This window comes from Natator depressus, chromosome 10, assembly GCF_965152275.1.
Source record: "Natator depressus isolate rNatDep1 chromosome 10, rNatDep2.hap1, whole genome shotgun sequence".
NCBI classification, from domain to species: Eukaryota; Metazoa; Chordata; order Testudines; family Cheloniidae; genus Natator; species Natator depressus.
The window spans coordinates 4,908,884-5,028,887 of record NC_134243.1 but is presented as its reverse complement, the minus strand read 5'-3'; the positions used below and the strand labels follow the sequence as shown (position 1 = coordinate 5,028,887).

The following is a 120,004-nucleotide window of genomic DNA, read 5'->3' as shown; positions in this document are numbered from 1 at the left end:
GACCCTAAGGATTTGCACAGCTGCAGCTATCTCAGGGTTGAAATCAGGTCTTGTCCATAGTTGGAAGGTAAGATACTAACACTTTGTGTAACTTCTCCTTCTCCAAAAACAACCTAGTGTGTGCAAGAGAAGAGCTGTGTCGTCCATCCCTCATGTCAGTTACAACCTGGGCCTGATCCTGTAAGAGTGAATAGTCTCAACTCTTGTTGACCTCCTTAGCAATGGACTGCTCACTCCTGGTCAACAGCTTCCCTTTATCACTTGATGTTGCTCATGACTTCTTAGCAGCATCAAGCCAGTTTGCAAATAGAAAATAAAAAGGAAGATATTTCACGAGATTCTTCAGCTGTCTTTCAGGTAGACTCATTGTGAGGCTCCCGGACCTGATGAGTTAAGGTTACTAATAAAATAATAGCTAATCCTGGCAATGTATGACCTTGGCTTGAGGAGGGTGGAGATGTTGGTTACCAGGAGTTGGACGCCTATGCCAGTGTCAGCACGGCAAGTGCTCTGTAGGCCTTTTGAAGGGGCAGGGCTAACAGATTTGCCGTACGCCGTATATTTTACACCACGTTTTTCACAGAGTGCTTGTGACTGCTTATTTCCAGCTCGTTTTAGACCCATTAGGAAAATGATTTCACTAGACCTTGCTGCTAATCTTGCATGATCAATGCTCTCTGGTATTATACAGCTCCTAAATTATCCGCTTGTCGATTTTAATCCTAGATTGCATCCTGGAGGATGAGGATCCATTGGCGATAGCTGAATTTTTTTATATTTACAAAATAGAGGAGGAAGGGGGAGCTGATCAAGTGATACAGAAATGTAGGAACCATCTAGTTATGCACAGATCTTGCCAGACTAGCTCATAATGAGTCCATCTAGTCCAGTATCCTGTCTCGGACAGGGGCCAGCATCAGATGCTTCATAGGTGGGTGCAATAAACCCTGCAATAGGCAGACGTGAACTAATCTGCTTCCTTTGAAGATCTCATCTAAACCCTAATATTAGAGATTATCTTAAACATGAAACACAAGGTTGTATATCCCTTCCCCCGAAAATTGTAGTAGTAACTATTGTAATGCTGGATAATCTTTTTATCTATCTAAATGTCCAGTCCCTCTTGGAATCATGCTAAGTTTTTGATCTCAATTACTTCCCGTGACAGTGAGTGGTACAGTCTGATTACAAGTGTGGAAGAAAACTATGAATCGTGCGGACAAAACCACATAATCATGTTTTTTATTACCACTGCCCTCATCCTCGCTTCCCCAGCCCCACTTATTGTTTGTTACTTTCACTCTTTGCTTTGTGTTTCTAATTAGAGCAGGATCTTTTGGGGCAGGGTTTGTGTGTGTATGTACAGCACCTGATACAATGGGGGGCCTAAGCCTCAACGGGACCTTTCTGCCCTGCTGCTATACAGCTATTCATTACTACTAACACAAGTTTTGATATTGAGATTAAGGCTGAGATGTGCAAAGCAACCTGCTTCTGGGCACCAAATTCCTATTCACTCGAATATGGATGAGGTATCTAAGCCCCCCTTGCCAACTTTGGAAATCTCTGCATTTGTTCATACCCTAAGACTTTCAATGGGCAGTCAACTACCCAATCAAAATAAGAGCAAGATGTGGTGCCATATACAGTCAACACTGAAGGGCTCTTTGGCTTTTCCTGCAGTCCAGACATTTGGTACTATACCTTTAAATGGTCTCTGCTGAGCAGGATAGGACATTCACTGATAAACTATTTCTACAGAGCACACTAATTAACCTGCTAAATGAGATTATCCCTTCTGAGCATGCATTAGAAAGCTAAATTAGCTAAACACCATTCAAAAGAGATCCATAATTAGCCACCTGCTCTGAGGTCACCATCAATGTTTTTGATGACCTCTGCCTAAAGTCTGTTTTTGATGACCCCTGCTGTGCTTGCTCTGTGGGTTTTTTGTGGGGAGCTGGGCGGGCTCATTTCTGCTGAGATTCCATTGTCCTCACGGGGCATGCTGTGTTGTTACCAGGCCACTTCACCTTGCTGGCCACAATGTTCTCTGGCTCAGTGAGTGTAGGAGAGGATTTACAAAGACAGAGAACGCTTAGGCCAGCAGACCGCATGCAACCAACTCAGTCCCTCGTAAAAGCTATTACTTCCCCCACCATGTCCCCCAAACATAGTGGTGAGATTGCAAAATAAGACAGAAGTCGGTGAATGAAAATGTGATCGGCTTTCTACAACATGCACCTGCGTCTTTGGGCTCCAAACGTCAGAGGGCGTTGGAAATTTGGCCCTTACAGTTTACAGCCCTGATCCTTCAGCCACCGATGCTCATGGCAAACACACCAGAGACTTCACTGAGAGAAGGGTCAGATCTGACATTAGATCAAAGCCCCAACAAAAATGACTTCATCATGCTGCATGAGGCATTAAGGAAGGTGAGTAGATCAGCGTCTAGAGCAGTAAGTGGGTTGGAGCACAATAGATGTAGTCTTCTAGAAGCTCCATATTTCAAAGCTTCCAAGGGCTGCAGTGTAATGAGCTTGCTCTGTCTTGGTGGCTATAAGGTAGGAGTGATAGGCAAGTAAGTACAGCAGTAGCGCACTTGGTTTCCACTGGATGCAACACGTTTCACAGGCTGGAGGCCCTGCATTTGCGGAGGTCGTTTACTATGTGCCAGATGAAGCAAGCTGTCAGAGGGCTCTGTAGTTTTCAGGCAAGAGCCTGTGATTTCAGCCCCCATCATGGCTTCAGTGGAAGAACTTCAGACTGGCTGGAAAGTTCTAAGTAGCTCTAATGAGTTACTGCAGCACGTGACATGAAAATTCTGGGCAGGTAGCTGGTGTTGAGATGGCATCTTGGTAAGAAGTTGCAAAACACATTGGCACTATCTAGATTGAAATGTACAGGTATTCACCTCCAGACGCATGGCTAAGCATGCCCAACTCTCCAGTAGAAGGAACATCATATTTGTATTGCATGCTGCCATTCATTGGGCTAATGAATGAACAAAGTCAAGCATTGGACAGGCGCAGTTGTGACATTCTGCAGGAGCTGCTGTCCTCCACAGGTGCAGTGTGAGGATAGTTCCTTACATGGCTGGTTATCAAGGCTGGGCTCAGAAGAGGGGATGGAGAAGGGAATCTGAACCCGGAATTCATGGGAACTTCAAAATCGATGCTTTAAAATTGGACCATGTGTGAAGGATGGATGAAGGCATTGGGCTGGGACTCCGGTGATTTGGGGTCATTTCCCAGCTCTGCCAGGGAATATTTGGGCCCCACAACTGTGGGGAAGTCACTGAAGCTGGTCCTCAGTTCCCCCAGTGTAAAATAATATCTCATTTCTCCCTCTCTTAGTCTGCCTTCTCTGTTTAGACTGTAAGCTTTTCAGGGACCGGCCTGCCTCATTCTATTGGTATGTCCAGCACTTCGCCCAGAAGGGCTGTAATCGCAGGGAGGGTCTGGGGGCAATACGGTAATCCTAACGCATTTACTTTCCGTTATTGTGGTGTTAGTTAAAGACTCTCTCAATGAACCAGAGGCACACATCAGTACCTTTCTTCCAGCTGCCTGCCAGAAATATAATTTTTAATAAATTGGACTAAGCAACTAACCAGCAGCTCGTTGCTGGCTGCCAGATTAACAGATGGCCCACAATCATTAATATTACAAAACTTCAGGAGTTCATAATTCCCTAATCTATAAAGCTGGGCCTGCAATCTGCCAGGCCTGGCCCAGAAGCGTTTGCTGGGGTGATGCCCCCCAGCTGGGGATATTCCTCTGTAAAACTGACTTTTTTGACCAGCTGAAGAATTTGGCACGTCTGATATTTCAATGTGAGCAGGTGGACAGATCCGTGTGCTAAGGCCAGGCCAACAGATGGGTGGCAATTGTGCATGATGCTAAAGAAAGGGACGTATGCTCCTCCAAAGTACCCCAAGGGAGGGCTATTTAGTCTGATGGGAAGCTGAACTTCCACGACGTACCAGTCTTGATTCACGGTACAGAGCAGCAGATGCCTCGTGATTTATTAATGCTTAGCTGCCACGTAGCTGTTTTCAGCCATCGGTCTCAACGTGTTTTGCAGAGGCGGGCAGCATATCTTCATTTTACAGATGGGAGAAACGGAGAAGCAAAGAAGTGAAGTGACTTGCCCAACGTCAGCTAACAGGCCAGGGTCAGAGCCAGGCACAGGGCCCATGACTCGTGAGTTCCTGTCCAGTGGCCCTTCTGCTTCTTGGGAAAATCTACACAGAAAAGCTGAACTTCCCTTGCTGTCAGCCCCCCTCACCCATTTACCTTGCTGGCAAAGCTGTCAGAGGAGATGCTCAGTGCATTGGCTGCCACAGCTGGTGCTGCAGCATTCTTGATTCCCAGTTGCTTGTAAGCGAGAGGGTAAACAGAGCCCCAGGCAAGTCCAAAGCCAATGACGTCATCCCTAACAAAGCTCCTTTCTAAACGGGCTTTCTGGGCTCTGCTGCAGATGTGCGTAGCCCTGTTTAGCTGCCACTACAGTCAGATGTCGGAAAAGACAAGAAAATCCAATAACCCACCTTCAGCGTCATTTTGTCGTTAACCCCCGAATCCTGTCCCAGAACTGTTTGGAGAGGCGGCACGAGGAGCTTACGATTGATGTCAACGGCTCAGTAAGCTGGTATTTCTGAAGCCAGTATCACTGACCTCTTTAAGCAACATGTGGTGTCGTTTAGAAAAACACAGTGCACCAGCGAGAGCGAGGAACCCCAAGAGGCTGCTAAACAGGAGCCCAACATCACGGATTTAGAGTCCCAAAGAAAAGCCCAGTGTTGGTGTCACAATAAAAATGAATCAGCTCTCTTTAAGAGAAAGCATGGCTTCATTATGTAGGTCTAGTGAGGCCCCCTCCAAACCCCACCCCTGAAATAAACAAATCAACCAATTAACTAAAGAAAGAAACTCACCCCTGCTCCCTAAGAGTTTTCTCCCTGAAAAGGGAAAAGCACCGGAGGCTCCAGGTTGGCTACAAAGAACGTGCCAGAAACTTCGGCTTCCACTAGGGCTGTTGCTGTTGTTTTTATTTGGCAGGCATGCAGAGGCAAGGTGATGGGGGGGGCGGGAGGTGGGAGGACAGGGACAGCAGCCCAGTGCTGGCGCCCCAAAGAAAGAGGTGCTGGAGCTCTTCCGTTGGTGCCCTGCGGCCACTATTCCGGGTTGACTTACTTGTGGGCAGCAAAAGCAGAGAAGCAGGGGCACTATCCTCCCGCCAGGTCTGTGCAAAGGTAAAGGATCATGGGGGGACGGGGGTGCAATGAAGTGCGGAACCTCGTCCCCCTCCCTTGGCCAGCTCTGAGCGGAAACCTGGCAACTGCCACCTCCCATCCCGGCCATGCCTGAGTCAGCAGCAGGAGCTGGCCTCTCGCACAGGAGGTAACAGGCTGGGGCACCTGCCAGTGCTGCAGCCTGGGAAGGGGAGGCCCCAACATTTCCCCAGCCCTGAGTGGGGCAGCAGCAGGGAGAGGGGCTGCAGCCTGAATGCCAGGGCTTTCCATTGGTCGGGGATGCCGGGGCTCCAGCCTGTTGCCTCCTGAGTGGGCACTGGGTCCCTGGCTGCAGGGCTGCCACGTCAGGCACCGCCCGGAGAGATGGTGCAGGCTTCTGGGTCTCCCCTCAGAGCTGGCCGGGCGAGCCTGGGCCCCTTGCCCTCTCCCCCGACATTGCACCCCCTACCAGAGACACCGGGCCGCCAGACTGGCGCTCAGGAAAAGAGTGCCTCATCATAACGAGAGCAAGAGAGGACTTGGGACTGGTGCCCAGAAGATGGTCCTGTCACCAGTGTGGGCAAGCCCTGATGGCCTTATAAAAAGGACACAAGTTAAAAAGCTGAAACCAACTGCCAAGGGCTTAGGCATGACATTTGTGAAGCCTTGGAAAGGGTTAAGCTGCTAACAGCTGTGGCATGCCCTCGAGGTCAAGATTAGCTAAAGAGAGTTTGCCCCAGTGCTGTGATATTGATAAATTGATTTGTCTCGGAGAACATGGGTGGTGGATTAGCTGAGTCCCTGGACTGCAGTGGAATTCTCCTTCCCAGCTCGCTGGTGAATTACTCCCTTAGTCTTCATACAAGTCCTTGACGTTTTTCAAGTCCCTGGAATACTTTTAACAGGGGACATGGTGCCCAAAGAGGCAGATGCTATGGCCGGGAAGGAGCATCCAGTGAACAAATGGCCTGCAGAGGCTGGATCAGTGATGCCAGTGCAGATTGGCCCAATATTGTCCCTTTTGGACTCTAGCTCTGCCCCAGCAAAGATGGTGCAGGTGGTGCCTTCCCCGCTGTTGTCATGAAAAGAACGGCCCAAGGGAGGCACAGGCCAGCCGTTTCTGAATGGCATCATTTCTGTTCAACGGTTTTGTGGAAATTTTGAACATCAGTTAACAAAAATGTCAGGATTTCCAGCGAAAACGTTCTTGGAAATTAAGTTCTGGATGCTGAGCAGCAACCAGACTGAGAACCTGCCTCGGGGCCTTAAGCAGAGATTTCAGCAGGAGGAGTCACTGTTAGGCCAGAGGAAAGCGCACAGAGAGACCCCCCAAGTGGGCATTGTGTGTGTATTGAGAGGTACACAGCCTGAGCCCCACGACGGAGCAAGAAACCCCCATCTTTTCCTCCCCAGTCCTCACAGCAGCCCCACAAGCCTGACTTGCCAGGCCAGTATAATTCAAGTAGAGTGACGCCTTCTGGCGGGACTGCTGGCTTTAGTTCTTACAGCGGCCGGCTGGCTAGCCCCTCTCTGCTCGCCCTTTCCTTGTGTGCCTTGACCATCAACTCCAAACTGAACCAGCCCAAGGCACTTAGCCCGTTTTTTCTGAGACCTGAGCGATGGTTTTGCTGCCTGTAAAAACACAGCTTGTACTGCGGTTTGAAGGCAGACTTGGTTCTGTCTTTGGTTCCCATCAGCTGAGTCTGCACTGGTCAAATGAGCAGCGACTCCCCAGGGATGCACCTAAAGTTCTTTCGATTTGACAGGCCGCAGATGGAGCCCGCAAGGGACTTTGTCCATAACAGACGTACAGTACCTGCCAACAGCAAATACTCTGGCGCCCACATTGATTTGGAGCTGGAAATGTATCGGCCTTGACGAGAAAGCACGGGCTGCTGGAGAACGGTCAAGAGCCATTAGTGAGACACACACGCACACGCTGTCCTGTCCCTATGCATGCTGACTCCCATTACCAGCTGTGCTCTCTTACACGCGCATGGAGTTTAAGCTCTTGCCGTCCTTTACCTCGGCATTGAGCCCTTACTAATTTTCGTGCCCCCTTTCAATGGGTTCGTGCAGCCGTGTGGCTCATGCAAGGCGCCAGCTTGGCCGCACTGGCTCCGCTTCGTCCCCCAGCACAGACACCAGCAGCAGGGCCTGTAGTGTCCCACTGGGCTCGGCACGGGCCTGGGGGGGGGTCGCCTGCACCAGTGAGATGATAGTGCTGTCGCCATGGCCCATTGTCCGTGGCGTCGCTTCTTGGCTTCTCCCCACATGCCCAGCAAAAGCGGGGGGGTGCGAGGGGGCACCTCAGTGCCAAATGTTGTGAACGCTGTGACGTGACTGATCTGGCACCTCGGCCAGCTTGGCAATAGAGGGCTCGTGTAGTGACTAGGAAGTGGGTGGTATCCCTTTAAATAGTTTGGGAGCTTCCTAGTGGGGCTCCCCACCGTCCATCGCAGACACCCCCCAGACCCGAACGAAGCAGCGGCGTTGCTCGGCCACCTGTGCGGCTTTGTGTAGGGCTGGTAAAACTGGAACTCAGCTGTGTCTGTGTGGCGTCTTCACATGACTGCTGCACAACGGCTGGATGGCGCCACTCAGGGGCCAGGTTGAAGAGAGAGCGGTTAGAGAAGCGGGCAGAGAGGGAAGCACGTGAAAGCGTGACATCCGGCAACTAGCCCTGCTCCCAGGTGAGGCCGTCACACGAGAACGAGCGCGACACGCGGGTGCTACTGGCAACACTGTAATTACCAGCCACGTTATAGCACTGCCGAGACGGGGACTCTGTGGCGGGACATGCTGGGCAAACACAGAGAGAGAGCCAGGCCGGAGAAGGGGGAAACAGAAGCAATGAGAGAGCAGGGCCTTGCCCAAAGTCACCCAGCAGCGCTGGGGCATGGAACCCAGGTGTCCTGACACCCAATCCAGTGCCCTCTCGACTGGTTCTCAAAGAAAATGTAACTCTTGAGCATTGGGAGCTCTTAGTCTCCTCCTCTGCCATCTCCTCCAGCCAGCCCTGCCATTGATCATTCAGCTTGCTACTCGCAAGGCCCTGCTGATTTCAGCTGGCTCCACCTTGAGCGAAAATGCTTGACACGGAATGGAGTAACAAAAAGCATGGCCCATACCATCGAGCAGCATAATGCTAGAACAGTCCTCTGTCGCTTCTTGGCCAGCTGGGGTGGTGCACATTTTGGTTCACTGCAAAGGGGTTGGGCAGGGCGACTGTTACACCTGCCTCCACTGCATAAGCCACAACCAAGTGCCTCAGCCAATCTGGCGCTCCTCCCCACCCCTGCTGGCTCCCTGGCCAAAGCCCAGGCTTGCTCGCTGAGCTGCTCTGCCAAGCTCAGCCCTGCCCCGACGCGGTTCTTTGTCACAGTCTCTTTGCCAAGCGAGTCGCAGTCACCTTTGAGCTCAGACTGACTGATCTAGTGGCCCCCTCTGACCTTAAAAAATCTGTGAATCCGTCGCCTCCCAGCTCCCAATCTTCCGCCCGCCAGTCTCCTGGCCCAATCTCCACCCCCTCTGCCCCGCAAACTCCCGGTCTCCCACCCCAGGCTCCTTGTTCCAATCGAATTCCGCCCCGTCGCCCCCGCCGTCTGGCTCTGTGTTCAAATCAGGCAGCTTTCTCCTGACTGCTCTGGGCGTCAGCAGAGGGAAGCACTGAGTGCACAGCACAGACACGGTCCCTGCTCCCCGGTTCGGGGCCCAGCCTCGGCTTGGCCCACAGCCACCCAGCGCTGCAACGTCCTGCTCAGCCCCGGACAGAGTCTTCTGTGTCCAGCTGCAAAGCTGTGGGACGTTACAGCTCAGTAGTCCTTGCTCCAAAGCATGAGCACGCTGGAGCTTTTCAAAGGATTTTTTTTAAAAAAAAAAACATGGGCAAAACAATCTGTTTTTCACTCGCCTCCATCTTGGCAACAGCTGGACCGTTTGGGCTGAATGTTTGCAAACCATGAGGCAGCGGCCCAGCCAGCATGGAAACATTTCAGCCCAAACAGGTGAAAATTGGAACCGTTACAAGTAACTGAAAACACGGGGTTGTCACAGGCAGTATCAGGCAACCTTACCAACAGGCAGTAGCTGCCAGCCTGGCCTAGAATACAAACCGCTGAGACAGGGTAATTTCCCTGTACTCAGACACTTACTGTGTGTGCCATGTGCTCGAAGCAGGGTACAGCCAGCTGGATGTGTATGGGCAGGTAAGGGTTTCGTTCGTGGTTCATGACCACTGCTGGTTGCAGTTTAAAACCCAAGTCTAATGCGGCAGCGATGAGGCGCAAACGGCAGGAGAATGGCCGCATGACCAGGCTCTTAGCCGCTGGCTTGGGCCTGGCCACTGGCCACCGATCTGAGATGGAAGGGACGGGGACTGGGAAAGAGCTTCCGAGTGGAGCCAACAATACACCTGTGAGCTCAGCTGGGGGCCTTAGAAAGGGGGCCTCCAGCGTATCAGGGTGAAAGAATGAAACGATCGTCATATGATACCGGGCACTTGGGGAGCAGCTTTCAGCCCAGGCTTTCAGTGTCATTATTATTATCCATTCTATTGCGCTTTATACCCGACGTGCTCCAAGCGTGGAAACAAACAAACCAACCCCCTCAGTGAATTAAGACTTGGAAGGCGCCTGGCAGGTTGGTAAATAGACGTGTTTTACAGCTGGGAACCTGAAGAGGGGAAGTGACTTGCTCTGGGTTGAAGAGGACACCCTAGTTCTAGCTACTAGACCATACTCTCTTCCAGCACACAGCTTAGTCTCGGATCCCAGTCTTCTAGTCGAGACCATCGTGCGGGGGGGGGCAACCTGGGGCTCCAGAGCCACACGCGGCTCTTCAGAAGTTAATATGCGGCTCCTTGTACAGGCCCCGACTCGACTCCAGGAATGGAGCTACAAGTGCCAACTTGCCAATGTGCCGGGGGGTGCTCAATGCTCAACCCCTGGCTCTGCCACAGGCCCTGCCCCCACTCCACCCCTTCCTGCGTCCTCCCCTGAACCAGCCATGCCCTCAGTCCCCCCCATCCCCGGAGCCTCCTGCACACCACAAAACAGCTGATTGGAGGGGCTGCCAGTGGGCGGGAGGCGCTGGGAGCGGGGCACGGGGGAGCTGATGGGGGGCTGCTGACGTGTTACTGTGGCTCTCTGGCAATGTCCACTGGTAAATTCTGGCTCTTTCTCAGGCTCAGGTTGGCCACCCCCCAATAGTGCCTCGACACTCGACTTTCACACTTCTTCCACGACCGCGACACTACATTTAGCTGGGTGGCATTATTCTAGTTTTTGTTTCACGGTAATTAAACCAGGGACCCTGTTCGTTACTTTAATGCTTAGCAGTTTAGCTACCTTGATTTTCAGAGGGGGGTTTTTCAATCCGCCGGCATTTCTGTTACAGCTCTGCTTCTCGTTTGACTTCGTTTAAACCTGTAACGTCGCCATTTCGTTCTGCTGGCGACGGGGCTCGCTCGGCTTCATGGATGTGCCAGCAGTCGGCACAGACCCGCGCCGGAGACAGCCCGACGGCTCTTGCGCCAGTTGTGTGAAGGGCTCCGGGGCAAAGCCGGCAGTGGGACTAGAGTTTTGGTTGTTTGTTTAATAACTCAGCAGGCAATCTTGTGCAAGGGATCCAGCAAAGCCTGAGGCATGATCACTGTGTCTGAGCGGTACAGTAACGACTGTATTACACCGTGTTATTCTACTCGAGCATCTCTTGGGGGTCCCTGATCCCTTAGGGAGACAATTAAGGCACCAGTCTTCGGCAGAGGTAACTATGGTATCCAAACAGGAGCTGTTACTGTCAGCGGCTGTCAATAGGAGACAGCCTGGTCAAGAGCCAGCAGCATCAGCAGCCCAAGCCCTTTCTGCAGAACCCGTTCTCCAGCACAGAGGGCATTGGCGCGATCAGCACAGGAGCCAGGGACACAGGCTGGCTGGCGCTCGGCTTAGCTCAGCACCAAACCGCTAAACAGCAAAATCCTCTGGGGTAGGGTGGGGGAAAAGACGGTCTCATTATCCCGCTCGGCACTGTGTCTGAGGCAGCTGGCCTGGCTGCACATTAATAGCTTACACTGAGGATTGGCGATTGTTAACAGGGAGGAGAGCTTTAGCTGGATCCATGCTGGTAAAGGGCCACTGAGTCCCGCTGAGCCAGTGGAGGACGCATCCTTTAGGGGGGACCTGCACTTTTTTCCCCTCCCGGTTACATATTTTCTTACAAGGTAGGTGGCTGATTTCATTTGTTTGTTTGAAAAGCAGCACGACAAAGGCGTTGGCAGGGGAGGGGAGAGGAATTATTTCCCCCCCCCCCACTCCCTCCAGGGGAAGAGATTAAATCAAAGCTGCCTTGTGTGCCTTGCTATTGATTTGCCTGCATCCCTTTGGAACAACAGCAGGGACACGCATCTGCTGCTCGCTGGCACTGGCGGGGAGCTTGCGTCTGCGGCGTGTTGGAAAAGTCTGGGGCGATGGGACGCGCCCCGCACAACCGGCCCTTTGCAGCTGCGGCCTGGGACTCGCGTCTCAGTCTCGGTCACACTGCGTTGCCGTTCTTTTGAAAAGCCGGGGTCTTCGTGCAGTCCCGCCTGGGAAGCTCTGTTGGGGGATGGGAGGGGGGTGTATGTGTGTGTTTGAAGTTAGCCATGTGCGGCCTCTCGGTGATGGTCTGTTGGCATCCCTGCGGCGGGTGGAGGTTTCCGAGGGGCCCGTTGGCGTTTGCCGTCACGGTAGAGGAACATGATTGGCAAGACGTGCTCCGTGTACCCCCGAAAGCTTGTCTTGCTCACCGAAGTTGGTCCACTAAAAGGTGTTACCGTGTCACGCTCACCAGCGGGTACGTCAGTTTCAGGGCCAAAACATTATAAGCCTAATATTGTAAGCGAGACGCCGAGACTAAGGTCATGGCAGCTCTTGCCTTTTGGCTGCCCGGGGCGAGGGTGTGTGGCGTTGAGGGGGCAAGGTCAGCTGGAGGCTAGACGTGGGGAGACAGTGTGTGTGTGTGTCTGGGTGAGCGCACACCTCATGCTGCTGCATCCATGCAGCCCAGCTAAGACAGACCCCCCCCACCCCCCCGGGCCGTGGCCACCCTGCTGGAGAATGCAGTGGGGGGGGCTGAACATTGTGGCCACTCCGCAGGGTTGCTTTAGGTCTTTTGGGGCAAGGGCCACATACATGGGGCTAGATTGCGAAGCAGAGCAGAGGCAGATGGACAAATACGACCGAGCACCGGGGCTGCCGCAGGTTAGGGGAGGAGCGGAACGGAGCTGATGGGGTCTGACCACCTACCAAACCCCGCTCTGACGAGTTCCCTCCTGCCCGCTGCCCCCTCGCTCTCCTGTAAGGTGCCTGCATCCCAACGCTCGCTGGCGCACTGACTCTTAGCCCGGGGTGGGGGGGCGATCTCTGCGGCCGCCCCCCCTCCCCCCGACTGGATTATTGGAACTGGCGTCAGAGGCTTTGATGCCCAAGTGCCCGCCTGCTCTAGCAGCATGAACGGTTTCCTGCAATGCTGCCAGGCTGGGCATTACCTGCTGCTTTCCACACCCTGCTGGAGGCTGCCCAGAGGGACAAACCGGGACCAGGGTAGATCGAGCTGGATGGGGACCACCCTGCCCACCTGCCTTGGCCATTGCCCACCGCAGCTCGGCTTGACAGCAAAGTGCAGCAGGGACCCACTGGGGCCAGCCAGCCATTGGGGCTGAAGTGTTAGACAGAGGGGCCTTGCCCAGAGAAAAGTCTTAGGTCAGGTGCTTGCGGCTTCTGGCCCCTTCCTCAGACGTTAAACAGCTTGGCTGATCCCGGGCTCATTGTGGCATTCGGTGCCAGGACTTCCAGGGTCTCAGCTGGATTCTGTTACGGACTTGCTGGGTAACCTTAGGCCATGTCAATGCTCTGTGCCTTGATTTCCCCCGCTGTGAAATAGGGACAAGAATACTTCCTGCCTCATCTTTGCAAAGAGCTAGAGCTGCCAGGCGCAGCATGAGAGCGAGACCGACATTGCAGTGTGCATGCCCTTTGGCTTCCTTCCCCCCATTTCTATTTTCTGTGATTTTTTTCCCTTCCTCGCTCCCCTTTAAATTCTCTTCTCTCCCCAATCCATCCCTTCCCATTCTCCTCTCAGCCTCTCCAGTCCATCACTGCCCACCTCTTGCCTCATGCCCCTTGCTCTCACCAGTGCTTCTAGCGTTAAGCACATGACAACTGGCGTTAGCTGGCAAGGGGCAGTCGATGTTGGAAACCTGACCAGCGCTGGATGTTCAAGTAACAGGGATCGCCCCGAATCAGCTCACAATGCTGCTCAGTGGGGACAATCCTGCCAGGCCCAGTCAAGCCTCTGAACCCAACTGCAACAGCCTGCAGTGAACCCTCGGTGTATATCGACCTCAAACCAAACCCCGGCCCTGACTCTGATCTCACTTACATCCGTGTAAAACAGGAGTAACTCATTGTCTTCATGGATGTTAGCCTGACCTCCACGCTTGTGCAAGGGTCAATGACTTCTTTGTGAAGGCAACATTTGTCTTGGTCTCTTTACTCAGGGACTGCGTCCCACCTGCTCACCCTTCTGACAACCTAGCAGCACAGATAACGTATTCCCCCGCCATCAAACAGGCTGCATTTATAGTGGCCAAGTGGTTACGTGCCACACTCCACCTAAGGGCATCATAGAATCTAAATCGCAATCAAAGCTGACCTGGTTCTCCCGGTTACTTATTTGAATGTTAATGCTTCCGGCAACGTATGCAAAGCACAAAACCTGCTAGCCCACGCTATAAAATGAGAAGCTCTTGTGTTATTTATGCTGCTGCTTAGCTCTGACTTTGGTGGATTCGTGCAAAGGTAGGTGTGGGGCTGCTGTTGCGATGCGGAAACAAATGCAATAGCCAGTGGGCAGCGGGACAGGCCTATATGCTTCACTGTGGGAATGACACTCTTTTCGGTAAGGGCCAGATTGGGAGACGGGCAGGGTCTTCCCCGGCAGGTGCACTTTGAACCTGCAAAGTTGTATTTAGAATTGAATTGCAGGAGCAACTCGGATTGTTTGCACCTCTACCCAATGCAGGGAGAAGGGCAAATATTCCATTTGGTGCCTGTGGGTTCATTGGTGCAGGCAGATTGCACCTTTGAACAGGGAGGCTGGGCCTCAGACCCCTGAAATTGCACCTCTACAGGTACGCCGGAGTCTGGAGTCCCCAGCTGCTGCTGGAACCTTTAATTTCGAGGTGGCAGGAGGAAATGGGAACTGGACTTGGAAAGAGCTGGTAGGGGGAGAGTGAGCAAGACGACTGAGGAAATTGGTATTTGTTAAGGCGCTTTTCACCTTTAGCTCACCGGCTACGACTCAGGTTTGGCTGGTGTTAGACAAGTTGTTCTCGTCTGGTGGCTGTTTGGTATGGGCTTGAGAGGATTTGATTTTTACCAGTAAATATCGATAAACGTCAATTTCACCACACACACTAAAGAGGGGAGAACTATACAATATTTCCATCCATGAGGATGGAAATGTACAAAGAGGCGAGGTAAGAAAAATGCTCTGAGAGAAGGTTTCAGAGTTTGATTTTTTGGATCTTTACTTTGTATATTTTGACATGTGATGTTGAGCATTTGTGGTTCAACAGTTAAAGCTTTCATTTTTGGAATCGCAGCATCCACTGTCATTAAACAATTGGCTGCCCCTCCCCAGCCCTTGTCCGACCTTCCTCCCAGAATTTCCCTCAACGGTGAAAATTCAAATAGATAAAAATCTAAACATAAAAATTGATACGATCCATCCAAATCATCACAAACAAGAATCAAATTCTGCCAAGCCCACCTGTGTGCAATGAGTTGGTCTCAGGGCAGTTCCTAGTAATATGGAGAGCTATCCACATCACCAAACCATCACTGTGACAACTGGCACTTCATACCGCCCAGAGAAATGATATGTGCATATTGAACCCCACTGGAAGACCTAATAGGGGGAGCCTGCAGGTCAGGCCTGAAGCATATTGGTAGAACAGGGTGTGAGGGACGTTTGCCCTGCAGCTGCTTGAGGCACAGCAGAGAACCAGGGCCGTCAAGCCAGCACCTTTCAGCCGCACTATCTGTGCCCAATTGAATATAAATGTGACCGAGGTAGACTTGTGAGATGGGGTTCAGAGGTTTCACAGTGTCTCATGCACAACAAACAGGTCAATAGACAGAGAGAACAAGGTTTTTATACACACCCCCCCCACGGGACTCCCTGCTTAGTAAAATGATACAAAATGGATCATTCTGTTAATTGTATGACCAATGGGCCAGATCCGCAGCGCATGTAAATTGCTGCAGCTCCACTAAAGTGAATGTTGCTTGACTGATTGACAACACAGCAGCTAAGGGTCTGGCCCAGCGTTTGCAACCATAGCCAGATTCTGATAGCTTTACTTGTGCTGAATAGCACCTTACTCCATCCGAAGTCCCACTGACTTCAGTGAGGCTACGTGTAATGTATGACTCAGGCTAAGGGTACCAGAATCTGGCCCTTAAAGTCCTATTAGATCCAGGAGGAGTCTCTGAACCATTCCTTGCATGCTCTGCAGGAAAGCAATGCTTTTTTCCCTTTGGGGCTTCAAAAGGGTCTCATGGGCTTGTGACGCACCAGGAGAACGCTAGGTGAGGCAGACAGCAAACTGACGAACCCGCTATGTTTTATAACAACAAACTCGATGGGTTCTATCTCCATGTTGGAATCAGGCCCCTGAGAGTCAAGGACCTGAAAGGTATTTGAGAGCCCCACTCCCATTGAAATTAATGGGAGATAGGTGTTCAAATACCTATGAGGACCTGGGCCAAAGTGACACAGGAAGTCTGTGGCAGAACTAGGCATAAGCGCCAGGCCTACACCCTATCCACGGGACTATCTTTCTTCCAGCCTACCTGCCTTGTTAGAGATTAGACACTAGGAAACTGTGCTCAGCTGTGTTTGCCAACAGCCAACCGTTAGAATGGCCTAGCCTGTCTCCGGTGGTTGGACCTCCTCTGTGTCCACTGGCAGATTAGCCCTATGCCCAGGGACTCCCAAACTTGGCTCGGAGATTTATCAAGCATTCTTTCCTCTGACCCAGGGCCTCTGCCCAGCTGTCTACCCTCACACGAAATTGGTTTTTCCTCTCATATCCAGACTTAGTGGGTATCTGCATGTGTAGCCCCAGCAACTCGCCCAAATCAGAACATTGGTGGGTCTCTCCCAGGTATCCAAAAGGAAGCCTTCCCCAGGCTCACTGAGGAAGAATGGTGTTTGGTCGGTCTCCCCTGGAAGTCACTCGTTGCATCTCTCTTAGTTAACCCTTCCCCTTCCGAATTCCAGGTTGTTTATATTCAGATGTCACGTGTAAGTGTTGTCCTAACATCCGAGACAAGTACATTTGGCTCTTCTCTGACCCCGAGACACACAATGCCAGGAGCTTCTCAGTCAGCAGGATCTGGGCCTGGTTTCATCCAGGGAAGGCAGGACTCAGAATGAAGGGGCTGTGGTTAGCAAGTACCATGTGTCCAACCCACTTTGGAGCTTAGCCCGCTGTCAGACTACTCCTGAAAGGCAGATATTTACATCAAGGCTAAATCCTTCATTTCCATCGGTCAGGAACAGCTGCCAGCTCTCCCTCCCCATGCAGCACTCAAAAAGATTTGTTAGTCAAATGATAATGCCATCTGATGCACTATGCAAATTGCAGCGGGGAGAGGGGATCAATGCAGGGGAGAATTACTTTCAAATGAACACACCAGCCCGACCTAGTTCCTTAGTGGTAGCCTCAGACTGAGCAGCAGCCACAGCAGGGACCCTTGATGCATGGGAGGGACCCCTGCTATGATGCAGTTGCATCATAGAAAGAAGAGAGTGAAGGGCAACAGCTGTCAAACAAGGGTGCAGCTCTGGCCTAAGAGTTTAGAGAGGTGGAGCTGGGTGGCAGTGAAGGAGCTGCAAACAATGAGCCCCTGGTAAAGGTCTGGAAGGACATCTAAGGGCATGGCAGGAGCAGATTTGGGGGGGCGGGAAGTCAGTGCCAGGGACCACAATGAAGGGTAGCCAAAGCTCAGCTTCCTGGCATCACCTCGCTGACCATTTGCAACCCACAGTGGAGACGACAGCCAGAGTCCGTGGAGAATGCACGGTGAATATGCTGAAGGGGGGAATCTGTATCAGCAGATCCTAATTCCCAGGTTGCGAGTTCATTTTGTTTGAACTCTTATGGCAGGGCTACGTGGGGAGCCACCATCACCGGGTAACCATTACGCCCATTACACCCAACAGGTCCCGGGCAAAGGGGCGGGCTGCACAGAAAGCCTTGATGCGTTCTTGACAAGCCACTTCACCTGTGAACGGCAGGGCAGAGATCTTTCCCAGAGAATAGAGACACCTGTAGGAAAGCTCATTTCCAATGGCCATCCAACACGGACGTGTTCAGCCATGAAGGGCTAGAGTGGGAGGGAACGAGCTACAACCAACACATCTGAGGAGGAACGGGCTTTGGGAGTATTAACGAGCGCAAATTTGCCTTTGTTTTTTCAGCCCAGGTTGCTTCCACATTAGAAAGGACATTCGTTAAGACCTGCCACCATGGATGAATGGGACCTCCCGCAGTGGAAGAAGGAAGTAGACAGCCTGAAATACCAACTGGCTTACAAGAGGGAGATGTCTTCTAAAACAATACCTGAGTGAGTCAATGCTTTCCCCTGGCCCCTTCTGGCGGCCGTTCAGTAGCCCACATGGAATGAGTTGGTGGGTCTCAGACCAAGGCCTAGTGGATATACGCCCTCATCTCAAACAGGTCACTCTAGCAGGCACTTTGGACCACACTGATATAAATTGGAGTAGCTCCTTTCAGATCAATGGAGTTGTGCTGATATGCACCAGCTGAGAATCTTGCTCTCTCTGTCAGCAGCCTCAGCAGAAAGGCTAAAGATGAGATAGACTCCGAGACAAGAAAACCCCTCTAGGTGCTCCGCATAGTTGGGAGGAGTGAGGTGCATTGGCAGGCCCTGCGGGAAGCGGGCCCTGCTGCTGGCCCCGCATAGGACAGCAGACTCCAGAGTCTTGAATCCAGGGCCCTTTGCCAGAAATAAATTGGCATCAAGAAGACCAGGCCAGCAGGAAAGATTTGCCCAGGATAAGGGATACGCTAGGTTAACATATGTCTGCACCTAACTTTAGTTTAGCTCTGTTTTAGCCATGATTGGGTTGGATCAGCTGTTTCTCAGTTCTTTCCCCCTGGATTAGAAAGCAAAGGACCCTTCCCCTTTGGTGACCTGCTCATGAGGTGGTGGTAGCTTGCAGGGTTCCTGCTTTAGTCCATATTTAATGGTGGCCATGCACCCCTCACCGCCCAGCAGGCCTGCAGATAGCGCTCCCTGCAGAGCCAGGCTGGAAGTGCACCTAGAAACATTACTTCCCCTCTCCGCACCCACAGCCTGGATAAGTGCATGTACAACAGAGTCGCTCTGCAACACTTGTGCCAAATACATGTGCAAAGGCAGGCATCTGCCGGTGCAAGAGAGAGGGAGCTGCCACTGAATTTGCATTTACCTTTGAAAATCTGCTCTGTCAGGTGCTTATTGCATTGGGGACAACTCCACAGTGCATGTGGCAGGACCTATTCCATTCTAGGCATCTCTCCTGGCTTCTGGAAAAATTCATACGACTTAATGACTTTGTTAAGTTCCAAATCTTTGTAGCGTTGTGCAAATTCTCTTGAGAAAGGAGCCTTGCACTGTTCATTTAAGCCCTGGTAGCTCTAAGAATCCAACTCAAGACCTATCTAGATAGCAGAAGTGACGTCCCAACTGCTCCCAGACTGATGTTCCCATAGCATCAGATGCAGCTGCCTTTGCATCATCCTCTGCCCCACAGAAAGCTCCCACCCCTTCGGGCTTTGAGATTGCTCCCCACAGAGGGATGCTGAGAAATCTCTCACCTGTTACATCAGCAGCTCCAAATCCTCAAACAAACATAGAGCCTGCCCAGAAAACGAGAGAAACAACAAAGGCTGGGCTCTTTTTATTTGCCGTGGGGTTTCTGAGCTGCTTTGGGGGTTATGTGTTTATTGAAAGCTGAGATTCGCACAGACTCACCTGACTCTGGGACGGGGGCTTTAAAAACAAAATACCAAATATTGAGAAAGCCGGCAACACTGCAACCTCTAGCTGAAGTGTGGAGGGGTGGGGGGCTAAATCGTTAGCAGAGATTTGAAAGTCCACACAGTCATGACCGTGCTCGGTGACTCACTTCCTGTGTGCTGCTAAGGTCGCAATCCTTCCAGGTCTCCAGTCACAAAGCCAGCTCACTGTCCTCCTTCAACACCCTCTTTAAAACTCTCCTCTGCTGTGAAGCCTACAACAAATGTTACAGTGGTTAGGCAACTGGTGTGTTGCGATCACTGCCCATCACGTTGACCTATATCGTCTCATGGTTTCCTCGTACTCCCCCGTCTGTCTGCATCCGTTTTCTCATCTTAGCCTAAGTTTGTGGCACGGACTTTTATGTTGTGTTTGTACTGCACCTAGCACATGGTCCTTGACTGGCGCGCCTCGGCACAATCAAATTATTAACAATCACCTTTAAGAATATAGTGAAACCTGCCCTAGAAACTCATCTGCAAAAGAAAAAAGCCGAGCCTGGTCTTTGCGGGATGAATAAATTTGCCGCAGGAACTTGGGCCCCCTTTCAAGTGCTTGTTTATGAGACTGGCTATTGCACGTGGAGCCCCGAGTGTTGTTTCCACAAGAATAGAGACGGTGAGTGAGGTACTAATGTCAAACACCCGCTCACCTCCAAATGCAGTCCCCAAATCCCCACCCCATAAGCGGCTGTAACAGCACATGACTGTCTGTCTCAGGCCTGGAACAACAGCGGGGCTGGAAGTTAGAAGGGAGGTGCTTTGCTGGATGTTTGTGAGGGGGCAGGCCCGGAACAAAACGGGGAGCTGCGAGTCAGGAAGGAGCTGCACTGGCGGAGATGCAGCGGCAGAGATGCGGCCGCGGGTTCATGGACAGTGCAGGCTTACCGTGCCCCGCTCAGATCGGTACCGTCAGCACTTGAATAGTAACAGGGTTAACAGCAAAGGGCTGCAATCCAAACTCACACACCGGGCCCCGTTCTGACGGCGGGGGTCGTCTGAGCGCGCTGCGACAGGCTGGGCTGTGGGTGCTGGCCAGGGGAGGGTCGCTGCCGAATGGCTGCAGAGACAACGCTCACAAGTTTAACAGCAGCTGCTTTCAAACGCGAGCTACAAAGCCTTGGCGAAATCTGAAGCGGGCCCAGCCCTGTGTGCTGAATACTTTTCCTCACCAGGCTGTGGAGGGAGAAATACAGATTACAGATGATTAGTAGCTTGATTCGTCTCTGAAACCTTCCAACTGTGCCCCAGAATACAGCATTCTGGACGGTCATGAATATCAGGTGAAACCAAACAGTTCTGGTACCAGCGGCATCTCCGAATGATGCACTCTGGGAGGAGGATGGCAAATCTAGCAGAGGCCAGTGCTTTCCTGCGGGATGAAAGAAATGAGAGATGTTCATTAAAATGCATTGCATTGTTACAATCTCCTCCGCAGCTTGGTGACAAAGACATTCAGCCCTGACCTGTCCTGTACACTTCAGCCTTTGTGTTTCACACTCTGGGCAGTGATCTTCCAAGCTTTAGAATACACTTGCTCGTATTTAAAAAAAAAAAAAAAATTAATCTCCTGATGGGTAACCCATTGCGCGTGTGAATGGCACAGTTCAAAGCCAAGGAGTTTTAAACCAGAGGTTCTCAAGCTGTGGTCTGTAGAAGGCTGACAGGCCACACGATGTTGACTCCTCATTTTCAGCTGCACATTAGCAGAAATTCGGAGGACCTTAAATGCTTCAGGGCTGTTACTTTCCCATACAATCACTGTAGCCTGGAGGTGTTAGGTGATCGTGAATGAGAGGGGAACGTAGGTCCATGCCATCATGAATGGGAGTGAGGCATCCGAGAGACAATCGCGTTATTAAAATGTGACCCACGCTGTGCTGTAGTGGAGGCAACCCCTTCTGGAAACAAAGTAGCTGAAAAATGATCTGCTCATTTGTCTTCTCCAATTACCCGAGTCTGGGGTCTCCTGGTCACCGGAGGGCAACGGGGGCACCAACACCACTGAAGATGGTTCCCCAAACCGCTCTGCTCCAGGTGGCGACTTTCAAAGAGCTTAAAGCTGCAAAGCTCTCTAGGATCTTTTGGGACGCAAGGCTCTTTTTACTGAAAAAATAGCAAACAGTTGTAACTGAGCCTGTCGCTACCGCCCGTTCAGGAGGATGTGCGACCTCAGAGACCTGGGGACGTGATTTGCCTAACACTGTAAAACTCGTAACAGAACCTTTTATGCCTGTAGCCTCTGCAGTTATGCCAGATCCCCATCATGAAGGCACCAGATCAGCCCGGGGGGAGGGGGGGAGAGGGTGTACATGCACCCATGTGCCTGATCACTGCGGGTGTGGATGTGGGAGCCACAGAATCTCAGCTCCACACACATACACACACACACACGGCAGATACGCTGCTGCTTCTGTCAACAAAGGGGTGGAAGCCACCCACCTTCCCTCCCTGTGATCCCTCATAGGTCTGGCTGTGGGAACAGGTCACATGCCCAGGGTCTGAAGCTCACGCAGAGACCTACCATCCCACACTTCTCTGTGCTCTGCCTCCGACAGGCTACACCCTTTGGGTATGTGGGGGAGAGTAAGGAGGAGGAGGGGCGTAGTCAGCAAGACACGTGAAAGGGAAGATACACTGACAAGTAAGAGAAGTGAAGTCAGGACAGAAAGTTGTAAGTGTAGCTGAACACGGTGCCAGGAGTCCTGGGGGCAGCTCACCCACTCAGACATCCCAAGGGCAGCCTGCTCAGACTAGGTGCGAGGGACGGACAAAACGAAAGAGCCAAATACAGCCTCAAAATGCAAGAACCGCTGCTCACCTGCTAAGTTTCCTGCTCCCAACGCCACAGAACAGCCCACAAGGCTTCGCCACCACCCTGGACAACGCTGTGTGCTGCGTCCGATTCAGCTTACTCCAACGGCATTGGGAAACTCAGAGTCTGGGCGTTGAGGGTTTAGCGTTAGAGAAGGTGGGACGGCTGGGTTCTCTTCACAGTCACACTCCTGACTCTCTGTGTAGCCGTGGGCAATCTGGTTAGCCCCCTGGTCTTTTGAAGATACTAGTATTTTACCTACCTGACAGGACGGCCGACTGAGAGATGCCACGGGGACGCTAAGTATCATTACTGCATAACGATGAAAAGAAACGTTTTAGCTCCACTTCAGCCAGAATAAGACCACGAGAAACGGACAGAGCCATTTAACTGCCCCGCCTCTCCCCTCTTCTCTGTAGGTTGATGAAGTGGATAGAAGATAGCATTCCAGAAGACCCATTTCTGAATCCAGAGCTGATGAAAAGCAACCCTTGGGTGGAAAAAGGAAAATGTACCATACTCTAATGTACCTAAATCCAACTTCACTCCCAAGCGGCCGTGGCTGACAAAATGGCTTCCTCCTGAGATATTCAAGTTTGCATTAACTCTGAATGTAAATTTTTTTTTATTAGTTTCCTAATATGACTAACTGTACAAACACTATCCTCATCTTGTCTTATTATTTTTATTAGTAGAAGCGATTGTTTTTTATACTGAAAAAGCACATGCCATAAGAGTAAATTGGTAAGAGATGCAATGTATTGGAGAATGGCTGATTAGCAGCATCAGAATGGGGACTTGAAAAGCAATGTCAAACAACGGGCAGAAGGTTTCTCTTGATTAATCCTGTAGTTTTCAATTAAGCTTGAGCTTAACTATGCTTCTGTGAACCTCACAGAGCCTTTGTAAAAGAAAAACACTTTTATAAAAAAAAATTTCAATACTTTTTTGTATATTGTAGAATATACAATTTTGCAGCAAAGCCGGCGAAATATGAGAACTAAGGGTTTATAAATGAAATAAACAAAGCAATACTTCACAAATGTTCAAAAACATTTATTTTGCTTATTTATTTTTTACAAACAGCTGAATAGAAACTAAAAGCCGGAAAGTTCTCATGAACCATACATGTTCTTCAGAAAGCTAAGAGTCACATTTTCCTTTCTGTTCTGTATGTATTGTTTCTTCGGTTTCATTTCTTTACATCATCACTAGAGCAAATCCTTAATGTAAATATTCCGCCTGACAGCATTCGAAACCCCTTCATTAAAGCGGAACCAAACATCGCTCTTTCCAACAGCCTTTCCAATTTGTTTTTCAACAGAGTCGTGCTCGGACGTTTGATCAGCTGATGGTAACCAGACAAGGTTGGTGGGTGGGGAGAGAAGATACAATAATACAATTAAATCAAGGGACTTAAAATGTGAAAGGCTTAAAGTTTAGGCAACAGACTCTCAAGGAAGTACCAATAAGACACTGAAAAGGACGGCACCTGCAACCATAACTGCCGGGCGTAGTGCTTACTACGAGTGCTCCCACAGTCAATTTATTACACCACACTAAGTGCATTCAGAACTTGGTTCTTACATTCAAAGCCCCTGATCCTACACACACTTAAGCATCTTGCATAACTTTGCAAAGCTCTGGTCCACATTTCAAAATTAGATCAATCTGGCTACGTCACTCAGGGGTGTGAAAAATGTCCCGTCCTGACCACAACAGTTCGGTCGACCTAACCGCTGGCACAGATGCAGCTAGGTGAACGGAAGAACTGTTCCGTCAACGAAGCTCCGGTCTCTCAGAGATGGATGAACTGCAGGGAAATTCCCTCTGCCAGTGGAGGAAGTGTCTACGCTACAACACAGCTATAGCATAGACATGCCCTAAGTAAAATTACTGATTAAAACATTTGAAGGAGCAGAACCGCAGCCATATTTATCACTCATTAACTGGGCCTTTGGGTACTTCCATAACGAAATATCCTACCATAGCTGCTCCATGTAGGGGACTGGACTGGTTTCATGGCCCAAATTTCTTTCGAATCCTCCCCTATACGTAAATGTTGTCAGACAGTTGCAAAACACACCATGGAAATTGCTCCCCAGCTCCATCCACCCTTTTGAGGAACCACAGTCCGTTTTATTTCAGCATTATGGAACCACAGAAGATATTACAAAGCTTTCTACTACAGCACATGTTCCCAGTTTCCTTCCATCTCTCCTGACTAATATCATGCCTTTTCTACACATACCTGCTGATGGAGACACCTGCTTCTTAACAAGCTGGCGCCCAAAGAAGTCAGTTTCTGGCTGTGAAAAGAAATTAAAATGGTTTTAGTATACTTCTCCTCAGAAGATCTCTGGGTACACGTTGGTTATAAAGAGAATAGTGCCAGCCCAGCACAGTTCAACATCAGATGGGATTTTTATCTAGTTACAAACCCAAAATGTGACTTCGTTAAGAAAGAAAAAAGTTTACACAATTTATCAGTACAAATGTTTCCTTTCGTTATAGAAGCACAGAAATGTAGGGCTGGAAGGGACCTGGAGAGGTCATCTAGACCATTTCCTCGAACTGAGGTAGGATTAAGTATACCTAGATCACTCTATATTTCAGGCCCTTTCTTTATTCATTCAAATAGCCTGCACAGATCCGGAAACCCAAGCAAGAAACGTTAGCATACATGGGAACTAGAATGCAAATGATTAGAAACAAAACGTGAAAGTGACTGGTCTGATTTCACTGAGAAATGCAGACACTGGAGGGAAAAAAAAAAAGCAGAAATGGTGACAAATTAAAGTTGTCTTTTTTAAAGAATTGCAGTTTTAATTGGTGCAAGTAACAGGGGGAAAAAAGGAGGGTTTTTGTTGTTGAAAATGGAAGCCATAAACACCATCCCTGTAAGAAAAAAAGAAACAGTTTACAAGGTCTCTGTATAATAAGATGGGATAAAACACCCAGATATAATCAGGTGAAATCCTGGCTCCATTGAACTCAATGGGAATTTTGCTATTGAGTTCAATGGAGCTCGGATAGCACCAGTCAAGTTCGTTTGCCTGAAAAGCCTTACATGGACCACACTAGAGTATGTGCAGCTGGGGAGCACGGGTAGGATATTTTATGCATGCTGCACCGCCAATGCCAGTTAACACAGGCACGTTTGTATAAAAACAGCAATTCAAGAGCCCGCCCCTTATTTGCAGATGAAAAGTTCAGCACAATAAAGAACAGCTCCAGGATCCAGCGGGAAACACATTCTGTGTTTTATTGTTCTTGCTTCTTCACAGTCATGGGGGGGGGGAGGGGGGGGGGAGGTGTCATTCCAGTCCAGGTACGTGAATCCACGACTGGTTTTGTTACAAGCAGTAGCAGTGGAAAGCGAGGGGAAGACCCTGTGGTGTGTTAGTGAGTCACACACAGCTCGGGCCTTCCCACCTCTTTCACGGTCACTGCCCCAGGAGGGGTGAAGGAATTTCTTTGGCTTCACTGGCTCAAGGCAGCCACTGCATTATTTACAGCTGCATCAATCTGCCATAAGGGACAGAAAGGCAGAGCGGGTCTCCAGTCCATGGCAAGGTGCTGAGGTGCCTTCAACATCCACTCAACAGCTGGAGGAGCTGAACACCTTGGGACTGGACCCAAAAGGTTCACGGTGCAGCCATGTTGCAGGACAGAGGCCAGCTTTCAGAAGAGCACTCACTTGGTCCCGGCAGGGATTCGATGAGTTAGCCAGGTTGAGCAGAAGATGAAGGGAAAGGGGATGTTCCGAAATGGAAACTCAGTTTTATCACGGATGGTAGTGACTTGCTGGATTGGACTGATCACATTTAGGCCAGCCTTCAAATTGGTGGCTTGCTGTTTCTAGCTAGATCCAGTTTCCGCAAACCTGGACAGACTGGCAATTGCTTCCCTTTCCTGTCTCCCTCTAGGCTCTATGCATGTTAATGCTGCTGAAGGAGAGAAAACATTAAAAGCAGAGAAACACCTTGTACTAAACTTCCCCGGGGCACAGAGAACAGCCTCGGACAACCCTTTCCTCACTCCAAATGGACGAGCTTTGGAAGCAGCTGGCTTTCAGGTCCAAAGGGCCATTTCCTGGTGCCATTGTTCCCTTGAGCACAGAGATGCTGCACTGGGTGAATGGTACCCGTCATCACGATTGGCCAGCATTCACCCCACTAGCACTGCACAATGAGGGAGAAAGCCAGGAAACAGTCCAAGTGCCATTGCACAGACTGAGCTCTCTGCTTCGGACAACATTTCTGAATTGTGGATGGTTTCCCAATGGCCAAAAGTCTTTCATCTAGAAAAATATTTAGACCTCATTGTATTATTGGGGACCCAGGCTCGTGCATTTGGGCATGCATTGCCAACAGCATGCAAGAAACGTTAATGTGGCTGTCCGCAAGGCCCTTTACTATTGCTACTGCTTTTACATGAAGGTGCTCAGATACTACGGTGATGGACAGCAGGAGAAAACCTTAAGACAGATAGTTTGACATTTACCATTGTAGGCAGAATGACAGTATCTTGATGCATCTTCTGATTCCTAGGGAGAGCACAAGAGCACAACTTCGGGCAGTTTCACGTTCTAAGGACTCGTCTACACGGGAACAGCCACAAAAATTAATCTGAACTAACTAAACGTGTGAATTTGAAGTGGACTAGTTAAACTGCATTACAGCCCTGTGTGGACACCGTAATTCAGAATTAAAGTGGCCTTCATTCAGTTTATCAATCTACTTCCAAAGTGAATTAAACTAAACTGAACGAAGGCCACTTTAATTCTGAACTAAAAAGAGTCCACACAGGGATTTAATATGGTTTAACTAATCCACTTCATATTTACATTTTACTTAATTCAGATTAATTTTTCTGGATGCCTCCATGTAGACAAGCCCTCAGTCTGACCTGATCATTGCTATTTCTCTCATCAGCAACACTTACTGAGTAAAGAATGCTCCATGAAAAGTTATTAGCTCAGGCCATTGGATGCTTTCTCCATAAAAGCAAGTTCAGCAACAGAAATCTGAACTCAGATCTCCCTCTTGTCCCACCCCAAACACCCACACGGACAGAGATGTTTCTACAAGCTTAGATGCCAAGCTAAAATAAAATAAAAAGAAAAAAGAAAAGGAGTACTTGTGGCACCTTAGAGACTAACCAGTTTATTTGAGCATGAGCTTTCGTGAGCTACAGCTCACTTCATCGGATGCATAGCATATCGTGGAAACTGCAGAAGACATTATATACACACAGAGACCATGAAACAAAACTTCCTCCCACCCCACTCTCCTGCTGGTAACAGCTTATCTAAAGTGATCATCAAGTAGGGCCATTTCCAGCACAAATCCAGGTTTTCTCACCCTTCCCCCCCCCCCCACACAAACTCACTCTCCTGCTGGTAATAGCCCATCCCTCTTTGAAACCTCTCTTTATAATGCGCATGATAATCAAGGTGGGTCATTTCCAGCACTAATCCAGGTTTTCTCACCCCCCCCCCCCACACACACACCCCCCTCCAAAAACCACACACACAAACTCACTCTCCTGCTGGCAATAGCTCATCTTACAATGTGCACAGCACTCTCCTGCTGGCAATAGCTCATCTTAAGCATTGTAAGATGAGCTATTGCCAGCAGGAGAGTGAGTTTGTGTGTGTGGTTTTTGGAGGGGGGTGTGTGTTTGGGGGGGGGGTGAGAAAACCTGGATTAGTGCTGGAAATGACCCACCTTGATTATCATGCGCATTATAAAGAGAGGTTTCAAAGAGGGATGGGCTATTACCAGCAGGAGAGTGAGTTTGTGTGTGTGTGGGGGGGGGGGGGGGGAAGGGTGAGAAAACCTGGATTTGTGCTGGAAATGGCCCTACTTGATGATCACTTTAGATAAGCTGTTACCAGCAGGAGAGTGGGGTGGGAGGAAGTTTTGTTTCATGGTCTCTGTGTGTATATAATGTCTTCTGCAGTTTCCACGATATGCTATGCATCCGATGAAGTGAGCTGTAGCTCACGAAAGCTCATGCTCAAATAAACTGGTTAGTCTCTAAGGTGCCACAAGTACTCCTTTTCTTTTTTCTTTTTACGAATACAGACTAACACGGCTGTTACTCTGAAACCTAAAATAAAATAGGTTTCATTATTAAACTGCTACACAGGTCTGAGGCCCTAAGGCTCCAGACTTGCGGAAAAGAAAGAAACATTCAGAGCACAGAGAGAGGGGTGCCAGGGTGTGGAGTTTGAGGCAACCTCTGCTGTAGAAGAGTTTCTGCACTTTATCTTGGTTGCTGCTCTTACAGGGCCTGGGGCTGCATCCCTAGATATAATGAGTTGCAACAAACGGAGCCTGGAGGCCACAAATACATGGGTCTCTGTGGCCAGCTCTGTGACTGGGAGGCTGGGGTGCAAACTTCTAGCTGGAGGGATGAGTGCGATATTTGCTGCCTGGTGATTCAGGTGCTAAGGAGCAGCAAGCAGTTCACATGGACCCCAAGGCTGCAAACACCACCACATTCTGAGGGCAGGTGCCCTTGACAGGTCTAACAAGAAGCAAAGTCTATTCTGATGCATTCGATTTTCTTTTTCCTACTGCGGTTATTCACTTACTCCCTAGTTCCTAGAATCTAGTAGATGACGACGGGTCTCCCTGTGCCTAGTGTGAATTAGCCAGGTCCTCCCGTAAGAGCCTGCAAGGTCAGAAGAATAAAAAGGAAAATGATTCCACAAACCACGACGATTCTGAACATATTTATGTGTTATTTTTAAAATGTGGTCTTTGGTTCTTGGTTTTATTTCACATCCTCAAAGCCAGAGAGCTTATCTTTCCTATGGCTTATACTCTCTATCTGCCATTAACTTGATTTCCCTCTGGATGAGATTACTGGCGTATAATGATCTACTGGATTAGAAATAACTCCAAGCATTTCTCCGGTTGGTAACAGCCACACATTCTAGGCATTGCTCCTGCATTGGAAGCTTTGCATTCCCTGTTAATTATGCAGTGGCACTGCAGGAGGGGAACTGGATGGCTCAGGAGACTGGCAGATGGATATAGAGCCTTGTCGATTCAAACCCAACCTGGCTCAAGACAACCTGGTGGGAGCCCCAGTGGCTGCTTGATGGCTTGGGTGAAATGAGACGGGGCGGAGGTCACAGCTCAGTGCCCAGCAGAGAGAAGTTCACATTACGTTGACTGACGTTAACTGGGTGTCTTACTGGAAGCCTCAGAAGCACAGTGTCCACACCCCCAGACACCCCAATGGAAGAACCGGGGAGCTGAACCCCAAAGAATAAGCAAGTGAATCAACTGGTTGTATACAAGGTTATGGTGTATAAATATATGTCAGGCAACGTCTTTTATGGAAGCTTGCAATGTTCTGAACTTGGTGGTGATTAGGCGATCTGTATCCAGGTGAGAGTCCTGAACGTACGCGAGTACCTTTGTGTAGAAAGTTGTACTTGTGGCATCGCCTCACAACAGGGAGTGAAGCCAACAGGCGAGGAGGGACGCCTCCCAGACTAGCTGTTTACACGAAACTAACTCCAGGCACCGAGCATCCTACAGCCCAGGGAAAGACAAGGGTGGATCATGAAAGTTAATGGAAAGACATTAAAACTCCAAGAAAACCAAAGAAAGGGGAGTTCCCCCCCCACTGGGTAATCAGGAATTACCACAATGTGAGACAGAGAAAGAAAAGAAAGAAAACAGCAACTTCTGTTAAAAGGGAAGAGGGGCTAAAGTGAAGGGGAGCCAGAAACAGAGGGCCAGCACTGAAGTAGGGTACTGCCTGTGAAATACTGGATCCCCGCTAGGCCAAGGGCACGCTGGGAAGCCGTCCAGCAGCAGTAGGTAACTTGTATGAGAAAAGGGAGTTCAGCAGACGCAGGAGTGTAAAGCCTGAGGTTGCGTCTTTATGCTGATTTTCTGTGTAACCTGCGTGTGTTGCTTTTCCTCACTAGTTCATCTCTGAACCTACGATTTTCCTGTCAAATAAATCTGCTGTTTATTTTTATCCCAAGCAGGTCTCTGGTGTGCAAACTGTGTGGTCTATGTCCCAGTGCTGCTAATTCATATGATTTTGTCATGAGTCTCATGATTATTGGTTTCCTTAAAGCCCCAGCTCCTGGAGTCAGGTGGAGATGTGATGATTTAAGCCTTCGTTCTTAAAGAAAAAGTAAGTTTCTAGCCCTTGTGGTGGTGGAGAAAGCTTCAAAATGTGACCCCAGTGCACCCTCAAGGCTCAAAGCAGAAGGCAAATAAAAAGATCATCAAATCTATTATTTTTACATAATCTCATGATTTAAAGCTAATCTTGTGATTTTTGGTGAGCCTGACTCATGGGTTTTGAGCATTTGGGGTTGGCAATACGGGTGCTCCAAAGTGAATTAACTGGTGGCAGGTTTCACACCTCCAGGGGGTGATGGCCCAGAGGGGAGAAGTCCAAGTGTCTGGGGGTTCAGAACTTGGGGAGACAGATCTGGGGTGACTCGGGACTGGAATCGGCTGTTGAGTCATGTTGCAAGAGGTCACTAGGCTGGTGGAAGGCAGGGTGAAACCTTGAGCCTGTCAGCTGGTGCCAGAGCCCTGAGCCTCGCAGCACAGCACCTGAAACAGGCAGGCAGAGAGAACCCCTGATGGCTCTGGGTGAGCCCCACCATGTCACACGGGGTTCACGCTACCATGACGGACGCAGCTGGTGCCCCCTGCTTGGGAGCCTCGGCACCAGATACTGCGCTGATCTGAGCAGGGAGGCCGAGCTACTCTGCGCTTCAGGGGAAGCTTTCCAAGGTCACCCACCCGGCCTCCCAAAGCCTCCAACTATCTGTTTCGTAAGTCTCACACCCCTCAAACCAGTGGCAGGGTTTCCCATGTTTAGCCTTGCCCTGAAAGATTAAGGCCCAAATCGGCAGAACTCCCTAGCATTCAATGGAGCCTCAGTGATTTACACCAGATGAGGATCTGGCCCGGAGGACTTTGACGCAGGCTCATAAACATTGCTAATGTTGCAGCTGCTGCTTTGCTTGTGCCTGGCATGTAGGTAATTCTGCCATCAATATTTAATTATACTGCTCTATGCACTATAAAAATCACTGATGCATTTAAGGGAAGCATGGTATTGAATTCCTTTGTTTTTGCAGAGAGGAAGAGAGGTTTATAAATATCCCCTGTCGACCTCCCCCTCTCCCTCAATGCCTTTGTGAACAGTCTATTCACTACGCACAGGCGGTTGACTCCCTCTCTCCTCCCCAATACCAGCAGCATTAGGATATGAAGCCACACGCCCCCCCTTGCTGCTGAAGCCTGAGCGTAGTGGAGGAGAAAGCAGTCTGAAGTGTGGATCAGTGTGTGCTGATGTTTAATACATGGCTATGCAATCTGCATCAGAGGCACTCGCACTCCAGCAACGCGGCCTGCCCTCTCAGGACGTGGGGCTTTAGTTGGGTCACAGCAGTAGCAACAGCCTCCCGGAAGATCGCTTTTTTCCTGGCTCCCAGGACGTTAAAATCCCAAAGCATATTTGGCCGGGGCAACGGACGCTAGGTTACTTAGCTACACCTCCTCTGAAACCCGACTCCTTGAGATAAACCCTCCAGTGCTCTGACCGCAGAGACGGGTCATCCATGCGGCACAAGCAGACCCAACCGCCGTGTTCGTTCCACCAAAAACATTGATACGCCTTATAAATACAGGGGCCGGATCCCCAGCTAGTGTAAATCGGCATAGCTCCAATAAAGCCAACTGAGCAAGGCCGATTTACACCAGCTAAAAATCTCACCGATCAGTGCTGAAAAGCAAACCAGAATTTGAATCAAATTAAGCGTGATCCAGTAGGCTTCTCTAAGGCCCCCATCCTCATGGTATCTTACCTTCCTAAAGCTCAGTGCAAAGTGACCATCAGCTAGGAAGAAGCTGCAGGAGCCATTCCAAGCTCCATAATAGCTTGCGCACATATCGTGGGAGGGTTATTCCCCGCTCATGGAGGAGAATTTGGTTTAGTGTTTCCTCTAAAAGAGGATATGTCTAGCTATGTTACAGAGCCCGTGCCAAAGTCCTACCAAGGGGAGAGGAGCATGTTACCAGGTGGGCAACAGCGGGGAAAGTGGTTGCCTTGATATCAAAGAACATGCCATGACCAATAGTTTTACAAATAAGAGGCAAATACAGTCACTTAAATGCCATGAAAAACTGCAGTCCAGTTAGGGTATGCCTACACTTATGCTGCTATGGCACAGACACTTACTATAGCCATGGAAGGAGTTTTTCTGCCGCTGTACTTAATCCAACCCTGTGGGAGGCAGTAGTTAGGTCAGAGGCAAAGTTCTTCTGTCAGACCAGCTGCATCTACACTGGGGGTTAGGTTAATCGACCTACATCTCACAGGGCATGAAATTTTTCACAGCCCTGGGTGACGTAGCTTGGTTGACATAAGTTTTAGGTGTAGACCAGGCCTTCAAAAGCTATTGTAAGCGCCTCTTCAGAGTCTGTCAGCACAAGTACCCACCTGTGCGGACTCCAACCCGACGACTCATTTCATCATGGCGAACAAGCAGCTGCCAGATAAGAACAACTTTACCTGGGCCGGATTTGAACCACTGACCTCAGCGTGGGAACAGCCCCACGTGCCATTGCCTCAGGCCCTGGGCCAGGCAGCCAACCCCCTTTAATCTCCTCTGTGAAAGGGCTTCCATCTCACCTTTTCATCAAAAACGGCTTTCTTCATGATGTGCTCCAGACGCTGCTCATGGTTGCGGATGTTGGACTTGGGCATCCCTGGCTTTGCACTTGGCTTATCTTCTGTTTCACCGAGGCTTTCTTCAGAGACCTGCAAAGATGGAGGTTTACTTGGACAAGCCACACTGTATTTACAGTTCCTCCTTCTCATTTGTTCTCTTGGAGACAAACCATTGATCCTGTGAAGGTAAAAGTTGCTCTCCATGAGCAACCTTTTCCTTCTTCATTCATAAAATTCAGTATGACACGACCAGGACACTCTTTTGGAAGTGCAACAGCAGGTTAAGGAACATCCTCTGTTACAAATCTAGTTATTTCAAGGTTATAACTCAGCAATAAACGTCACCGTTCACATGGGGCTTGCTATGGGAAGCCTCCGCATGGGAACATTGAAGTGCTAATTTCTTGGGCAGTATCACCCTTTCAAAGGCCCCAAGTCAGCCAACCAGCTGTGCTGGACATAGCTCTTGGGTGGGCTGCAGGTGCAACGACAATGAGAAGACAGTGCAGTCTAGTGGCTGGGGCATTGAACCAGCTGTCAAGAGACCCTAGTTCTAGTCCCAGCTCTGGCATTGCTCTGCATTGACCTGAGGCCGGTTACTTCATCTTTTGTGCCCGTCTTCTCTCTCCTACCCTTTGCCTGTTTTGTCTATTTAGATTGTGAGTTCTTTGGGGTCTAGACTGTCTCTCACTATGTGTATGTGCAGCACCTAGCACAATGAGACCCAGAGCTGAGTTGGGAATTTTAGGTGCTTTTGCAATACATTGGGAGGTTATAACAAGCTTCTACCAGCCTGGGAAAAAAATAATCTAATATTAGTTTATTTTATTCCTGCCTGGCTGTTGAGCTAACACACATGCTCAGGGACCTAAGAAAGGTCACAGACTGAAGATGACAAACCAGCACGGAGAGAGGATTTCAATGGGTTTATCCTTCCTTAAGAAGTGAGATAAGGGAAGTTACCAAGCAGTTTTCACATGAAACAGGACTCACTTAGGTCAGTTTTGTTTAGTGCGGACTATTGTCAGCACAATACAAGGCTCTACGGTGGAGGAAGAGCGCACTGCCCCAGAGGATAAGCCTCCAATTACCTTTTGGTCCCATCAGATCTACAAGGCACACTGGTGTTTTTCCTTAAACGTCTCTCTCTCTTTTCTCCTGGCTGGAGGACGGAATTAGAATGAGAGGGGACCTTTCAAAGGTGTGGGGGCACCTGGAACTCTCCCCAAGACTCCGTGCCTATTACCATGGTGTCTGAGCACGTAACAGCTATATCCCTCCTTAAGAGTGGTCTAGCCAGGAGACCTGAGTCCCGTCCCCCCCGACTTCCAATAGCTCTTTGCCATCCAGTCCAGCCTTATGAAGGCAGCAGGCAAGGCTCTGGCCACACCTGCCCTTGCCCACCTATGTTACAACACGAGACATCTCAAGGCTCCAGTTCTCCTCCTGCTAAGCATGCCAGACAAAACAGGCATTCCAGCTCCTCACCACGACGTCTGCGTCAGTACCGGTCTAAAACACAGGCTCGCTAACAGTTTTAGGGCCCAGTGGAGTCTGGATCATGCCCTTATTGGCCATTTCCTATTGCCGACTCCTTCCTATTTGTTCCTGGGGATCTTTCAAAAGCAGAAAGGGCAGGTAGGTGCCCATTTCCACTGAAAGTGAGTGGATGTCTAACAGCTCCTTGTGCCTTTGGAAGTCTCCTTTTAAGGGCACATCTACACACTGCACTGTCTGCGGGACACGGGCTTGTGGACTCCGTGTTTTCAAGCCCCTGCTTGAGCACTGCTTACAATTGCTGGACCTCAGTCTCACAGCCGTGCTAACGCATCCAGACTGCACTAAGCAGACCTTCTGACTCGGGTCTGTGGCTTGAGCTACGTCCACAGTGCAAAACGACAGGGCCTGGACCCAGGCTCTGACCCACCCCCCTAGCACGGTCGTTGGGCCTGGGTCTTGAGTGCTTGATGACCCCAGTCAGACGGATGTGTGTGTGGAAAAAAGGGGGGTGGAGCTGAAACCAGAGTCACAGCCCAGGTTTAGTGTGCAGTGTAGACATACCCTAAAGTTCTGCTTAGAGCTCAGTCCTGCCCCGCTCATACAAGTGGCATTTTCCCTGCTGGTTGTCAGACTTTTTTCACTCCACTCCCTGGGAATCAAAGTTCAGGAGAGCTAGGCTGAGACCCACTGCCTTCCTCTAAAAAAGCCTGACTGGAGATCTCAGAACACAGTTTCTGGTTTGTCTGTTTAGGTTCTTTGAAGCTGTGTGTCTGTACAGCGCCTAGCACGGTGCAGCCCTGTGATGGCTAGCCCTTAGGCACCACTGTAATAAACATGACTAATAACAAAAATGACAATTTTTTTAAAACACAAAATCCTAATACCATGGCAATTATTTGCCATCATTTTAAGAACTCTGAACGTTTCAAGCCCAGCTTGGCCTCTTGATCACTGGCGTGTGCATTTCCCCGATGGCATCTTGTAAACAAGAATCCTCCAGAGATTTTTACACCATCGCTTTTCCCCAATTGCATTCCCCGAAAAACACCCTCTGCTGCGAGTCACCGGCTCGTAAGGATTAATTATCTTGCCGAGCTGCACCAGGGGAGGCCTCTGTTGAAAGTGATTGGACTCACATGAGCCCCAATGACGCCGTTTCCGAGCCTCCCCCTCTCCCCACCCCTCCCTCCCTCGTCGCTCCATGCACACGACCCATGGCTCTCGCGATGGGGGCGACTCCCTGTCGGAATTCTGCCGCGGCGCGAATGGCCCCCGAATGCACCAAGAGCAGAAATTGACAGGCGGGGCCGTCGCTCGTAGGCAGGAGAGCACAGCACCCGTGGCCTCAGCCGGAGCGTTCGTGCCCCTAGCCAGGCAGGGAAAACCAGCACGCAGTGCAGAACTCTAGCATTACAGAGGGAAACAGCCGTCAGCACAGGAAACCAATTCCTGGGGCCGACAGCTATTGAGGCTGTAAGCATCTCGGGGCAAAGACCACGCCTTGCTCTGTGTTCTCTGCAGTGCTAGAAGCACTGTTGGTACTTAATATCCACCCCAGCTGTGCCTCACTTCACCTCCCTCCCTCCCCTCCACATCAATGCAACCCTTTGCTAAAGACACATTAGCAATACCCTACAGCCGCAGCGACAATTTCTCTCGGGGGGGTGTGTGTGTGTGTGTGTGTGTGTGTGCGCGCTCTACTGCGTGGAACGTGTCAGGCCCAACTGTGGATTTACCAGGTCCCTCTCCTGGCTGAGGTTGGGAGCTGCTCTTGGTTTCAGAGGGGAAGGTGGAGAGGACCACCCAGGATGCGGCAGGCACCCGAGCAGACATGCGTGGCCAGGGGATCATCTCTAGCTACAGAGGCAGCTGTTTCAGTGAGGGATGAAATGACCTCATGTTCCTGGCGTGCTTTGGGAGAAAGGTGAAACAGAAGGGTCCAATAATAAATAAATAACGTCATTGACTATCTACCAGCAAGCGGATGCTAGAGCATCTCTCTATACGGACAGCTGCTTCACCGAAGCATGCAAAAGGCAAGGAGATGGGATACATTCGGACTGACCTCAGCCATTGTTGCAGAATCACTTTTCAGCACTTTACAGTTCAGTGAGTATTGATTACTGGGGTCCCGGCAGAAAGACAAGCTGTTTGGCTCGGTCAGACACAATGCTAATGTCACACGTTTCACGTGGTGCAAGCCATGGACAGCCTTAAAGCTGCTGGGGCACAACATACAGATCGTTGCTGGTGGAGGGAGGTTTTAATCTAGGATTTTCACTTGCAAAAGGAAAGCTTTCGCACTGCACTTGGCTTCAGAGGAAAGTTGCCAGGCAAAGCTTCCCCCCTGCTCGCTGCCATCACGGAGCAGAGACGGCTAATCCCACTGAGAGGCCAGAGCTGAGGATCTGGGCAGCGGCAGCTGGAGTTTTACAACACAAGAGAGAAGCAACTTGACCTAAGACTTTCCAAGTGGAGACACTATGCAGGGGGCCGGTTTCCAGTCATTGCTGAGCACCCTCCCTCCGAGTCTCTCCCTCCGTTAGGGCTTGCACACCCACATAACGAGCCATCCAGAATCATTAGTCTTGGCCTCTGTGCCTAGGACAGACAGTACACTGCTCCCGCTCACACGGCCCCTATAATTTGTGCAACCGACCCCCACTCAACACGGTGCTCGGTCCCTCTTTAGCTATGCCTGGGCCACACAGAGAGCTTGATGAATCTGCCATGTTTGCTCCCCTCAAGCTTCGGGCCGTCTCCCGTCACCAGTGTCCCACTCCCACCTGGCTGGCGTTCCATGCTTGTAGCACAGCTTCCGTCCTCCTCATCTTCTCGAGCTCGATTTCTCTTGCAATCAGCTGCTTGGCCTGGTACGTCAATGGTTTCCGAGCCGGTAGGTCCGGGAATCTACAGATGTCTTCCACGTTTCTAGGGGGAACAGATTTGGGGGAATAAATGAAACGGAGCCAGTTAATATTGGCTGGTCCTGTGACAGCCTTTGGCTGCTGTTAAGAGGGAGATTTTTAGAAAGGTACAGAGTGCAGCTGGATAGTCAGCTCCCATTTAAGCCTTTGAAAAATCTTACCCTCAAAATCTAGGGTCAAAGGTTCATTTACACTGATCTGCAGACTTGTGGAACTCGGCTTTGTTTCATCCTAGTCTCATTCAAAATTTAGTACTTGCTTTTCTATTATCCTTCCTTTCAGAAGAAAGCTCTATTTATTGGAAGGAAGCGTTGCCTCTTGGTCATAGGGTAGGGGGCCGGGAGACCTGGGTTCTAGCCCCAACATTGTAACTTCCTGGGTGTGAGACTTTGGGTAAGTAACTAACTGTCTCCTTTTACCTCGGTTTCCCCATCTTTAAATCCTTACCAGCCTCCCAGGGTCGTGCTGAGGTTTAGAAGTCTGAGAAGCACTTTGAAATCACTTGGTGAAACGTGCCAGGAGTGCAGAGCAGGGTCGTTTCAATGGATTCCAAAGCAGGGAGAAGTTCATACAGGTCACATACTTCTTATCGTTTGTTTTAATGTGAACGCGGCGAATGTAATGCTTGCGTGAGAAGCCACGTTGGCAGCCCTGCCCTATCCGAGCTTTGTCTAGCCACCGCACGAGCGGCAGCAGTGAAAGGACCCTTTGCCCATTGCTCTGTCGACACACTTCCACAACAGCCCAGAAAGAGCCACCTCTACTAGCCAGGGTAGCAGTTGCCATGGTCAATCCAGTCCTCGGCCTGTTTGACACCAGTGCCAACAGGGAGGCCAGTTAGTATTAACTGTATGGGCGAGTAGGGACTGGTCCAAGAGGCTGAGCCATAGAGACCATTGACCCTGGGCAGCATTCAGCCCAGTGACCTGGACAGTCAAAGCACTGCACTCCTAACCCACCAAATCTCCACTGGACAGGTCTATCTTCAAACAGACACCTAGCTATGCATGGATTGATTTTAAGGTCAGCAGGGGCCATTACGCTCTTCTGGTCTGGCCTGGCCTGGACGTTACATAGCAACCCAGTAATGCCTGTACTGAGCACGATAAATTGGGGTTGATCTACCACATATCTTTTCCAAAGTCAGCTAATTCTGATTCAAAGACGTCAAATGATGGAGAATCCACCACATCCCATGGTGGCCTGATCCAATGCTTAACCACCTCTCTGTTATTTCTAGTCTGAATTTGTTTAGCTTCAACTTCCAGCCATCAGCTCTTTGTCTGTCTAATTATAGAGCCCTTTAGTAACTGATAAGTGCCTGCATGAGTGGAAGTTATCGCCAATGATCAAGTCCACCTGTCAACCTCAGTTAGGACTCACTATCCCTCATTCTCATTCTCCCATATATACAGCCCTACCGAACAGAGAGCAAAATTTGGAAGGGCTCTGACACCTGAGATGTACAAGGTCAGTACCGATAGCAAATGCATCTGATAGAAATCTTCCATTGTTGTTTGCAGTGTTGTTGTGGATCACAGGATATTAGAAAGGCAAAGTTGGGTAGGTATCTTTTATTGGATCAACTTTTGGTGGTGAAAGCTACCTGAAGAAGAGCTCTGTGTAATTCAAAAGCTTGTCTTTTACCACCAAAAGTTGATCCACTAAAAGATATTTGCCTTACGCACCTTGTGTCTCCGATAGAAATGTCAATTATTCAACATCAGAACAAGATCGCTCAGTTTTGTTCTGTCTAGTTCCAGTGCTCTGCCCATTGAGTTGTAGAAGCTAAAATAAAGCAGGTCACGGTCACCTGGGTTTAAAATATTTTCTGAAGATTATTCAGTGAGAAATCCTGGATTAAAAGGATTAAGGGGAGGGATGGACTAGACAAGGAAATAGACAATGTAATAACATGTGAGACAGATTTTATTGCAGCTATTGCAACTTGGTCAAAAGGCTCTAACCTCTACAACCTATATGTCAGACATTTGCCTATTCACTACACTTTCTACCTGATCCTGCAAAATAAAGGGTGCGCATCTAATCCCGGACAAGGTAAGAACCAGCTACAAGAAGAGAGGTTTGGTCTTTGCTGGAGTTTTCTCTTGGATTCCTTACTGGGCGTTTAGTACCTGATCCAAAGCTCAGGGAGGTCAATGAGATTGACCATCCATTTCAAAGGATTTTGGATCCTAGACCTAAATCATGCAGCACAAGTAACGTTTCGGGATTTAATAAACTCAGGAGCAGATCTACACACTTGCAGATAAGTCCAACAACTTTCAATGGATTTGAACAACAGATGTATTTAGAATTAACTCCCCAATGTCACACTGCAACATGAAAGAGAATTCAATTTCAAAAGGAGACCATTTCTAGTTCTTCATCTTGGCTGACAGGCTTCCCCAATAAATCAGCACACTGGCAAAAGATCTGCATTGTCTGATCTGCCTGTCTGAGGAACGTAAAAGTGGGTTCAGAGGTAAAGCACTCCATGCTACAGCAACCTGTCAGAGCATTTCTTGTTGTATTGTTTGTCTTTTTCTTTATTAAAAAAACAACACTGCCGTTTGTATCAAAGTATCTCTACCCATTCCACTTGAATGGGTTTAATTAAGCATCCTTCACATAAACTGCATGGGAAACCTCCTGCCCCAATTTCCTATCAAGCACTGAATCCAACAAAGGAGAGAAAAGGATTATAGCCAACTCCCATTGTTGATTTTATTGAGCTATGCTATAAACAGTCATTTGGGTTAAGCAAAGCAGGTTTATTCTGAACAGGATTTGAGCGCAGGACTTGGAGGAAAGGCCTTTTCCAGAGCAGTTAAAACATGAACACAGCCAGAGAATTTCTTAGAAACCAGATTAACCTTCTTGTATAACAATTATAAATATTTTATGTCTTCTTTGCACTTGATAATATTTCTCTTGAGAAAGGGCAAAAAACACCCATGCATCAGAAGAATTCTCAGTGATTTAGAGATCAGCTTTCTGCCCAATTTGCTATTTGAAAAGGCACCCTTCTTCCACTTTTCTCATTGGCTCTCTGCTGTCTTCAGAGACAGGCAACAAAGTCATAAAACAGACATTTGACTGAATCTGTAACTGTAGGAAAAATAAGGACTTCTAACAGAGCTTTGCTTTAAAATGTTGCGCTTGTCCTGTCAAATATTCCTCTCATTTAAAAGTTTCTATGGCTTAAGATGATATTTAGAGAGATTTTACTATTTGAAATTAGAATGGCCACTAGCATTTTTGAGAAACAGCTGCATTGTACAGTCTTGTCTTCCCAGCAACCCACGATCACACAGCCTAAAGTGCAAATAGAACATAATGCACCTTCATGCATTTTCCGATCGTTACGGTAACTATTACAGTACATTGCAGAAAATGCCAGCAAAAGAAAACAAAGCCCAGACTCAAAACTTAAGATCCAATATGACAGCGCATGCCTGCACCAAATGCTGCTTTTCATGTCATGTGGTTTCCACACTGCAACATTTTCAATTAGAAGTCAAAACCAGGGACAATGGGGGAGAGGATACCATTTCACTACCACCCAAGTGTATTAAGTCAGGTCTACATTGTTTCCATATGTATGTTGTGAAATCTACACGTGCCACTTCAAGAAAGGTGAAGGAATCACTTGAAACAAATCTAAATACCTACTGCATAGCGTAACTGCCAGCAATAAGATGCACAGAGTGAAACCTGTGCAAAATGTTTGTCCAACAACTGCTGTCTTAAATGATCACACAAAATATCCTCAGATGTACCAAGTGCAATTATAATCCGTCACTGGAAGATCCACCTCCATTAAGCTTCTCCTTTATTAGAAGGCCAATTCAAATGTTTTCAGTCCTTTGGGCTGATGCCTGAAAAAGGTTTCATTGGAATTAAATACAGTGTATGACTTAACTCTGGCTATTCCCCCCCCCCCCTTTTTTTTTTTTAAACTTGGAGACTACATTAGCATAAGTCTTAGCTACAGTCTGGGTCCTGTGTTATTACACTGTAATGCATCCCCAACACCTCGGATGTGTGAACTGTAATGTACATACTTAAAACATAATATTTAAAAATTATTAGGTCTGTAGCCTGGTAACTGAATACCATTATTACTAATATTCAACAAATAAAAATATAACAAGGGGACCGATTCATTCCTGGTGCACCCCATTGAGATCAGTGAGGCTACATCAAGTAGTAACACAAACCAAGGTGGACAGAACTCAAATCTTAGGTAAGGCTGTGAATCAACCAGCATATTTTTGGTGCAAAAAATGACTGGCTTTACTCCTGGTGCAATCAAGTAGACTCTGAACTCCTGTGTGCACGTGAACAGAGATGTTAATCACATATTAACAATAACCCTCTCTGCAAGCTTTCTGGCAACAGAAATCTACAAGCTTAATTCCACCTACATGGATGAGATGCAAAGCTAAAGACACTGTCCAGCCCCAAAACTCCAGTCATAGCTACACATCGTTTTTCTGGAGACCTCTACTGTAACTCCCAGTTACTCCATATTAGCCTATGGAACTTGACACACATTTCTGGCAAATGGAATGATGCCATTTTCCTATGGTTTTGCATTGCGTGGACAAGAATTTAAATGGGGAACGGCTCTGATGCAGAGAGAAATCTCAAGGTTATTAGATACATCCCTTGTTTTTAATGCTATGAATCTCTGACTTTTTGCCTTGGGCAGAACCATCTTCAAAACCACTGTCCCCCTCTCTCACCAAAACCAGCCTCGACTTCCAGATGTACCCCCAACATTTAACCCAACACAAAAAGTTCACAGAGAAAGTCAACCACTGTCCTTGGGTCGAGTTCTCTGTTTGCAGAGTGTTGATGTTTCCAAGTGCTGGATCCCCTTTCATCTGCTTTGCGCTGGCGAGATGATGTTAACTTGGCTTTGGACAAACTTGTCTTTACTGAGAAGCCAGGTTTAAAAATCACACTGCACAGAATACCATTCAGGGCGGACAATACTGCATTGTTCCTGCTCAGAACACTGCAAGCTGGAGATGACTGAAGGGGAGAGCTACGCAGAACCTCAGAGCCCAGTGCACAAAAGCCTCCTGTCCTGGGAAAGCCACTCTCAAGGAGTTTGCTGTATCGAGTTTTCCTTTTCAGATCATCCCATGGCTAATAAATCAAAACTCTCGCTCTCCATCCACACCAGTTGCTTCCATCCCATCTCATCGAACAAGAGATGGAGCAGACCTGTCTCTTATCAAACCGGTCACTCACCTACAGGGACCATGTAAACCCAGCCAAGAGTAAGGAGTCTTTCACTGTCTGGCGAAGTTCAGGCCATTGTAACTATACTTCTCTGTTAAGTTCCTCATGGTCTCATCGCCGGTGGATTGCTGGAGCGTGGTGGGCAGGTAAATGAACAGATAGATCAACCCAAGAAGGAGCAGCGCAATTACCAGCGGCACTCCCCAATCCGCGATGAACAAAGTCTCGTGGCAGCGAGCCTGGAACATAGGAGCAGGGGTTCGTGCTGCATTCTATTGTTCCTTGGACAAAAGAAGAGCCACGGGCATCTTTGGTTTTTCTCTCTGCCGGCTCTTCACACCTCTGTGTTAAAAGCTGACAGGCAGCTGTTTCCCCTCCTTTAATCCGATGAAAGCAAACAATCTCATGCCAGCATTAGCTTGCGTGGACGCCCAGGGAGAGAGCGAAAACTTGCGAACATCGGACAGGTGGTAGGAGAGCAAAATGCATCAGAATTGCCCACTCTCCCTTTCTGCTGTTCTCAAGAGGGAAGGAAAAAACAAGACTTCATGTGGAGAAGATAGAGGATTTGTGACACTTTAATATTTTCCTGGAAAGAGACAGCTCAGTGATGCAGAGAGAGAGTAAGACTCCATCAACAAAAAAGAGGGGGGTTATATTGAAAAAACGTCAGTAAGCCCCTTAGATACATAAGGGATTTGGGACGACAGGACATTTCAGCAGAATTAACCTTGGAAGTGCTTTGCAAAAAGATTTCTTGAATGAAAAGAGAGAGATAAGATATAAAGAAGCACAAGTCCTTTCCATGGACCGTCAGCGCCTGCATTCGTTAGGTGCTTTAGAAAATCTTTATTGCTCAATTTCAGCCATTCCCTCCACCCACTTGTCAATCACAAGTACTGCTGCTACATCTAGTTTGGGCTTTTTAAAAATTATTATTATAAAAATGATCAAAGTTGATAGCACAGGAAGCACATCAGCATGTCAATTTCATCCAACTTCTATAATTAATTCAAATATTTAAATTAACTTTCTTGAGCCATTTTCTCTCCCTGTGAAATCCTGGTCCATGCTCCCAGGGGAGTTCTGCACAACGCCAAATGAAAGGGATTTTGGCTGGGGGTTAGAGCAGAGGACCTAGGTTCTACCCCTGAATCCATCGATGACCAACTTTGTGACCATGGACAAATCATTTAACCTTGCTGTGCCTCAATTTCCCCACCTGTAAAATGGGAATAACATTTCCCTACCTCATGGGGGGGGGTAAGGCTTAATTAACACATTATATAAACAAAAATGCGTTAATAGTATTTTTTTTAGTACTTCTTATCAGAGGATCTGAAAGAGATTTATAGAGCATTTTGGTGTTACTTCCATTTTACACAGAGCTAGCTACAGGGACTTGATCCCACCCAAAGATCAGCCAGTGGCAGAATTGGGAATAGATTCATAGATAAGACCAGAAGGGACCACTTTGATCATCCAGGCTCTAAATGACACAAGTAAAGTCACAGGATTCCCTGAATTAATTCTTGTTTGAAATATAATACCTTCTATGGATGTGCTTATAACCATCCATAAAAAGCTACTCATATCTGTTAGATGCTTAGAACATCTATTAATTGTTTTATAAATGGAATTCATAGAAAGTCTCCACAACACGTCACAAATAACTTGCAGAAGGACACAGTTCTCACTGTGCTTCCGGCCTCTATGGGACATCAAGGTAGGCTAGTAAGCATCACTGTTTTGGGAAGATGATAAAGGCAAGCTATCCCTATTTCCATGCTTTCTTCCTCGTGGCTGTTGACTTAACTCACCACCACTGGTCGCACTCCCCGTCAGTACCCGGCCCAAAGCCAGTGATCCAACTAGCAGACCAAATTCGGTGATGAATCCTGGTCACGTGCCATCTGAGGCACGTTGCACATATGCTAAGACGACTACCTTATGGGTAAGGGTGGCAGAATCAGATTTTGATTTGGCTGTAATTCTGATAGATATCATCGGATTGTATTTTTAAGCATGTTTTTATTTTTATCAGTTTTATCATTTTCTCAGTTACGTGAAATTTTGGGTTTTATCAATTTGAATATTCACAGTTGTGGGACATTCAGGGGGATGGTGGAAATCAGACAATTATTTAAAGACAGCAAATGTTGACAGCAGGACTGCAGGGGCACTCCCTGCATGGCCAAGGGGTCTGAGACACCTGGCACAAGGTGTGGAGAAGGCTAAGGTCCTGGCCCAGCAGAGCAGAGCTCCCCCAGACAGGCCTAGGACCACAACAAGAAGGATGAGCCCCTGGCCGTGGGAGAGACCACTCTGCTGCCAGACAGCACTGAACTCCTGGCCGGGAAGTGAGTGGGTGGGTTTGCAAGGGGCTCCCTGCATGGCCAGGGGCCAGGGTACCGGACCTTGCAGGTGCTAGGTGCAGGGGAGGCTGCCCTCACAGACTATTATCAATAGTTATTTTTTTCCCCATTGATGTGTGCGTGTCAGGTGAAATCGACATCTACCAACGACTAACTGTTTCCATCAAATCCTTTCCAGCCTATGCATGCGGTTTTTTTGTACAGCTCGATAAAGGAATTAGAAGTTTTCAGATCCACACCTTTCCCAGTGACCATATTCTTCCCATGGGGCTTATATCAACTGTAATTTGTCCAACATAATGCAAGCAATTTCTTCTTATTGGGGTTAAAAAACAATGAAGTCTAACAAAGGACAACTAGAATGGAATATACACTCTGGACAGCGAGATGACACCCATTAACCATCTGCTATTGAAAGCGGGGTTTCTGTTTACAGGGATTAGATACAAGCAGCTGTTCAGACCCACCCGCCTATTAAATAGTTAACTGCAAAGTATCAGCCGCTAGATTTAGAAACCTGCTGTAAAGCAGAGAGAGGGCATGAGCCCGAAACACCCATGACAGAACCTTCTACAGAAATGAAAAAAAAGAAAAAGCGAGAGAAGACAAATTGGTGAAAGTTAAAAAGGATAACACAAAGTCTGATTAGCAAGTGTGAGGGAAGTGAGGGGGTAGAAGAGCATGGGTATTGTGCGGGGAGGGGTGTGTTTAAAGTCAATAGGCAGAGAAATAAATGTGATATTTTAGCCAGTTTGCCATCTGCTCCTAACTTCTGAAATACCTGCTTTTCCCAAAGACTGCAGCCAGGAGCGAAAGCTTAGCCCAGTCCTTGAGCTTTCTTGAGTTGATTACATAACCGAGCAGATCTGTGATGCCCTCTGTCACTATTTTGATTCTTGCAATTTTTGTTCTGAATCTTGAGGGGACATTGCCGAGCATTTTATAAAGCTGGAAACTTTTTGTATTGTATGCAGAGAGCGGGAATGCAGCAAAGAAACAATCCAAGGGCTCACTGATTGCAGACATGTCCAAGGCTGTAAATATTGAAGGCTCTTGAGTATTAGTTCAGCATTTTTCTGGGTAGGCTTTTAAACTTTTGGATGCAGCTTCCACTCTAAAACAGGGAAATCTTTTGGACCAACTCTGAGGGCGACACATTCAACTGAAAGGTTATTAAAAATGAATTGCCAGATTGGCTCAGAAAATCAAGTCTGCAGTATTTTGTCTGCACCCAGGACCGGCACAAGCTGCTTCTTTCACAGTTATGGCATAAGCTTCCCCCAGGGAAACCTGACCTACAGTAGTCAGAGGGCTGCCTTATGCCCTGAAACATGAAAAATAAATTCTTGTTTATTTTTAACAGTTGCTCTTCTCACTCTGGATATTTCTATTCGCCATTGAAATGCCTAATACCACACTGAATCCCGCCAAGATCTTTGGCCTCACCAGTCTCTTGTGGCAATGAATACCATGGGCTAACTGCATGTGAGAGAAGAACTATTTCCTTTTATCCCCTTTGAATCTGTTGCCTTCCCATTTCACCTTCTGACCCTGGGCGATCGCAATCAAGTGTTTGTGTCACAAAGGCCTTTTGTAGCACGCGATTGCTCAGCGCATACTCACGGCTCCAGTTTATAGACATACTGCCCCTCGGGAGTGCGCTCCTGGTGGTAGGTGAGGTTATAGGCCAGCATTGTACTGATCAGGTCAGCCAACTGCTGCTTCTCCTTGAGACTGTACAGCTGCGTGTTCACCTGTAAAGAAATAACCCAAACTGAGACCCCTTCACACAACAGCTAGCTAGCTGTCACTCTGAGGAACCTATCTGGCACCCACTACCAAAGCATCTGAGCACCTATAATCGTCAGAAGCAGCATTATCCTCACCAGAGACATGGGGAAACTGAGGCACGGGGTGGCCAAGTGACTTACCCAAGGTCACACGGGAAGTCTGAAACAGCAGCCCCTGGGACCCTGGTCTCCTGCACTCACAACTGCCATCTCACTATGCCTGCTCTGTATGTAAACACCTCTCACAGCTTCACAGAGGGACAACAGAGAGGGTCCCAGGTCAGTCAAACCCCTTTGTGATCTAGGCTTCAATTAGGCAGCAGTTTGCAAGATTATACAAGCTAAAGAAAGACCCTCCCTCTCCTCCTCTTCCATCATGACCCCCAGCCAGGGGAGATTTCAGCAGGACGACAGAAACAGCGGGGGTGGGGGGGCTCACTCAGCACAGAGCAGGTACAGGTAACCAGTGGCACCAGATCTCTAACGCAGAACATGCCAGAGTTTGCCATGGAAGCCCCCATCGGCTGGCACAAAGGGATCAGCTGTGCGGGAGGGCTTGAGAAAGCCAGCCCCATGGCTGGGTCTGGGATTCCATTTCAGCAGCCTGCTTCTCCCCCTTCCAGCCTGACTGATCCCATCTGGCCAAAAGAGCCTGCCTTTTCCCCAGGTTCCTAAAGGAGCTTGCCCCTGCTGGCTGAGGACTCTTCTCTAGGCAAACACAGGAAGGCTGACCTGAGCCCAGTAGCTATAAGCAGCTGTAGCTCCTCTCAGTTCAGCAGAGGTGCGCTGGCTTGCACCACGACTGAATGTGGCTCCTGTCGCCATGAATGGAAGGCCTGCTGCCAGAGTGCTGTACAAGGGTGTGGGTAGAACTGGAGTGTGAAGAAGGAAAAAGGTAGCTCAAGGGCTTCAGAATAACCCCTTGCTCGCACCAAAAGTAACAGACTCGTTATTCACACAAACTACACATTAGCCTTGAGAAAAGGAGTACTTGTGGCACCTTAGAGACTAACCAATTTATTTGAGCATGAGGTTTGCATGCATGCATCGTTGCATCCGATGAAGTGAGCTGTAGCTCACGAAAGCTCATGCTCAAATAAATTGGTTTATCTCTAAGGTGCCACAAGTACTCCTTTTCTTTTTGCGAATACAGACTAACACGGCTGTTACTCTGAAACCTGACATTAGCCTTGGTTTCTGAGACTTCACTGAAAGACAAACAAATACACATAACTGCAGGATGACGGATTAAACAGGTGACTTTTCAGCAGAAATGCCAGATCTTGAGACATCTGAATGCAAGATCAAAGTGCTCTGAATAAATAAATGTCACATTTTAAGCAGCCCCAAGACATTGTTTAGCAATTGCTTTTGTTTCAAGTCCTCTCCTGATTATATACCCTTGTCTAGCTGCCTTACATAACTGTCCCCTTTAGCCTGAAAATATGGGAAGGTTGCCTCAGGTAAAGCTTGGACCGATGGTGTGCTGTCCCTCACTTACCGACCTGTAGCAGCAACCCAGGACAACTCCTGGATGCCACTGCAGTAGGAAGCAGAACATCCAGCTCCATGAATCAGGACAAACTTTTATAAGGGTTTTGACCCTCACAGAGTGAGGGCTTGTGTCCTGATAGCCATCACGGGATCGGAAGAAGCTGCCCCTTTGGCAGATTGTTCCACAGTTGTCCATTACCAGAATTCTTGCCTTTTTCTCTGCAGAGCATAGTACTGATTACCATCAGTCAGAGGACTCGCAATCAGACAGAGCCCTGGCTTGAACTGGTATATAAATTGTCATGTTCTTCCTTATCTGCACTACAGTAGCACCTTAGAGGACCCCCATCAAGATCATGGCCCCGTTGAGCTGGGTGTGCACAACACAGCAAGAGTGTCCCTGCCCCTACGAAATCACAGTCTAGCCACACCAGGGTGGAAGTGGAACCAGAGGCAGAGAGAGAAGAAGGGACTTGCCCAAGGTCAGAATTGGGAATAGAACCCAGGTCTCCTAGCTCCCAGTTCTGTGCCCTGTCCATTGAATCAGTGAAAGGAACGCCCTGGTCTAAACATACACGGCACCTAGAGTGGACTCAAGCCACAGTGGAAGCACTTGCAAGGTCAGATGCCAGGTACATTGGGAAAATTCCATCTACACCAACTGACACAAGCTAGTTCTCTCTGCCCCCACTGGGAGCAGATCCCTCCGTCTCCATCCACACATTCCCTCTGGACATCCAGCGAGAGGGGGCCAGGTGCTTTACTCTTCCCAATGATCCGAGAAAGGACCTAGACCAAGTCTGGTCTATGCAACAGATTCTCCTTGCCTGCCAGTTATTCCTCTCCAGAGTTTTGCTCTGGTTTGCCCACGACGAAGTTAGTGCGGCAGGAGCCGAAATGAATTTAGTGAGCGGGGAGGGAGAGGCTGAGGCATCTTGGCCTGTCAAGTGCTGAGGGTCCTCAACTCCCAGCGATGCCCGATGGAAGTGGAGGACTAAGCACTTTGCAGGACTGAATCCTAAAATCAACAAGAAAGAGTGCCTGTCGAAACACACACACACACACACACACACGCCTATGACCTCCTTCACCACTAGGCCATTAGCTCAAAGCTAGCCTGGCCCTGCAGTGACCAGAGGATTATCCCCTCAGATAGCTGCTTGGTGTCATCGGGTCTCAGTCCGTTCCCAACAGCTGCGAGCCTACACCGTGAAATCCACCACCCCAGCTAGTGTACTCCCCGATTGGCACCGTTAGAGTCCAAGAGGTGTGCACTGGATCGGCCAGGGCTGGATTCCTGTCGCCCAGAACACATTAAGGGGAGGGGTGACTTGATCACAGTCTATACGTATCTACACGGGGAACAAATATTTAATAAGGGGCTTTTCAATCGAACAGAGAAAGGTCTAACACGATCAAATGGCTGGAAGTGGAAGCTAGACAAATTCAGACTGGAAATGAGGTGTAAATTTGTAAGAGAGAGAGTAATTAACCGTGGGAACAATTTGAATCAGAGTGGATTCTCCAGCAGGGGCAATTTTTAAACCAAGATTGGATGTTTTTCTCGAAGATCTGCTCCAGGAATTATTTTGGGGGCAGGTCTCTGGCCTGCATTATGCAGGAGATCAGACTAGATGGTCACAATGGTCCCTGCTGGCCTTGGAATTTATGAATCGGAGCTGACGGGACAGTGAAAGAGAAGCTTTTGTGGCTGCTATCTGGGCTACTTCTCCACTCCCCAGAGATGTCCGCTCAACAGCTTCCTTCAGCCCTCTCTTTCTGCCCTCACTTACGCGTCAGGCAGCAATGGCTGCTGCTGTGCTGTGATTTTTAATTTATCAGGGATGGATTCTTGCAACATTATTATATAGAATGTTGCAAGAATCCACATATATATATAAAAAGGCAGAAAGGAAAAAACAAAATTAAGCTAATAAATCCTTAGGCCCCGAACGTTGGTTTCAGCTGGTTTCCAAGGAGCCAAGCGACTCCCAACCGAGCAAACAAACCCAGCGCACATCATTGTGCTGCTTTCCTGGGCTATTTTTAAACACGTTTGTGAAGGGCTGCAGAGACAATACTTAGAGTGCAGGTAACGTGCTCTTCTTCCCCTGCAGGTGCATTTTAGACACTACAATATGAAAACACACTGCAGTGACCACCTAGGATTTGCATATGTTCCCGATCAAGGCCTTTTCTAAAAACACAGCAGCCTCCAGAAAGGAGCAGCCTATTGCACCAAAGACTCTAGGAAGCCAGCTTTGCTTTATTAGAATCACTACCTTTAATGGTATCAATGTCAGTTAAAGACCTTCCCCTCAAGAACATAAGGCCTTTCTGTACAGAGTGATCTAGTAGCTAGTACAGGAAGACGGGCTGCAGGGAGTCAGGACTCCTGGGTTCTGTCACCAGCTTGCTGTGTTAGCTTGGGTAAATCACAGTTTACCTCTCAGAAAAATGGGAGCTACTTAAAGTTACACACAAGCTACTTAAAGTTTTATTCCTTTGAGATGGCTGAAGGAAGACCATAAAGAAGTGCAAAATGGAACAATTTTTACTAGCAGCTTTAATGCTGATAAATCCCCAAGAGAATCCTTCGTCACTGACTGAGCTGTGCATACAGTGGACAATAAGCTACGTACCTTTCCCTGCCCATTTATTTCACAGGAAAACTCAGGATGCATGAGAACACATTTTTACTGCATCTTGACATCTGATAACCAGAATATAACCAAGCCGGACAAGGCAGCAGCTGTGTTCAAAACAGGAGGGTGAGCAGAGATGTTTGCATGCAAAAAAAAAAAAAAAAAAAAAAATTGAAAGCCCAAACGGTTTGTGTGTACGTTTGTGTGTAATTAAATACAAATCAGGAATGTTACTGCAGAATTCGATGCTGAAAGTGACACATGAACTGATAAAGGGGAGGAAGGGTTGTCACAGAGAAATGACAAAGGGAAGTTACAGATAAAGGAGATGAAAGTCCTTGTGTGTAACAGCAGAAATCTATGTCAAGAAAGAAAGCTGACGTGACAGCGTTTTTTAAAAGATCTACGTCTAATGGCAGAGCCCCAGCAGGGATCGGAGGAAGTAACAATGCATTGCACTTGCTCTCTGCTGACCTTCTGAGGCTTACAATGCGGACAATGCCATTCTGCAGATGGGGAAATGGAGGCAGAGATATTACGTGACTTGCCTGAGGTCATGCAGGGGGTCAGTGACAGAGCCTGGGATAGAAACCAGCTTTTCTCACTCCCAGGCTCTAACTGCTGGACAATATGGTCTCATCCTATTGCTCTCGTGGGCTGTGGATTATGCCAACCACCACTTGTTCCTGTCACAACAGTGTTCCCCCACCCAGCTGGGAGCGTGGAAAGCTTGTCTCCTTGATGGCATCTATCATTTCACCAGAGCCTTGGGCCACGCAGGCAGACTCCCAGGGACTCTCTGAAGCCAAAGGAGTTTGGTACTTGTACTCCCTGAACCCAGCTCTGATTCAGGAGCACTGTCCAGGTCCCACCATTTCACTGAGCACAGCGCTCAAAGGGGTGTTCTCAGCTATAAACCTTCCTGTCCTGTTCCCCGGTGGCTGCTCCTCAATCCAGACCCGCAGCACTGACTGCCACACCATGCCTGGAGATTGCCAAGCACAGGCTGGCCAGCGCAGCAAGAAGCGCCATGCTCTGTGCCCGTCTGGTGACGCAAATAGGGGACTCTGAGGAAGAGACCAAACTCCTGCTTGCTTCTGACCCAGTGAAAACCCCACGCAAATCCCTCCCAGCCAGGATTAGAAGCCACACTTGGTCCTTCCACTGCAGGATTAGCAAGCTGTTCCCCAGACTCATTTGCAGTCACTAAGGGACAATCTATCTCCCTTTGGTACTTCGGTGCCCCACCCGGCATTAATGGTAACTGGGGGCCTCAGCGCCTTTAATGCATTAAGCCTCACACCTCTCTTTTGAGCAGAGCGGGGCTGTGATCCCCATTTTACAGATGGGGAAGTGAGGCCCAGAGAGACTAAGTGATTTGCCCAAGGACACACAGGGCAAAGCCATCCTGTGGCAGAGCCAGGAATTGAACCCCGCTCTCCAGTGTCCCAACCTAACCCCCTATCCATAGACCACTCCCCTCCTTCTTCCTCTGGGTGAATGGTCGAACCAGCCATCAGACATGCAAAGGACAGAACATGCCAGCACTTTACAGGGACCCAGGGGCTCAGGCTTAGTGTTAACTCTGGGTAGTAGTGAGCATCCCCGAGAGCTTTTAACTCTTGCCTTCAGGTGCTCTGTCCAGAGGGTGATCCTAATCTGGTGTAGCTGGGAGTGACGATCCTCCCAGAAAGGGGGAGATCTGTTCAACAGGAGAGCGTAAAGGAACGACCTCCACCTTGCAGGACTGGGCCTTCTGTCGCGGCTTGTATTTCAACCATGCAAAGAGCATGGCATCCTAGCAATGCCAGTTACAGACTTTCACCGAACCATCCTGCCTTAGCTTCCTGACCGTGGAGGACACACCTGGAACACAGGTGAGCTTAACTGAGGGACGAGCACAATGAATCCGTAAAGCCTTTAAACACAAAAATAACATGAAGTAGATTTCTTTCCCTGATACAAGGAGGACAGTTAATACCCAGGAGGATTAAAACAGTGAGGGTGGGGGAAAGAGTTTCCTATTAGAGACACAATGTACTTGATGGAGCGGGGAGCCTTCTCTGCAGACCAAAAGGAAAATCCACCATGAAATCTAACTGAGTGCCCAGGTAACTGAAACCAGCAACCCCTGTACAAAACAAGAGCTGCTGAACAGAGATGCGCCATCCAGGGAGAAAGCGGCCTGCATTCGCTCAGCGACTGCAATGTAAGGGCCTGCAGCAGAGCAATGTCCATGTGGGTTGGAGTGAGAGACACGCCAAATAGGGTTGCGTCACTTTCCCCCAGGCTGGTAGGGACAGAGCCCATCGCTCTCTGGTGCCAAAGCAAAAGAGCAGCATTTGCTGACCCAAGTCAGACCCAGCCTCCGCAGCCACCAGGGCCTGTAAGAGGGATCAGAGAGGAAAGCACTAGTGTCCCAGAATCCACTGGCTGTGCTTTGATCCCGTCCTAATACGGCAGCGTGTTCTCCTCCGGTTGCACTCACAGACCAAATCTTGCTCTATACCCCGTTTCTGCTCCCGGCCTTCTCTGTGCACGCTGCTGGTACAACAGCTCTCTCTTCAGGTCTGGCTACCGGTCTCTCCCCCTCACTGGCCGGCTGCCTGTACTTCTCGGCTCCCTTCCCAGCGCTGCTGGCCTCACTCCTTTGATTTGACCTCCATAGACACCCTAATTCTTTAGGCACCGGGGACTTACCAGGACTGTTTATGTCCCACCTATGGAAGTGCAAACTGACACTCAAGTGCATAAGAACAGACATGTGCCCCTCTCCCCAAGAGGCTGATTACCAGAGATGCCAAGTTCTTGCAGCTCCCCCTGCCTTCAGCTGTAGGCACTCAGCACTACCCCACAGACCCCAACGGTCCAGCATCGGGACTGGGATGTCCTATCACAGCAGCCCCACTTTAAAGCTAGCCCAAAGTTTGGGGCACTAGGCTCTGGGGTGGCGGGCTCAGTCCATTTCTGTTCTCTGCAATTCATACCCCATCCCTGTCTGCTGCTCGGAATGACTCAGTGCATTCTGGGACCCAGTTTGCGCTAGGGACACTTTCCAAAGGGATGGGTTCTCGTGCCCCATGGACAAGCACAGAGCACTTGCCACCCATGTGGAGACATTCGCAGACACTGCCCTTCCAGGGGGTCACTCACCGGCCTGAGCTTTGGGGAGATGATGTCTAAGAGCAGACAGAGTGCCTCCAGGATTAGAGACTGAGGCCCCGCGTGGCTCCGAGAGTTAGGTGCGATCCCCGATATCATGGATGCCACGAGATTCTGCATCTTGTTCAGTTTGGTCAGAGCCTGGTTTAAGACAGAGCAGGAAACCTGTGAGCCACTGTGTTGCAAACACACTTATATCCAAAGGCAAATCACCTAGGAACCCAGGAGTCCGAGTCAAGGTCCCCTGCTCCAACGGCTGCTTCCTTCCCGCAACACAGCTATAACCATCGCAGCTATAGAAAGGAAGCCAATAACCCTCCCTCGTAGGCCCCAAAGCACTGGCCCGGGCCCATCAGTCCTCGGTACTTGCCTCGTACTGGCTGTTGGGATAGGCTAGTCTGGGGATGCTGGAAGCAGCAAAGAGCAGATGAAAAGCAACAGGGAGGAAGGGCAGGTATCTCATCAACTGGAAGTTCTGGCCATGCATCACGGTGCTGCTGACTATGTCGCAGAAGCCCAGCCACTCCAGAGCCAGACACACCGCGCTGAAACTGGAATCCTTTAACTTCATGTTCAGGAAGTTGTCGTACAGGCCCTGGAAGGAACAGAGCAGAGCGACGATTACATATTGATCCTGACTAGACAGCCTGTCACCTTCATAGCTGGGAGTCAGGGTTTCAAGCATCCCACTAGTATGTAGTTAAATTGCTGCGTATCCACCTGCTGCACTATCCAGAAGTAACAGCAAATCAATCCTCGTGGCAGCTGCGTGTTAGACACACATAGGCAACTGACCAGGTTTTATTGATTTGTGACAACCAACAATCAGATCAGCTGCTCTTGTCCAATCCCAAGTTTTATCACAATTGGTGTATCACAATGACTGGAATTTATCATGCTTCTTATTTCTCACCCTCTGAAGGCTAAAGGCCGTGTTTTCATAACTGTGCATTTGTGTGTGTGCAGGTTAGGTGTACAATTACCATTCCTGAGTCACAATTGCAGGTACAAGCATGGTATTTGCCTATGAAAGTGTGTGGTTTTCAGCAACAGTGTTTTCAAAATTAGCATCTAAATGATTGCAGATTTCTGCAGGTACACAGTTACAAAAATAAAGGCCTATAGATCTTTAGCCAATTAGAACAGTATGGAGTTATCAGTGTTTCCATCAGCAAGTATTTGTTATACCTCCACAAAGAGTTAAAAGGGTGCCTTTGGGGTTTTTAAACTTTGGTACCCCCTGCCACCCATCAAAGGGAACTGTAAACATTTATAATTTGTGATAGTTAATTGAAGAAGAAATCCATTCCCTGGCTAAACTTCCACACAAATGCCCTCACACAAAAACGTGATTTAATTTCACAATCAGAACGCCTGCCTTGGAAGTCTCCAGACAGCCACTGAGTTCAATCAGTAACATTCCCGAGATTAACTGAAACTCTCGCTCATGCTGCTCCTAATCAAGTAGCGTCTCTGCCAAGAAAACTTTTCAGTTCACAAAGGGCACGTTGCACAGAGTAAGCAGAACATCACGGAGAAGTCAACGGAACTATACCGACTTCCACCTCAGAGTCTGGTTCACAAAATTCATCTCCCTTTTTCTGTGTAGAATAGCGACATTTTTACTTCCCTCTGTCCACCAGGATCAGATACTGGGCCACGTCACCCCACACCGTTGAGTTCCGTCACGACACATTGCACTGTAACTCCACATGGGAGCGGCTGAGTCCACCGCTTCCAAGCTGCCTTGCGATATCACATTGCACATTGCCACTGTGGTGGTGTCCAATGGTTATTTACCCTCCATGGCCGAGATTAACGAAACATAGGCACCATGATTCTCTGGCAGTGGCTCTCAATCAGGAATCGGGAGAGAGCCACCCAGGGGGGCCGCAAGAAGGTTTCAGGGGGCCTGCCAAGGAGGGCCAAGGTTAGGCTCCCTGGGGCCCAGGGCAGAAAGCCAAAGGCCCTCTGCACAGGTCTGAAGACGAAGCCTGAGCAACGTAGTTTCCCCGGGCAATTGCCCTGCTTGCTACCCCCTAACACCGGCCCTGGCTTTTATATGCAGAAAACCAGTTGGTGTGGCACAGGTGGGCCGTGGAGTTTTTATAGCATGGGGGGGAAGAAGGGGGCTCTCGGAAAGGAAAAGGTTGAGAACCCCTGTCATAAGGGAACCTGGAAGTAATTTTCAGTCACCACCGTACCATAGCGAAACATGGTTTTTCCCTTCATTCCATTCCGCAGCCTCTGGCTTGGCCTTATTTTAGAACGGTCAGCTGGCAACAGATGTGGTCCTATAGACTAAAACTGAGAGACCTGCCTGGTGTGATGCCAGCTGTAGCTTGTATTAGCCAGATCTCTGCCTCATAACCTGAGTGGAAAACACCTTGGGGGGGGTTGGAGGCAACAGCACCTGGCTTTCCTGCTGAAACTGCTGTACCTGAGTGAGCTTCTCTTGCTCCCCAGAAGAGGTGGCGAGATGCAGGATGTGATGGAACCTTTGGGTGGATGCATTAAGACCAGCTCTTCCCCCCGACATGTTTAACAGGTCAGCATCACCTCCCAGGAAGATCTGATTTGGCAAGGAAGGGTCCATTCCAATCCTCTGTCTGGGGAGAGAGAAAGGAGGGAGCATGGGTGAATAATAAACCCCATCTCCCCTGAAGAAAAGGTGGTGTGGTCCAAAGATAGAGATTAGCAGAGTACACTCAGGCTGTTCACAATGGCTTTAGCATTGCCCTCCATCCAAGTTACAACCAACACTGGAGATGGCACAAGAGAACACAAGAATACAGGGTACCCAAGAGCTGCTTAAATGAAGCCCTCCATGCTGCAGGATATGAATTATGGCCTATGCACTGTAATGGAGATTTCAGATTTCTCCATTGCAAGCAAATGCACATAGCTACTCGTTTCTGTAGCCATCGTGGTACCTGAATCCCCCTCCTCCGCCATACTGAACAAATGAGAGTCCGTTTCCTATGCTACCCTGCTCTCTCCATGGTGGAGACATAACCAGCACTCTTTACCTCTGAACCTTTGGAAGCTGGAAGATATCCTGCCAGATGGAGAAGAGCCCCTTGTTCTGGTCCTTCAAGCCAATCTTCATTGTCTGCACCATCCTCATGCTGAGCTCTTTCTTGCCTCGGCCATGAAGGAACTGGAGAAACAACCAAGAAATCTGATTATAGCCAATGCGATGAAGAATGTGAGGGAAGGTTGCTGCTGAAGAGGAAGGAAATTAGGGGGAAGGCAGAAAGAGGCTTTCAGTGGCATTTGACTATTCATCCTTCCACGCTTGTGCTGATAAAAATGGGAGTTAATGGCACCCGAATCTGACTTTACATACTCTGTCGATAGGGTGATGCTAAGTTGGGATCCCAGAAAAGGGGGAGATCTGCTTAACAGGAGAGCTTAAAGAAATTAAGTAGAGCAGACTGCATGGACATTTCAAAGGCCCAGTGATGGGATACAGAGCTTTTCCTCTAAACTGCCAGCTGGAATCCAGCCCCGTGTCAAGAGCCACAGAGTCTATACCACCCACAGGCCTGTGGGAAGTGGCAGCTCCGCTGTACCTGCAAGGTGTTTATACATGAGCGGATGTCATTCTCGGTCTTCTCACACAGCACCGTGAGTGCCCCTGTATCCGCCTTCATGCCCTGCTTGACGGCAATCTACAGAAAAGGGAGTTAGTGCGTTAGCTCCCGTATGACACAGAGAAATAATCCCGGGCAGAAAGGCGCTTCGGGTGTATACTGACCTCGTATAGTCTCTGCACCAGCCGGGAGGGTGCAGTCTGAGGAAAATTTAAGAGGAAAGCTTGCTGTCTCAGCTGCCTCAGAGAGGGGACATACCTGCCAAAGGGAAACACAGAGGTCTTTAAGGATAACCCTTAGGGAGGAGGAAAACCAAGCAGAATAATGGGCCTCTAGTTACAGCCCAGGCCTAACTCCTCTCTTCAGTGGAAGTTTGGTCCATAAGGGGCTCAGGCCGCTCTACTGCGGACCCTAGCGTACGTTTACACATACTGGGTTAAAAGGGTCCTGGGTAGCTGAGGGTTTGTAACGCACACGAACAGATGACTTGGTGATTTAAGAAAGGCTAGTAAGAATGAGTTTTAAAAGGTGCCTTCTCTGGGGAGGTTTGATAACAAGTCACTAAGTTGGCTTGGGAATGCTATGGTGGGCAGATGCTGCTCACAAGGGCGTGCTGGGACCAGAAATGTGCCAGCCTCTCTCCCGAACAGGGCTACAATTGTAATTTAGCTGGAGGAGAAAGAAACAGTTGAATGATTAGAGAGAGAAAGAAGGGGGGGGGGGGGAATTGCTTTCACATAATGAATCAGTGTCTTCACCAGAGGTCCCCGAAGTGTGGGGTGCGTCCCGCAAGCGGGGCACAGAGGAACATAGAATCATAGACTATCAAGGTTGGAAGGGACCTCAGGAGGTCATCTAGTCCAAAGCTCTGCTCAAAGCAGGACCAATCCCCAATTTTTGCCCCAGATCCCTAAATGGCCCCCTCAAGGATTGAACTCACAACCCTGGGTGTAGCAGGACAATGCTCAAACCACTGAGCTATCCCTCCCCCCGGGGTGCGTGGCAGGGCCTGGGCCAGCCCCCATGGGGGTGGGGAGGGAGCGCCACCCAGCCCCCAGCTCCGCTCCAGTCCTGCCCTCAGCTGCGTCCCCCAGCTCCAGTGCCTGGCGCCATCCCCAACCTCAGTGTGGCTCCGTTCCTGGCTTGGGGCCGGCCCCCACCACAGCCCAGCTGCGGCTCCACTCCTGTTCCTGCCCACCTAGAGTGACCAGACAGCAAGTGTGAAAAATCGGGCCGGGGGCTGGGGGTAATAGACACCTATATAAGAAAATACCCTGAATATCAGGACAGTCCCTATAAAATCAGGACATCTGGTCAGCCTACACCCACCCACAGCTGCAACCCCAGCTTCGGCCCCCTTACCCCTATCCACCCACCAGCCCCTTCCAGATGTGGCCCCATTCCCGGCCCAGCAGGGGTGCGTGGACAAGGGTAAGGGGGCACCCTCCAAAAAGTTTGGATACCACTGGTCTTCACATTCACACCACACAAACCACGTACTCAGTGTGGTTTGCAGAGAAGGAAGCAAAGCATTCAGAAGTAAAACAAAACACCGCCATTCTTTATTCTAGACCCAGCCTTCCGCAAGGCATGGAGCAACCAGCAATCCCAGCTGGTTGGTTCTGGTTTTATGCCTGATACTATCTTCAATTTCCTGACCCAGAGTGAAAGGTCCAAATGAAAGATACTAACTGGTCATTGCAAATGCAGATGATTGGCCTTAATAAGATGCCACCTTCCCTTCTCCTTTTTCTGCCACTTGCTCCACCAGGGTTAGCTGCCGGCTCAGTCTCTGTGTCCTTACGGTTGATGATGCTTAGCAGCACATTAATAGAAGCCTTGAAGAATTGAGTGAGGGAAAGAAGGGAAAAAAGAGTGAATGTTAGTTATTGAGGGATGCAGGAAAGAGTTAATACAACTGAGTGAATTCCCAGCGATGGTGGAAAGGTGGGGGGTGGGTCAGGATGCTCGACCCCAGTGCTGCTGGGTGGGGCACTGCTCAGCTGGATCTCTCTTCCGCAGGGTCTTCTGCCCAAGATCAAGCACAGAACTGATGTTAGCATGAAATCTGTCCCTTACTGGGGGACTCTATGCTGGCCTCGCTGGGGGGCGGGCGCCGCGATCCAATCTCTGAGCTCTAGGTCCTGTATGTATCCTCTCCCCAAGACACCCAAGTGTACCGAATGGTGTTTTTTGGAAGGCAGCCGACCAGCACACAGCCCAGTTAAAGGCTTCACCCCATTCTACAACTGAACTCTATCCCTCCCATTTCCGACTTGCTTAGAACCCTCTCAACCTCTTCCGCATTACACGCAGCACGCATCGCAGCCATGAGTCGCCACCCCGAGGAGTCAGGCTTTGACATCTCATTGGTCCTAGCCAAGGGAGAAGCCAGGCTAAGTTCTTCTCTCTCAAAAAGTTACTGACCAGTCTGGACTTGCAAAGGAGAGCGATGGTGACGAAACACACCTGCAGCAAACCACTAAGGGTCAGATTTTTAAAGTATTAAAGTGCCTAGTGAGTTTTCCCAAAAGCCTCTAGCCAGTAACTCCCACAGATTTCAGTGGGTGCCAAGCAAGTAGGTGTTTTTGAAAATGTCACTGCGTGCCTAGATACCTTTCAAAATCTGGCTCTAAGAGACTCGGTCATTTTCCTGCTCCCCCAATACAGAAGAACAAGTGACGAGGAAACGGTAGGATCTCCCCAGCTTTGAAACCCAAGGTTGGGCCCCCCCCGTCCCAAGTCACGGGGCTTACAGTTGGCGCACCGTCTATCTCATCAATGATCAGGCAGTTTGGCTTCTCACTGGCCCCCAGCACAGACTTCATTTGAGTAGCAGCGTCAATCCGCGTTTTGAATATGTCCGGGCTGCGGTCATCACTGAAACAAAAGCCGTTTGGAGACATTTATATCCTCTTGAGTTTAATCGGCCTTGAAGATATCCTGCCAGGATAGACTGGAAGCCCAGGCAGGAGAACCGACTCACCTGGCGTTCATTTCAACTGCATTGTATCCTGCTTGCTTGGCAATAACGTGGGCCAGCGTGGTCTTCCCCAAACCCGGTGGGCCACACAGCAGCGCCACCTACAGCAGAGAGTGGGAATGCAGAGCAATGCACACCGTGTGCCCAGCACAGGAGACCGTCGCTCGATACCAAACAAGGTCTATGTTGCAAAGGGTCAAAGCTCTATAGCCTGAAAACTGCTCTGTCTTTAAAGCTGCCCCATCTTCTAGCTCTCAAGGCTCCAGGAACTTCTTGGCATTCAGATCCTATGGTGCTTTATACAGCAACACTAGCCCAGTATCCTGATCAAATCCCAGTTTGGGTCATTGTAACCTTGCCTATTTAATTCCTGCCATTTCAATGAAATTCTTCTTCACTTCCTGTCCTAAATGATCCTGTGGTACTGCTATTAAACAACAGCCTCTGCCCACCGTAGCGGTGGCTGCACTGATTGCTATAGCTATGTATTTTACATACCTAAGTCTGGCCAAGTTATAAAAGCAAATGAAAACAGTTCACTTATTCAAAGCGATGGGAGAATCCATTAATGGAACACATAAGGCAACCTTAACTATAGGCATCATGCCAGCAATATGTCTGATGGTATATTTAAGTTTGTAGAGTGCTTTGAGATCCCTTCAGGGTGACACAATCTGCATAAGTGGTTAAGATCCCAGCAATGTATTTACTTAAAACAATCTTTGCCATAACCTTAATTTGTATCCCTTAATTTGCTGTTTAATCCAGCAGAGGAAATGTATGCAATGCTATTCTGCTGTTGAGTATCTATTCTTGTTTTCCCTTCAAAATCCATTTATGGGACAGAGCTAAGCTGACCAAATCATAAGCCAAGCGTATGATTTCATCCTCCTATGATGTATTTGTGCAGCGCTGCCCTCTGCTGGAAGGAATCATGCCTGCTTAAGGGTACGTAATGTCACCTCTAGTGGAGGGGATTTTCAGAAGACAAGATTGAACTACAGGACAAGCACAAGTATGCGCCGACCTGCAGCTGCCTGTGCTTGGAACAGTCTCCTTTCACCCCAGCCACTATCCCACTTTTTAAACTGGCAGAATGCAAGCGCAAGCAGAAGTTGACAGGAAAACCCCAAGAATTCACTTAAATTCTAAAAAGTAAATCCAAATTTCTCAGGGTTGTGCTGGAAGAGGAGGGGCCAAGCTGCTAATACGCACCTTGTATTTGGGTCTTTTGTGGTGATCCAGCTCAGCCTCCAGAATCTCTTCTGTGAATTGTGCCTTACTTCTCCATTTGTTCTGCTGCTCCTTGGGCTGTTTGAATGGAGGGCGGGCGTCAACACTCGGCTTGGCTTTCTTCACGGGTTTTTCCTTCCCGAAGACCAGCACGTCCCACAGCTTCAGCCATTTCAGAAGGCAGCGATTTGTGTACTGAATGACAGAGGAGGAAAGGGGGAAGGATAAAAAAGCAAAGGAGCTTGAAGGATCTGCCTGAGCAGAAAATGAGAAACAGACGAGTGCAAGAGAGCCTCCCATGTACAGAGCTGAAAGTATCCTCCTCTGTAGCTTAAAAAGCTACTGTTTATGGACCGCAAAGATCTCGGTTGGGAGGTTCTTTTCCGTGTGCACACATGAAACAACCAACGAGTTGAGCAGATCAGACTCGAGCCTTCAGGAGGCAGTAGGGATTTCTCCCCACCCCAACCTCAGCCCCTCAATAAACACACAATTGTGTGTCCCAATACATGGATATAATTAACTAAATCAGGCATTTGACATTTTAATCTTCTTGAATGGAAGGTGCCATTTGGGTTTAGAGGTAGTAGCACCATCTAGCGGGCCCAGCACTGGATTAGGAATCAGGAGACCTGTGTGGTATGCGCAACTCTGCCATTGGCCTGCTGGGTGACCTAGGCATGTCCCTTCCCACCTCTCTGCCTGTTTTCCCTCCCACCCTTTGTCTCGCTTGGCCATTTAAATGTTAGGTTGTTTGGGGCAGGGACCATCTCTCACTGTATGTATGAGCAGCACCCAGCACAATGGGGCCCTGATCTCAGCTGGGGTTTCCAGGAGCTGCGATAACACAAACAACAATAATTCGGCACCAGAAACCCCCAGGATTAAAGAACTGTCATAAAAAAAACCCCATCAAGTCTACTTTATATAGAGATCTTACATCATCACTGAGCAGCTCCGTGTAGTGTCTAGGAGTGAATCTGTCGACCCACAGGCAGTGCAGCGCAGATTCCTCCTCATCGTCAGCACCATCCGTTTCCTCGTTAGGCTCCGGGGTCTCATTTCCAGCCTCTCCAAGGAGGGGACTGCAAGGAACAAGGCAGAGATTAAAAACCTCAGAGCACAAAGTGCCCACCCATGAGAGCCTGTACTAGAGTCAAAGGAAAGATCAGACAATAGTCATCATCTATAAATATAAACACTAGCCTAGGTTCAAAACATCCAACTCCAAAAGGACAGAAGAGATCCTAAATCCAGCTAACTTAATCCAGTTAGAGAAATCCACCTGAGCAGTTAGTTCTCCCTTCACCGCATTTCTCTAACTGCCCCAGGTCATAGGCTACATGCTAGCCCACTGAGCAACTTCTACCTATTCAGTGTTGAGGTTTTTCAAAAGATCACAGACTGCACTGGATAAATAGAGGTGATGGGGCTTGGGTATTTTTTAGGGCTGTCAATTAATCGCAGTTAACTCACACAATTAACTCAAAAAAATTAATCGCGATTAATAGCCGTTTTAATCGCACTGTTAAATAATAGACTATCAATTGAAACTTATTAAATATTTTTATGTTTTTCTACTTTTTCATATATATTGTATTCTGTGTTGTAACTGAAATCAAAGTGTATAATATTTTGACTATAAATATTTGCACTGTAAAAATGAGAAACAAAGGAAATAGTATTTTTCAATTCACCTCATACAAGTGCTGTAGTGCAATCTCTTTGTCGTGAAAGTGCAACTTACAAATGTAGATTTGTTTTTGTTACATAACTGCACTCAAAAACAAAACAATGTAAAACTTCAGAGCCTACAAGTCCACTCAGTTCTACTTCTTGTTCAGCCAATCGCTAAGACAAACAAGTTTGTCTGCAGTTACAGGAGATAATGCTGCCCTCTTCTTATTTACAATGTCACCAGAAAGTGAGAACAGGCGTTTGCATGGCACTTTTGTAGCACGGGTTTCCAGCAGCGGTCACACCAGGGCCAAGTACAGAGGTAAAATAACCTCTCGACTTGTCCTGGAGATTCCCCTGCTGATGCATCCCAGAATCACATTAGCTCTTTTGGTCACAGTATCACACTGGAAGCTCATGTTCAGCTGATTCTCCACCCCCACCCCCAAATTATTTTCAGAGTTACTGCTGCCCTGGATACAGTCCCCAATCCCATAGGTATGGCCTACGTTCTTTGTTCCTAGATGGATTCATGTACATACAGCCATACTAAAACGCATATTGTGTGCATGCACCCAGCGTACCAAGCGATCCGGATCGCTCTGAATCAATGACCTGCCTTCTTCATTGTTTACCACTCCCCCAATTTTTGTGTCATCTGCAGTTATCGGTGATGATTTTATGTTTCCTTCCAGGTCATTGACAAAAATCTTGACTAGCATAGGGCCAAGAATACATGCCTGCTGGACCCTACTGGAAACATTATTACAGTAACACCTGGAGGCCTCATCTGAGATCAGGGTCCCACTGTGCTAGCTGCTGTACATATATGTAGTAAGAGACCATCCCTGCCTCAAAGAGCTCACAGTCTATATAGACATGAGAGGCAAACAGCAAGCGAAAAAGGATGATCATGCTACAGATGGGGAACTAAGGCATGGTGTGATTAAGTGACTTGCCCAAGGAAATCTGCGGCAGAGCTGGAAACTGTACCCAGATCTCCCGAGTTCCAGTTCATGTCCTGGACTACAAGGCCATTCTTCGACCTAAAGAAACCCTCTGGAGCAGGCTCCAATGAGCAGGAAGCGTCAGTGGCTGAGTCCTAACAGAAGCCTCATCGTGGTGACGGAAGCGGCACCAGAGAGCGACGTGTGAGAACCCTGGCAGTAGATGCTAGAAGGACAGAAGGAGAATTGCCAAAATGACCCACCTGCTTAATATTTCGGTCAGCCGCTGCGATGCCTCCAAAACCCGCCTCCGACGCTTAAAAACAAACAGGGGTGCGATGGGGGTCAGAAATGCTCTAACACGTGGCTGGTGACTTAGCAGGGATTTCATAACTAATGCTCTTTGCCTGGCAGGGTGGCAAGGAGGTTATGCTGTGATGACTATTTTGCTTGAGTCCAAGAATTAAAATCCATATATTAAAATACGTCACTTCCCTGGTGGGCATTCTCCAGACCTGGCTGTTCAGGGACACGATATTTGAGGCCACGTTTTCGAAAGGTCTCAGTCTGTGCTTGCAATAAAACAAATCTGCGTGCATCTGGTGGGTCCTTTGGTGCAAGCATGAATGAGGCTGAGCACTCAAATGCTGCATGCTCCTCAAGGCGGCCATCTGGCCAATTCTGAAGAACCAGGTTTTCCGATCTACCATATACCAAAAAAAGCTAGTCTACAGAGTGCTACCCTCTCCTAGCTCATTTTGATCTCAGTGTTCTATCCACACAAGAAAGAAAAATGAATCATGTAAATTTGTTGCTGGATATAATCTATATGGTCCCTCTGGGGTCGGTACATTCACATCCTGAGGGTGTTTACACTGAAGCAGGACCACCTGTTACAATCTGGTCAATTGTCTTGGTAGCTGAAACAGCCAAGAGCTTTTCTGACACTGAGGTGAAAGTGACCAACGAAACCTTGGATCACTAGTGATGGACACAGACTGGCCATCCAGCCAGACCATCTTAAAGACCTAGCTAGAGATCAGTTTGCATGGCGCTCGTTCTGCAAGGAGACTACATTCCTTAAGGATCTGCTTTTTGATGGTAATCTATAAAGAGCCATGCCTGGAAACCAAACATTTCATATGGGAAAGGAGGGAGAAGGGTTAGTCCAACAGAACAGACTCAAAGGGAAGCGGGGGAAGCCATCTCACACATTCTTTGAGTCATGTTAAGTGGGCAAAGCACTTAAGAACATAATACAGGGAATAAATTTACTAGGGGTGACATTTTCCAAAGCATGTAAGCGACTACATCCCATTTTGAAAAGTGACTTAGGAATTTAGGAGACTAATTCTCATTGAAAGCTCTAAGTCACTTACGTTCGTCTGGAAATGTTACCACTGTCTTTTTCCATCTCTAACTTCTACCATCAAACGGGAAGCAAGCAGCAGATCAGAAAAATACACCTGCTGGCGATACTTTAGAACATCCGGAACCTTGATTTTCAGGTGTGTCTGCTAATTCTGGGTACCCAGCTTGACACACTGATAGCTTAATTCTTTCACAGGTTCCACAAACTAGTCAGAACTGCAGGAGCTTAAGCTGTATGGAAACTAAAGATCGAGGCACCCAGAATTAACAAACACTTGAAGATTCAGGTTGTTGATGCCTGACCCTAGAAATATCAATTGCTAGCTGAGAGAAAGAGCTAGAAATAGGAATTGGGTACCATACCTCTTCAAACACTTGCTCCTTTAGGTAGGAAAAAGGAACCCCCAGTAAATGAAGTGGTCTTTGTGCGTTCCAGCCCAGAGAGTTGGGGAGCTGTAAAGATCAGAGACTGCACTAGTATTTACAAAGCACAGGTTCATATTTCACCCTTAGCAAGAGACTCTAGAGTTACTCAGCTTCCATCACTGCACTGGAGGCCACAGAACAACCTAACCAACCCAGTCTCCAGTTGCCAGATCTTACCTTCACTCCAATTCTGGAGTGATCTTCCTTCAGAACCATGAAGACTCTGGTGCCATCAGTGGAAGTCACATTGACATAGTCCTCCAGGATGGGCGGGCGCCTGAGAACCCGTTTCGGGTCCTTTTCAGGGGGTGGCGTCACGCGCAGCGGAATCATGTCGCTCAATACCATGCTATCCGGGCTCAGGAACTTTGGACTCCTTTAAGACAGGGACACAAGAGAAAGTGCCCATGAAATCACATTCCCAGCAGGCTAAACTCAATGTACCAAAACTTACTTCAGAACCAAAACGTTCAAATCTAATACGCCCCAAATCAGATTTCATGGGCCTTTCTAAGTCACCAGAAAATGGCAACAAATACAAGCAGGAAAACACTGTGCAAACTTCCACCCAACAAAGCTCGGTCATCCACACAAAGCCTGTCATGCAGCATTCCCAGCTATTCTACCACTGGGCGCCCTCCACACGGCTCTGCCAACGTACCTACGTGCTGGTCTTCAGCACTTTGTAGTCTCGTCACCCACACAGCTTCTGTCCTGATATTACAGTCCCCTCCATACACCACTCTACCGACCCTCAACCTTGACTCCCCGCATATCCTGTTAGTCCAGTCCTGCTCTTCCCGCCCTGTCAAAGCCCCTGAACCTGACCTCAAGCTCCTGCCAGGCCCAAGCAAGGCACTCAAATGTCACTGCAATGAGTATGGTATGAAAGTTTAGATAGCGAGGGGTCTCTCTGGAGCAAAAACCGCCTGCGCTGTTGTGTGAAGTGGAAACAAAAAGGGACTAGGATAAAGCCACCCAACTCGTTTTCCCTTGTAACCTAAATGGACATCTGACCCCAAGCTTCCAAAGACCTTTAGTTTACTGCACAAGTTTAGCTCCAAGATTTAAAATTACTGACTGCCAATGGCCTTCCTCACAACAGTGACAAAATAACGAGAAAGGGATCCAAATCCTGTTAACCTGGCACTCTGCGGTTTGGAGCAGTCCCCCGGGGAAGGAGGCGGGGTAATGTCGTCCTGGGGGAAATCAGGAGAGGCCAATTTGTCCTCCGCAGCAAAATTCAGCTTCTTAACGGCTTCAAGTCTTCGTCGCTTTGGCTTAGGAGCTGTTAGACACAAAGGGAAGTGGGGGAGGGAATGCCGATCAAAGCAGGGTATTTACAGAGAGCTAATACAACTCCTTTCATCCAAAGATCTCAATGCACTTTATAAGCATTCATGAACGGCGCTTCACATCCCCTTGCATCCCCTTTTAACAGATGGGCAACTGATGGCACAGTAAGGCAAACTGACTTGCCCAAAGAGTCAACAACAGAGACAAGAACGGACACCGGAAGCCCGAGTTTCCAAGATCGTCCTGCCAAGACACACACACAAACGTTTCCCGAATTAGAAAGATCCCGTAAAGTAAATTTTTCAGCGCAAGGCTACACGGTTCTGGCCTGCTCAGGGCCCACCTTTGAGACACCCTGGGAAATGAACTTCAGGTGCCTCAAAGAGGAACATGGGCTTGGGAGACGGGTGGGAGGCGTCCGCTTTACCCTCTAGGTAAGAGCAAACATGGCAAGCTGGCCAATCCAGTGTCATGCCAATAGCCTGAGCTGCAAAGGGGATCAGCCGCTACGAAGGGCATTTAGGTGGAGGCAAAGGGAGGCACAAAAGGGCCTTGGCCTACAGGTATATAAAGCTAACCAAAGAGCATTTCCAAACCGTACTGAGCACAGCAGGAGGCTGGCGAGGGGGCAAGCTCTCCGAACACTCCTCCTCCTCGGATTCATGCAGAATATGCTCGACATGCCGCTTCCTTGGGTTAGCCTCCCCAGCGCTCTCCGCGGCATTTGTCTGGTGTTGAGAGTCCTTTTCCTGGCCTGGCTTGCAATTTAGAGCAGCAGAGTCCTTAACCGCATCCCCGGCTGTGATGGCTTCTTCAAACGTCTGCTTTCTGCTCCGGAGCTGGGAGACTTTCGGGGTCGACGGCTGAGATGGGACATCTGAAAGGGATATTTTAAAAAAACGACAGCGATATGAGGTGACCCCTCTGCATGGGGGGGAAGCAGCCATGAATAAGCCTGATTTTAGCAAAGGAGATGCCAAACCAGACTGCAACACCGGCCAGCCAGCAGGCATAGCACTAAACTAGTCCTTTAGCCCAGCTGAGCGTGAACAGGTTTCTTTTAATATCCAGGTGGGTTCCATCCACATTTGCTCGTCAAGCCAAGTTCCAGGTCAGTCCAGCTACAAGCAAGTTTAGACATGGTTGCTCGCCCCAGGGAGATGGAACCTAAGTATTGGTGATTGTATTAAGAAATGTACCACACACGTTTTTAGCATGTAAAACCCTCAGATAAAATTCACTGTTATTCAAGTTTAAAACCTGCAGGGAGACTAGTCAACATCCAAGACCAACACTATGTACAAGCAAAAAAAAAAAAAAAAAAAACCCAAGGAGGACCTGTGGCAGCTTAGGGACTAACAAATTTCTTTGGGCATAAGCTTTCGTGGGCTAAAACCCACTTCACTGCATTCGATAAGGTGGGTTTTAGCCCACGAAAGCTTATGCCCGAAGAAATCTGTTAGTCCCTAAGGTGCCAAAACTACTCCTCGGTTTTTTTGCTGATACAGACTAACACGGCTACCCCTCTGAAACCTGTCACTATGCACAAGGGCATTAGGTAACCGCCCCAGCATGATAAACCCCTTCCTAATGGACTGGCTGATGGACCAAGGCTGAATCTCCGGATAACACTAGACAGCCCCGGCTTTGCCATCCTGAACTCAGCTCTGCCAGGGACCGGAGGGGGCCCCATCTCTCTCGCCCCGCAGATCTTGCCATGCCAGTGCAAGCATGACTGCAACACGCTACAAACAAACCAGCAGCTGGTTTTGGACACACACACAGCGCCACCCACCTTCCATCTCTGCCAGCACCTCCAGCTCGTCCGCAAACTGCTGGTCGAACTCATCTTCGATGCCATACAGCTCCGGCTCCTCCATGAGCCCGGCCCCGAGCTCCGCGCCGCTCCCGCAGCCTTGCACCGCCGACCGCCCGGCCTCCTCTTGCAGCTGCAAGCCGGGCTCGCGCGCCTCGCATGCCCTTCCGGGTAACGTTCCATCCCGCCGCCTCGCGAGCCGCTGATTGGCTGCCTCGCCCTGCACGCGCCGCGGCCCGGGCTCCTGCCGCTCCCGGCTGGAAACAATGTAGCCGCGGCGCCTTTCCGCCAGCCCCAGGGCAGCAGCTGCAGCGGCAGGTCGGTCGCGCTCGGTGCATTTCGGGGGGGGGGGAGGTGCGTTGGATGCAGGTTTTCGCTGCTGGGGGACCCCCCCGGGCCAGCGCAAAAAGGCGGGGGAGGGGTTTGCACGAATTTCCTCATTTCTCTCCCCTGCAGGGACCCTCGCCCCTTCGCTTTTGCTGGTCTTGCAGCTGGAGCCGCTGTCTCAAGAAGAAGTTGCCCAGGAGGCGCGCTGAGTCCTGGCTGGGGGCGGCAGGAGGACGCACTGACTAGGCTCAGGGCACGTTATTCTTAAATCGGCCTCATCGTACATTAAAACAGCCGCCCCTCGCCGGCGCTCGTGCCGTTGGGAGGGTTCAGTGGCAAGAAGCGGTGGATGAAGGGGGTTGTTACCTGTTACCACAACGGGATGTGGGTACCAACAACACCTGGGGCCTGCATCCCTTTTTTTCTCCTGCTGTGCATCATTGGATGCTGACTGCTACCAAAGCAAGCCTCATTTTTGACAGGCGCTCAGACTACCCAGGAGAATATACCGTATAGCGTAGGGGACAATCTTGTATTGTGCCCTGGAGGTGCTGGATGGGTTCGCGGGTAGAATCTTTTCCGTTTTCAGTCATTCAGCCTGAACAGCGGTGGTTTATTTTCTATCTAAAAATCAGTGGCGGTGAAGGAGCACAATGCTGTTGTGTTCCCGTCACACTGGTTTCTGACATTAAATGCACGCTGTCCAATTTAAAACCATCCACTGTTAACAAACCATTCTTTGCCTATATTACTGACAACACGGATTCAGGTACCAGCAGTTCCTTTCTGTAGTGCAAAGACATCGCCTGAGGTTGTAACGGAAAGGATTTTAAAAATCCAAGTTACCTTTCACTCTTGATGGCTTGTGTTTACATTTTGCATTGCTCACAGCTTGATCAGTGAAGTGACTTTCACTTTTGTTTTTAGGGCTGCAGTTTTTCAGTTTCAGCCAATGCAGGGATATAAACAGATTGTATATATATCTTTCAAAATCGCTTTTTCCCATGGGTTATACATTTTTTAATGGCACAGTAACATTTCTCTTGGGTTTTGTAGCTTTGTTTTACACCATCTAAATTTTGGGCCTAGTCTGAGTTGACCGCATCCTTTCAATCATGGCCAGTTCAAAAGCCTGTCTGAAATTCAGCAAGTGCAGTGTATCTGCCCCCCACGTAAATCCCACATCAGATGGGTGCGCTCGTTATTATAAATTATTTGTATTGTGATAGTACCTAGGAGCCCCAGCCATGGACAAGGACCCCGTTGTGTTAGGCGCTATACAACCGCATTGTGACTCCTAAATGTTGCATAGAGAGTAGAAGTGAGAGGGTTCACTGTCCTTTGTACACAGCTGGAAGTGGGGAAACCATGAACATCACCACATCGCTGTACATCCCACAACAGGTGGGTGCACTCACTATTATTAATTACCTGTGTTATGATCGTGCCTCAGTCAGGGTCCCATTGTCATCATTGCTGTATTAACACAATAAAAGACAGTCCCGGCCCCAAGGAGTCTTTCTATGAGAAGACACATCAAGGGGGTGTGACAAACAATCGAAGAGGGTGGACGAAGGGAGGTGTGGAGCTTTCAACAGCTGGAGTGCGGCAGGGCTTCTGCACCGTGTCACAGAAGTCCAGTGTATGTTTGATGGATTTTGATGCTTTTTGTTTTGTTTTGAAGGATTTTATAAACGAAAGAGCACGCTCCCAAGGTTGAACGCTTACTTCCCTTCAAAGGGCCATGGAGCCGGGCAGCATTGATAACTTGTCCATCCTGTACCAGAGCTCTGACTTCATTGTGGTCAACAAGCACTGGGATGTTCGCATCGACAGCAAGATGTGGTATGAGAAGCTGACCCTGCAGAGCCAGCTGAAGTACCGTTTCCCAGAGCTGGCTGACCCAGACACGTATTATGGCTTCAGGTAAGTGAGCACGGAAGGGCAACGTTCATCTCAGCTCGACAGAGGTGTTATCCCAATGCTCTAAATGCACGTCCTCTCCGAGACAGCTGTGATGCTCCAGGAACATGCAGCTTGCAAGACTAGGACGCAGAGAGCCAGGAATGAAACATTCACAGGCCAGGGCAATCGACTTTAAAATGAGCTACGAGAGCAGATTCGTCTGAACCAAAACCTGGCCACCTTCAGAACATGCTCCAAGATGCGACCGTGCCCCACTGTAATGGAAGCCAAGAAAGCAAGGAGAAGGGGAAAGAGGGAGAAGGTAAAGCTAGAATCACTCCTGAAACCTGGGACCGGCAAAGAGCAGAATCCATCACACACAGACAGTGCTTGGTGGATCTAAATTATCCACTGGAGCCCAGATCCTCAATGGTATTTAGGCACCTAACTTACACTGAAATCATTAGAAGTTATGCACCTTTGAGGATAAAGGCCTAAGTACTGAGATCCTGACTGCAAACTGCTCCCGGTGGGCTGACTACTGGGCCATTCGGAATCCCTTTCCCTTATCAGTGGAAAGCCTCCATCCTCTGAGCAGCTTGCCCTAGATACTGCGATAATGGGCACTACAGAAAAACCAAACTGAGAATTAAAAGCACTTACAATTAATATAGATAAATAAGGTACAAGACATCCCATTGAAATGGTGCTCTACCAGCAATGAGGATTATCTGTAACTATTTCAGTAAAAGAAAATTCAAGTTGCCAGTGTCCCTTTAAGAATGGGTTGTCTTGAGAGTATGCTGAGCACTTACATAAGGCTTTGCATCTTCAGAGCTGGGCAGATCTGAACTACAAGCTCTTGGTGTGGGCCTGGGCTTGGGCCAAGATCCAGCATGTACTTAGATGTACCCCAGCACCATAGGTTAGCCTTTTAGGGTGGGATTTTCAAAGTAGCCTATGGGAGTTAGGCACCCAAACTCAGTGCCCTGTATTTAAACCATTACACCAGACTCCTGCTGTATGGGTGACAGAGCCAGCTGTGGCTTTTCAGAATCCCATGGAGGGTGTTTCTGACCCTCCCTTGCACTATCTATCTCTCCTAGGTTTTGCCACCAGCTAGACTTTTCCACCAGTGGGGCCCTCTGCGTTGCTCTCAATAAAGCGGCTGCCGGTAGCGCGTACAAGTGTTTTAAGGAACGGATGGTGACCAAGGCCTACCTCGCTCTGGTAAGCATAGCCTGCTCTGTCATGGTCCACGTCCTCTCGGCCATCATTCATTGCATCCTGCCCTTTTAATGGCAGTGTTACTCTCCGAGGCGTATAAACCGATAGTGTGTCCTCAGCCATTTTTGGTTAAGGTTGGGATTCCGAAGGCACATCTGGCTCACAGCTGTTCAGCAGCAGCACTGGTGATTAAGAGCTAGAACTAAACCAGAATGTCATATGTCCTGGTGATGAGATTGGAGCTTGCTCACGGAGGAGCCATCTTAAAACCTGGCCCACACTGAGGATGTAAAATCCAGCATTGCCCAGGAGAGTAGGTGGTTTAGAGGATTTGCAATAGGACATAGATCCTTTCCTCCCTAATCCAACAATTTCAGTCCAGCCCATCTTGGTAGTAACTGCCAAGTCATTACCTTCTGACAACTGTGGTCTTACCAGTGGGTCTCAATAGAGTAAACCACTCCATCAGCAGTCCCCGTGGTGGTACTCTGACCAGGCAAGCGAAGGATCGAATGGACTGGAGTCTGATCACTGATAGAAGTGATCTGTACCAGCCGTTGGTGAGATGATGTGTTATCCGCACTGGCAATTTGCATGCTGTACCGTTCCTGCATGTGGAGAAGAGCATCTTCCAGGTCTGTCAATTTGGCACCTTTCACTGGCACCAAATAAGGAAATCCCTGTAGTATTGTGAGGGTCTGGACTTGCTGGTAATTGGCTGAATACTGGGCATGCCAAAAGAAAACAGATCCACAAAGCTTTAAAGGTAACCCAGGGGTGATGGTTTCATGCATTAGTCAAGGAGTTTTGTAGTTCCATTGTTTCTACCTATCTTGATTCACCGAACAATAGGTAAACCCTGATTGTACTGTTTGCTTCATATCTGAGGAGATTTAAGTACTTCCCTCCATGGGCAGCTCTACAGTAAAACCTTTGGCATGATTAAATCAGCATTGAAAATCAGTCGGTATAAATATGCCAGTAATCTTTTGATGTACGAGCTGACATAACTGCAGAGATCACAACGATTTGGTTTTGAAGCAATCTTGAGTGAAGGCAGCCGCTTTGGGGTGGGGGGAATACTCCAAGATTATTTAATTCCTTAAATACAAGGATTCCTTCATCTTAGTAGCTGAGGATAAACGTGTGTGATTTCCTGTGGTCTTGTGTGTTACTCCCTTTTGAACTTCAGTTTTCATGAAATGTTTCTAATCTCTTTAATAACAACGGCGAGCACAGTTGAAAAAAGATGGTAATTAGTGCTTACATCCTGACTCACCAGAGCATTTAAGCACGTGTTTAACTTAGAATCGATGTGATTTAACCATATGCTTAAAATATGAATAGAGACTAGGGAGCCTGGAGTGAAAGAAATGCCATAGAGAGATCAGCTCCAGTGCACCTGTGTAATAACAGTGTATGCAATGTCACTTTTTCATAGCTGAGCAAGGAAATCCTTTCCCACTATTGGCTGTTGTTAGCCCCAGATGTTTCAGAGACAACTGTTGTGTGAATATAGTTTTGTGCTTATAGATATGAGCTGAGGGGAATCCTCTGCCTAGCAATCTGGCCAAGTTATTAATTCAAAGCCAGTTGCAGACAAACGGCTTATTATCAGTGACATTTGGATGGTATCTCAGGAAAAAACGAACGTGCGTTGAGTAAATGTCACTTGGCATTCTGAGACAGAATCAATTTGTCCAGCAGAACTGAGGGATGTCAAGCATTTCCTCAGAGAGGCATCTTAGGAAGTACTATTGGTGTGTCTGGAGGTAATTATTGATACCCACTGTTAGTGTTGCAGGTGTTAGGAAGCACTAGAGCAAAAGTCTCTATGATAACCCACCCAAGATTTTATATATATGTGTGTGTGTGTGTACGTGGCTATTAGTATTGCTTCCAGAGTGGGTATTCTTTGTGTGAATCACGTGTCTGAACTCTATTTTCTGTGTCGTATTAACAGTTGGATGCTGCAGCCATTGCCATTTAGAATCGGGTACTCCGGTTCTGATGCTGAAAGTGACAGCACACAGTAGACGCATTGGAGTCCAGCGGGCTCTACAGAGATGCAGTGGTCTGCATGTGCACTGTCAGTTCCAGGATCGAAACCTTAGATCGTAAGCTCTTTGGTGCTGGGACTTTGCCGCCTTCTGTGAGAGCATGATTTTTTGTGTCAAGTTTCTGTTTTCTTGGGGGAAGAGTTGTGCCCAGAGTTGATGGCTCAGAAGAGGTTTCAATTGTTAAATTGCAATTTATTTCTGGGTTTTGTTTTTTCCAGTGGCCTGGAATTGTTCTGAGCTGAGTTTCAGGGGTTGGTTTGTCCCCTTAACTAACTAACTAACTCTTCTGTGCTGCAGGTCAGGGGCCACGTGAGTGAAAGCAGAATGACGATCCGTTATGCCATAGGGAAGAACACGACAGAGGGCATGACCCACATGATGTGTATTGAAGGGACAGAAGGTAAGCCTGCTCATAGATCAGACCCTGTGTCCTTTCCTTGCACTGTTATCTTGGTGGTTTGTCTCATGAGACTGGCAGCTGTGATGGATATGGCTGAACTCCTATTTCCCATCTTGTTTTAGGCTGTGAAAATCCAAAGCCTTGCCAGTCAGAGCTAAGCGTCCTCGAGCATGGTTCATACAGTGGTGACCCGGCAACTAAAGTGCTTCTACAACCACTGACGGGTAAGTGCTGGAGGGCTGAGGCAACCCCAGCATGGCACTGTTTCTTATGTTAGAGGGAGCCAGGCCTTAGGGCCTTGACTAGGGTGCAGAGCTGTTTTGCTGACTCACCCTGACAGTGGCGCTGGGTGTGTCTCATCAGCGAAAATATTGAGAGTCTCTCTGAGGCAAGAGAGCTAGAGGGAAGGAGCAGGATGTCCTGCAGGGAGAAACCCCAGTCATCTGGCATTTGCAGTCCTGGGCCTTGTCTCCACTGTTTGTGATTTGGTTCTGCACTGTGGACCAGAAGCATTTAGGGGCTAGGATGAGATGAAAGTCAAACTCATTGTCAGTCATGACCTAAATTGGGTCTTGAGCCCAGGTCTCCAAAGGTCAAAGAGTACGATGCATTCTCTCCTAACATCACGGGCATCAAGAGCCAGGGATTCAATGTCAGCGTTTGAACGCTGTGCCCTTTACTCTTTCATTCCTGTGTTGCATTTAGGCCGGACACACCAGCTCCGGGTTCACTGCAGTGCCGCTGGACACCCCATAGTGGGAGACTTCACGTACAGCTTTAAGAAGGACAGTAACCCGTACAGAATGATGCTCCATGCCTTCTACCTGCGGATCCCTACCAGGAAGGAACTGATTGAGGTGAATGCTCCTGACCCCTTTCTGACCTCTCTGGATAGCAACTGGGTCCCTCACCACACTGTGCACCGACTGGACGAGATGCTCCAGGAACTGAAGGACAAGACTATCCGGGTAGAGGAAGAGGAGAGGAACCAGGAAGCATTGCTTCGTAGTGGAGGAGAAGAGATGCCGAGCAAAGCCAAGAGCCTGGAGACAGAGGAAGAACGAGCCAAGTGTGAGCAGTGGTTGGCGGAGTGGGCCTTGGCATGAGATGCTGCTCTTGCTGTGCATTTCAAACCCAATATTCCATTTCTCACTGTGGGACGTGACAGACAATCCCCCCCCCACCCCAGGACCCAACACCACCTCCACATCAGCACGTTTTTATGCCGAGCTATCTTAGAATGAATCCTCCAAGGGTTCGTTTCCGGGACTGAGATTTGACTTATTTTAGCATCAAGTAGGATTTTGTTTATTGTGAGTCAAGCTCCACCCCACCACGGGATGCACATTCTCCTTGTTCTGCAACTCAGCTACGGGATTTGAATGGCGTGCACCATACCAGAAATGAGGCAGAAGCCCCAGCGGCCTGCACCTCTGTATTAGCGCTAAACTGCTGGGAGGGGTTCAGCAGAGCTGATCCATTTAGGGCGCTCGTGCAGGGAACGGTGGAGCGCCTTTCAAACCTGTAGTACTAAACCATTGCCAGGATACAATCAATTTATAGGGAATCAGTAATGGAGACGAGAAGGTGTGGACCTTACGCCTTTCTGGGTGGAATCTTTGGATCTGCTTTCACTTCCCCGTTCCTGCCTACTGATCATGTCCACTCACTGAGTCCTGTTAGCTATTGCTGTCTTCCAGTGCAGGGTATGAAGAAGTATCCTGCAGCATTTTGCATTGATCCCACTAAAAGGATGAGAGTCCTGCCAATCGGCCATGTGCTTTGCCAATGTGGGTAAATCCCAGTGAAACAGAGCATCTGGGAGGGTCCTCTCACTGGAGGGTAGGACTCACTACCTTTCCCAAGTCTGCATTTAGACCACTTTTATTCTTAAAAGGTTTTAAATTGATGAATACTAATGAATTTTAAACTTTCTAAGGAAATTGACACTGAATACAGTCCTTTAACAGTTCTGCAATGCTGTCGGTCTCAGATATTTGTAACATCACACTTCTAGTACACTGGCACCGGTAGCAGATTAAAAATATCCAATGCCCCAAAAGTTTTCCTACAGGTGGTGAGATTTTATTACATACTTTACTTATATGCTCCTTTTCTAAGAGCCTGCTCTTGCCTGGAGATGCACATGTCACTCCTGCTGTGACTAAAAATTGGCATTCCAGGCAATTCTCAGCAGACGAACACAATCCTAAGTAAATTCATGAGAATCACCTTGTTCTTCTAATGCCTGTGACAGGGTACTGCCTAAAAAGAAAAGGAGGAGTTGTGGCACCTTAGAGACTAACAAATTTATTTGAGCATCAGCTTTTGAGAGCTACAGCTCACTTCATCGGATGCATACTGTAGCTCACGAAAGTTTATGCTCAAATAAATTTGTTAGTCAGTAAGGTGCCACAAGTCCTCCTGTTCTTTTTGCAGATACAGACTAACACGGCTGCTACTCTGAAAAGGGTACTGCCTGGCTTTCATCACTAGATGGTGCCTTAGGCAGTCTCAGGTATCACAGACCATTTGTTTAAATTGTCTTAGGACTTCAGCAGTGAGAGTAGAGGAAAAACACACAAAACTAAAGGATTGTTAAGGGGCTGGTGAACATAAACCATAGCAAGGAAGGCTGGGACTCAGGGTCTCTGTTTTGGGAGAGTCAAGAGTTGAAGGGAAGCCTTAACCGAGAATTTCCTTGCTTTGCAAATCTAATTCAAACCTTCAATGTTGCTGTACTTGCCATTTTTGTGTTTTAATTTTCTCCTTCGGCTTTTAACGGTAGTTTTAAAATAATGGAATAAAACTGTAATGGAATTCTGTGAGACAGTCCATAGATTATTGGGACAATAAACCACAATCACCCATTCAATTCTATTGTGACCTGTGTATCTTAGCTATTTACATAGCACAAGTCACCTTAGTATCTAAGCACTGAGCTGTCACATCAGTGCATGCCTTTCGGGTCCCTTAATCCCCAGTCTATTGTGGATCTGACAGTGCACACTGTTTCAGTGTTGTTATAGCCGTGCTGATCCTAGGATATTAGAGAGGCAAGGTGGGTGAGGGAATATCTTTTATTGGACCAATTTCTGTTGGTGAAAGAGATGAGCTTTTGAGCTTCTACAGAGCTTTTCTTAAGGTCAGAGTAAAAGAGATTCGCTCACCCACCTTGTCTGTTCCCCCAGATGACAAATAGATCTACTGGGAGAGGTGAAAAGAACTTCACCGCTCTCCAGGGGCCATGGAAACATAAATATTCTGTTGGGTCACTTAAATCATCCTTAGTTTTTGCCCCTCAGAATGGCTCTGGCCACCTATTTCCGTGGACGCCATTTGATACATCCTCAGTATTGTCTCAGCTGCCAATGTAATGCACGCAGGCTCGCTTGTTTCCAGCATTGTAGCTGGTATGCTCTCCTTCTGGAGAACATGTAGCTCAGACTGACACACCCATCAGGAGGAGGATTTGTGTCTTAGAGAATTACATCTCATTGCACCAGTGGATGCATGTGTGTGCCTGCAGCTTCCAGTAGCCGTATAGAATTGCTATGAAATGGGTCTTTGAGATAACAGTTCATCATCCGAGCTTTTGATGCATTGATAGGAGAATCTTCCTGTTTGGCACTTTATTGCTTGATATTTTGTGTGTGTGTCGCAGAGTTAGGGCCAGTTAATACCTGGTGGGTCATTATTTTTCATGGTTCTTCCCTACACTATTCCCACTCATATCTGAAGCAGTGATCAGGTGATCAATGAATGTGAATTGACGCTGAGGGACATTTGTTAGGAGCAAAGCATTCAGCAGATTTTAGTAGCTACAGGAAGCAGAGACTCTAGCTTGGTTTGCTTTAGTATCGGGCCGTCCCCATTGAGTATCCTAGTTCAGCTGCTGGTATTTTGCCAGGCAGGCAGAGGCTTATCCAGTAGAGAACATATCTCTTGCTCCAGAGACTGCTGGAGATTGTGTTAGTCAAAAGATGTGACATGCATCAGTTGGCTGAGGCATGATCTTGGGAAGCAATTCACGGAATAGCATTAGCACTGGCTCAGGGCAGTCCTGATTATCAGCATTACTGGCTGGAGGTTACGTATCGCAACTATGCAGGCTAATGGTAGCTGCCTGTTTGGAGGCAGACAGAATGTTTGTGGAAGTAGAGGACCAGGGATGAGAAGTTCTGTGGACAAAACCTCTAAGACTCTTATCAATAATGGTCCCAGTCTCACCTACCTTTGTCACGCATATGCACAGTGATGGGGGAAGTGTAGGGAGTGGAGCCTGTTGGGAAGTAGTCTGATGAGATTCCTTAAACTGTAAGCCAATGATTAGCACCAATATACTGAGTAAGTGACTTCCCTGATCAGTGTGGGAAGGTGAAATTCACTGTGGTGGAGAGATCACACAGAAAGTCCTGGCAACACTTATGTCCTTAACACAGGGCCTTGTGCAGGGCACGTACACTGGGGTGAATTGTACCCCATAAGAGATATAGAAAGTGTCTTCCAGCTGAGATATGCTCAGCATCAATCCTACCAGCTCAGCAGCGGTGTGTGTGGTGGGGGCCATTTGGCTCACATTGGAGTGTGGCTGCCCGTTGGCCATGAAGATCTCAATTTGTCTTCGCTGTGATGACCCATAACTCACACTCTCCCCCACGCATACACGCAAAGAGGAAAGTAAGCCATTGTACGGGGAATCTCACTGGTTAGGTGAGCACACCCTAGTGTTTGTTCACCGGTTGACGGACAAAACTTGTCCCAAATATTTAAAGTCTTGAAAACATTCCATTCAGAACCCTGTGGACCAAATGTTGGTGCAAAGACCACAGCATCCCCTGTTTGTTCTGCACGCCTGGGAGGGTTTAGACTTTATGTATTGCACTTTTATCCAGTGTTGCAGGAATCAGAGATGAATATTTTTTTCCTGAAATTTTATGAATTGTGGATTCAGAAATATATTTTGCAGTAACGCTTTTACACTGCTTCCACCGTTGAACTCCATTGTACAGTGTTTGCTCTCCTTTAGCTCCTCATCTGTGTTTATCATGTGGTAGAGATTTGACGGTTACTTCCCTTGGGTAATTTGCTAGGAGCCCTAGGTCGATCTATTTATATATTTATAATGTGGCGTGGGTAGTTTTGGTGGGAGTGTTTTGTGACATTTTGTAAACCTTGGGATAATCCTTGTTGTTTATTGTTAATGCATTTGTGGACATTCCTGTAATAAACCACTAAGTGTGCACTGTGCTTGTACCAATGGCCTGTTCAATTCACACAAACAGGGTGTTGCATGAAAAGGATGCTGCCATATTAAAAAAATAAATAGCCAGTGTCCTTAGCCCCTTAAATTAAGGCAAAGCTTTCTGCACTGCTCCTGCCAGTATCCTGACGAGGAATTATCTCCATTCTACAAACGCTACTAGACAAGTTTCCTTTTCTTTGGTAAAGGAACAGACTCCATGGAACACCAAGCAGGGCCCAGTGAGTAGGTTCAATTCCATGCTCCCCCACTGGTTGCCTGTGTGAACTTGGGGCGAGTACGTTGTCGCTCTGTGGCTCAGTTCCCCACCTGAGTAATAGTTGCAGTACTACCCTTCCTTACAGGGGAGTTGTGAGGATGCATTCATTACAATGGGGAGGCCTCCAGTGATGAGGGTCAGATAAGGACCGTAGGGAGATAAACCATTCCCTCCATGGTGATCGTGGAGGGAAATGTAAGAATGAAGCATAGTTTAAAGGGGTGCTTTGTTCATTGCAGCCCAGTTACTTTCTCCATAATCTTCCCTAGTTACTCTCTTACCAGTATTCATGGCCTAAATCTGACCCTCCTCCCACATCCCCTCCACACACACTAGCTGAAACCAGATACCCCCATATCATGTACACAGAGCAAGACTTTTGACTGTCTTTGTGATTTGCCTAACCCGGTCGCCTAGACTCAGGCCAGCGACAGGCAGGGAAGTAACATACTCTCCCCGACCTGCTCTTGAGCGTCATGGGTTCTTTGGAGGTGGAGCTGGAGGGTGAATCTAGCCCATCAAACTTCATGTTCTCCTTGTTCAGACACGAGCTCGGATGAGTCACTGTGCATCTAGGATGCTACTTCCATGCGTCAGAGCAGAGAGTCGGCCCCTTGCTCTGAGTGAGGGAGCAGCAGGAATGTTCTCGCTCTCTGTGCACCACCCCCATTGCATTGCATCGCCCAGGCCTCTCCTAACACTCAGAATGCCCGAAATGTGACCTCAGCAGTCTGAGCCCAACCTTGTTGTCCTCCTTGCAACAGCAGGTCCCTCCTAGTTCTCCAGCCCTCTCCATACAGGAGCTTGGCCTGCATTCGCTTGAACCAATCAATAACTGGTTTGGCTTTGAAATTTCCAAACTACGTTTGATCCTGTCTACACTGAGCAGCCGAAGCATGTTCAAACCGAGGTTCCCTCGAGTGGTTTAGAAGCTGGTTTTGATGCTAGTGGAGATACAATAGTAAGTGACAGGAGATTCTCACACACACACACTGCACAAGTCCTTGATTAAACCCCATGCAACCGGCTGCAGGGCCGTGTTCAGCCTAGCGACTGTGGAAGGCAGAGCAATTGTTTGCCATATCAAGGAAGGCCAGACAAGAGAGGAGGGGCTTTAAGGAGGAATGAGCACATACTGGCCAGGCTGGAATTTCTTGACTCTCCCATCTGCTCACACTAATCCGGCAAACCTGCTATGAAAACACAGGCTTTAGTTTAGATCAGTCACTCAAGGGAAATCCCACCAGCTGCTGGTGCTAAGCTTTTGAAGGACCTCCTGGTCAGCAGCAACTGGAGTGCGGAAGATGGACAAAGGGACTTCACCATTAAAGAGCTTTTAGTAAATTGCGATGGGAAAAAGCCAGACAAAGCACTCAGGGAGGTGAAAAATGGCCCTAAGCATTTAACGAGAAGATCCCAGTGCATTGCTTTCCCACCCCCTCACCAGATGGGAAGCGCTGGGTGCAAAGATGCCAGCTGTGATTTTTGGTTTCTTTGATGGATTTCTATTGTACCTCATGCTCACAATACTGTTCAGATTCTTAATGCCTAGAGCCCTGCAAATCTGTGGATATCTGTGGACCATGTTCATGGATCGTGGACGAATTTAGGTTCAAATTTACACGCAGGGCTCTATTAATGCCCCCCAGTCACTAGATGATGATCAAATCTCCCATCCTCATCTGCCTTTAAAAAACTGCTCTTTTTTTTAATTGAGAAGAGGGGTAGGGGTTGGGAGTGGATTATTCTTCAGAGCTAATCAGTCCTTGGCCTCTTTGCTGATTCCGTCAGCATGGGGGACAAATGACGATGGGGCTTTTAGTAACCTGGCAACATGTCCCTTGGAAATTGGACTGAGACTTTTCCAACTCGTTTCACACAGGCTGCCTAAGGGCAGTCAGATGGTAGCAGGGTGTTTGCAGTCATGTTTGGGGGTGGAACCAGACACCTGTCGGTGAAAGGCCTCACAATCCCTTTGGTGGCCATATGTGGAACTTTCCACTAGTTGGTTTCATGGAATCTTTACCTTATAGACCATATATTATCGGTGGAGTGGTTGGTGAAATTTTTCACAGGGAAGTGAAAAAACAAGAGGCTCCTTTTGATGCAATATTTCAACAAGAAATGTGACTGTGAATTCCATGAGAAGGAGGAGGAGGGGTTTGTCTCCCTTGACTCAGAGCCTAGGCTGGGGAGCCCAGAACTCCTGAGTCCTATGCTTAGAGCTGCCATTGCCTAGGGTTCTGAATACACTGCACATACACAGCATTTTACAGCGCTATTGAGTTAAGCCTCACAACGCCTCTGTGAATCTGTCAAATAATGGCCCTCCGTTTTACCGATGGGGAAACTGAGTCTCAGAGAAAGTAAGTGATACTGTAGCAGGTCAACATCAGAAGTGGGATTAGAGCCCAGAGCAAGAGATTAAATTGGACGCATAAGTTGTCCTCTCTGAGTTATCTGCTCAGCTCTGTCTACAGGGGCCATTTAGGTCTCAAACGCCTGCAGTTCAATCCTTTCTCGCACTTGCCTTTCCCAGGCAGGAATGGGCCATAGCTCTAAACCCTACAGGGCAAATACCCTTCTGGGGTAACTCTACTGAAGTCAATGGAGTTACAGCAGTGGAGAAATTGGCCCTTATTTAGTAACCTGCCGCACAGGTGAAACTCACTGTCTTGGGGCGTCTCCGAAGAGTCCACTCAGCCCACATCTCCTTAATAGGTGCAGCTGTTTGGAAGCTTACCTCTGGATTTGTTACATATGCAGCCATCAGGCTCTTCCTCAATGTCTAGCACTCTCTGTTCATGAGAGGATGACGCCTTGTTCGCTAATAACCTTTCATATTATTACTGTAAAAAATGGACTTCACCGTAGGCAGAAGTGTCCCACTGACCATACCAGCATTTTATTATTCTCCTGACCCAAATGAGACCGACGTACCTTTGGATTTAAACATACTAACCGTCTGTTGGGGGCACGGAGGTGGTGATTGGCACACTGGAAATTCCATAGATAGCTAGATAGATAGGTGAGAGGTTTGTTTTACTTGTGCTCAGCTAGTTCAGGGAGGAAATTGCCTACAGGGATGTTATTCATAATGCCCGTTTTCATAAGTAATGCTTTTGGTACATCATAGGTTCTTTATTCAGGGGAAAGTGGCCTTAAGGACTGTAGTTTCCTGGGTTTAATTCATATTGCTCAGGGTTCTGGCAGGTTTCACAGACCACTTTGTGATGGAAGTCTTGATTAGGCATCTTCTAACAGATGATCTATATGAGCAGGAGAAGCAGCTGGGATAAAATAGGACCCGGGCCCAGAACCTTTCCCTACAATCCAAACCCAACCTCTTTGGGGGGTTGATTACATTTTCTATTCCCCCTAACCTGACCCCTTACTTTCCATTTTCACCCTCCATTTGCTTTTCCCCATTGACACACATAAAGAGGCACTCATCTTTAAAAGGGTCTTCAGCATTTGGCTGATGGTGTACATGTCAGGGCAAGTGTTTCCTTGTTAAGAATGCTGTGTTTATGCTGACTGATGTCTACTCAATATCATGCACACTTTAAGCCCCTGCCGTGTAAGCAATGAGCTGTCAAGGTCCCCGTGTTGTGTTCTCATTCCCAATATTAGACCTGACCTCGGGTTGCAAGCCTTAGGCAGTCGAAGGCCTTTTCCTGTAGATAATATCACATCAAACAGGTTTCTGTAGCCTAATCATTCTGCCAGGCAGCTATCTTTGCAGTAGATCATTCTAAAATAGAAACCAGAAACGTAAATGCTGGTATTGACTAACATGCTGCTTCGGGGGAACCAGTTGGGCAGGTTTGATGTCCCTTGCCTGGGAGACATTCAGCAGACAGACAAGAAGCTGTACAATGAGAGCAGCACCCTCCGGCTTAATGGGGCTGTACTTCGAATTTTACCTTGGAGAGACAGATCAGAGAATCATAGAAACGTAGGACTGGAAGGGACCTCGAGAGGTCATCTAGTCCAATTCCCCACACCCATGGCAGGACTAAGTATTACGTAGACTATTCCTGACAGGTGTTTGTGTAACCTTCTCTTAAAAATCTCCAGTGATGGAGATTCCACAACCTCCCTGGGCAATTTATTCCAGTGCCTAACCACCCTAACAGGAAGTTTCTCCTAATGTCCAACCTAAACTGCCCTTGCTGCAATTTAAGCCCATTGCTTCTTGTCCTAGCCTCAGAGGTTAAAGAGAATAATTTTTTCTCCCTCCTCTTTCCTGAAATGTGATGCCCAGAACTGGACACAATACTCTAGCTGAGGCCTTATTAGTGCAGAGTACAGCGGAAGAATTACTTCTCTTGTCTTGCTTACAACACTCCTGCTAATACAGCCCAGAATGATATTTCCTTTTTTTTTTTGCAACAGTATTACACCATTGTCTCATATTGAGCTTGAGATCCTCTATGACCCCCAGATCCCTTTCCGCAGTGCTCCTTCCTAGGCAGTCATTTCCCATTTTGTACAATGTGCAATGGATTGTTCCTTCCTAAGTGGAGTACTTTGCATTTGTCCTTATCATGGTCTCTGCTAGGAGCTGTCTGGTAATGAGAGAAGGAGAGCTGAAATAATAACCTGCTCATCTTTTCCAGTAACAGGGCAGAAAAAAAGAAACCAGACCTCCTTAGCCTCAATAAAGACCAGGCCTGTTGACCCACCGGAGAACACTGTGGTGTCTATGTTTCTCAGATGTGGCCATCCGGGGCTTTTCTTGCAGCCACAGACTCATGGGTAATTATTGGAGGGTGGGGGAAACAGCAGTCCCTCCTCCGCAATTGCCAGCAGGGGTTGATTCCTGCCCCCTTCTGGAGCCACGAACACTGTGGGACCAGGAAACGAGTGTGAGTTCCCCACCTTCCCGGGGGCGGTGGGGTTTGGGCTTTGGGCCTCAGCCCTGGGGTGGTGGGCAGCAGGCTCTGGCCATGTGGTGGCAGGCTCCGTCCCCCAGCCGCAAGGCTTCAGGCTCTGGCCCCGGGCTCACCCCCCCCCACATGCCGCCCCTGGCCCCTACTGCCTCCTCCAGCCCCCAGCCATGCAGCAGGACCCCAGGCTCCAGCCCCAGACTCACCCCCTCCATTGCCGTGACCCCTGAGGCCTCCTCTACCTCCCCCCATCGCATTCCCCCTCAACCCTGGCCCTCCTGCCTCGTTATCCACCTTCCCATCCATGGTTTAATTTGCCCCCCAGCTTGCCAGGGATGAGTAAGTCTGCTGTGAAAAGCGATATTAACAAATATGCAAATATTACTTTTCACAGTAGCAGACTTACTAGCTAGCAAGTCTAAAAAAAACCCAACCAAAAAAGCAAAGCATCTTATTTGTGTTTCTATTCTGTTTAGGTCCAGTAAAGAATAAAGACAACTCTATATTATTTTATTATTGAGTCTGCAAAAAAACCCTACATAAATAAATTGCAATGATTTGGACATGGATAGGGACATATTTATTTTTTCCCCTAAAGTTAGTTAAGTATTTTCGGAAGGATTGTTAGAGTGGCCACCAGTGAGAGTTGGTGGTCGCAGTCTGAGGCCACCAAAACATTTGTCGTGAGAACCCCTAGTGTAAGATCCAGACATAGAATTGACTCGTCTGTCTCAGGCTGGCTGAGGCTAGGATGCTCTCGCCCTATGGGGAGAGGGCACTGGGACCATCAGCCCAAGGCCATAACACTCAAGTAACCCCATTAGCTGGTAGCAGGTTCATGGGCTTTTCTAATCCCCAAGGAGGGATTCCTCCCCATGCCAAATCAGTGAGTAGATAACGTGCACAGGAGTTGACAGAGACATGAACCCCTCCCTTAAACTTTCAGAATACAGAGCTAGTTGTGTGTAGAAATTCCCAAGCAAACTATTTTGGTTGATCTGGATTTAAGCTTGAAAATCGGTGCCATGGCTATTCAATTAAAAATCCGAGGATTCAAATCTTGCAATGATGACAAAAAGCACCCACAATTTGGAGAGCCAGGGAATTCAAGTGAAGGCTGCTAAGGAAGTGCGCGCCCATCCCATTTCCATTGCTTTTAATTCCATTTGCAAATAGAGCTGGGATTATGGGACCAGATCCTCAGGACTTCAGCAGAGCTACACCACCTTCCACCAGCAGAGGAGCTGACCCCTCGTGCCCACAAACTGTTCACAAAGGGTGATGCCACCGAAAACAACACAGGAAGATACTGTGATTCACCCATCAGTTCTCTGTGGCTAAAAGGAGCCAGAGGCACCTCACAACTGTGAGAGCCCCCCAACTTTTTCTTTCACTTTCCAGTATTTACATTAATGCAAAAACTGATTAAAATCAGGAGAAGGCTGCCAAACTCAATGGCTAGGAAGAGTCATTATTATTACTTTCTTATTCATCATTGTTTCTGCTAGGCTAACCTCATTGTCTTCGGTGGGAGTTTTGCCTGAGTAAACGTTAAGGACAAAATGAAGGTTTAAGGGGTGACTTATTTAAAATCTACAACTATCTACATGGGGAACAAATATTTAATAATGGGCTCTTCAGTCTAGCAGAGAAAGGTATAACATGATCCAATGGCTGGAAGTTGAATCTAGACAAATTCAGACTGGAAATAAGGTGTACATTTTTAACAGTGAGAATAATTAACCACTGGAACAATTTACCAAGAGGCGTGGTGGATTCTCCATCACTGACAATTTTTAATTGTCGGATGTGTTTCTAAAAGATCTGCTCTAGGAATTATTTGGGGGAAGTTTTATGGCTTGTGTTATACAGCAAGTTAGACTAGTAGATGATCACAGTGGTATCTCCTGGCCTTATGATCTATGAATCTATGACCCCCTGGCTCTGGCTCATTTTTATAATTATCATTATTATATTTTATGAATAGGTTGTTTTACTGAGACATATTCTCCATCAGGCTGCAGCAAAATGTGCAGCAGTCCAGAATGAATTTTCCTCTTTCACGGGATGAATTTGCAGCTGGACCTGCCAGGAACATAGATTCCCAAGGGACTGTGATCCAAACAAATCCCTGGGGGCCTGGGATGGCCTGAGTGAAGGATTGTCAGTCTTCCCCTCCACACCCCTTCCTCAGCTTCTGTATTTCAGCTGTAAGCCCCTTTTTTCTTTATCCGGTGGAGGATGGCCCAACTCATTCCAATGGTCAGGCCATGGGAGAGGCTCATCTCCCCTCCCCGCCATGCAACCATTTTCTATTTATAATCATTTGTTGTCTGTAACACCTCCTGAAAAGCAGACGCCACAGGGACTCACTGGTAACAAAGGATGATGGCTCAGGTTGCCTTAGCATGGGGTAGGGATTCTGTATTTGTCCTGTCCGAACACTTTGCTTCCAGCCAGTTTTTAGCTTTACAAGCCATCACATTTTTATGGGCCTTTTAAATTGCTCCCACACTTTCACCTTGACATGCAAATCAGGTAATTGTATGTCTAACAAGCAGATCTTTGTAAACAGCTGCAGGTTTTGAGCATGCAGAGGGAGGGTGCACAGACTTGGAGGCCTAGCTGAAAATTTGACCCTTTTTTTTTAACACAGTGACTTCAGTCTAGTGAACTAATAATCCAGATCAGAGATTGTGGGACACATTCTGATCTCAGTTACACTGGTGGAGTAACTGCGTATTCACACTAGTGTAAATGAGCTCAGAGTCCAGCCTGGGATTCAAGTCCACTCCGCAATATGTAGTCTACTCCAGAATTGAAGTAGGAACTCTTGGTGAGCAGACTATGAGAATGGAGACTATATGCTGCCTGCAATCTGGAAAGAGTTTCCATTGACTTCAAGGACAGTTTTGATTTAGTAGGGAAAGTAGGATGGGGCCCTTTATCATCTGCTGAAATGTTTCATGAAGGAATTAATTCACTCTCAAGGAAGTTCAAACTAACAGTTTTTTTTAAAGGATCTTTTTTAAAGCACCATTTGAGAAACTGCCTCTTGTCCCACCCCCTGCTTGAGAGCAACATCCCCCACCCTGGAGCGATAAGACCAGGACAGACCTGTTCCTTAACATTACTCATCCCAGGGACACCAGGCACTAGCAGAAGCTGGGTTTTCAGCTCTTCTGGTAACAGGTGGGTGAACATCTTTATTTGGGTTAAAGAAATTTCACTCTAATAAAAGCAGGAGAAAACAAATGCTCAGAGTGGAGCAATGATGAAAATGAAACGATATTGACTTTATAGCCAATAGTACCATGGAGTGGTTAGAATGTAATGAGACTTAGCTGAAAGTTTACTAATTGTGGCTCGTTTCAGAGGGGTAGCAATGAAATAATTATGCTGTGGAATATGTGAACAACCTATTGATCTGACCTCTAGCTTTTTATTTTCTACTCGCTATTTCTAGTTGATCTGATTGCTCTCTGGCTCTAGCTGGGGTAAAGAGGAGATGTGCCACCTAACTGGTCTCAGACTGGTTTTATACAGATATAATTGTAAGGACTACAGTTGAGTTACTCCTGATCTGTCATTTAGATTCAGAGCCAGTGGTACCTAAGAATATGTGGTAACCTTATAAATATCAAATCAGAGTAGTGATCAATATTTCTGTTTAGTACATGAGGAATGCTAATTAGAGACAATGAGCAGGGTTCTGCTCTCAGCTTCACAGGTGCATTGCCCTGTGATTGCTAGCAGAATTTGTCCCGTTACTTCTAAAGCGGTAAAATGGGAAATCCGGAGGTGCTGGAACCTCTGGTGCTGGGGGTGCTGCTGCACTCCCTGGTGTGAAGTGGTTTCCATTATATCCAGGGTTTACAGTTTGGTTCAATGGCTCTCAGCACCCCCACTATACGCATTGTTCCAGCACCACTGGGGAAATCACACCTTTGACACAGTTCTGTATTTGCAATGTTAATTTTTATTCAGATGACTGATTATCTGACAAAGAAAATTCCAGGGATGAGACACTGAGTCTTCTTGTGTGTTAGGAAAACAGGGAGGGCCAGAGATTTAGCTGGTCTAAATTGGTACAGCTCCACTCAGTTCAGTGGAGCATCTGCCTTGGATCTCTTTAGCGAGGTTCATAGTGTAACTGTTGAAAACAACCCCACATGGTTAACCTGTTTGTGGTGTTTGGCTGGAATTCTTGGGCTTTCTTGCTGTGTGCTAAAATCAGAATGACTTTTTGGGGGCCATGACAAACACCTCTGGTATGGTTTGGAAAGCTCTGAAAGGCAGAGGCTCTTGCAGCTGAGTGAGTGGGCAGGAATGCATGAACTCCACTGAAAGGCGGTGTAATCCTATCCCGTCTCACAGACCACCCTTTCACAAGCCAGAGAGTCCTTCTGAGCCTCTTCAGTGGAACCAGTGAGACAGGTGACAGGAGTGTCTACGGGCATGGAAAAACGCTACTCTAAGGAGAGATTGAAAAGACTTGGATTGCTTACCTGAAAAGGGAGACATGTAAGAGGTGACACGATGAAAGTATATACAATAACAAGTGGTTCAGAATGGTTGGGAGCTTCTGTTCTCCCTGGCTCCTAATACACATAAGCAAGGGTCAGATTCAAAACTGATAAAAGGAAATGCTTTTTCACTCAACTTGTAAGTAGACTGTGGAACTCACTGCCACAGGAAGTCACTGAGGCCAAAACCTAGCATGATTCCAAGAGGGATTGGACATTGATATGGATAACAAGACTATCTAGAGTTAGAAGAGATAATGCTATTATTAATTCTTCTTCTTCTTCTTATTATTATTATTATTCTTTTTGGAAGGGATATGAAACCTTAGGTAGCATTCTGCCATGGGCACACAGACTGGCTTCCCGGTGCCTCCTCAAGCAATAGTGTCTCTTGTTTTGTGGGTTTCTTATTGACAGCCTGCATTTGCCCACTGGCCTCAGAATGTTTTTTATTGTACAAAACACCAGCACCTGGTCACATTTCTACAGTCTAATATTGCTGCTTATCCATGTGCTGAAATAACAGTACAGATGGCTCTGAAACCCAGTTGGAATCGAATTGGTGATTGATCGAATAACCCGGCTGTGAACATGGCATTTGAATGGCTGGCAGCCTTCTTCTGCAGTGCGTGCACATTTATAATAGTCTTTGGAGTTGCTAAAGTCACACTGCAGATATGCTCCTCTTCACTGAATGTCTTTGCATCCTCATTCACTGCCCACAATGCTGCCCTTATCTTCCGGGGTTAGCTGCAGTGCAAAGAGGTTCTGTTTCCCAGCCTGTTGCACCGTTGCCCATAGGCCGGGCATTTTTCTTTCTGCCCTTTGTGTTGCTTTCCACCGTGTACACACCGGATCCTGATGCCTGCGTTCTTGGCCAGTCTGTCTCTCTCCTCTTTCTGGGTTCGTTTAGCTTGAGCCCGTGTACTTGTTCTGCACTAGTGGCCATCGTTTTGATCCTTTCCCGCCTAGACAGTTCAGGTGCTCTTGCTATTTGGAGGCATTTCTCTAGGGTTAGATCTGATTGTCTCAACAATCTGTCCCATAAGCTGGAATCACATGTTCCACAAATGATCCTGTCTCCAGTTAGGGAATTTTTTAGGGCTCCAAAGTTACATGTGGATGCCGGAGTTCTCGGCTCTGTGATGGAAGAATCTATTTTCTCTTCTGCTTCTTGGTTTTGGGTAAAGAAATAGTATCTCTCTACAATCTCATTCTGTTCAGTACTCATCAAACACTTTTATCAGCTGTTTCCGTGTTTTAGGTATTATTCCTGGCAACACGGTCTCACTCACTTCTCATCTTTTCTCCCCAGTAATGTAAAAAAGTTTTACTTTTGTTTTTTGTTGTTATCCCCCACAGTCTGATATGTATCCAGATCCAGTTCTTGCTTCCACGGCATCCATGCGTGCACAAGGTTTTTGCCTGGAAATCCAGCATTCCTGGTGTTCTGCATCCCTCCATGCTGCCTGCTTGCTCTATTTCTAGGTGCTGCTTTGTCTTCCTGTTAATTACACCCTCTTCCTTGCTGTGGGTCTCTCTAGCCTGCTCTCACCATGTTTCATCTACTATGTCCTGAGGTAATTACATGAGAAGTCTCCACATTTCTAAACTAAACTGCCTCTTTATTAAGAGTATGCATTGTAGTTGCAGCCATGTCGGTCCCAGGATATTAGAGAAAGAACTATTTACAGAAGTGCTGCAGCTGTAGCTGGCATTCCAGCCATGTGCTCACAGACTGACTTCCTCGTGCATCCTCCAAACTCTTCCCTCCTGCAATCTGTGCTCCTCCTTCCAAATTCCATACAGGTTGCTATATGTGTGACAGAGAGAGAGAGAGAGAGTGGATGTGAGTCTGGTTCCCAGCTCAAACGGATTATTTTTTAACTACTCTTTGCATGATTCACCACCCAGCTTTCCTCACTTAACACACAAGGCACAGGGACGTTTTCTCCATTTATATCCAAGGGGACCAAGTAGGTTTGAAAGATGGTGCTGCTATCAAGCAAAAGCAGGCAAAGGGTATGTAAAGTCAGGGGTAATATCTAACAGGAGCGAGTCCTTGTCGTTCCTGTTGCCATCTCAAAGACATGCACTAGCTCAGCTAGTAATTATAGGCTTGATGCAGAAATCACTGAGTGAAATTCTGAACCCTGTGTTATACAGCAGGTCAGCCTATATCATCATAAGGTCCCTTCTAGCTTTAAAATCTATGAATTGAGTGTTTTATTTTATTTCTATCTAAATAACCTTTGGCTTGAGGGGCCAGATTAACCAGTGTACTCTGGCTGCTTTGCAGCCCTCCAGTTATACAGGGTTTACATCTGTCTTGTACTATCAGAGCAGCACAAAGCAATTGAAGTGTACCAGTGACTCCAGCCACAATACCAGAGTGCTCATACTGTGTCTACATAACCACAGGTTTCTTATCTCATCCTACTTACTACATTCCCTCTGTACTACATTCTTACACAGCCTGGTTGGCTCTTGTCTTAGACTGTAAACTGTTTGAGGCATGGACTGTCTCTTCCTCTATGTTTCCACAGTACCAGCTCACCGTAGTATAAATAATAATCATTTTGAAAGGCTCAGACTAGAGTTGTGCAAACCTTTTGGAAAGAAAACAGCACAAAAACGTCAGAACCTGTCTGGTTTTTGGTTGAGTTACCATCCGTAACTTGCTCAGGGTCTCAGGTTCATTCAAGGTTTCCCGGAGGCTCACACAAAAGCCAATTGTCCGAGAGCCTGAGCTGCTACGAGCTACAAAATATCTCACTATATTTGTTTTGCAGATTTTGCATTCAAATTGTTCCGACTTCATTTTGCACAAATTCCCTCCTTCCCTGTATTGGCAGGGCAGACAAAAGGCCGAGTTTCTCATAGAAACCCCATGAAAACACAAATGATCACATCTGCAATGGGAAGGCCACCAACTTCACTCAAAAAACAATCCCATTTTTGCCTGCAACAGACCCACTTTGCCTTGAAAAATCTCCACGTTGTCTGAGTTCCTACCAAAATGTGAAAACCTTTGATTTCAAATTCTTTTGCATTTTGTTACCAATGTTCCACATGCTCCCAGCTTTGTGTGAACCTGGGCAGATTTATGGCTTGGATAGAACACAGGGAAAACCTGAGTTCAGCTGAGCGGTCCTTTGAGTTCCAGCACTTGTGTGAATCCCAGATTCAAATCAGGAGCTGTGAAGCCCTGGAATCAATGATTGTGCCCTGCTTTCTCTCTCTCGGATATATCAGTCATCACTGGGTGTTTGACCTTAAGCCAGAAGATTTAAGGCAGCAAATGATTTGCTTTACCTCGTTATTGTCAGTTACTTTAGGGGTCATGCCACTGACTGCCCAGACTCAGTATTCCAGTCTCTTTCTGCCTCCAAGGGCTTGATCCAATTCTGAATGACATCAACAGAAAGACACTTTAGGATCAGGCCCTAAATGCGGGGGGGGGGATCAAACACATCTTGCTTATTATGCCTGGTTAACAGCAGAAAGGATCTTTCTCAAGGATCCTCTCTGAGAATGGGGCACTGAACAGCAGCCAGGCCAGATATACTCTCATCTGACGCCAAAAGAATGTCACCCTTTAGCACTTTAATATTGTCCAGGCTGTCACACCAATGAAGGCCTTGGGAGACTCCAGCCTCATTCTCTCTTCCCTACAGCACCAGAAGCTTGACACAGTGTTCACGCTGACTTGCTGTTCATGTGAAAGGCATGCTGGTTTTCTTTCTGGTAGGTCATACTCACTGAGTGGAGAGAATGGGTCTGATTCTGCACTCCTACGGCACTGTGGCTCCACCGGTTTGGGTGGAGCTCCTCCAGGTACACTGGTGTAGAGGATTCAGAGGAGCAGCCGTGTTAGTCTGTATTCGCAAAAAGAACAGGAGGACTTGTGGCACCTTAGAGACTCACCAATTTATTTGAGCATAAGCTTTCGGGAGCTACAGCTCACTCAGAATCAGGGCCATGTGGTGAAGCTGGGTGCTCAGCAGTAAGTCGGCACTGCCTGTTACTCCCTTCCTGGAGGTGGGTGGCCCCACTTCCCGCTCCACCATGCCAGCCAGCAGCGCTGAGTCAATGCAGGGAATGGGGTGGGAATTTGTAGCTGGTATAGGCCAGTTGCAAATTACCATTGCCTAGAGCAAGGGGAAAGCAAGACGTGAACTGTGGATGCTGGAGACCCAATTTCTTAGTTGGAGATTTTCCTGGGGCAGCACAACAGTGCACCACCTAACTTACAGGCTGGGTCCTTGTGCTACAGTCTACGGGTGTGATTTATTGCTGGTGGCAGGTTTGTTCTAAGGCACTAATGTGTCTGGGATATCATCAGCTCCTTTGTAAGACGAAAAGAAAAGGAGTACTTGTGGCTACGGTTGCATCCGAAGAAGTGAGCTGTAGCTCCCGAAAGCTTATGCTCAAATAAATTTGTCAGTCTCTAAGGTGCCACAAGTCCTCCTGTTCTTTTTGCGAATACAAACTAACATGGCTGCTACTTTGTAAGATGAATTACTTTTATGTAAAGCAAATGGATTTTGGTCTTGGTTTTGCACATATTCCCTGGCTAAGGTATGAGACACAAATCAGCTGTCAGTAGCCTTGCTAGTTGACACAATACGTGCAATTCCACATGAATCCTGCATCCCTCTCAGGGGAATTAACCTGACAGAGAGCTGCGGTGGGACAGCAGCTTAGTCAATACGTGCTTTGTGTATATTCTGTTTTCCAGATCTAATTTGAGGACAAAGACATTTCACAGCCAAGATGAGCTGCATTCCCTACATCTTGGCTTTTGCCCTTTGCCTGGGTGAGTTTACTTGTTTTCTCAATGTATAATTAGTGCATCCATTCGCTAGAGCAAACTGTCAGAAGAGCAGGCTCTCAAACATGGATTTAAATAGTATGTCTTCCACTTTATTCCACACAGCCTTAGGTTACAATGGCTTTTAATCTACAAATCCACATTGCTCCCAAGTTCACTGAAACTGCCAAGAAGTTCTATCTAAGGGCTTGATCCAATACCTTAGTGAAGTCCAGGGGCATCTTTCCGTTGACTAAATGGGCACTGGATAGGAAATATATTGCACTGTTCACACTCTTCCAGAGAGTATACCCACCCTGTCCCTATATACACTCAGCTCACTCTCTTTTCATCTGGCCAACATGCAGTCAATGGATGAGTTAGATTATTTGAGTCCTGCTTCCTTGAAAGTGACTGAATGCATCCAGTGAAGTGAGCTGTAGCTCACAAAAGCTTATGCTCAAATAAATTTGTTAGTCTCTAAGGTGCCCCAAGTCCTCCTCCTTTTCTTTTTGCAGATACAGACTAACACGGCTGCTACTCTGAAGCCTGTCATATAGCCTTCTAGGTTGCAGAATTTTTAGAATATGCTCTTTTGATCCTTCAAATAGTATTCTCCTGAGTATACTAACTGTATTAGCTTATCAAAATGACTTATCAATAAGGAGGTGAAGAAAAGACTCCTTGTCACAGACTATAAATTAAGAGATGCTTTACAAGACTCCTCTGATAGTTGTAGAATTTTTATTTGATCTTGTTTCAATAACTATGGGCTATTTTTAACATTATTCCAATTTGCTGCAGGATTGTCAATGGACCCGGTGAAAGCTGCATCAGTAAGTTGTTTTGCCATCTGCTTAAATATCATCAAGACACTAATACCGCTCCTAAGGAATGCTAACAATGAGGTATTTCAGGTAGCTCAGCAAATCCTACCAGGTAGTCCAATGTGAGATCAGCAGAGACCTCCAAAAGAAGGGTGAAAATAGGGCAATAAGAAATGAGGATGATAAGATGCTGAAACTGGCCCATGCAATAGAAACCAAGGATAATACTAGGGCTATAAAAATGAGAAGGAAAAGAGCTGTATTGGACCTGACTTTTTAAAAAAATGGAGGTACATAAATGAACATCCAATTGCACATCTAAAATAGGTGCAGTTATGGTGAGAGCATTATTATTAATTATTATTATTATCATCTATGTGTATTACCATGGCGTCGCTGAGCCCTAATCATGGACCAACGACCACATTGTGCTAGGCGCTTTACTAAAGTAGACCGTGTGTAATTATCTAATTTGCATATGCAATCATAGCAATTGCATGAAAAAACAAACACTTATTTTGCACAGATATTTGCATCCTGAATAAAAATCAAGCCTACTAGTTCATCTTGTGCCTCTCTTGTGGGTTCATGTCCTACAGCATATTCTATCTCTAAGTAAGTGGAGTGAGGGGCAAGATCGGTTGGGTTAATGGATGTGTCATGGTTGAGGAAGGCCGTGTGTAGGTGACAGTTAGTCCTGTATAGGGCCTGATCCTGGGTCTGGCCGAGTGCCAACAAATGCAGCACCCAAGGAGGACAGAAAAAGTAACTTTATGCCACCTTTGCAACTCCCCACTCCTGCATCTGGGCTTCTCTTTGGCCCTTGTTGTAACTTTGAACAGTCTCAGAGCTGCTGTGATTTTTTCTCAGCTGTCCACAACCTCAAGAGGCCATTCCAGCTGTTGTAGAATGCTGATAGCAGTGACATTCCGGCCACACCGCTCATGTCAGAGACAGCAGCTTTCCAATCCCCCCGCCCCACCTCGGCACTGCTCCGGTGTCACAGAGGGGCGGTAAGAGCCCAGAACATCCAGCCCACAGTCTGTGAAATGACTTGCCCTCTTGAAGGAGGAAAGAAGTTCTACAATATAAGATACTCTTGGTATTATATTAAGATATGGTATTGTAACCATAATAAAGTCTGCAATAGGACCACGTCAATCGCTCACGCAATAAGTAAAAGATTAAATTTCTTTGTGTGCCTTTTTTTCCCTTCCCGCTCTAGTGTTCTGCGCCTGGCATTCAGATAAATGGTATGTGATTGCCCTGTACAATCTGTCATTGTATTTTGTGATAAGCCTTAAGGTTTGTTGTGGGGAGAAAAGATTGTTAATTTTTTCTTTTTCTTCCTCTTTTATCAGCAACAGAAGTTTGCGAGAACATAACCAGGTATTTGCAGAAATTAACTGGAAAAATCTTTTTTTGGAAGCATAGTTTGGCTGTTGCATACTTTCCCAGAGTAGGTTCAAAGTCAGTGTAATCAGAGGTGGGAGGATTATCTTCCTGCCCCTACACTTTGGAATCATAGAAAGGTCCATAATCAACCCCTATTTTAAAGGTTCAGCTCTGGATTATGGTAACTATCAAATTGGAAACCAATCTTCAGTGGTGAAAGTGATTAAGGGACTTACTGGTACGCAGGGCCAGGGTCCTGAGCAGGGGGGCGGGGCCCCAACCAGAAGGGGTGGGGCCTTTAAATCGCTAGGCCCTTTAAATCAGAGCCGGAGTTTTGGGGCTGCCAGCGCTACCCCGGGGCTCCTGCAGCAGGGCTATGGCCCAGGGCCCTTTTAAATTGCCAGCCTGGGGAAGCTGCCCCCTGCCAGTACGGTCGACTCTTGCCTGTATGCCATACCATACAGTACCAGTTTACTTTCACTTCTGCCAGTCTGGCTCATTGGGTGCTCAGGGTTAGATGGGAGGACTATGATTGGATGAACCATCTCAGGATGAACCAGCCCAAGGCTAGGTAAAATCCAGGTTCATCACATTGGTGAAGAACTTGTTTGCAAAGGCTGATTAAATGAGTCCTTCCAGCATCACCAAGGTCTGATGTATTGACATTAGACTTGGAGAAGGCTAACAGGCAGATTCAAGATGCAATAAGTGGGTGCAACTCCCATTAAAGTCTCTGAGCCATATTCAGTGGTGACCTAAACAGAGTGGTAAGTTACACACTGGGTGTAAATTGGTCAGAATATGGACTTGCACCAATTTGACAAATTGAGTGTAATTTGCATGCCAAGTGGATGTAAGAGGAAAAACAACAAACAGGAGATTGTGAGTGGAAACAGGATCTTCTCCCCACACTATAGTATCCCCAACACTGCTAAGGTCACATTCAGCTCTGCCCTAATGGCACCAGATACAACCACAGACCACAGTGGGAGCTGCACCTGCTTATGCCAAAGGTGAATTTGTTCAACTAGACTGGGACAAGTTATGCCACTCTGCCACTTACAGCCTTTCTCTGACCAGTTTACACCCAATGTGTATCCTATATTAGGAGTTAGAAAACATGTATTTAAAGATTCTCTGCACACACTGATACTTTGCCATTGATTTCAATGGAAGCTGAACTCACATACCATATGCTCTGAGCTGAAAAAGAAGCAGCTCATTAGCCAGTCACTAAAGACACTGACAGGTTTCAGAGTAACAGCCGTGTTAGTCTGTATTCGCAAAAAGAAAAGGAGTACTTGTGGCACCTTAGAGACTAATCAATTTATTTGAGCATGAGCTTTCGTGAGCTACACGAAAGCTCATGCTCAAATAAATTGGTTAGTCTCTAAGGTGCCACAAGTACTCCTTTTCTTTTTGTAAAGACACTGAATTAGCATTTGTTTCACTCGTGTGTTTGCTCTTATGGAGTACATTGCAGTTTCTTCCTCTCTTTTCACAGTAATGATGTTGGAGGGTCCTCAAATTTCACTCATTTAATCTGTGACAATGTGAGTATCACAAAGTGCTAGTCAAGAGGTTGCAAATGTCCTTTCTATTCCATTCTACCTTATTTCACTGCAAAGTTAACATCTTGCTAGCTTCCATAATGTCAAACTGGTTGAGTTTGCTAGGACGTTATGGGCATTGATAACAAGGAAATGATCATTCTAAGAGTCACAATCCCCTGCTTGGTCCACCCCCTGCTCCTAGGGGAGGGTCTTTATCAGAACTTTTCCCTCCATACTGGCCAGTGCACTGGTGGGGCAGAGACAAGGCTACCCACAGTTGCACTTCACCTCATGCACCTGAGCAGAAGGAGTGGGGAGTAGCAGCCTCATGGAAGTGACTTGGGGTGCCCATAAGCCATACAAGGGAGCTAGGAGAGGCCGTGCTCTCCCTTACTTTCCCAGAGTAGTAGCATAAATTTAGGTAATAGCCATACCAGAACCATGCCAGGTACAGGGTGTAAATACCTTCACAGGCAGAAAATACCTGGTACTAAAGGGCTCTTTAGTCTAGCGGAGCAAGACATAACAAGAACCAATGGCTGGAAGCTGAAGCCAGACAAATTCCAATAAGAAATAAGGCATAGTTTTTTAACAGCGAGAGTGATTAATCACTGGAACAAATTAGCAAGGGAAGTGGTGGTGTCTTAAAATCAAGAATGGATCCTTTTCTGAAGATTTACCTTAGTTAAACACAAGTTAATGGGCTCAATACAGGGATAACTGAGTGACCAGTGAGGGTCTGTCAGACAGAAGGTCAGAGTAGATTATCAAATGGTCCTTTCTGGCCTTAAACTCTATGAATAACTTGGGGTTAGTTGCTTTCATGTCAAGCAGGAGGTGATGTCGTCATTTTGGAGAAATTATGCAGGAAATGAGAAAGAAAGAAAGAAAGAAAGAAAGAAAGAAAGAAAGAAAGAAAGAAAGAAAGAAAGAAAGAAAGAAAGAAAGAAAGAAAGAAAGAAAGAAAGAAAGAAAATTATTTATTGTCTAGGTCAATGGATTTGTTTCTTCTCCAGCTACACAACTTGTCAACATGGAACAGTTCCTTTATCAGAGAAGCATTTGAGTTCCTGCTGAGGAAAGATGTTGATTTACAGCTAAGTGTTCTGAAGCTCCTTGTCAGCAAAGTGAACAGGAAAGAGCTGGAAGAAGCATTGGAAGAATTTAATGACAAGGTAAAATAGCACCTTGAGTTAGGATCCATGAAGAAAGTGCAGGAGTTGTTTAAAGCACACTTCTTACTGTAGCACTTTGAGAAAGAACATTGCCTTCTCCCTCCTTTCTTGCCCTTGTGTTTTTGTTCTGTGTTGGCTGTTAAACTACAGAGACTTTTCTTATATACAACTCTCTACAGAGTCCCAATACTTTGTTACATGAATGGTCAGAAAGCAGCCATCACTATAACAGCATGCAGTGCAGTCCAGAGAATGCATGTAACCCAAGACTGTGAGCCAGGACTCTTAGGTTGTGTTCCTCCCCCTGACTTGCTTTCTGGTTTGGGGCAAATCACTGTGTTTCTCTGTGTCCCATTTTATGCATCTGTAAAGTAAGGGATAAAATGTTGCCCTCTCTCACGAGGTGTGGGGAGCTGTCAGTAAAGCGGGTGGAATAGAAAGAAAATATTTTGGCAGATAGATAAGCCAACTTCAGCTCACAAATAGTTTCCTAGCACAAAAAATAGCTACATTCATAACTAGTATTACTAGTGACCAATAGTTTGTCCATCTCTGCTTGTGAGGCCTAAAGAATTAGCATCTGTGAAACTCTTCGGGATCCCTGGCTGACTGGGGCGATAGCCGTGTGATGTACAGGATGCTGATTGTTACACAGTCTCAGAGATAAAATATTTATGCTGCAGGTTGTTAACTCCTCACTGATCCCATCAAAATGGAAAGGCTTTGCACTGGAGGCATTATGGGATGGGAAGCTGAGAAACGAAGAGCTTTATAACGAGACAGAGTTTGTGGGGCCATGGTTCCAGAAGAGGCTAAGGCCCTTTTTAGCTGCAGTCTCTATCGACATACTCCAGTGCCTTCAGAACGAGACCTTGGGATGCGCGCAGTATCAGGCAATGTATGTTTCACTGGTTTTTGCTAGTATCATTAGTAAATATCTCCCGTCTCCCAACTCTCTGTGTTAGAAATGGATCCGTGACTTGGATTCAATTCAAATAGCGTTCCTGAAAGCCTGATCTTATGAGGGACTGAGTGCTGTCTGCTGCCGTTTATATCAATGGGAGCTAGAAGCGCTTAGCACCACGTAGTAAGTGCTGAACATCATGCTGGATCAGGACCTGAGTTTGACACCTTCCATGGTTATGGATGCAGGATAGATAGATAGATAGAGTGTATGGGGATTCTGTAACTATATAGATGATTGATACCTTAGATTTTGTAACATCTGCTTCTTTGATGAGAGAGTCGGAGAGATTAATCAGGGAAAGACAGAGAGAATGACGTTAGGAAAGGTGGAGTGAGAGATACAGTAAGACAGTGGTTCAGAGCCTGGTGTGTGGGCATGATACCCACAGTGGGAGAGCAGCATGGGAGAACAACATTCACAGCCAGGTGAGGAGATTCTGTGACCCCTCCTTTAAGTGGAATTTATGATAAACAGCCATATTGAGACCAAAGACTGGGAGGCAAAAAGCTGAATGGGACATCTTGCCTGTGATAACTAATCGTCTCTCCCCCTCTCTCTCTCTCTCTCTCTGATGTATCATTCCCTATTCCAGAGTTAAAGGCCTGGATCTGGAATTTAAAAAGATGAGCCACAGTACCCAAGAGGAAGTCTACGGTGCATTCCAGCTTCCTTACCTGAAAGGGTTAAACGTTGCAGGTAAGGGAACCCATGATGGCTCCAGGCAAACCTGACATATCGCTGGCTGTTTTCAGGAGTTTTTAATGGTGGTTTGGCTCTGACACTTGGAGTGCCAGGCAGACAGTGATTCCTGCTGGAGAGCTCAGTTTATCCAGAGAGCTGCCTGGCAAAGGGGCTGCGAATACCCTGGAATACAAGCATGGGCAGCCCAAAAACCACTGCATTTTTTAATGCTGGCTTAGGCCTTGGATATTTTTGCTGAAGCCTCTTCAAGTTTGATTGAAGGGTGCTGGGGCCGGGGAGTTTTAGCACCTCCTGCCTGCAAATCACGGCCTGTTGAATAGCCTCACAGCGTCTGATCTCATGGCAATGTCTGGTGATGTGTCCTTTCTTCAGCATCACGTTTCATTTGAGCTCCTGGAGGTGCCCCCACGGCTGTCCATTGTTCTCTTGCAGGATCCGCATGTGTTGATGGCCTTAACACCAGCACTGCTTGGCTAAGGGTCAACTTTAGAAACTTCAGCAGACATGCTGCATATCACGACTTGCTCTCTCTGAACTCCAGATTTAATGGCGTAAGTAGCAGCTATGATTATTCCAGCATATAGAGACAGGGGCAGTTATATTTTGGGGATAGGACCCTGTTCTAAATGAGTTGCTGGCTTCAGGCTACTTCCGAGTCAGACAGGGGCTAATAATTAGAAATCTCGATGTCACTGCCAGCCCTGAGCAGCTCCCTGGTGGGAGGTCCCAGCAGAGAAGTTAGTGCTTGATTGTGCCATGAAGAATGAACTACTCTAGGAGTGGTTCCTGTGGCCGATGGCTGAAACACATCGATATCAGCGAGTGTGGGGGACGCTTACCCTGTTACTGTCCATGTGGTGCCTGTTGTGTGGATAAATACAAGGCTTGAGCCTGTAGACCTGTCATTGTATCAACCGCTCTGCAGAAAATCAACTCAACCCCACCCTTCACCAGCATGGGGGCGTTTCTGAAAACCAGAGCAACGTGTGTTTTGCCTTGAGTCACTAAAATTGCTGCTCTGAGCATCCTTCCTACCTAAAGCAGATGTTTCATTCCTGTTCCTTCTCCTTTCACTCTGCCTCTTTCTTAGCTTGATGTGCTCAGTAGTTTGACAGTGAAGCAGCGTGCGCAGTTATCCGCGACCCAGGGGACCTTGCTGACCCCCGAAGATGTTCAGAAACTGATGAGTTTTGTGACCACCTCCACAGTAACCGAGTTCATCGATGAATTGAACAGACAGGTCAGGCTGGTGAGAGTCATTCCAGTGTCCAGGGCCATAGCCGGCCACTGGAAGAATTGTCATTGAAGGCAGGGGGAACTTTTGTGCAAAACTCCATGGCAGGATTCATAGCCCTGATAGGCTCAACTTCCTCCAAAATGTTGGGGTACACTGTGGGTGTTTAAGTACAATATGGTATCTGTTCCACATGCCCATCCATAGGTGACACATTCCCTCCTTCTCCGTAAGGAACATGTGGATCTGGGGAGGGAAGATGAGCCTTGGGATGGGGCACTGCAGCTGGGAGGAATTTGGGACCGGGAGAACTGTGCTTTTATTTTCAAAGTAGTGTGTGTCTCCATTGGGAATCTGGGCGAGGGTGTGAGGATGGGAGTGGAAAAGAGGCTGAGGAGGAATCTAAAAGCAAGCCGTGCTCTCCAAAGTCTCAAGAAACTAGAGACTCATCGGAATGAGATAATCAGCTCCCTTCCCAGCGGCTTCGAATCCAAGACACCTTGGGCCACATCTTCCGCTGGTGTCCTGCATAGCTCCTTCGACTTCAGCTGCGCTATGTCAGTTTATATCAGCTGAGGCTCTTCCCCCAAACAGCTCGCTATTTCTCCTTCCCTTTGCTCCAGGCCAGCGTGAGTCTGAAGGGGGCCGTCAGAACCACGCTGCTACAGCACGTCCTAGCTGCAGCCCGGCCAATATTTCAGAAGGCAGATGATGCTGAATTCGTGCACTGGATGGATCCTCGCCTTGCAGGCTTGATCTCAGGACTGAACAGCACCCATGTCCCACTCGTTTTCGACCATCTGGAATCTCGAAATTGCTCTGCCATCAACGCTGTGTAGGAGCTGTTTCCTTCCCCTGTTTAGCATAGGACTGGCTCAGACGATTATCATCGTCAATTAAAGCTGGCTGGAAAATGTTACTCCCCCCTTCGCTCAAGGAAAGGTTTGATCTTTCAGAAAAACATCCTCGGCCAAACCCTGACACACTTTAACTCTGGAAAGCTGCTGCAGTGCCTCGTGGGAACTGTAGTTCAAGTGCCTCACACTCCCATTTTCCTCTCTATGCCAGGCTCCCTGGTTGGACGACATCCCCGCTGATGCCCCTTGGACTGCCCTCTTGATGAGCCGCTGTGGTACATCATGGGTATCCTTGGTCATCGCATAGACAATGATTCCTCAAAAACCCCAGTTTTCTGTCAAAAAAACAGTTTTGACACAAAACTTTTGACCACCCCTATTATCAATACTTCTCATGTGCAGAGCACCTTTCAGACGAGGCCCTCAAGCAGCACCTTACAAAGATGAGTGGCTATTATGATTCTTATTCTTCAGAGGGAGAAACAGATGCAGCGAGGCAGTGACAGAGCTAAGCATAAAACTCGGGAGCCCTGACTCCTGTTCGTATGAGCTAACCAGTACATCATTTCACATCTTCTGTTGATTATATGCTTATTATTTCTTACTGAGCTGCCCACTGCTATAGGGACATAGTTCCTGTCCTGAAGAGCTGTTACACGGTTTTGATTTGTTTTTTTACGGGGGAAGGGGGTTGTATTAAATTGTATAGATTACACTGAAGCCAGATCTACGGGTAATGAAAGCAGTTTATTTCTGTGAACTCTGCACGGCTGCTAAAGTACAGCAGTGTTAATAATACAAGGTCCGTGCATTAGAATATTGTGATGATGGTGTTATATTATGGACACAAGCAACTGGTGGATTCTAGCCTGGATCAAATGCACTGGCTGTTCCAGACTGTTGCTGTGTAGAGATGTGCATCTTTTGAATCTCCATCCAACCCCCTTGCCCCCCCCCCCCATTCCTGAAAGCATGAGCAGGTTCAGGGTTCCCTGTTTCCAAGAGGCCTTCCTAATTTTTCATCTCCATCTCCCATGAAATATACAAGCAGATTGGCATATCTATATTTTTGATCCATGCAAACAATGGCTAGCCTTAATCTGTCCCAGGGTCCAAACCTCTGGCTCCTGGTGGAATTTCCGAGCCAAGTCACTGGGCTTTGTCCCTGTGCCAACCCAGCTGGAGAAAAGCCTCCCAAGAATACACTGTACCTGAGCTGAGTTTACCTGGGCTCCCATCCAAATCTCACTGAGGTCAATTCAGACTCTTGATGGAAACTTCAACAGGAGTTTGATTAGGGTTTTGAGTACCAAGAGGGGGTTGCTAAGCTGCTTAACTGGAATGAGTTATGTGATGTATCTGCTGTGTTACAGAGTAACTGTGCTTAATAACTCCATCACCGACTTCAGCAACGCCACGCGACAGAGCATTTACCACAGGATACTGAACGTGACTGCCGGTAAGGAGCATTGGTCATGAAAATGTTTCTCTAAACCATTCAGTTGCTTTGACAAAACGTTAGCCTTTCATCGTAGCTGTGCGCTCGCAGAATGTGTTTGGTAGCGCTGCTGTTGTGAACTGGTTCATTCCACTGCTCTGAGCCCCACTCCCACACACTGTTTGTAAGCCACTGTCCTTTTCCCTCTGGTTATTTCAGGCTCCTCCCTACGGTGCTACGCCACAAACACTAGCTTCGCCATATATCTCAGAGAGACGTTTCAAGGCTTTGCTGCTTTTCTGAGTCTGAGAGATCTCGCCTCTGTCATTCCAGCGTCTGAAATCCAAAAGGTACTGGAATCGTTAGGAAATGTGTTTGCGGTCTTGCTACAACCCCCGTTTACACACACAGCCCACCTGAACAATACTGTGAATTTGTACACGTATTCAGACCATGGTCTCCACATTTATTTTTTGCCTAATGCGGGAGAGGGGCATTCTGCCTCATGACGTACCTCCTTTTTGGGGACACATTCTTTCAGAGTTTCTCTAGTTACTAGTCCAATTGCCAGTGGCACGTCTCTCTCTCTCTCTCTCTCGTATTTACAGGGGACCAATCACAGTAGTATCTGAGCCAACTGCCCCATTCCACTCTTCTGTTCATCATTGACCTAAGTCTAATGAAGTCTCTTGAAAGTTTCTAACGCGCTTTAACACAGCCTGTTGTCACACAGGTGAAATAAGAGGCTGGCCTTGGAAAGTTCTACTTGTACTCACATTGGGGCGGTTCAAGTGATCTCTCCTATGAGTCAAGTTTACAGAGCTGGACCCTAAATGGATAGATCTGAGACTGGTTCCTAGTGGACAAGTTGTCCAGTCCACATTACCAAAACCACCACTTCAGGTGGCACTAATTGACTCCACCGCTGACAATCTCAGCAGAGAAGCCAAGGGCTGACTGGCCACTGAGTCTGACCTCCACTTTCATTGCTAGGGGTGATCCATTCCAGTTCAGAGTTGGGCCCATTGGCGGCAGAGAGCAGAGGGACGTTACCAGCTCTCTGGCTTATACCCATTCTGTACACGAACAGGCTTCAGGCTTTTCAATCCAGTACCCATCACCCATACAACATTTACAGCAAACAGTTTCTTTTGTCTAAGAGTTGCTACCATCACCTTTCTCCAGCCTCATCATTATTTCTTCATCCCAGATTGTGAATACAATGGCCCCAGCCGCACTGGCTGATTTGTTATCCAGCTCTGACTTTCTCAATGACAACAACTTCCTGACCGTTCTTCTGAAGAACTATAAAAGGAGAGGGGCCTTCATTGACCTGTTTAACAAGAGGAGCATTGTGGTAGGTCAGATATTTGCTTCTCACTTTCCGTAAATCCAAATGAACCTCCATATGGTAATGGGTTTTGCACAGAAACACTCCACCAGTGACCTGAATGAACAGGGGTCCAAATCAAGAGAATTCAGTGAGTTCCACAGGCAGCGAAGGGATACTGAAAATTTGTCCTGACACAGCAAGTACCAAAAATCAGGAAACTCTTTGCCTTTGGGATGTGTTGGATCTTGCAGAGCAATCTTGGAAGTTGACAGTATTTTATTGGGTTTTATAAAAGAAAGATGATGAACTATGAAAGATCCCATCTAAGGGACTCTGAGCCTTCTGCAAGGTAGTGCGGATGGCTCCCTGCCTTGCAGGGTCAGCTCCTAACTTGTTTCATAATGTAGGTAATATTGTAACTAGGGCTGTGCAAAATTAAAATATCTCGCTCTTGTATAGCACTTTTCATCAGTGGCTCTCAAAGTGCATCATAATCTTTAATGTATGTATCCTCACAACATCCTTGTGCGGGGGGGGGGAGTATTATTCCCATTTTGCTGATGGGAAACTGAGGCACAGAGAAGGCTAAGTGACCTACGCAAGGTCACACGGGAAGTCTGCGGCAGATCAGGGGATTGAACCCACCCACGCCTCCCAAATCCTGGGCTAGTGCCCTAACCGCTGGACCTTCCTTCCACCTTTAGTGTCAAGAGAGACACTTTCTTCCTGGGCATAACTAAGCAACAGTATGTGCCTCTATCAGTCCCAAAATTCTTTATAACAGTGAGGCCAGTTAGACAAGGGAGTCGCTTTCCCAAGGGAGTTAGAGGAGTAGAGGTCACTGGGGATATCCAAGGTGAGATGAATAAGTTAGTGATAATAATTAATCATAAATAATACTTTCCCTTTCGTCCAAGCCTCTCAAAGTGCTTACTCTAGATGGGGAGCAAGGACCTCAATACTGCATTTGGATCCACCTTGGAGGGATCATGGCTGCAAAGAATTAAGGCCTAAATCTCTGACTGCTATCCAAAAATACTGACTGATCCCAATATGTCCTTTTTCAGCTGTCCCAGCTGTGAATCCAGGAGGTGCTCAGATATTACAGTGATGTTTTGATCAGTACAAGAACCTAGACAGACTGAAGTGCGGTAGGACCCTAGAAGTTAGAAACGGGAAAGACCTATTAGTTCATCCCTCCTCATGGGGATGAACCTCCAGAAAGGGGCTGATGCTGATACTAAATGTACATCAATACGACCCTTGATCGTAACGAAACAGGCTAAACGAGGCCTGCTTTAAACTCTTCTGTGACTTGCTTTGTGGGTTCGGGTGGAAGGTGGAGCTTCACTGGTTCTTCAGCAGAAATCTCGGGAATTAGTGTACAACAGCTGTAGAAGCTGCCATTTTCCTTTGCCTTCCTTCTAGGACACCCTCCCGAATGACACCGGGATGGCCATTCTGGCCGGCCTGTGGCCTGCTGTGTTGAGGAGCGACAACGAGACAGTGGTGGACGTGTGGCTCGGCGCTCGTCTGTCGCGATATTTCAGTTTTACCCAAGGCAACATACTGAACTTCAGCAGTACCCAGAACGCCAGCTGCACAGCGTTCCGCAAGACGTAAGCAGCCTCAGCGGAGCACGGAGGGCCTCTTTGCTTCACAACTATTTCTGATCCTTATTTGAACAAATTTCTTGACCTTTATGTGTCTGTAACACAAAATACTCAGAGTCGCAGAACATTTCTTAACATTTCCTTGTCCCGGCTTTGTTTCCAGTACCAGCTTCCCTGTCTAGATGAGGAAGCCATCCTGTTGCTTAGCTGCATACCTGTTCCTTTCCCCATTTCTAGGATGTGTTTGCTTTTGCGGTCTGATCTTCAGTACATCTTTGTTTCTGCTTCTCCATGCAGTGTGGGCAAACTGAGCAATAACATTACAGCTTTCAAGGTCAGCCAGCAAGAGATCTATAACTTCACCAAAGCCTATCTCACTGGTAAGTCTCAATGCCCGCCCTAGGAGCAGAGGGGGTCTGCTAGAAAATAGCCTGTATTCTCTTCTGACATGATAGTGCCCAATAGCACGAGAAATAAATTGAGCTGTTAATGTTTGAACCCCGACCTGGATCTGGTTTAGGCTGAAATTCAGAGGTCAGGCTGGGTTTGAGTTTGGATTCTGCAGTGTGCTGAAATTGCAGTAAGTATTTGCAAGAAATTTTAACTTCCAACCGTAGAAATCTCATGACAGCACAGGTATCTACAGATACAGAGCTTTACCTCTAGCTACGTTACCTGGTTTATGATTTAACTGTCATTTATTATTGTTACGAATTACACCTTGTAGGACACGCACACCAATGCTGCGAATTATACCTGATAGGTCACGCACAGTTCGAATCTAGGCTGAGGCACAGAAATAAAGTCCACAACTGCAGAGTACCCAAAAGACACTAAGTTTATTACGCTCGAGCGTGGTGCCCCCCTGCTAGCCAGGAGGGGACCCTGAATGCAAATTATACAAAGGTTATATACCTTTTAGCAAAGCATGTTGCCCTTGTGCATCGGAAACCTTAGCCAATAAACAAACCCTTGTCTTATCTACCACCTATCCCTGCTTGGTGCATTCCTCGTGCTATACCAGTATGTTAATTACACAGCATGGTCCTAAAGCCATGCATCAGTAACTTTTATTATCAGGATGGGAGGCCTCACATCAAGGCCAAGGGACAGGGAGTTAGAGACTGACAAAAACCAGATACCGGGAATCAAGGCAGGCTGGAGACAAGGAGGAGGATTTTCACAGGGATTCAGTATCTAAGGATTACTCCTCCTGGTGTATGATGTGCTGGCATTTAAACAATGGTGGGCCCCAAACCAAAATGGAGTCACATGTGCTAACTTTTCCTTAACATTATGCAGCAACGAGTGCTAGGCCTAGATGTTACGATGCCGGTGACCCCCGCACAGCAAACTGGTTTGCTGCTTACCTTGGGCGTTCCATCCGCTACAGCAGTGCGGATGATGTAAGATCATTCATCAACAACAACGCAACAGTTGTAAGTATGCTCGCTGGGGGCTTCGGTGTGATACTGGCCTACGATGCAAGCCAACATGGAAATAACCACAGCGTGAGATTCTAGGCTTGGATCCGGCTCCCACTGAAGTTAGGGGCAAAATTCCCATTGAATTCAATGGATGTGGGAGCGCGTCCATTAAGAAAAGGAGCACAGACTCATGAGCTCCCCCTGGCGGCATGGTCAAGGCAGCTACCAGGCCCCAAAACAGCTCTGCCAACCCCAGCTGGATCTCTGACAACAGCAGAACCTGTTAGCCGGGGGAGAATGCACGACTCCTGTAGAGTTGAGTTTATGAGAGTTGATATCCTTCAAAGGGGTATGGTCTCCGCTTACGTAGTTAAGGTGCAGTTCAGGAGCCAGGTTCTTCTGGGATGCCAGTTCCCTTGTGGGGGAGGGGAGGGGTTCTTTGAAATGGGACAAGGACAGGTACACTCACAGAGCCTTAGCAGGTATGGAAAATAAACTCAGCATCCTACCCAGACTTACTCCCCATGTGCTCACTTGGGCCCCCTTTTCAGGTTCCTGCAGGGAAAAGAAAGATCTTTGCTGCCAACAATGCACACGCTTTACCTTTCCCTCTCCAAGCAGACAGCCAACCCAACTTCCTGTGAAGTATTCCAGGTAGCACACCCCAACAGGTGTCTCCTGTGCTAAGAAGTACTGTGTTTAGACCTATCACTAACGGGCATTAAAAAAATTATTGGCTTAATCTCAGAGTTGCTGAGTGCTGTCAGTTTCTGTTGAAGTTTACAGAAGCCGCAAATGCTCAGCAACTCTGAAAATCCCCCTGAGCGTGGACTGACACTACATATTCGCCCTTTCCTAGCTCCAGGATCTAGCCATAAACCCAGACAATCTGAGACTCCTCAACCACACAAGAATCCATAAGGACGTAGCAGAGCTGTATGCCACAGCGCTGTTTGCCAAGAATTCAAACTTCAGTCTTGTCAAGTGAGTAAGAAATATTTATTAGCACTAAAAACAAAGAAAATTTGCAGGAAAGGAAATAAGATGGTCAGTTTGCTTCCATGTACTGTGCAAACATTTATAGAAGAGCATCTATTGTTCATTTAAATTTACACACATGCTCATAATATTTATGAGAGCTGGGTGAAAAATGGTTTCATGAAAAAAACCCCACCACACAAATCTTTTGTTTTCTTGAATTTTTTGTGAGCATTTTTTAATGTTTCTGATTTTTTAAAACAATTTGTTTTCACTTTTCAGTTTTGTCCCCCCACCCCCTTTTTCTCCTCTGGAAAGTGGGGGGCGGGGGCGTGAAGAAAGAGAAAAAACAAAAAAATGAACAAAGAAAAATGAACCCTTAAAACTGAAAAAAATTCAAATTGGGGTTTTTTCGTTGAAAAATTAGAAAATTTTGAAAAAAAAAAACCCCAGAAAGATTCTATATGAACATTTCCATTTTTTGAAAAAAAGATCATTTTTATACGAAAAAAAGTTTCAAATGAGAAATATTGACCAGCTGTCTAAATAATAGCCAATGGCAGACACTCTCTCTGTCTCACCCACCCACCTACCCTACTAACATGGTTTTCATTTCACTTTGCTCAAAGCCTTCCAGACCAGCTCCTCTGCTTTGCCAGACGTTCTACTGCAATACACCTGCTCAGCCCCAGAGCTTCGCTGAGCATCATTGCCAGGATAAACCTCCATTGTGGCCCTTCAAACACATCGGAACTCAAAGACCCCTTTACCACTGACCACCAGGTAAGTATCCAGAGGTCTGTGTGATGTTTCTTAGCTGTTCAGAATCCAGAGGGCCATCCCATCAGAGTGTAACTCTAGAGGGAGGTCAGGTGCTGGGCTCTGGGGAAGTGTTGAATTGGAGTTTGCAGCTCAAACCTCTCTTTGTAAAGGCCGAATCCCAACACTCTAAAATTTCAGGAAAGTTTGGCTTCTGAACCAGTCATCTGTGTGGTTTGGTTTGACCCTTAATTTAGATATAAAGTTTAGATCCAGATCCAGAGTCTGAATGTAGGCAGATGATCTGGAGATTGGCTTCTAGGCCATAGTAATAAAAAACCCAACATTCCTGAGCAGAATTTTGTCTCAGTTGAATGTTCCGCAGAATTTTCTAGGTGGACTTAGTTATTAGCAATTTGTCTATTATTATTTACAATTTTCATCTCCCTTTTCTTCCAGCTTGCAACTATGCTCGTTGCACAGATCACTCCTTTTGATGCAAGGACCCTGGCTGCTTTGGGGCAGCAAGCCGTGGGGCTGACCTCTGGGCAGATCTTAGAACTGAGGGCACAGGATATAGCAGATCCACTGGCCTTGCAGTCGCTTGGACAAGTCAACGGCTGGGATAGGGGACAATCTCAAGGGCTGATGAATAAATTAATCAGCAGTAATTTCACGGTAGGAATTTGTCTTCTTGCTAAGCGGGTCTGAACAGAGCATCTGGTGGTGATGTTGTTTTGCCCATCTTGTATCTCGTGCAGATATATTTTGATTGCACATTCATCATTAGTGGAGCTGGCGCACTCCCCGTTGACTTGGCTTTTAGCTGAAAAGTCCATTTCTAGGGGGTTGAGCAGAGGGTTTGGGATGGGGAAGTCTCCACTAAACACTGCACCTTAGAGTTCTAATCAGGTCTGCTCTGTGTTTTCTTCTCATCGCAGTTTGATACGGCAGAGGCATTTCGGAGACTCGGAACATTGGTGCCAGGCCTCCCCAGTTACATCTTCGGTAACATCACAGCAGACACTGCGATGAAGATGGCTAAGAATGCCAATTTCCATAGAGCCATCAAGAAGGCTCCTAGCTATTTAAAGAGAGCTTTTGTGGACAAGGTAAGCAAAACTGCTAGGTGAGAACCTGCCTTTTTTTTTTATTACTGAGTACCTGGTCCCTCTGACAGTTGGAGATGGATTAAACCGTCTCCATGACATTCTTATAAGAGAAACATGGTCTAGATGAAATTACTATAAGATGGGTGCACAACTGTACTCAAAGAGTAGTTATCAATGATTCACTGTCAAACAGGGAGGACGTACCTAGCGGTGTCTTACAGGGTTCCGTCCTGGGTCTGGTACTATTCAATATTTTCATTAATGACTTGGATAATGGAATGAAGTATATGCGGAGTGGAGAGTAGGCTTATAACATTTGTGGATGACACCAAGCTGGGAGGGGTTGCAAGCACTGTGGCTGACAGGATTAGAATTAAAAATGACCTTGACAAATTGGAGAATTGGTTGAAATTCAACAAGTTGAACTGCAATAAAGTCAAGTGCAAAGGAGCATGCTTAGAAAGGAAAAATCAAAAGCACAGCTACAAAATGGGGACTAACTGGTTAGATGGCAGAGCTGCTGAAAAGGTTCTGGGGGTTATACTGTAGTACAAATTGAATATGAGTCAACATTGTGATGCAGCTGTGAGAAAGACTAATATCATTCTGGGGTGTATTAACAGGAGGAAATTTCCCACTCTACTCAGTGCTGGTGAAGCCTCAGCTGGAGTACTGTGTCCAGTTCTGGGGGCCACACTTTAGGAAAGATGTGGACAAATTGGAGAGAGTCCAGAGGAGAGTGACAAAAAGGATAAAAGGTTTAGAAAACCCGACCTGTGAGGAAAGATTTAAAAAACTGGGCATGTTTAATCCTGAGAGAAGACGACTGAGGGGGAACCTGATAACAGTCTTCAACTATGTTAAGGGCTATGATCAATTGTTCTCCATGTCCATTGGAGGTAGGACAAGAAGGAATAGGCTTAATTTGTATGAAGGGTGATTTAGGTTAGAGCTTAGGAAAAAATTTCTAAGTATAAGAGTAGCTAAACTCTGGAATAGGCTTCCAAGAGACATTGTGGAATCCCCATCACTGGAGGTTTTTAAGAAAAGGTTAGACAAACACCTGTCGGGTATGGTGGAGGGATTTACTTGGTCGTGCCTCAGTGCAAGGGTCTGGACTAGATGACTTCTCATAGTCCCTTTGAGTCCTACATTTCTGTGGAAAGCAAAATGTAGTCTAGATTAGCCAGAAACCCAGATCTGCAAACCAAGCCATTGAATTTTCTGGGGATGGAGTTGCAAAATGTGGAGATCCCATCAGAAAATTTGGGCATATGTTTATTATTGACCTGATTCTTTCATCCCAATGCATTAAAAGCATTTATGGGGCTAGTCACGCGGGAAGTCAAAGCCATGTATTTTGATAAGTTGATGGTATCCCTTGCAGATCATCTCCAATTCCTCATCGCTGAATGACATTTTAAATAACGTGCCAGATGATTTAGTGGACCAGGTTCCAGTCCCATTGCTGGTGCTTCGAGACGAGCTCCTAGATCTTCGCAAAATCAACGAGAAACAATGGTCACCAGAGCAGGTGACGTTAAGGGCTTGTCTCATTCTCTTCATTTCCAGAAGGGTGTTTAAGGTCATAATGGCTGATGCTGGAGTTGGTTATATGTTAAATCAATGGAGCGTTGACCTGAGTGAGGGCTGGGCTCTGCATTCAGAGAGGAGTCTATTAGGTTTAAGGCTGCATTTAACTACATGTGGGAGGTGAAGGCCCCAGTGACATTTTGTGAGAGGTGCTGTGTAAACATGTATTATTATTTTATCTACATGCTCCACTTTTAACTACCCACGGTTTCTCAGACATAGAATCATAGAATACCAGGGTTGGAAGGGACCTCAGGAGGTCATCTAGTCCAACCCCCTGCTCAAAGCAGGACTAGTCCCCAATTTTTGCCCCAGATCCCTAAGTGGCCCCCTCAAGGATTGAACTCACAACCCTGGGTTTAACAGGCCAATGCTCAAACAATATTACAGAGAGGACTCCTGAGCTATCCCTCCCCTTCCATCTCTGTGACCTGCACAAATCTGAGTGGTGTGGACATTAAGGGAGTTGTTTGCCACTTATAAAAAGGATTATGGAGGGGTCAAAGCCGTCAGCAAGACATCTAATCACACAGTAATGTTAGCTTTCTTCTTTTCTCTGTGGGACTGGTTGCGCATGGCTCTTGGCTTGTGTCCCCCATCCATATCTGAGTGTGTATTGCTCTCCCTCACAGGCAGCTGTGTTTCTTGTGGATGTATTGAATGCTACCGATAATTACGCTGAGTGAGTACTATGTTTTCAGAACTTCAAGCTTTGTGGGTAGGTAAAATCATCTCAGTAGATGGCTTATATGGAGCTGTATTGTATGTGCTTCTGACGCTGCTAAGGATCAGCGTGACAGGCTGCTTGGATGTGGGCCAGATTTCAAAGGTACGTACGCACCTAAATGCCTTTGGTCCTGGATGTCTAGGTGGAGTTTAAATACCTCTGTGTAGTGTTTTATTGTAGAACAAAAACAGAAGTGTAAAGAATGCCCTACCCCTTTAAATCCAAACAGAAATACAAGGGCTTCCCTTAGCCAAAATCCAGGTATAGGCTCAGTTTGCCTCACCCAAGGTTAAAGGAAAGGCCTAAAGAATGGCTTGTTTCAGCACCGAAGGCAGCGCTCAGCCTAGGATACGTTTTGTATAATTCCCCTCCAATCGTGACAGCTTCTGGTCACTGTCTCTTGCATATAGACAAACCCACAGTCATTGATCATAGAGGCTGCCTAGAATTTCCACTGGCTTGTGATCAAGCTTCCTCTTTGAGTAAAATCTCATTTCAAATGTCCTGTGCCCATGAAGAACTCACCCTGCTCTGAATTTAGCCTTTCAGCAGCCGTGCTGCGAGGTTTCCAGTGCGGCCCAGCCAGCAGACTGTCGCCTGACAAGATCTCGTCGCTGGTGGAACAAGTGAGAAACAAAAATGCCGCACTGAGCGCTCACCAGGTAGGAGGTGCCTCGTCATCGCGCTGGCTGGGGTAGAAAGCCCGGAGAGCATGTTAGTAACATGTGTGTAACATGTTGCTGTCTGTTAGATCTGCAGCACATTCCAGGGAATCACTACACAGAAAATTACAGGGTATATTTTTTAGTGCGGGTAGAAATGCACAAAGCCCCCACCATACACCGCATTGTCCTGCAATGGGGGTGCCCCAGATGGTGGGCCTGGATTTCAACCTGACTCTGGTTGAAATAAATCCTGCCACAGGGTTTTCCCAAGCCCAGCATCCAGAACCTTCCTCTGCCTCAGTTTCCCTACTCTCATGTTAGCCAGCAGGCCAGTGCATCAGCGAAGCTCCCAGCATTGTCACTGTTTTGTTCTCTTTTCTGAGGATCGCATTTATTGTTCAAACACAGCTCACCATCAGTCAGGACAGGTCAGCCAGGTCCTGCCACCTCTGAACTCCCACTACTGCTCCCAACACAGCACCTGTCCCCAGCCAGGATCCATCTAACTGGTATGATAAGCCCCTTTCCAGCCCCGTCCCTGATCCAGAGTCTCCTGTGGAAACCTCCCTGTGCTCTGCACCTCACTCTCCCTTAAGTGACCTGCTCCTTGGCCTTTTATCTCAGCAGCTGGGAGGCAACTGATCAGTCACAAGTGGGGGTTAAGCCCAGTTCCCTTAAAGAGACATCCCACCCTAAGACAGACCATGTAGGAATTCAGCCATAAAAGGGTGTCATGTGCTCACATGCTCCTTTTACTTGCCTGCCAAGCTTCATCGGCACTGAAGAAATACAGAGTAATTCCTAAGCTTACGGTCATAGATTTGCTAGGGGTCTGTTTCCTAACAAATCCCCCTTGGGCATGTTTCTGTGGAATGAGTAGCAATGCAGATGGGTTACCCCGGAAAGCACAGTGGCCCTGACCCGGAGGGGTACTGCACACCTCACAAAGGCAGCTGGCTGAAATGGGACTTATCTCGCACCTCCCACCATCAGAGATTTAAAAAATAATCTTCCTGATTCTCCCATGCCCTGCCCCCGGGCGAAGTCATTTACACCAGTTCCAAGTGGGCATTTCCAGAACGGTAGCATTGTACGCCCAGCTGGCACCGGCGGAAATCAGGATCAGCTGATAGCTTCAGTGTGATTTCCTTCACTCCAGGCCGAGTTCAGCTGGGTTTGACCCACAGACACAGAGGACCAAAACAATGTGGGGAAGAAAAGCAATGGCGAAAGCCAAACCGGACTGATGAATGTGTGTCTGTGGAGCAGCAGGAGGGATGAATCCTTTCACTTAAAAACAAGAACTCCCCAGTATTCCCACTTGAGTAAACAGGGTTATTTTTCATTTTTCTCTGACTCTATGGCTCAAGATAAGTTCTCGTTAATGTAGTGAAATGTTTTATGAGAAGCAGGTAATATTGACAGTAGTCTGCCTGTTTCTTTCCATCAGTTATCCTGCATGGCCAAAATACTAGCTGCAAAGAACCTGACAGCAAACTTCACCAGCTACCCACCAGATGTGCTACTCTTCTTTGAGTGAGTATCTCAGAGTGGCGTAAGGGCTCGTTTCTCATGTGAGAAAACAAGGTTAGTCCTGAGTCAGTAGCATTCGGTCATGAGAGTAGCCCCGATCCAAGTCCAATTATGTCCTTGTGTGTCTAAGAATTACTCATGTGAGGGAAGGTTGGCAGAATTGGACCCTCAGATCCAATCTTGTAGCCCTTACTCATTAAAAATCCCCATTAGCGGGGCTTGAATTCAGCTGGAGCCATCTGGAGAAGAGCTCTAGTAAATGTTTTTAAAGCTGCGGGAGCCCCGGCACGTCCCGTGAGGCTGAAGCCCCAAGCCCCAGGAAATACTTGGCGAGAATTTAAGCCCTGCCCATTGGTTTCAGTGGGAGCTTTTTCTGAATAAAGATGGAGCAAGATGGAGAACTTCCGACCCAAGTCAGCAAAGTATTTAAGCACATGCTTAACTTTAAGCACAATGTCCCATTGAAGTCACTAGAAGTACTCCCATGCTTAAAGTTAAGCACATGCTTAAATGCTTCCATGAACTGAGGCCTTAATCCTCAAAGTCCAGGAGTAATGTTGGGTCTCTGTTTTAATGTAGAGCTTTGAGGGTCGCTGACCACAAGTGGCAGGTAACAAATGCTGGTTCTGGCTATCTGTTAGAAAGCCAAGTGGTCATTTGGCACTGCCTCTGTGGCAATGTGGGGCCATTGGCAATGAGAGCATGTCTAGCAGCTGTGAGAGCATAGGATGTGGGGACACGACCCCTGGATGCACTACATACCCTCTCCATGGGGAGAGCAGAGCATGGACCAGAAGCTTATGGGCCCGATTCCTCTCTAAGTCACACCAGAGGATCCCCAGGGTTTAGGTCCTGGCCCATCCCGCTCAGAGCAGCATTAGCTCATTTCTCAGGAAAGCCAATGGTGTTACTGTCCCGAGGTGCCAGGGACCTCCCTGGGGACAAGTCGCTGAAGAAGGCACACATGCTGCAAACCACATTTGTCATTTCTGAGGTCTGTTCCCCCCCTGCAGTTTTGGCAATTTCCTTTCCTTACAGTTTCACCCAAGTGCAGAATCACACCTGCAAAGAGTTTTACAGTCTGGCTTCCCAAGGGAATCCAAACCTGCTGCCAAATGGATCGGCCCAAAGGACACAACTCCTGAATAATGCATTGGTGTGCCTGGTAAGTTACAATCTACCCTTCAAGTGCACCTTCTCGGTGCACTAATGATCAGTTCAGTGCTTTAGCGGAAGTATCTACACGCACGGCATCAGAGTAAATTACATCCTGTTAGTTTCTTTGCCTTGCAAATATTAGTTACAAATATTTGGGGCCAGATCCTGCCACTTTAATGTTGAGCTATAACTTACGCATTGAGTAATTGAGTATGTTACTATCTGTTGTAAGATAGAGTGGTCAGATGCGGCCTTTTGCTTGTAAGCCAGGTAAATACTGAAGGAAAACAAGTTTGAATAGTTCACTCAGAAATATTGCAAAATGTATTGATCTCACTCCCCCGGCTCTGGGGAGTTGCCTGGTTTATAAGAGAATTCTGACACCGACTGTGTTGCTCTTTCCCCCAGGGCGCGGTGAATAACACTCTCAGCAAGGAGCAGCTTAACAGCCTCGGTGCGTTGGTGTGTGACATGGATCCAGCAGCCATCACAGACTCCGACCCTCAGATCCTAGAGAATCTGAAGCTCTGTCCAGATCTAGCAGGGCCCCAGAAAGCTGCTCTCAACACTCTCCTTAGCAGTGGGGAAAGCCAGGACGGGTAGGCGCTTTCCCTTGGGCTGTTCTGGAAAGAACGAGTTCATCCCTGAAATGGAGGGTTATTTGTGTATGGGTTTGACTATTTGTGACTTATCTCAACTCTGCCTTTTCCTGTGTGGTGCAGGGCTCCTTTATCATGGGATTTAGGGAGTTTGCAGAGTCTTGGATCGCTCACTTTGTATCTGAACCGGACAATTTGGAGGTCAGTCAAGGAGGTAGGTTACCCACCTATGCAGCTTATTAGGGAGATAGATGTGCTGAGTTCACCCTTTGGGAAGCAGGGGATTGCTTCTGAGATGCACTGGGTTGCATGAGAATGTATATTATTGTATATTATAGCTGTGAACTGTGTTCCACGCTGTGAAATCCTTTTGTGAGCAGCAGATGCTCATGCACTTGGTCTTTCTCTCTTCCTCTTCCTGCTCGCTCCATTCCTCTATCACCAGCCTCTTCTCTCCCTTCACAGATCTTACAATTGTTCTGTCAACTGAGCTTTCTCCTCCACCAGTCTTGCCATCTGCGACTCCATCCTTTCCCCTTTGCCAAACCCTAATCTTTTTTAATTCCTCTCTGCGTGGGTCTGATCCAAAGAAGTCAGTGGATAGACTCCCATTGACTTCAGTGGGCAATTGATTATGCTTCTTGTGAGCTAACACCAGCATACCTCTGGGCTTTTGCCTGTTTTGTCCTCAGTTTCATCAGTGACTTAGGGACTCTTTCTCCTCCTTTTCCCCAGGGTGTGAGGAAGGCCTTCTTCAGAAGTGTTGTAGCTGGGTACCAAACCCAAAGTGCATCTCAGAAGGAGAAAACCATGCTCCTCTTAAAATCCATTGGATCCTCATCACCTTCATCTCCCAGATCTAAGCGTGCCACGGAACGTAAGTGGAGGAGCGTTAAAATTAGCGATGGGCCAATCGCGGGTTTGGATCAGTTCAGATAATCACTCAGTGGTCTGGGGGTAGCATTTTCAAAAGCTTCTACATGACCTAGGAGCCCAAGTCCCATTCTCTCTGTTCCCGTAGAGCCAGCAAAACTGGGCTGGAAGTATTGAGGGAAAGCGAGACCAGGATTCCCTCACCAAATTTCCAGGACTTCCTGTATTCAACAGGGCCAGAAATATCATTAAGAGTAGAATTTTTTATGGCATTTAGGCAGCTCTGATTCCATCTGGAACCAGGAAGTGCAGCAACAGCAGGAAAATGGCAAGAAAAAGTAAATACTCCCCCGCCCCCTTCACTGAACAAAACAATGGAGGTGGGCCATGTGGGCTGAAATCTCTCG

General features: G+C 47.6%; 3 protein-coding genes across 11 annotated transcripts; 2 read left to right on the top strand and 1 right to left on the bottom strand.

Moving 5' to 3' along the window:
• The first annotated feature begins 10,716 nt into the window (after positions 1–10,716).
• GNG13 (G protein subunit gamma 13) lies at positions 10,717–23,438 on the top strand. Of its 2 annotated transcripts, none has more exons than XM_074965054.1 (3): positions 10,717–11,002; positions 17,765–17,910; positions 22,602–23,438. In XM_074965054.1, exons 2-3 carry the CDS (start codon positions 17,813–17,815, stop codon positions 22,705–22,707), a joined length of 204 nt encoding a protein of 67 aa, XP_074821155.1. In that variant the 5' UTR covers positions 10,717–11,002; positions 17,765–17,812; the 3' UTR covers positions 22,708–23,438. The 2 variants fall into 2 exon arrangements, with proteins under 2 accessions (XP_074821155.1, XP_074821154.1); XM_074965053.1 differs by lacking the exon at positions 10,717–11,002 and adding an exon at positions 11,011–11,456.
• Positions 23,357–69,590, bottom strand: CHTF18 (chromosome transmission fidelity factor 18). Of its 2 annotated transcripts, XM_074965042.1 has the most exons (22): positions 69,387–69,590; positions 68,193–68,468; positions 67,439–67,583; positions 66,473–66,671; positions 66,233–66,322; positions 64,762–64,814; positions 62,815–62,959; positions 61,857–62,069; positions 60,645–60,742; positions 60,415–60,538; positions 59,351–59,496; positions 57,823–57,916; positions 57,638–57,736; positions 57,092–57,222; positions 56,503–56,671; positions 54,433–54,657; positions 54,054–54,203; positions 46,595–46,725; positions 37,200–37,344; positions 32,875–33,003; positions 24,434–24,491; positions 23,357–23,530 (listed from the first exon to the last, which is right to left on the bottom strand). In XM_074965042.1, the coding sequence occupies exons 1-22, from the start codon at positions 69,469–69,471 to the stop codon at positions 23,394–23,396; spliced, it is 3,042 nt and encodes a 1,013-aa protein (XP_074821143.1). In that variant the 5' UTR covers positions 69,472–69,590; the 3' UTR covers positions 23,357–23,393. The 2 variants fall into 2 exon arrangements, with proteins under 2 accessions (XP_074821143.1, XP_074821144.1); XM_074965043.1 differs by lacking the exon at positions 66,233–66,322.
• Positions 69,587–80,560, top strand: RPUSD1 (RNA pseudouridine synthase domain containing 1). 7 transcript variants are annotated; one of them, XM_074965047.1, is made up of 8 exons: positions 69,589–69,725; positions 69,864–69,987; positions 71,086–71,138; positions 71,419–71,660; positions 72,746–72,869; positions 75,224–75,326; positions 75,449–75,550; positions 76,032–80,560. In XM_074965047.1, exons 4-8 carry the CDS (start codon positions 71,479–71,481, stop codon positions 76,430–76,432), a joined length of 912 nt encoding a protein of 303 aa, XP_074821148.1. In that variant the 5' UTR covers positions 69,589–69,725; positions 69,864–69,987; positions 71,086–71,138; positions 71,419–71,478; the 3' UTR covers positions 76,433–80,560. The 7 variants fall into 7 exon arrangements, with proteins under 7 accessions (XP_074821150.1, XP_074821148.1, XP_074821147.1 ...); XM_074965049.1 differs by lacking the exon at positions 69,864–69,987 and having other exon boundaries at positions 69,587–69,725; XM_074965046.1 differs by lacking the exon at positions 69,864–69,987 and having other exon boundaries at positions 70,971–71,138.
• Positions 80,561–120,004: the final 39,444 nt, after the last annotated feature.

Excerpts from the sequence above, each read along its gene's own strand:
- GNG13 (XM_074965054.1), top strand. The coding sequence starts at position 17,813 with ATGGATGAATGGGACCTCCCGCAGTGGAAGAAGGAAGTAGACAGCCTG. Across the intron at positions 17,911-22,601 it reads TCTTCTAAAACAATACCTGA|GTTGATGAAGTGGATAGAAG; the intron begins GTGAGTCAATGC and ends TCTTCTCTGTAG.
- CHTF18 (XM_074965042.1), bottom strand. The coding sequence starts at position 69,471 with ATGGAGGAGCCGGAGCTGTATGGCATCGAAGATGAGTTCGACCAGCAG. Across the intron at positions 62,960-64,761 it reads CTGACCGAAATATTAAGCAG|TCCCCTCCTTGGAGAGGCTG; the intron begins GTGGGTCATTTT and ends TGTTCCTTGCAG. Across the intron at positions 57,223-57,637 it reads CATGTATAAACACCTTGCAG|TTCCTTCATGGCCGAGGCAA; the intron begins GTACAGCGGAGC and ends TTGTTTCTCCAG.
- RPUSD1 (XM_074965049.1), top strand. The coding sequence starts at position 71,479 with ATGGAGCCGGGCAGCATTGATAACTTGTCCATCCTGTACCAGAGCTCT. Across the intron at positions 75,327-75,448 it reads GTGTATTGAAGGGACAGAAG|GCTGTGAAAATCCAAAGCCT; the intron begins GTAAGCCTGCTC and ends ATCTTGTTTTAG. Across the intron at positions 75,551-76,031 it reads GCTTCTACAACCACTGACGG|GCCGGACACACCAGCTCCGG; the intron begins GTAAGTGCTGGA and ends TGTTGCATTTAG.